The sequence below is a fragment of the Ictalurus furcatus genome, chromosome 3 (genome assembly GCF_023375685.1).
Source record: "Ictalurus furcatus strain D&B chromosome 3, Billie_1.0, whole genome shotgun sequence".
NCBI lineage: Eukaryota > Metazoa > Chordata > Actinopteri > Siluriformes > Ictaluridae > Ictalurus > Ictalurus furcatus.
The window spans coordinates 6,322,520-6,466,698 of NC_071257.1; the positions used below are offsets into that span (position 1 = coordinate 6,322,520).

Genomic DNA, 144,179 nt, shown 5'->3' on the forward strand with positions numbered 1-144,179 from the left:
GTTTTTTGCTCATACCATTACCAAATATAGCCCAATGTACAGTTATATAACTTCGTAAAAGCATTCAGAACTTATGGATGTAAACAACAACAACAGGTTGGAATTGAACTGGACTTTTACTGGGATTTTTCACATTTGATATACACTGTATGTCTAACATCTGAAAGTGCAAAATCTTTTTATTGTGACCCAAATATTAAGTAAACAAAAAAGCAGACACGTGTTGGTTGCATAAGTACTCACTGGTGAAGTAGGGCTGCATTTACAGCTGCATGTCTGTGATATGTCTCTGACAGCTTTACACGTCTCTGTCCTGATATATTTTTTTGCACATTCTTTTTGGCAAAATGGTTCAGGCTCTGTCAAATTGAGTGGAAACAACAGGTGAATGGTCCTGCTATCGATTCTTAACTGGATTGATTCTTGGTTTGAACCAGTCCAGTGTAGCTCTAGCAGTATGCCTAGTGTCCTGTTTGAAGGTCAACCTGTGCCACAGTCTCAAATATCCTGCAGACTGGAACAGATTTTCTTTTAGGATTGGCCCATATTTGGCTCTGTCTATCTTCCCCTTAGCTGTGACCAGTTTCTCAGTCCATGCTGACAAAAAAACATCAACAACAGCATGACGCTACCAGCACCGTGTTTCACTGTAGACATGGTGTCCAGTGTTGGGTTTCTGTTAACTGTTTTGTGCCATTTTGGTCTCATCTGAGCATATAACCTTTTTCATGTCTGCCTTGTTTCTGTTCTTCAATTTTATTCAAAAACAAATACTTTTAATTGGTGGCTTCCATTTCTTTCTGAATTAATGGTATTTGGATCATTTTTCCACCACTCATGAATTGTTGTCACGTATCAAGAAACTCTGGACTCCACTTCCCATCAGCCACTGCACTGCACTAGCTGTCACATGACCACCTGCACCTGACTCACGTTTTGTTAATGAGCACTCGAGTGTATATATAGTCCTTGTCTGCACTGTTTGCTTGTCTTTCGTTGTCTTAGACTCATGTCGTTTATGTCTCGGTGTTTTGTTTCATGCCACAGTGATTTTCCAAGTTGTCTTAGTGTCTTTGTTTCTTAGTACGTTTGTTTCAATAAATGTCATTATCTGCACTTGCTTCTGGCTCAACCTCGATACGTGACAGAACGAAAGACCCACTATCAGAAGCAGCAGATCACCACGATGGACGCCTGGTTTGCAGCATATGCGGAGTGGTATTTAGGACTACTGGAGCAGGGAAAAAGGACAGATGAACTGCTTGCTCAGAATAACTGCATGCTAGGCCTGCCGCAGCTGGACAGACCATGCACCAGGCCACACCCGGCGTTTGTAAGGGACTACGCCATGACACGCCGACAGGAGGGGGAGTTTTTGGTCGGGGCTGAGACCAACTCCCACCCTCCCTCCCCTATTATGGATCTCGCTCAGCCATCATGCCCCGCCGAGGACGTCGCTCCGCTTTCATGCCCCGCCGAGGACGTCGCTCCGCCTCCCTGTTCGGCTGTGGACGTCGCTCCGCCTCCCTGTTCGGCTGTGGACGTCGCTCCGCCTCCCTGTTCGGCTGTGGACGTCGCTCCGCCTCCCTGCTCGGCTGTGGACGTCGCTCCGCCTCCCTGCTCGGCTGAGGTCGTCGCTCCGCCTCCCTGCTCGGCTGAGGTCGTCGCTCCGCCTCCCTGCTCGGCTGAGGTCGTCGCTCCGCCTCCCTGCTCGGCTGAGGTCGTCGCTCTGACTTCCTGCTCGGCTGAGGTCGTCTCTCTGCCATCCTGCTTCACTGAGGATGTCACTCTGCCTCCATGTTCCACTAAAGACGTCGCTCCTTTTCTGTGCTTCTCTCAGTATGTCGCTCCCCCCTCATGCTCCACGGAGAGCATCGTTCCTCCCTTGGGCCTCATGGAGAACTTCGCTCCTCTTCCTGCCCTCGCGGAGAACCTCGCTCCCCCCTTGAGTCTCGCGGAGAATCTCGCTCCTCTTCCTGGCCTTGCGGAGAACCTCGCTCCCCCCTTGAGTCTCATGGAGAACATCGCTCCCCTCTCCTGTCCCGTGGAGGACGTCGCCCCGCTTTTATGCTCTGCCGAGGACGTCGCCCCGCTTTCATGTTCAGCTGAGGAAGTATCTCAGCCTCCCTGTGCCGTTGTGGAAGCCGCCCGGCCTCCTGGTTTTGCTGGGGACATTTTTTCCAGGGGGCCAGGACCACCCGATGGAGGACGTATAATTTTGGGCGCTCCGGGAGTAGCGCCCTTGGGAGAGGGTTCTGTCACGTATCAAGAAACTCTGGACTCCACTTCCCATCAGCCACTGCACTAGCTGTCACATGACCACCTGCACCTGACTCATGTTAATGAGCACTCGTGTGTGTGTGTGTGTGTGTGTGTGTGTGTGTGTATATATATATATATATATATATATATATATATATATATATATATATATATATATATATATATATATATATATATTATATGTATATATATATTATATGTATATATATATTATATGTATATATATATTATATGTATATATATATATATATTATATGTATATATATATATTATATGTATATATATATATATTATGTGTGTGTATGTGTGTGTGTGTATGTATGTAGTCCTTGTCTGCACTGTTTGCTTGTCTTTCGTTGTCTTAGACTCATGTTGTTTATGTCTCGGTGTTCTGTTTCATGCCACAGTGATTTTCCAAGTTGTCTTAGTGTCTTTGTTTCTTAGTACGTTTGTTTCAATAAATGTCATTATCTGCACTTGCTTCTGGCTCAACCTCGATTTGTGACAATTGTCAAATAAAATGTAATGCAATGAAATTTGGTCCATGTCACTTGTTCCTGGCAAGATCCAACAGGATTATACATTTTCTTCATCTGAAAAAGGTAAAGTGGCATCTTTACTCTTTACTTTACTCTTTACTTAACCAGTAAACACAAGCACACTAAAACCTTCAGGATTTTTTGCTTGGTTGATAGTTTGTTTTTGTTATTAGTGGTGTTTTCAACCTTTCTGAATGAAACATGCTTCATGGGAACCAGAGGATGTTCCCACAATTGTGTTTTATCCTTAATTTTGAGGAAATTTAGACCATCATAAACAGAGAATAACAAATTATATAAACACAAATATACACATGCATAGAATGAGAGATCAGTGAAAGTAATTGTGTGCCCATGAAAGTTTAGTCATCTTGCCTTTCTTAACATATTTAAGCATGTCAACCCTTTTTCAGTGCTTTGCATATATTCAGAGCTCAAAAGTCCAAGAGTAAAAACATACACTTTGCATATTAAAAAAAAAAAAGTAATCATTTTTTTTTTTAATTAATTGTTTGATTTCACTTCCCCTTGTGTTGTCTTTGGGGACTCTGTTGGGGGAAAAGGAATAAAATGAACTGGGAAGAATGTTTGCACACTCCATCTCATACTGTTTTGATGGCTTTCTTTCATGTATTGTTTAATTCCAATGAGATCAAATGAGATTGGCTGTTCTCAGAGTCGCATGGCTGTAAGCCACCCTTTCCCAGCATTTCAAATTGATCTAGATTTGTGCTTTGCCTCAACTAGCCCAAAATATTTTGCGAATATACACTGCTTTTTCTTTAGCAGTTTACTAGAGCATCTGCTCATCTGTTTTGAATTAGTTCATTCAGCTTTTCAGCAAAGGTTACATGTTCTAATTAATATGATTAAAACCAGTTTTATTACTTTCAATGCAAAAAAAATCACATTTATGCACATTTTGTTATCTATGAATCTTGTGGAACAAAATCAAAGCACATATGTTCACTCTTTTTATTAATTGGGTAATTGTCAATAAATCAATGATGGCTATAATCCAGACATCCAGATTTGAAAATATATTAATATTTTAATGCGTTGGCAGCTGCTCATGTCTATTACATTAGCTGGATTTCCACCAACACATTAGGGCTGGGGCTGAGTTTCCTCCACTAACCCCTCTTATTCCCCACCAAGCCATTTTTTCCCTTTCTCAGTGGTTCATTCCCCAGCTTCCACATCCCACACCATGTGAAGATTAGTGGATCTGTGGCTAAATTTTTATTATTTTTTTTGTATTTTTCGAATCATTATGCTCATCTGCTTCAGTAGAGTCCTCCTTAAAGCCTGAGAGCCAATTCTGTCTATGGCCACATCTGGAGTCTGACAGTGAACTGACAGTTGAGCAACCATATTTAACTCCAGCTTCAGCAGTGCTCAGAAATGAGTCGGTACAACATTGCCCTTTACCACCTTGCACTGTTGGCAGGCTCCAAACCGGCCATGACAGCCACTATTAAAATGGCTACAGCCCAAATTGGACTGGATGCTGACTTGCAGCCCATAAAATGAAATGTGCTCCTCCATGTGGCACCAGTCATGAAGGATTTCACTGTTCCACAGTGCAAAGACTATAATGAGAGTATAAAACATGGCTTTTGACTTCTGCTATATCACACCCAGGCTCTCTGGCATGCGCTTTAGCTAATAGGATGCATTAGGAACAAGCTGTCCTTGGAGGTTAGACTAAGTAGTGTTTTGACTATCTGCTTGTCTATCTGTACTCCTACCTGGATGGCTAGCTATCCTACAAGTAAAAGAGAAAATACTTTGCTTAAGCAAATGATAGCTCTTGTGCCTTCCTGAGGATGCAAAAGATACTGAGGATTAAGAGGTAGCACTCGAGCCTCACTCTGTAACTCCTGCAGTCTAAGATCATGAACTGCTCCTGTCTCATTTAGGATTAATTATCTGAGGACTTGCTTTACCTCCGCTGAAGTTCTCTAATCAGCTAATTACAAGTGTTTATGTTCTTGAGTTTAACATTTAACGTGTAAATTTTTAACTTGTTTACTCATTTGTGCTCCCTCTATCTCTCTATCAAAACAAATAAAATAAATGATTCAAATAAATAAAATAAAATGAATAAAAAGATCAAATAGATAAAAGATTAAATAAATGAACATTACATAATACACAGATGAGCAGGAGTTTTTGTTCTGAACTCCATGTACCAAGATAGCAAATGAGTCACAGCCCAGTGCCAAACCAAACTTACCACTTTCACCTGGCTCACAAGGATTTGGCAAAGAGCAGATCTGAATCTAATTGCTAGAATACATCTAAATCTTTGATGAGCTAGGGTTAGGGTTAGCTTTGATGAGATTATATGCACCATAATTATTATTACCTTTGGGCTACATTCATCCTACAATTGAATGCTGGACAAGCTTTAGATATGGTTTGTTGTTTAGATTTGGGACACTTTTGGGATAGAGTCCAATGCAGGATGCTTGGCCATTTTTGGTCCACAATCAGCAGTGGTTCCTGACTATAGATTTTCATAGAGCAGGACATAGACAAACAAAATTAAGTCAAGACACTGTCATGTTTAACTTATGCCATAGGCTACTATATAGTGAATTTTTACTGTAACCCTGTAATAGGCAGTTGAGAGTCAAAAACATAGTCATCCAGCATACAGTCTAGCATCTTCTTTTGAGTGATACCTGTGTTCAAAACAGCAGGTGTGTTTCTTATCACCAATGACATTAAAGGTAATATCATTAACCAGGCTTGCCAGGTTTCAGTAAAATGTCCAGCCAAACTACATCTAAAAATCTACACTAAAGACCTGAAACCTAGCCCAAAAACTTGTAAGGGAGCTCTTCTTTTTTTCCACAGTCTTTGCATGTGAAAGGTCACAAACAATTCTGTTATTCTGATTGTCCTCTCCCTTATCCCCCTTTCCTTCTCCCAGTATGAGTCCTGCCCCAGTGGACCTCTATTAGGGCTTGTTGCAGTTTTTATTTTTGATCAATAAGTGCAAGAATAACTCTGGGGAAGCTAAGTGCAAAAAAAGGCAAGCAAATCAGTGGAACATCAGCTTATATCTGTCAAGTAGCAATATTTTTTAAATTAATTGTCACTCAGAAGAGGTCATTAGTATTTCAATGGAATTGAAAATGTATGATGTAATGTTGCGGCTCTGTCGCACTTGTCCTTATAGATGAGCCACCACTGTCATTGCCATAACGGACCCTTATATGTCCTCAATTAAATATGGCTAGGATTTATCCAATATCTGGAGGCAAGGCTATACTAATGGGCTCTCAGCAAATCTCCATCATCACCACAGCCCAGTTGGAGGAAGCCATTGGACCAAATGAGACCCCATGACCTGGCAAGCTTTGAACCCCTGACTCTCTCTCTCATGCCACAGCCTTGTCAGCTCCTATGGTGAGTATGATGGGACTCCTGTAGGTGGTATCATCTCCAATGATCATTATATTTTCAGATTCTGTCATCTACTTTGCTTTGAGGCAGTTCTGGTGAAAATAAATTTTAAATAAAAGCATTGACTGAAATAATGAACTGAACTGTTTTATTTTTTATCTCTCTATCTCTCTACCTACCTATCTATCTATCTATCTATCTATCTATCTCTTTGGTGATGCATTCTCTGCCCATGCTAACCTTTCTCAGTCATGTAGGTCAGAAGGATTTGGCCATTTCTCTCCACAAAGGCCACACACCTGCCGTGTTTTCAGAATAAAACACTGAAGCTTGGCTGTAAAGTCAAAAACAGATGTCACATGCCTGTACCACGTTCCCCTTCAAGCCACAAGCACCACTCAATATCACCCACCATCCCTAAAGACACTAAAAGACATGCATCAAGACTCATTTCTTCTCTGTACTGGCCCCAAGGTGGTGGAATAAACCTCCTCTGGCTTTGTTTTTAATCAAAGACTGAAGACTCGCCTCTTCACTAAGTACTTGAAAAAACTTACTCCCACACTAAAGTCTCTCAGGTTTAATCTTAATGGTATTCTTAATCCCTGGCCTATTTGTACTAGCACAAGAATGTGTTTCTGATGGATAAAAACCAAAAAATATTTCTCTACGTTGCTCTAGATAAGGGTGTCTGCTAAATGTAAATGATTGTGAGACTTTATATGCCCAATTTGACCCATTACTAAGAAAAAAGGTCATAATGAAGCTGTCAGGCTAGTCGCATTACCCAGTCATGTGCCATGCTATCATGTGCTTCCTCTTAATAATGTGTGTCCAAATTTATCTGCAAATCTGCAGATTTATCTGATACGTGTATAGACCTTAGATTATCAAACATGTATTTGTCCCCAGTCACTAAAATTTTCTTCAATTTTTTTCTTTTAAGAATTTGATTCTTCCATCTCAAGGTGAAAGAGAGCAAAAGAAATTAAGCTTACATCAAGTCTTGCTTTTACCTCTTTAATGCCTGTAGCTGAGCTGGGTGAATCTCTGAATGCATTGCAGCTGTAGAAATAAAATTCTTACAACAATGTTTAATTTAAAAAGTGGAATTTTAAAAAATAATTAAAAATAAAAAAATCCTGAAAGCTTGTATTTTTCCAGTCTTCAACTGTCCAGTTTTAGTGACTCTGTGCCTATAGTGTCAGAATCCTGTTCTTGGCTGACAGACAAAGAACGACCCAAGTGGTCTTCTACTGTTGTAGCCCATCTGCCTCAAGGATCACTGTGTTGAGATTGTTTTTCTACTCACAATGGTTGTAAAGAGTAGCCTTCCTGACAGCTCAAACCAGTCTGGCAATTCTCTTCTGACCTCTCTCAAGGCTTTTTTGCTCACTGGATGTTTCTGGGTTGTTTATTTTTTTTGCACCAATCTGTGAAACTCTAGGCTAGAGATGCTATGCATGGAAACATCAGGAGATCAGTAGTTTCTGAAATACTCAAACCAGCCCATCTAGCAACAACTGCCAACAGTTTGATCTGAACATCAACTGAAGCTCTTGACCTGTATCTACATGATTGCCGCTTGATTGGCTGATTTGATAAATGAATGAATGTGCAGGTGTACAGGCGTTCCTAAAAAAGTTGACATTGAGCATATATTACTTTCATATATGACAGCTAAGAAAGGCAAATCACAAACAATAAATTACCAAAGGGAAAATTCCAGAATGTGCATGCTTTATCACCATATAAAACATAGACAGACACCATATTCAATCCTAATAATTAAGCTGTCAAACTCAATAACACATTTAAAAGCTTAGGAGCTGTTGTGCCCTGATGCCATTTACATCAAGCCTATTATAATGTGTCACATCAAGAATTTGAAATGTAGCACTGGAAAAGGATGATTATCCATTACATGTAAATAGCAGGGAAACTGCAGAGAGGAACTTAATAAAGATTTTTTTATTATTATTAAAAATAGAAGAGTGTTTTACCACAGAATTTTTTTTCTTACTCTATTTCCTACTATCCAAATGTTTGTTTGAAATGCAGATTGTGTTTTAAATGTAGATTAGGGGTGTTATTAATAAAGCAAAGCCTTTTAAATATTGGCTATTAAGGCAGTTACTTACAGTTTGCTATAGTCTGTGTATGAATGCTAAATATATTTAGTTCTTAAAACATGACAGGGTGGGCTGCTATAGGAAATAATCCATGCCAAGGTTGTGTGATCCACGATACATTGGGCCATTACCGCCCTGAAGTGGATTATTTTCTATAACAGTACATCCCAAAGTGTTTTATTCCTCTTATATTCCATATACTACCAGAAGGACACATTGCACTTTTTAACCATTTGTAATTAGATTTAACATTGGTGAGATAGTTTAGTTCCTGTTATGACTTACATTATAACAGATATAAGCAGTCATCCCCTCACTGTTTATATATATATATATATATATATATATATATATATATATATATATATATATATATATCTTTAACTCTCTTGAAGCAAAAGCATTTCCTGTGGCGGAAAACATACTGTTTGTTACAAAGCTCTGACACCCTAGACACATTTCATAAACGATATATAAATAGCTCTTTATAGAAAACTTCACCATATCAGTGATTATATGTTCTTTTTTTCTAAATAATAACATTTTTCCTGTTTATTAATCTGTTTGTTATAAGTCTTATAATGTATGGAGCATCCATCAAACAAGTCCCTAATAAGGAGCTGTTACTATGGAAACTATAAAAATTTACAGCCAGTTGCTATTATAGAAAATGAACACTCATACTTGAGAATTCAACAGTGCTGTGGTATAAAATTCGATAATAATACTTCAGCATGTTTTATTTTTTTATTTTTTTTTTACAATTAAAGAGCCTTTTAGAGCTGTCCAAAATGTATGCATCTAGCAACTGCACGGGTGAACTACTGTAGGTATTGCAATTACAATGGTAGCCCACAAGCAAACATTAGGCTACTTAAAAATATCCAAATTTAATGGGTTTTTTTCCAGGCTAATTTAGACTGGAAGGCAGTAAATAGCCATATCCTGTAAGGTAAAATGGCCACCCATTTATGATGTTATTGTACACTTGAGCCTTGTATGGATGCTTGTGCTACATTGTTGTAATCATTTTGCTAATGGCGATTTTTAAATGTTAAATAAAATGTTACAGTACTTGCAAACCAAAGTGCACTTTATTAAAATTGTATTAATGTGCTTGGCATTTAAAAAAATAATAATGATCAGTTGCATAAAATTCATTGTAGAAACAATCTATTTAGACACAAAGTACTCATACATGTAAATGAAAGTTGGTGATGGACCATTGCACAAATTTTGCATGAAACTGTAATGCATTATTGCATTTTTGTTGTGTTAAAGTAAACCTGAAGATGGGCGAAAAATTCAAGGAAACATGGCTCTGTTATGCTTTTTGGGTTTGGGTCCACTTCTCCTCTTAAATGAAAGTGTCACTGCAAATGAAAGGTTTTTCTGACTGATCACCTTTATTCTATGATAAACATTTCTTACCTGGGAGCAGTCTCTTCCAGGATGATAACGACCCCATCCACAAAGTATAACAGCTTACTGAATTTCATAATGAGTATAAAACTGATGTACAATCCGATCCCCCAGGACTCATTTTAATGCCAGGTGTAAACGGGGGTCTATGATAAATTGCCCCTAGGTGTGAATGTACGTGTGCGCACGGGCCCCTGTGATGCACTAGAGACCCAGTCAAAGTGTGTCTCCACCTCATAACCAATGTTTTCCAGCAATAGGCTCTGGATCCACCATGACCCTGACCAGGTTAAAGCAGTTATTGGTGATTAACGAATGGTTCTACTGGCTGCTGGTCTGGAATTACGGTTTATTCAGTGGGACTACTAGTGAGATCACTGCACCCCCTCTAGTGGATGAATAATGAATTGCTAATGAAAAATGGGTAAACAGGTTTACTACAGTTTATATCTTTTGCAATTTACAGACTTCAGCCACAGTCATGTGCTTTTTCCTAATCTTCAGTTCATAATCTCAACCAGTGTTTACAACCCCAGCCTTATATTCTACACCCCTAGATGTATATTCTAATCAAGTTTTATGGAGGATACTTAAATGTTAGCACTGACAAAATTATTACATCCTGTGTGATCCTGTGATGGCTTCCTTTTTTGTACATACAAGCAACTTTGTCTCTTGGTAAGTTTCTGAGACCCACATGAGGCCCATGATGGAACATATGCTCACATGTCATTTGCATTTTCATCTTGAGGTTAATATCATAACAAGATCATCATCCAGCTGGCAAAAAGTATAACAAGGTGGGTGGCTGTTTGACAATGTTCGCAGTTCTTCCGTGTTTTTTTGTTTGTTTGTTTTTTTGGTTTTTTGGTCATCACTGAACTAGAAAGGAAAAGTGCACAAATTTTTAAAGCAGAGATACAATATGAGGAACATAGGTTAACTTTCAGAATTGTACAGTTAAAATATGGAAGTGTTTTTACAGTTAGTTAACAATCAAAAGAAATGAACCACTTCACTGTCAGTTCCCATTGCACACAGACCAAGCTACCAATGTCGGCTATAATACAGGGGTTCTCAAATGTTTTGCAGCTGGAGATAAATAAACTACACAGACCCCCCACAACACAGATCCGTTGTTTCTGTACAAATACCCCTGTTTCTATTTAAACCATTCAAAATTATTCAAATATTAAGGTTCTTTAGGTGTATATGTACAATATATTGAGGTGTTTCTGCCAGCAGAACCGCCACTTACTGGGTGTTTTTTGTTCTAGAGGCTGTTCTTTGAGAGAATACCAGGAGATCAGCAGTTTCCTAAAATAGTCAAATCAGCCTGTCTGGCACCAACATTCTTATATTTGACATGAACATTAACTGAAGTTCCTGACCTGAGGCATAAGTTGTACTGAATGTGCACCCCTCTCTTAAAATGCCATAAATGGAGTATGTTTATGTGTCTGTTAAGTGATAAGTGTAAAGAGACGTGCATGAGGCTAACCACAGAGTGGCTAGAATATTGACAGACAGGAAACGATGCGTTTGGTCACAGAAACAAGAAGTGGGTGGACTGTGAAGATTTCAGTAGTTTCCACTTGTTGGCTTTTTTTTTCCTGGATTATCATTGACATAAATAGTAATAAAAGACCAAAATACTCATAATCCACATCCCGTCTCTCTCTTAATCTATTTTTAGGTTTCAAGAGGAACTTGACAAACTTGCAGCGTAAAAAGTGTTACATAGCCATTTTTGTTATGTGTATGACATAAAATAACAATGTGTGTTAACAGTCAAAATATAACAAGTGTCCTTATATTTATTTGTCAGGATACTTCTGGATTGAAATGGCATTTCACAGTTATTTTCCAGTCTTTGACACTACTTGAATAGCTCTGATCCAGTCATTGCGTTCTTCATCTGTAGCTGCCTGCAGGTAGTAGTGTACCTCATCTGACGTGATGATCTCAAACAAGTTGCCCTCAATGTCATGCCTCTTAGCTGCATCAGTGTGAGAACAGTGAATTAATGCTTCTTTTGCACATGTGAAGTTTGCACTGTCTTGTCATATGGCTGTGATGTATTAGGATTACACAATACAAAAAGCTTTCAAAAGCGACAATTACACTTGCTGGGTTTAGGTAATAACATTGAATCTTATCGTTGTTACTGAGGAAGAGTTAGTGATTATTGATTACTCAGATCTCACCATCTGGCACGTAATCCACCGCAGTCACAACAGATCCACGCAAGTGAATCGAACCAAGAGGATCCTCCTCACCCTTATGAAATAGATATATAGAAAAAGATGTTTCCAATGTTACAAGGAATTAAGAATGAAGAAAAAGTCTGATTCAATAGCACAGCCTTCCTCACCTTGGTGGGGTCATAGTAGTGGATAAATGCAGGATCATCTCTCAGGATAAATTTTCTCACCTTCCAGTTTTTTCGCCTGTGGCCCTATTGTAAAAACAAACAAACAAAAAAAAACGTCCACATCTACAGATTCAGGCTTTAAAAAAGTAATTTACACATTTTGTAAGTGTTTTGATTTTCCAACGGCATGTTGGTATAAATGTTACATCTGAACACAGCTGTCAATCTTACAACTTCTCTCATTCCCACTGTTACTGCATTTCAAGTTTATCTCTTTGATATCTGGGAAAAAATCATACATTCATTCAAACATTTACCTGTTTCATCAGACAGCCCTGCTTTACTATGGCTCCTCTGAACTCTTCTTTTACAAGCACATCCTCATCACTCGAGTAGCCTTCACAGAAGAAGCCACTTTCTGCCTACAGGGAGAAAAAATAAACAGCCACACATACTCAAAACCACATTTTTTCAGCTCCTTAAATATGACTCCTATGCAAACAGCCGTAATTCCGCTATACAAATTATTTAAAATACCACACATAGAGTATATTTTATCTTCTCCCAATTTTAAGCAATGTAAACAAAATGTTACGTGTAGGTCATTTTGACCAATAGATTGGAATCCCATCCAGTTTGTGTTCCCACCTCATGCCCAGTGTTCCTGGGCTTCGCAGCAATCCCGACCAGGATAAAGCAGCTACTGAAGATCAACAATAAATGAATTTAGACTGAAAGGAATGGTTAAAGGTGTGCGTGCTCACTCACAAAGTAATACAGAGCGTCCGTCTGGTCCAGGAATGCAGACTCCGTGTTGCTTTCCACAGCTGATTTGGACAGCTCTCCAGCCGGCTGCAGATAGCCCTCGTTCAGCAGCCCTGTGGACAGCATCACACCCTCAGTCCGGTTCCTTACCTTCCCCTCAGAGATCAGCCAGTCAATCACTGTGTCACCTGCCATGAGATCACAATTCACAATACAGAAACATGCAGAAAGGCAGCACATAAGCGTAGCACTATAACACATTCTCTAAAACTTTTACGGCTTTCTAGAACTAAAAACTTGACATAAGTGGAATTATCCAACAATAGAATAAGCCTGAGATTACTAAACCTATTTTGAAATAAACTTAGCCTTTATTATAAATTGTTCACTGAACAATTTAACCCATCTACTTCCCCAGAAAACCTATGAGGAATATTAGATACTTTTGCCTAGACATAAAAGATTGAGGTTGTGTGATTCTCTCAGGTCAAAATAATATTTACAATATTAATATGATTTTAATATGGACTTAAGTCGGGTCATTCTTGACTTGAAGAGAACATAAGGGTTAGGTTATGTTGAGCTATGTTGTTTGTTTGTTTTTTTAAACAAATGCCAGCCCACCAATCATATCCCTAATAAGATAATAGCATAATATGACAAATTCATAATAGCAGATTCCACCCAATAGCCCGTTTGAACATTCTGATTGAAGTAACGTACCAGTGAAGCAGTGGTTGAAAAGCTTCTTGTCTTTTTCCACTTTCATTTCTTTAATTCCTGTGTCTTGGTCTTTCATCAAAATGTACAGCTCGCTAAAAGACAAGACATAACAGGTCCATGAGCAGATTAAATGATGAGAGCAAATCAAGCCTGTTGGGGTACTACATACATAGATTGGTGTGTATTTTAGAATATACCAGAGAAAATTGCATACTTATTGACTTCACCTCCTGCAAGTTTGTATAACTTTTTTGGTTTCATTTTCTGAATTCTATTTGCACTGTAAGTTATATACTTTTAAAATGGTTTACTAACTAGTTCCATCTAAACACACACACACACACACACACACACACACATATATATATATATATATATATATATATATATATATATACACATATATATATATATATATAACTGTAGTATCAGTCAGGTTGCACAACTGCTGTGAATACTGACACAGAGGAGTTTCACATGTTGTAATAATGTTGGTGTCAGTTTCCTCCTAGTTGGATTCCACCTCCTAAAAACATATCAGGGCAGATTGGCTCTTCCAAATGTATGTGTTGCACTGCAACGGAGGAAGTGATTCAAAAGAGGAAGTGATGGGTGATACTACAACATGGTATAAAACCCAACATGAGACTCTTGTTCAACAAACCAGAATACCTGAAGGAAACCCACAAAAACATTAAGAGAATGTGTGAAACACCTCAGAGTCAGTAACCACAGTAATTGTGTAACTTGGCTGTACCATACATGTATTCTTAGGCATACTTATACTGTGCTCAGTCATGGTGCTGTTGTGTGAGTGTGTTCGTCTTTACTAGTGTCTCTCTCAACGTTTTTGCCTATAAATATCTCACTGTTATCTTGTTTTCAGAGAGCCAGTGGAAATTTGTAGTCTTTATAAGCTTTATGTTTCACTTGCTCTAGATAAACATGAATAAATGTAAATGAATACTGTCTCTAAAGCAATTGCAGACAGGCAGTTAGTTATAAGTTCATACCTCAGGTTAACTGTTTCAGGCAATCGAATTGACCTCCTGGTAGATTTCCTGGCAAACTTCTTTCCGCCCTGCAAACAAGTAATGGCTCTCTTGATGTCTTTAACCCACACCTCTCTCTCCTCCAGGTGGGTTGCTTGGAAAAAATGGTCCTGCTTCTTTCCTGTGGTCACCTTGAACACTAACTGTTAGAGAGCAAGAACACAAATGTGGAAAATTGTTTCTGGTCATAAGCCTGTACTGATTTCAGAGTTACACGTATGCATTGGGCATCACCGTTCTTTTGCTGAAGTCCTGGCACGGGTTGGTCATCACCGCTTCTTTTAATGGAATCATGCCCTTTGGACTGCTGTCTGTCTTCTTCTTGTAAAACTCTATTCCATCATCCGCTAACACCACCCACACCACTTTCCATGAATTCAGCACAGTGCCCTGGAGATAATAATAACCAATAAGAACAGGTGTGTCAGCATTACAGCATTATGGAAACATTGTGTCAAAAAAAGGAGTAAGAGGTCAAATGTAATGTTGATTCCTTTGTCTCTGTGTATAATTCCTTTCGTTTTCATTTCTACTGCCACACCTATGTTGGTATTTTTTATAGCCTTTGTTTTTCTTCATTTTGCTCTCTGAGGTCACCCTAGTGTACAAAATTCTGTAATTGCATTTCTCTCTCTCTCTCTTTAAAATGACAAATCATTATTTTATAAGATTTCATGAACAAAAGGTTTTGTCTCACAACAGTGTAACTTATCTGACAAACAGATATGCTCAGAGAAGTATAGTTATCTTAGCTGTGGTTTTCTGGGGAAGTTAGCACTTTGTCAAACATGAGCTCTACTGGCGGTGGGGAAATAAGTGTTGAAACCAAGCATTCGTGCTGCCTGTTTAACTGTCCTGACTTTTAACAATATTTTTGGCCAAATAAACAAAGAAAAATGAAATAGACTCAACTGATAAATATGTTGAGTCAAGAACATCACAATGATCACTGTCTAGCCATTTAAAATAGATGACTTGAATTGGAGAGTTACAGTGATGTTCCATTACACACACACACACACACACACACACACACACACACACACACACACACACACACACACTATATTATAATTTTCATTTCTAATGAACAGCTCTTACCTTTTTTACCAGATATCCCTCTCGGATGATGTTGGGCTCCATAGCTGCTGGCTGGGCTTAACTGCTTATTCAAAGCGAGGGATGATAAGTGTGACGACCACAGCACCAAGCAGCAGCTTTTACTTCTGGTGCCTAAATGATAAGTGTACACTTGAGAAAAGGGAAGTAGATGCATGAACATGAGTCACATGTGGCCTCGGTCAACTTGATTCCAGTCTATTTTCAGCCTCCAAGACTACTGACAATGAGTTGTTTGGATTAGTTATGTGCCTTAATTTAAGATGAGCTTTACATGATAAGGAAACAGAGCTAAGTAAGAAAAAAATAATGGCGGTTTATTTTTATTCAAAAACATCTCTCTCATAATCTTTATTTTTATTTATTTTTTTCTTTTGAAATTTATTGTGGTGCTAGAGAGAGTTTTTTTTTTTTTTTTTTTACATGGAGAATTCATTACAATTAATTAAAAAATTATACATGTTTACAATTTGTTAATCGACTCTCCAGATGAGCAATTTAGATTAAATGATATGGCCAGCTGGACCTAAATACAGTCATTGTGGGGGTACATTCTGTAAATTTTTTCCACAAATTATTCATCAAATGAAACTTCTGATAAAAAATGAAAACATGTAGGCTACTAAAGTCAATGGACCTTCTGAGTGGGCTTCAAAGCGTGATACCTAGTGATGAGTCATGCTTCATTTCTCAAAATGGCACTGACAGTATAACAATGGAATATGCCATCATTTGGTCGTTGTCATTTGTGGCAGTTTTTGACTACTCTTATTGGTATCCTGCTTTAGTAACAGGTATGTTACAAAATTACTACAATGTGATGGCAACATTACAAGTCCGTGACACTTCTCACGGTACACTGGCGTTCCATTTCATTTCTGAACGGAAATCAACTTATCAGACATTTTCAATCAGTATAAACAAATGAATAGTTTTATTGCCACAAGTCTGTTATAAGAAATAGTCAAGACACTGCTGGGTCTCTGTGTGTAGAGTATTATGACACTGTGTTTATCTGCTAGTGGAAATAACATTTTTTGTTCTCTGGTAAAAAGAGTTGAAGGTACAGTAGGAGGTTTTGCCAAACGAACATAAAAAAAAAGCCTGTACGTTTCTGGAACAACATTCAGTGGAAAGATGAGACAAAAATCAACTTGTACCAGAATGATGCGAACAGAAGAGTATGGACAAGGGAAGGAACTGCTCATGAACTGGTTCTGCCACTGGAACTGGAACTTGTATTTGTTGATGATGTGATTCCATACAAAAGCAGCAAGATGAATTCATAAGTGTTTAGGGTTATATTATTCAGCCAAATGCTTCAAAACTCATTGGACGGCAATTCACCCTGCAAAACAACCCAAGACTTTTGAAATACAAGAAGTGAAATGTTCTGACCTGTCTCCAACTGAGCATGCATATCACTAGCTGAAGGCAAAACGCCCCAAGTGCAAGCAGGAAATAAAGACAGCTGTGGTAAAGGCGTGGCAGAGCATCACCAGGGAAGAAATCCAGCATCTGGTGATGTGTATGAGTTTCAGACTTCAGGCAGTCACTGACTGCAACTGATTTGCACCGAAGTATTAAAATGACATTTTAATTATATTAGATTGTCCAATTAATTTTGGTCACCTAAAAGGGGAATCGTTCACTCGATTTGGATGTAAACACCTCAAGTTAATGTGGAAAGTCTGCACTTTGAGCTCATATTCATTCGTTAATTTCAACTCTGTAGTATACTGTATTAAACAGCCAAAATAACATTATCCTTGTCAATTTCCAAATATTTATGTACCTTCCTGTACGTATACAGAATTAACCAAATTATTAGGTAGAATTCAGATAGAACCCAATGCCAGTCGTGCTCCTATGAGATACATGACCTGATGTGATTAAAGGGAGGACAGTGTATTTAGCATTTTATGTGTTTGATTCAAAACTTGAAGGTTGCAAAACTTTCTAAATTTTTCACCTATTAAATGTACCTACCAGACTTCATTGCCGACTGTCGAATTATGTGGTATAAAGTCCTTGCAGGGGCTGTCACAGTTTACAGTTTCAGTTGTAGTGTGCCCAGAGTGCACTTGATTAATTCTCAATCAATAATCCATTGGTAGTACAATATCCAAAACTACAAAGCTTACAAACAAGGCCAAAGAGGCAAAGAGCATGCTTAACTATAGAGAATTAAGAAACTTGGGTGCCACCCCCACCCCCCTTTCGCTTTTGACCCGACTTGTTTTAATGGGTCTTAGTGATGTTATACTGTTCTTAGGTGGGTGTAAGGTTCACACATTTACACCCCGTGTTCTAAATAGCTGTTTCTATTTCAACCAGAATGCTTTGCAGGTTGAACAGTTATGGCATTTAGTAGAGGAAGCCACTATGTGAAATATTATATTACTGTTAATGGTTCAAACCTTGCTATGAAAATGTGTTTTTGTGCGAATAACCTTTATTACACTCTGCGCTACCAAATACATACAGCATGACAACATCATCACATAAATATAGCATTTAGAAACACCCACAAACTTCCCGACCTCAGTCACGCTCTCTCTCTCTCTCTCTCTCTCTCACACACGCACACACAGAGAGAGAGAGAGAGATAGAGAGAGAGAGAGAGAGAGAGAGAGCACAATACCACAGTGTTTTGTAGTTAGTGTAAATGTAGTAAATGCAGTGGGGGGACTATGCTGTGTCATTGTCGGGTAAATTACTCAAAAAAATGTTTCCACTACAGATTATTAATTAGTACTTTAAAATTGCAATTTGTTTACATTACTGATTACTGCATGTAAAAAGTAATCAGATTACTAATTACTTTACTTTCAAATTACTTTCAAAACTCAAAGTGAAACTCATACTTCTTTCAGTGATTTTGGCGCATGTCAGTGTATCACATGATTTATAAAACGTGCCTGGGTGTTGTCACTGTTTGTAGGAACAGACAGATCAAATATAAAACTTTTCTAACTAGCCTAGTTTGGTGTTGCTAGCCAAAGGGAGGCACAGCTAAGCTATGGGTTTAGCTGCTACAGTGCCATGCAGAGTACATTATCTTTCCTTATGCTCTGCTTATATCATGTTCACGTGAATTGGAACTCATAGATATTTACACAACTTGTTTTCCTGCTCAGAATGAGAGGATGTTACTGTTTCAGTTTCAAACCATTTACTGATTTAAAAAATAAAAATCGGTGTATATCCATTTTTCCTCACACTGACTCTGTGAGTTAGCGTTTGAGGGACTGTCAGCCAATAAGACAAGAGGGTATCCATGTATTTTCCTGTAAAACCCTGTCTGATTGGTCTCGCCTCCGTTCACTGAAGATATAAAATTACAACACCGCCGTCTTCTTTTACTGATGTTCAGTTACGTAGTGACAAACCGCTCCAAGTGGAGAATTATTCAAGGCTAAAGACAAGGGCGTAACCATGGTATGGACTTTGGGGAGTCATACCCCAACCCCCCCAAGTTACAGCCCCCAGTGCCCAGGCCAGGTTACACCCCTGGCAGCCGCACAAAACGTGATACATTTTTAAAACGCATTTTTACTTAATATTGTTTTCTTACCAATAAATGTGTAACACAAGTAACGTACTTTTATTAACATCAGTAACAGTAATCAAATTATATAAATGTAAACTGTAATGCATTGCATTATTGCGTTATCAAAAAAAGTCATTACAGTTACCCTTTACAAAGCGTTACAAATTCCCAACACTGTGTGTGTGTGTATGTGTGTGTGTGTGTGTGCTCAGACAAATCATTGTGTATTTTCTTCTTCTTTTATTGATATTATTTTATCAAACCTTTTTTTTTAATTGGGTGTGAATGTGTGTAAATGTGTATCTCTGTAATTTAATGTTAATGTGAAGCCTTTTACCAGGCAATAAAGCTATATGAATCTTGAGAGAGAGAGAGAGAGAGAGAGAGAGCGAGAGCTCTGTGTGTGTGTGTGTTTGTGTGTGGTTGGGATTAAGAACAGCAAGAGTACAAATCAGGGCAACTCGCTCACGTGCTGGTTTTTACACGTCAATTTGGTACTCTTGCGATTTGGGTCTTAAACTGTAGTCGACGTCTAATCACTGTCATCCTCTCGTCTCATCCCTTCATCCTCTCATCTCATCCTGTTCAAAAGCAGCGCCATGGCCGGTGTTCCGCAGCTGATTAAAGTCGCATTTTCCCTGAAGACCACTCCGGATGACGGGCCCGTGTTCTTTAAAGCGGACGGGACGAGATTTGGCCAGAACCGAACCATAAAACTGCTCACTGGCACCAAATATAAAATAGAAATAACCGTCAAACCCGGCGCGGTCGAGGCTACGTGAGTATCTGTGTTCGTTTCTTTATTACGCTGGGTTTATTTTTATCTTTTTTTTCTTTCTTTCCTTTTTTTTATCCGGAAGGTTTTCGGTTTATTTGACAGAAAATAGGGCGTACACAAAATACATGTGTTATTAAAGCAATTAACCAGCAGATGGCGTGCGTTACAGTATTTATTTATTTATTTGTTTGTTTGTTTGTTTGTTTGTTTATTTCAAAGGGCTGCAGTGTAGACACGACGCAAAGCTTTTATAAACCGGAGCCAAAAAAAAAAAAACATAATACAAGTGTATCTAGTGTTCAGTAAATAATTCATTATGAATAATATTAGCTATAAACTATTCTTCCGCCTCGCAATGTAGTCTGTAAACAGTAAGCGATGGTTGCTGAGTAACACAACGGATAACGGTTTAAAATCGAACCGTTGTTTCTGGTTTAAAAACCCCGGCGCATTAATACAGTATCCGTGTGAATTAATGCTCTGTCTTTTATATATTTAAGCATTAACGAGTGCTGTTTTACTGAATATTCAGCACGGCTGTGATTCGGCACGGTAGTAATCACAGTTGTACTGATACAACAGTTATATGAACAAGAGGTTAATATCGAGTAACTGATATTTCAGATACAATACGAGCAAACAAATATATATTTTTATCTATTTTTGCTCCATAGCAATATAGTCGCGAGAGAATCCACAGGTTGGCATGGCAACGCTCAGACTGACTGACAGCCTGTAGGTAAGTGTAGTAACGGTTTCAGTGTAAGGAACTACTGATCAAATTGGACTTTTGTGCATATTCAAATATTGGGAATATCAGCTATATTTAGTGTAATTAATAAATACTAAATATCAGCACTCTTAGAACACCACTTGACCAATCAAATTAGTGGATAGTGTAAATTGTTATATACGCTTTTTTTTGTCAGTGCAAGCTCAGTCTCTTGCTTGATCACTGACAGTAGATGCGAGAAACCAGATTTGTGTTTAGATAAATCCTCAGAATTAAGGTCTTGCCCTGCTCCATCTGTGACATTTACACACTCACTGCCTGTTTGATCTGTGTAGCACTCTTCTTAATGTCGAATAACACTGCCAAAATAATTTAGAAAACATGATAAAACATCAAGGGGGCATGGTGGCTTAGTGGTTATCACGTTTGCCTCACATCTCCGGGGTTGGGCGTTTGAATCCCGCCTCCGCCCTGTGTGCGCCGAGCTTGCATGGGTACTCCAGTTTCCTCCCCCAGATCAAAAACATGCGCTGTAGGCTGATTGGCATTTCCAAATTGTCCGTAGTGTGTGATTGTGCCCTGTGATAGGTTGGCACCCTGTCCAGGGTATCCCCCGGCTTGTGCCCAGAGCTCCCTAGGATAGGCTCCACACTCGCTCGTGACCCTGTGTCGGATACACGTTACAGAAAATGGATGGATGGATAAAACATCATGACTTTGAAAGACCTTTTATATGCAACTAACTAGCATACAAATATCTTGTGCTTAATCCGTATTGTATCATTCTCTCAAAATGGTACATGTTGAAAGCTGAATACTATCTGTCCAGGGACATCAAGTACTATTTTTGGATAAGGTCCATAAAACGTTATTCCTGTATTACATATTGATGCCACTTTGATGATCAGCCTCCATTTTTTCTAGGGATGCACCAAATGTTCAGCAACCGAAATTATTCCGAATAAGTGAAAAGGCCGAATAAATTTGACCGAACAATGACGTGTTTGATGACGTGACCAAATAGCCTACCAAACAGAGTGAGACACGCGAAGCTTTAATTGCAGCAAACATGTCGGCAGTGTGGAAGTATTTTAAAGTGTCAGAGAAAGATGGAAGAATGACCGTTTGCAGACAGTATACTGCTGTACTGTCTAGAGGGGGTACATCTGGAAAAACGTTCAGCACTACAAGCTTAATTTATCATTTAAAATCAAGGCACCCGGAACAGTATGCAGAATACGAGAAAGACACAGGGGCAGCAGCAGCAGCAGCGAAAAGAAAAGTTCCTCCCAGTACACCCACTCCATCTGTGGCTGACTTCTTAGAAAAGGCAAAAAATGTTTGCCAACGACAGTGACAACGACCAAAACTAAAGGCATTACTAAAAAGATTATGGAATTCATCGCCTTGGATGATCAACCATTCTTGGTTGTAGAGGACATTGGATTTCACAGGCTTATAGACTATATTGAGCCCCGTTACACCATGCCTAGTAGACGGTATTTCTCCGACATGTGCTTACCTGAGATGTATAATGTCGTTTCAACTCATGTCCACAAGCTCTTGGCTACAGATATTGCAGCCCTCAGCTTCACGACAGATATGTGGAGCTCAGATGTAAGCCCCACCAGTATGCTGAGTTTAACCGCACAGTGGATCGACACAGATTTCAAGCTACAAAAGGTTGTGCTTCACTCACAAGAGTTTAGGGGGTGTCATACAGCTGCAGCCATCTCCGAGGCATTCGCCAACATGTTTGACACTTGGCGTATCAACCGATATAAAGTGCATGCGGTAGTCAGTGACAACGCGAGAAATATGGCCAAAGCCATGGAAGACAGTGATCTGAAAGGCATACGGTGCATGGCACACACAATTCAACTAGCAGTCAATGAGGGAGTGATGAGTCAGCACAGTATAGTGGATGTTATAGCTATAGGCAGGAAAATAGTTGGCCACTTTAAGCATTCTCCGCTTGCCTATGCACGCCTACAATCTATCTAAGAGCAGTTCGCGATGCCAAAAAAACGTGTCCAACAAGATGTAAGCACAAGGTGGAACAGTACATATTATATGCTGGAAAGCCTTTTTGCACAAAAGTGAGTACTGGCTGCATACACAGCAGATTATGATCTGCCCGCGACATTCACCGCACACCAGTGGGTGTTAATTCGAGAATGTTCTCTCTCTTCTTGCCCCCTTTGAGCAACTAACAAAAAAGATAAGCTTATCTGAGGCATCTGTGGCAGATGTTGTCCCCTTCCTTGCAGCACTAAAGCGTCTTCTAAACAAAGAGGCTAAACAGACCACGGAGTGAAAACAACTAAAAGTGCACACTTAGAGGCTGTCAACACCCGATTTAGTCAGGCGGCCTCCGAACCCTTGTACTGCATCACGACTGTACTTGATCCACGATATAAAGAGCATTACTTGGATGTGGGGACAAAGCAGCACACACAAGAAATTATCCAGGCCAAGTTGGATTTGGGAAAGCCACTCGGTGATGGAGATGGTCAGGGGATGCACAGCGCAGGAGATGCGGGAGACAGCGCAGATAGAAAAAGGTCCCGCACAGATGAGCCGTGTACAGCCTTGCTGTCTGACATGTTTGATGAAATCCTCCAAGAGAATAACCCAAATGCAAGACAGAGGACAAGCTCAACCACTCAACAGTTAGATGGTTATCTCTCAGAAGTCCCCATCCCCAGGAGCAATAACCCTCTCGAATATTGGAGGACCAATCAAGGTCGCTTTCCCGACCTGGCACAGATGGCACGCAGGTATAGGCTAGGCCTATTCATAAAAAACTTTATTTAGCCTATATTTTGGTAACACTTTATAAGCAGTTTCAATTTGTTAACTATAGTTAACTAAATTAGTTATGGACTAACAATGAAAAATTTGTCTAAAGCATTTATTAATCTTAATGTTAATTTCAACATTTACAATACAGTATTAAAATCAAAAATTTTCTTAACATTAGTTAATCCACTCACACTAACATGAACTAACAGTGAACAATTATATTTTTCTCAACTTACGTTAACAAAGATTGATCAGGCCAACTGTAACAAATGTATTGCTCATTGTTAATGTTAGTTAGCCTAATGAATTCAATTAAATTATTAAATTATATGCTACCCCGGATAGGAGAAATAGGCCTACTATTTTCTGAATGGTTGGCAGGTGTCATTAATTCTGTATAACGGGACACCTATGAAGTAGATCCAGTAAAAAAGTATATTTTTTATTATAGCTTATTTTATAGCTCATTGTGGAAAAATAGTAGCCTAGGCCTGCACCAGTTTTTAACCATTTCATTATCTCTGAAACATAATTGTTCTGAAATGAGCAACTATCAAAAAAAGGCCATATTTAAATATTTAACGATTCAGTTCCTATAGGTACTTGTCTGCTCCATGCACAAGCACTGACAGTGAGAGATTGTTTAGTGCTGCATCTCATGTCATTGATGAGAAGAGGAACCGACTTGAATGTGGGAAAGCAGAGAAGCTACTTTTTATAAAGAAAGTAGGCATATGTCTAGGACAATTATTCATTTGTTGTGGGTCCATCCACTTTTTTGCACTCTTGTCAATGCACTTTTTACTGCACTTTTTTGTTGTAGGCTACAGAGTGTTCTTCAGTTATAGGCCTAACATCAGCTATTCAAGGGGGGCTCAAAGATGACCACAAAAATATTTTTATTTTACAAATTTTTTTTTTATTTAAAGTTATATTGTACCTTGTTGGTAGCCTATACCTGCTGGAATGTAAAATGTTCAGTGTTAAATAACTATTTTGAAATTGTAGTTTTTGCAATTGATTTTTTCTTTGAAAAGCAAGACAAAATAGTAAAAAGCACATTTTGACTATTTAATTTATACAATGGTGAAAAAAAATGGCAAAATAAATGGAAAAAAAATGCAAAAAAAAACGTGTTCGGTATTCGGCCTTCAGCCAAGTTTTTCATTATATTCGGTTTCGGCTTCTGCCAAGAATTTTCATTTCGGTGCATCCCTAATTTTTTCCCTTCATTATGCCAGTATAATTTACTGCAGAGTGACACCTTTTGAAGCCTTATCTTTACGTGTCTGAACTTTCAGATCCATGAGTGTCGGTGGGGCTACGTTTCCTTTGGAGCAGAAGTCCAAAGACCCTCAGGCAGTAGTGTATTCGGCGATGTATGACACTGAAGGGGTGGCGCACACCAAAAGTGGAGAGCGGCAGCCTGTCCAAGTGAGCATACACGTAAGAATCAGTAGTGTTTCTGAATGTGGTGTTTCTAAACTACTCAACCCAGGAACCCTTTAGGACCACCTACCGTAATATGTTGGTGTGTTAACTGTTATTGCGATAATGCCTTTTGTTCTACTGTTGGCACACAGTAATGTTGGTATGCATTTAAGAAAAGGAGGCCAATAATAAATCAGTAAATTTAATATTGTAAACATAATCTTGGACAATATAATACAAACTGGTGTTCTTTTAGTGAATGAATCGAAATCATTATGAAGCATTATTTGCAAAATAACACACATCCAGATATGATCTTTAGCCATATCATGTTATACACTGTAATATATAATAAGACATATTACAATGATAATATGTAGCAGTATAATTAAAATATAGTATTTTGTGCATACCATGTAGGCCTGTTAATCTGCATTGAAATATAATGTATAGTGTAATATACTTTTTGCAAATGGCATGTTTTAATATTCTATAGTTGGATGTTGCAATCCACTTCATGTTATACTGCTCTAAGTGATATATCATTTTGAGACAGTGTTGTTTGCACAGCCATATGCTTCCCCTCTACAGTTTATGGTAGCCGGTCTCTTTGAGACTATGTGGCAGGTAAAATTCTACAACTACAACAAGAGAGACCACTGCCAGTGGGGCAACAGCTTCCGCAGCATCGAGTACGAGTGCAAACCTAACGACACCCACAGCCTGATGTGGATCAGTAAGGAAACGTTTTTGTGAGAAATTACTGACAGTTTTCTGATGCAAATTAGAATATGAGGACCAAGAAAGCAAACTTTGCATGGGAATCGCATAACCAGCAATGAAGTGTACATGCACATATCTGTCATAATGTGTATCCATATATCATTCATCATAGTATATACACATATTCATTATAAAGTATGTCTCTGTACATATACAGTAGTATCATATGCACAATACATATGTTCCAGATCCTGTAGAGCATTATCACAATTGTCAATATTCTGACTGGGATTTAACTGTTTATGTTGTTCAAGGCATTTTGCTTTTGCTCTTTGTTGTTATTTTCATGTTTGTCCATTTTGTGTTCTGTGATCTCTATATCTGAGAAACAGTGCTGATTCTGTGTGTTCAGTCAGAATGCAATAATCAGAGTGGCGGTCTTCCAAACCTTCTACTAAAGGTCGTAACTCGTCATTTCAAACATATAATAAATGTTCAACATGGCCACTGTCTACACCATTGTGCTTGTCGTCAAGTAGATCAGTGGTTCTCAAATGTTTTGTAGCTCCTCGAACTGTAAAATAAATTCCTCGGACCTCCTCAGGATGCGTTTTTTATAAACATTATTTTTTAAAATATAAATAATATATTTTGGAGCTGTATAGCTTTCTATTCCTGAAAGTTTTCACCGATAAACACTGAGTTGACTTTGGTGCTTGGACCCCTAAATAAAATAATAACTGCAACAAAATGAAAAGAAAATCAAAGACCCATCAGGCTATGCTTTGTGGAGATCTAAGGGTCCCCAGACCCTATTTTGAGAACGATAATAGCCTAGCATGTAATGCAAAAAAAGACTTAGTGGTACAACGGCATAGCAGGTTGCATTGCTGTTCAATCACGAGCTTGGGTTAGTGTCTGTGTGGCATTTCTGTGCATGTTCTGCCTTTCTTCTCATGTGTGTGTGTGTGTGTGTGTGTGGTGCTCTGCAATGGACTGGCATTCCATCCATCAGAGCTGAATTCTCCTGTCTTGCGCCCAGTGTTCCTGGGATAGACTCCAGATCCACCGTGACCCTGAGCAGCATCAAGCAGTTAGTGACAATGAATGATAATAATACACAAAACTCATGTAAGACTGTGTAATTAAGACTACACAAGGAGTGTTGTAAGAATGAGGTTTACGTCCTAACGCTTTTTTTTTTTTTTAGGAAATTTGTACATGTATTGTCACAAACATAACAAAAATAGATAGATTTTAATTTCCACTATTGAGTTGTATTGTTTGTTAGGTTTTTTCTGTTTTGTTTTAATATTTGATACTCTAATAATAAAACAACAATCTACACAGGTGTGTTTACTGTTTCCATGGTTTCATTACTACTCTGTAAAACTTTTCCCTTTATCTGTGTAATGTGGTTAAATATTGTGGTATGCAATACAACTAAACATGCATTCATTAATTATATGCATATCATTATTGAATAAATATTGTGGTCTGTAATACAAAGGAACACTGGGTCGTTTCAGTTAATGAGTGGTTATAACCAGCAGATGGCGCTAAAGTAACATTTAAAAACTGAACTTGGCAGAATTCAGCACTGCAGTAACAAAACCAGCGCTTATGACTGCTTGCATGTAGGCTTACAATAATGTTATTATATCATTGATATTACAGGATATAACAAGTTATTTGTCAGGATATATTTACTAGGCTAAACAGAATATGACCAGTTCATATAAAACGCGTTAACCTTTGCAGCAAATATCGGGATGTCCTGTTGTCAGAATCACGAATTGCTGCTTATTCGAGTTAACTAGGTAGAGTGCTGAAAGCCTTCACTCCCTACCCTATGTAGTGCAATTATACAGGCTGTCAGGAGTTATTTAGGATTGAGCCACTGCAGTACCCGGATGTAGTGTACACACATCACGCCTTTTTTCGCTTCCTTAACCCCTCCTATTCTCTGCAGCAAAACCAGCAGCGTATATCTTTTCTACCTGCTGTGTGTGGCAAAGCAAGACGAATATTTGCCTGGATAGGAAGAGGCTGTTCGAGTTTATTTTTTGCAGTCATTTGTTGCTGCCCGTTTTTGAAGCGGAATTTTGTCTCCTGAGCAACAAAATGGTGAGGAAATGTTTGCTATACGGTGGCTAATAAACGCGGCCAATTTAGTAGCGCTGTAGCTAAAGCTCCAAGCACAATGATTAACTATCTATCTATCTATCTATCTAACTAACTTAGCGACTGTGGTTGTTGCTTTACTCTAAACTCTGACTAATAGTTAGTCGAGCGTACACAAAGTGGCGGAGATAAGCTGAGAGGTTTTATTTTGTGGTACTTTTGTGCCAGTGTTCAGTTTGTGGCCTGGATAATAATAACAATTCGGAGCTTCGTGCAAAGTCGTCGCTCTGTTACAGATAAGTGGGGTTTTCTTTGTGTGTGAACGAGAGAGAGAGAGAGAGAGAGAGAGACAGGCAGGCAGGCAGGCAGGCGTTGAAACATTTACTTGATTTAACATTTAAACACACTCGGTATAGCGTTTAACTGCCACTGATTACAGGAAGCAGGCGGAGTTCATATCTGCAGCCTGGATACCATTTACGAGTCGGATGTCGCTGAGGAGCCACAGCCCCCAGTGTTTAGGTGAAGATATGAAACATGCTGTTCATAGGAGTACACGGGTTTACCTCGATAAAATAATATCAAAAACATAATAGCTGATGTGTTAAAGAAAGTCTCCACCCTGAACCATATGAAGTATGATTAGATCGAAATATTCCTGCCGTGTTTAGTTATTCTGGTGTTAATTTGTTGGTTGGTGCTGCATTTTATTATTAATAGTGGTAATAATAATAATAATAATAATAATAATAATAATATTCCTGTGAGAAGTTAGAGGGTATGTGCCGCAGTGTTGTCTCAGGGGACATTGCTTAGCGCGCGCGCGCACACACGGTGATTTTATCGAAGACGCCAGTAGGCGTTCCTACTACTGGTTGCCATAGTAACATTTATCAGTGGGTGGCGCAACTAGGCACTCCACTTTTGACAACAAACCCGTTTTCTTGCAGCTAAAACATTCCCGAGAGCGAGCGTGTGTGTGTATAGAAAATTCACTAGTGCGTATAGATATATGTATCTCATCCTACTAAATGAAGGAGAAGATGAGTGTGCTCTTTGCCATCGCGGCCATCTTAGCTTAGTTTATGGCCTTAGTTAGCGAGCAGGGGAGCGTCCTACTGTCTTCACTCTCATTGGTAGTCTGCCCACCGAAATTTGCATAAAGTTACATTTGGACACGCCCACATGTAGTCACCAGCGGTCGCTGTCACTCATTTCACTGGAGGTCTCCAGCTCTTTAAGTTTACATGGAAAACAAACAATAATCCGATATTAAGACAATACTCTGATTAAGAAATTACCACGTAAACAGCGATTATTGATGACCTTAATCTGACTAGTCACACTCGGAGTAAGCACAAATAGAATTAAGATGTGTGGAGTATTCCTATTTTAGTCTCATTATTGAAGTGCATTATAGACATGTAAACACCTTAATCACACTATTAACACCGTGTGGGAGTTTTCACCACTTTTTGCGATAGGACACGTACACACACGGCAGCGCTCAACCGTTTGACGGCAAACAAGGGAGCACGGCTGTGTCCGAAACAGCGTACTTACCTACTACAATATATAGTTGGCAAAATATGTATTTGGCTACTATATAGTAGGTAAGTATGCAGCTTCGGATGCAGCCCACTGCTTCAAGCAGTCGCCTATTTGCACATTTAGCATGACTAATAATTAACTGCACTTGAAGCTTTCGTAAAATTAAAAATTAACCACACAAAACTGTGTACGGTAACATAATGAAGACAACCTGTATATTGATACGTGAAATGATAAGTTGGAGGGATAAATCGGAACTTAATAACGACCTCCGTGCATTTGATGTGCAAAGTTGGGAAAACATGGACACCTTTTGTTAGCAACAAGCTAGCCAGCTAACTGTGATTAGTGATGTATATGTACCTCCTCAAAACAACAAACTGTATAGTCAATGTTATAGAATTAACACATTAATATATCTATCTGTATATTGTTTGATCTAAAGCAAATACTAGTATATACCTTGTAGCTCATATATAAAGATACAGGAACTTTGTTTACTGTTGGCCGTGAGAAGCCATGTTGATGTGACATAACTTGCTGAACTCGAGGTTGATGAGACCATCCCACATACCCAAGGAAGAAATTATGAGCAATAGTTGAGTGCAGCAATAGACCAATATGTTAATGACGGAAGTTTAAACCTTCAGAATTGAATGACAAAATTAATATTGGATGCCACTGAAGATCAAATGTTCTTTATAAAGATTAATAACAACAATAAAAACAGTGTTTTTCTACAACTTTTAATTAAATATTTAAGGCTAAGGGCAATCTGTGTATTCTGTGTTTTCAAAACCATGTATTATTTGAATACTTGGGCGTTGGTATAGCAGGTTAGTGTTGCTGCCTCACAGCTCCAGGGGTCCACAGTTTGATCTAGAGATTCTTGTGGGGTTTCCTTGAGATTGGAGGATTATTTCATGTTTAAGACAGTGAAATTTTGATTATGGGCCTAATGCAGTTGGGTATGATTTGTCTACGTCAAAAGTGGGCGCTTTGTCGCTCGCCTGTCAGTTGAGAATTCTCAGTGGCTTTGTGCTATATCCAGTGATGTTGAAGTAAAACTGACTCAGTTGCTGGGTTGTTATCATGTTCCAATGGCAGAACCACAAACCCAAAACTCTGGTTACCATAATATGAACTGACCAGCAAAATGACCTAACAAACCAGCTCAACCCAGTGAGTGAACTATATAAAAACAGCATTTTTTAAAAAAGTGTTTACGATTACATTTGACATGAAATTAACCTCAAATAAATGCTGTTGTTAATATTTACAGCACTTAGCAGACGCTATTATCCAGAGTGACTTAGAGAAGTGCTTTGCTGTCTCCTATTAAAAATTACCCTCGTGCTAGTTTACTAGGTCAGGGACTACCAAACCTAAATCTCTGCTGGGGGGTTAGTACTGCACGAAAATAAAATGTGCTTGGTGAAAAGGTATGTCTTTTAATCTTTGTTTAAAGATCTGGACAGCCAGGGGAAGTTCGTTCCTGAGATCCATGCAGAAACATGAGTGCCTGAGGGATTAAAGGAGAGGATGAGTTGAGGGTCATCAGCACAGCAGTGGTATGAAAACCCATGTGAGGATATAACCTCACTCAGAGAGAGGGAGAACAGAACGGGACCGAGCAGTGAACCTTGTGGGACGCTTCGAAAAAGGCTTTGAAAAAAAGATTAGTCTTTTTTTTTTTTTTTTTTTTTACCCCAAGATCATGTCTCTAACAGTTAGGACGGGTCAACGTTAGAATGATTTTCGCCTATGTTCGTGAAGCTCTGAACCAGGATCTGCCGTTATTGATATTTAATTGAGCAAGCCTTGCAACTCTAGTTGCATTAATTATGTCAGTTGAAACACTTGAGTTGTAGTCATGTAACCTGTAACCAACAGCAAGTTAAATGCGTGAAACCATTTTGGTATCAAACCGAGCATTGCAATGTTTATTAGTATTTCTATAGTGTGAGCATTGTACTTCAGCAAAACCTAGCTTTCACAGATGCAGATTTATACATCTATTTATGGGTTTGTGGTCTCTCACGCCCTGCTTTATATCTGTGATCAGCTCACCTTCTGACCTGAATTAGATCCAAGCTGATAAAGGTTACCCACGCTTATAGACAGACATGTGACAAATTAAAGGAAAAGCCAACATGAAGCAACTTAGTAAGGTGAAGGACCTCCATAAACCACCAGAACTGCTTTAATGTGCCTTGGCACGGTTTATTCAAGTCTTGGAGTGGCTAACAGCATTTTTTCAGAAGATATTCACTCAATTAAACTCTGTTTCTTCCCCATTAATTTATCACCAGTCTGTACAAGACTGTCAAGAAAGTCTTGGATTAATATAGTTAGCATTTTGTGATAGTCGTTAAAAAAAAGCAGAAATCATGAACACAAAGAAGTGAGTTACTGATACCGGCTATAATGGAGCAGATCTTTACTCTCATGAGCTCCGAGTCTTCACGGGTTTTATAATAGAACTGTTTCTGGGCCACACACGAGCTACTTTTATCTATTTTTTTTTTTTTTGGCTGAGAGGGCAGTCTTGTGACTTTGCAGAAACTGGCTTCAATTAGGGAGGGCTAAAGTGACCAAGATAAAATACACACACAATTATTTTAAGATGTCTGTTTAGGTAAGGTTTGCTCATAATCCATTGCAGCAGCATGTGATTTGACAGTTTTAGATTTGTATTTGAACTTACTCGAAAGGAACAAGTCATCGGTATCAAATGAACATTGCTCTAGATATAGATACAGCTATACCAAGCAGAGATGAGGTAACAGTAGTGCACACTCAACATTATGCATGTTACTTATCCCCTTGTAAGTAAACCTCACCTGTTAAAAAAATTATAATAATAATTAAATAAAAAATATAAATATATATAAATAATCGTTTTAACAATTTTTTTTATAATCAAAATGCAAAATGACTGGTTTGTGCCAAGTTTAAGAAATGGATCAATTAAAAACCCCTTCATTAGAGGATTCATGTAAGATGTCAGTTCATAGGCAAGAAAGTACAAGGAAGTTCACATTGAAAGTGGTAATTGTTCTGTAATTATGTTTACAGATAATAAGCTGTAAAAAATGCATTTTGACTTTGATAATTTTCATAATGTGTTTAGATGATTGATTAATAAATGAGAAATTATTAAATGTGTAATACTTATTCTTACAAAGTAAACCTAAACAAAAACTGCCTGCAGGCTGATGATTAGTTGTTGCTCTGAAGCGCAGAGATTTAAAAAAGAAAGAAAAAGGTTTGCTTTATTATTATTTGGTTATACTGCGATGGATTGGCACCCTGTCCGCCTTGTGCCCGATGCTCCTTGGGATAGGCTCCAGGTTCCCCACGACCCAGTAGGATAAGCGGTATAGAAGATGGATGGAGTATTTGGTTTTATATTTATAAAAGACATGGGCATCTAGATGCTGTCTTAAGATAAGATTGGTACATTTGATGGCTTTCCAGACGGTTCCATTGCATTGAATTGAATTGAGTGTCCAAGATTTATACTGATTTTGGATGTATAAGAATAGCTGGCACTTCAAAACCAGGTGATAATTACCAGTTGCTTTTCACTAGTGAAAGAACCAAATCTACAGGTTTTTCAGTATGCTGTTATAGGATGTGTTCAGCATACATTTATATATTATAGTGGCTCCTTGTGAGTGCTGTCATGCCCACCCCGCTTCATTATGAATAAACAAACTGTAATTGTGGCAGCCCCATGTGCAATGTTTAGGGAGCTCTTTAAATGGAATAAATTAGCAAAAGGTCTTCCAAAAGACAGAAGCAGCTCATTAATGGAGTGCGGTGGTTCTTGTTGCACAAAGCTTTCATCTTTCTCTCCATAACCTATTATAGCTCAAAGCTGTGAAACGGTTAGGCAGACCATTACGTACATTCAAAAATTGTTCAGCATATTAAGAATGATGTAAAATTGGTCTGAATGTCTGAAGGGCATCCTGGGTAAGTTAATAATAGGTTGTGAGTACTTCCACCTATTAAAGGAAAAGTGCACCTTGAGATATATCAGCATGAAAACATTGAGTATCGTGTACAGATGAGGAGGAGAGAGAGCGGAAACAAAGTAAAGAGGTAAAGCACTGCTGCACTCATTTTTTTAGGTAGATGTAAAGCACTAGATCTGGCGTCACTATCAGCTGGTTAGTTGAATGGCAATGTAGGTAACGTTCAGATGGTACAACCCGATACGATTCAGTTCAGCATCAATGCGATTTGAATCAGCTCCAACGCAGTATGATTGAGTTCAGATAAGTTTAGGTTTTTCCACCACAGGAAAGTCTTCAGGACTGAGGAGTTTACGCTAAAAGAAATCTTGCCATTGAACACAACTGAATATCAGATATTAATTATGAATGGGTTTTTCATTATATTTTTGAGGTGGCTAAAAGTTTGTTTGTTTTTTTTTTCTTTCCAATTTGTCACTAAGATTATGTTCTACATGTGGCCTGGCCCACTGAACCACAGTTCAAAGCACATTTTGTTTAGTCTAATTGCCTCTGAATGAAGAATCCATTATTTATGGGCTGCATCGAGTGTTTCTCTCATACTCTTCCTAGGTGATGCTCAGCTCACTAAACAGTTCGTTTAGTAGAAGGACATCTCTGTGATGAGGGGCTCACTAATATTTATTCATGTCCAGTACTATGATTCTATGGTTGTGAATGATTTCCTGGTTTTATTATTTTGAAATTGCACAACCTTATTCTTTTGTGCTTAGTTGCAAGGAACTGGGTTTAAATTCAATTGATTTGTTTTTATTGTTCACTGACCTAAAAAGAGCAAAAGCACCTTTTAATGTAATTTACATCTGTTCTCTGATAAGGGACTCTTGAAAATCTTTGAAATTCAGTGCTTTTTTATTTTTTAACCCACATTTTACACATCTATGATTAACACTGGTTTTGGTACTAACATTGTGTATTCCATCTACCTTCAAGAGTACCAGTTAAAAAAAAAATATATATATATATATATATATATATATATATATATATATATATATATATATATATATATATATATATATATTTAAAACTATTCAGATTTGCTTGCAATCACATTTCACTCAGTCTTAATGCAAATCTGCCTGTGGGCAGATAATGTGGATAATGCAGAAAGTTTAATGCAGAGAATTTAATCAAAATTGTGCGCTGTATTGATTTTTAAAGGTCACAGGAAGGAAACTACGGCTTACTTTGGTTTTTATTTTTATCTCTGTCAAATTAATTTCTAATTAGCTTGCATGATAAGGTTGAGAAAACGTGAACTGTGTTTACTTTATATTCCACATCATTGCCAGTATTCAGATTTTAGTTTTGAAATCAATCCAGTTTTATTTCAGAGATGAGAAGTGTATCTATTTTGTACACAGTTCAGCGTGTTACCCCAGTCACCTATTGAACATGTGGCTTTGTTTCCCTTGAGCCCATCTGAACACTGTCAATAATAAATCAAAGCCGAATAGATCTGTTCTGTTAGAGCTCTACTGTCCACAGCAGTTTTTGTTTAATGTGGTGTGGAGAAAAAGAATTTCAGACCCTTGTGTAATTACAAATTTCATCCTCTAGCCTGGCATATTTGAGCCCAAGCTTTGTTCCTGTCATAGCCAATATATGTATATAGAGTGTCTCAAAAATCTCCATACATTGTGGACTGTGTTTGCTAGCACTACGTCGGTTGTGCCTTCGTCAGTGGATGTTGGTGGACGTTGACTTCTCGGTTGGTCTGCAACAATTACCGTCTTTTTGAATTTGTTAATAAGTTTAGTAACAGTGTCGTATGTGTCATGTTTCCTGATACAGCCATGAGAATGGTGTCAGTATGGTCTTTTTTTCAAAGGCATTCTTACAGGCTATCTGAAAAAGACAAATATAATATAAAACTACAGTGTTTCCCACAGGTTGATAATTTACTTGTGGTGGTTGGCGTGGCGTGTAACAGTGCGGGTTCAGTAAAAAATTAGTCAAACAAAGGTTTACAGTTGCAATCAAAATTATTCAACGCCCATTGCAAATCAGGTTTATCGTCCAAATTTACAGACTTTCAGCTGTTTGCAATGAACAAATCAAACGAAAGCAATTGAAATAGTTCAACACAATGAATGATTCAAGTGGTTTCCACAAATTCAACTGAAAATGCAACTTCTAATGATTTCACCAGTCTCATCACAGTCCAGGGCCAAATTGTGATGGCCAGAAGACTGGGTCAGAACATCTCAAAGTCTTTTGGGGTGTTCCCTGTATGCAGCTGCAGTACATACCAAAAGTGGCCCAAGGAATGACAAGCGGTGAGAGGGTCACGGGCGCCCAAGGTTCACTGATGTGCGTGTGGAACGAAGGCTAGCCCGTCTGGTCCGATCCCACAGAAGAGCTACTGTAGCACAAATTGCTGGAAAAGTTCATGCTGACTATGATAGAAAGGTGTTGGAACACACACTGCATCACAGCTTGCTGTGTACTGTTTTCTGTAGGCACAATGTGGAGCTTTGTTACAGTCTGCAGTGTGTTCCATGTTGTACGTGCAAATTTCACATCTCGAGTGCCAACACTGGCTTTTAGCTCATTAAAACCTTGTTCAGATCTGAGCATATCAGCATCTTCTATTAACTGGCTGCTGTGAAATAAATGACTGAGTTCTACATGAGCTAACACACCTCCAGCGAGCCACTTTTTTTGTTTGTTTTAATCTTTGCGCCTTTGGTCACTTTTGAACACCAGATGTACCAACAGCAACAGAGTTAGCATGGTTGCTGAATCTGTAGAAGCAGCTGTTTCAGAATAAAGTAGAAATGCATGAATGGCTCTGACTACACTGGTCCTTTGTGGATGAGTTTGGATGCCCTGGCTGTGGGCAGTCTAAAGGAAGGTAACTTATTATTTTCTCTTTTTTAGGGAAATGAAGCAAGTTATCCCCTGGAGATGTGCTCGCACTGTAAGTATTAGCATTTACCTGAAACATTTCGTATGCCGTAATTTTTGAACTGTTTTTTTGTTAGATGAGTACAGAAATAACAGCGCAGCTCTTAGTGAACGTTTAGTAATGTAACAGTCTGTAGGCAGAATCTACTCTGGATGTGATTGAGTAACTCTTACATAATCAGTGTGCACATTTGAATTATTTATCTAATTGTGCTGTAGTTGATATTTAACACATTGTCTCTGGAAGGAATTAAATTTGTGCCAAAAGTATTGAATGTATCTTTTCAAGAAACGAATAAAAATATACAGCGAGAGAGAAGAAAAGCACTCTGAAATTGAAAACCGTGAATTCGGTGGCAAAAATTGAACATGGTCTTCAAATAAACAGCATTCTTTAACAGTCTTCTAAGCTTCATTTTCACTAATCATGGTTTCTGAATGCGCTTGCGGAGTTTTAGGTTATGCTCCACAAGTTTACGTTCACCGTTCTGGCACAAATCTCACATGTGGGCAGGCGATTTACTCTCATTGGCTAGTGAGATTTGGATCGACAAAGAACGCTGTTTATTTGAAAACCATGTAAAATTTTTGCCACCGAGTGTTTTTTCTTCTTTTTCATTGTATATTTTTGTGCATTTTTAGAAACGTTATTTAATTCCATACCTCTGTAGTTTTTGTTTGTTTGTTTGTTTGGGGGGTTTTTTTGGGCTGGGGACAAAATATTGTGTAGTTAATTTCAATGTTTAGTCATGTCTTTAAAAAAAAAAAAAGTAAAGCACCTTTTTTTTTTGTTTGTTTGTTTAAATGTTTACATAGTACACATTTGTACATTGCACCTAAATAAATCCTAAAGATTGTTTGAATTGAAATTTGAAGATAATTGAAGTTCAACAGGTTCACACTGTCTAAAAATTCCCTCCTCTAATGTAAAGGGCATTCACACTGCTACAGATGGAGCCACACTTATTTTTAGTTATATATATATATATATATATATATATGTGCGCGCTGTTTTCATTGGTTTCATGCCCCTTGGTCTCCTGGACCTTATAGACATGAGCATGAGCAAGACCACCAGAATAGAGTGGATAAAGAGGAAAGATGTGCTTGGTTGTGAGTTGCTTCTGTTAGGTTTTTTTTGTGAGGCAGCGTGTTACGCGGGGAGGCAGGGCAGACCCGTCTGCTCACATTTTCTACCTTACATTATCCTCTTTCTTGAAATGAAAGACCAAAAGTTCTACTTAAGAACTCAAACAGGGTAGAGAGCGGAGTGGGGGGAAAACCTGCTTATGCAGTGTGTTTTTGTGTTCAGTCAACCATTGGCACTTCCTTAAAATGAGACAAAGTAAATTTGTAAAAGAACACTCCTCTCCCTCTCCTTTTTCTATTCTATTTTTTTTTCTTGTAGGTAATAATATAATAATTCAGAAGTAAACTGCATTTGAAAGTTGGCACCGTAAGAGCTCAAGGTTTTTTTTTTTCTCTCCCCAGTTTGTTAATAACCCTGAAAATAACAGGAGATAAACAGGTGTGAAACCATGACCCGCAGCAGGCCTTGTGTGTCAGATATTTTCTGTTCCAAAAACACACGTACACACACACACACAGATCTTTATCTATGATGGGCTTAATCCCTGGCCCTCCATTTGTGTATGTCTTGACCTGGAATTCACCACAAATACACTGTGTACATACAATGTTCTACTTACTCATTTTATTACAGCCTGTGCGTGTGTGTGTGTGTGTGTGTATGTATGTATGTATGTATGTATGTATATATATATATATATATATATATATATATATATATATATATATATATATATATATATATATATATATTAACTATTAAATTTAAATGTTTTTGCTTAATATGAATTCTATCAAAAATGCATTAACAGAACATATGATTACTACACTCTAACCTGCACTGGCTTGCTACAAAATATTTATTATTCATAATATTGAATGCCACTCAATCATACAATGTATCCGGTTTTTTTTCTAATTTTGTGGATGTTTTAGACTTACACTGTGAACACTTGACTGATCCTGTAATTGGTTTATTTGTAACATGTAGCATGCACATATCAGAGCAAGCCACACTATATAAATAATGATGCTTTTGCACTTCTCCGCAAAAGCAAGATATAACAGCATATGGCCGAGACAGGTGCACAGCAGCATCTATAACCATCCTATGCTGCATGTAGTGGCTCAAAATAACCTGCATGCTGGAGTTCCTTGTTGCTAAGGGTTTCCCCAAACGCAAGATTCTCAGGGCAACCAGAGGAGGTTCTCTTATGACCGCATAGATATAAATACAGCCGAGGTGGCTGCCTAAACCAGCACTCATCAACGTAATGGTGTTGGAATTCAGATCATTTGTAACGGCTTTAACAATGTCGAATAGCTGTGAGGCGAGGAAGGCCCTTTCTTTTTTTTAAATGCCTTATTTCTGCACAGTGGTGAGATTCTAGATCTCTCGACCTCTCTTCATCTAGCTATTAAAATAGGAAACCGTTTTTCTCCCACTCAAGTTTAGAAAGAGCATGCCAGCTCACTTTTTTTTTTTAAGCTTAATGTGGAGCATTACACTAATGGAACTGAGGTGTGGACCATATGCAATTACTGACCCACCTAGTGACACTCTACTAGAGCTGCACTCTCCCTATGTTTCCAATACGAACATTTGCAAGATTAATGTGTACTACATCCCAGGGAAAGTGTTAACGCAGTGATGAATTTAGCAGGTTTTTTCCCCCCTCTGCCTAATGGACTAGAATGTCAATTGATCCAACATGTTAAATTGTGTTTTAGCTACAGAAGCAGCAAATAATTTATGTATCCAGGTCATTTGTGCTAGTAGATACTCACTATAACATTGTACCTGGTCATTTATCCAATCAGCATTCAGTTAATACAACAAACATCAGTATGAGGAAAAGGAAAAATGTGTTCTTGGTGGCGTTGACTGTCGGATGATTGATTGTGCCAGGCAGACAGGGTTAGGTATTTAGGAAGAATAACAGGAAGGATGCAGTAACCTAAATAACCAGTCTTTACAACGTGGTGAGCAGAAAAGCATCTCGAAATTCAGAAAACACGGAACCTTGAGGTAGATGGGCTACGTAAGGAACGTCTGGCAAGATAAGGAATCTGAGGCTGCAGTGGGTGCCGGCTCACCGAAATTGACCAGATGATGATTGAAAAACAATTACCTGTGTGCCTGTTCAGTTTCGGTGCACACATGACACTTTTCTGGCCATTAAGACTCACCTGAAAAGATTTTTAGATCCATTGTAGAACTGGTTAGAGCTTATGGCTTAGATTGACTAAAGGATTAGGAGACAGCGTGAATAAGCTTGTAGTTGACAACAGCTTGTATTGTAAGCAAGCACACGGAGCAATGCCTTCTGAGGGAAAGGAGCAGACTATAGGCTGTAAGTTTCTACTGTTTGATTTACCATTAAGTTTAGTTAAAATTCTTAGCTATAGACAACTTTGTTTAGATATACTTACACAGAGTATATGCAACAGATTTGGTAGTTTGAGTCCCTCCTATTAGATATTTAAGTGTATGAGGACAAGGGTTAATGAGCTGAGTTGGGTACTTTTTTGTTTATTTCCCTCCCCCTCATCTGCTTTTTCTTCCCTCTAGTCGATGCAGATGAGATTAAGAGGCTAGGAAAGAGATTTAAGAAACTCGACCTAGATAACTCCGGATCCCTGAGCGTAGAGGAGTTCATGTCCCTGCCCGAGCTGCAGCAGAATCCGCTGGTGCAGAGGGTTATCGATATATTTGACACAGACGGCAATGGGGAAGTGGATTTCAAAGGTGAGGCCATGCAAACACTTCATCACCACCACATGCAAGTATATATCTGCGTAATGCATTGTTGTATAGTGTGCAATAATTATCCTGCTGATAAATGCTGAAAAGCCCCTGATCAATTCAATGCAACATTTATTGTGTTTTTGTTCATGGAGAATATTTCCTGTTTAGTGAAGTAGTAGTATTGCTATTATGCAATTCCTCGTTTTCTTAAATCGTCAATATTTTATCATAGGGTGGTATTCTAAAGTATTAATGAGGAACATGAATAAAGACCTTTGTTGAGAAATTGGGCAAAACAAACCTTTCCTTTTCCAGCATATTTCTTACTTTTATAGCTTAGGAGATGGATAATCTCCATCACTCCATTACTTAAACCTTATTTCCTTAACGAAAGTCATACTTATGATTTAATGTGAGGCAAAGTTAAGGTCTTTGCAAAAAATGCAAAAAAAAAACAACTAAACACTGTGTTTTCTGTAGAGTTTATAGAGGGCGTCTCACAATTCAGTGTTAAGGGAGATAAGGAACAGAAACTCAGATGTAAGTGCAATTCCAGTGTCTCGGTATGAAAGTACATGAACATACATCTGTGCATTTGCATATAAACATCTTTCCAAACGTCTCCAGTCGCTTTCAGGATCTACGATATGGACAAGGACGGCTATATTTCCAATGGCGAGCTGTTCCAAGTGTTGAAGATGATGGTGGGAAACAACTTGAAGGACACCCAACTGCAGCAGATTGTAGATAAGACCATTATCAATGCAGACAAGGATGGCGATGGGAGAATATCTTTTGAAGAGTTCTGTGCTGTAAGTATTCTCTGCCAGGCAACACTCTGGCCAACATTTACTTCAGGGGAAAGTAGCTAACATGCTCAGTAAGCCGCAGAAAGCCGGCAGATGACATTGTGGACTAATTTGCATATTCATCGAAACATCATGATCATTTGCATATCGAAGCGTGTTACATGAGGAAGCAAGATTTTCTGATGACCCTTAGAATAGAATGCAAAATAGAAAATAATAGATGGCTGATAATAGATAGGAAACGACTATGGATGGAATAACTCTTCTCTTCTAGTCCTAGTAAATATCACCAAGAAGAGAGCTTAAATGTTTTTGTTTTTTTAAAGTGTGCAAATGCGACAATGTTTTAATTGATAATTTGTTGCATGTGTAAACACCTTATTCAGAAAATCCACTGAAAGGAGATACGTGCACATGCTCATTCCGCCAGGAATTGTGGGTGCTGACAGAGACTCGGCTTACGCAGATGCTTAACTGACCCTTTATATTTCCAGGAGGTGTTAGGCATTTTTGATACTGAGAAGTGTTCGTCCTAATTAAATTAATGTGCAAAAGTAGTAGTAATAAAACTAATAATTGAGCATACTCTAATACCAGTGCCAGCATCTTGAATCTCCTGGGAAATAACAGCATGAAAGGAAAAGCGCAGTGTAGCGCATCATACTTACAACAAACGTATACGGGAATCTTCCGATGCTCGTACACGTATAAACATCGTATTCGGAATATGGCTGCAACCCAGATATAGACCTTAAACAGAATTGAATGGGTGTGTAAACGTAGTCATGGGTGTTGAGGAACAATGGCGATTACAGTGATTGGTTGTTGGGAAAAGTGGAAAGCAGTGACTCATCTTTGGAAACTCGTGCAAGCAAACGATTCAGTCAGGCTTTACACACTGGTGATAAGTCAGCCGAACCTGCATCTGAAGTTTGATAATCAGCAGCTTGAGAGCCGTATAGAGTGCAGTCGCTATGTCTGTTCAAAAAGTCGCAATATCTGATCCAGAATATTGGGGGAAATGACGTATTTTTCCATTCCGTTTAAAAACATGATGCATCTTTGCTTGAAAGACATTCCAACGATATAGCACATGGCAAGGAAAGCTTAAAGACTCTTCTGAGAGGACTTAAATGTCAGGACTGAATCATCTTAATCAATCTGCTTTAGAGTCTGGCATATGTGTACGTGTCTATCCTGGCGTTTCTCTTTTCACGTGTTGTTACCTGCTGATGAGTGATGACTTCTGTTGCTTGTGTTTGCATATTACGCTACTGCAAGTCTGACTTCTTTGATTTGTAATAATGAATAATTCTTCATCATAACTAGTGTTTGTAGTGAAACTGAGTTTTAACACAAGCTCTGTCTCAGTCTGTTTAATGGTGGCACTACTACTTAGTGTTTTTTCTTTTTTCTTTTCAGAAACACATTTTGTAGTTGTTTCTGATCAGATGGAAACTCTGTGTTTGTATCATTAGGAGTTATTTTAAGTTTCTATTTGATTCTTTACCCAGTCGCTTGGGATAAAACTGTACACCGATGATATCCAGCTCCAGTGAGTCTTGTAATACTAGTCCAAACACCTTGATTCACTAGCACTGTTTGCATATGCTTTTCCTCCAGGTTGTTGGTGGTCTTGACATTCACAAAAAGATGGTAGTGGATGTGTGAGTCTTCACACATCCTCCTTGCCACCTACAACACGTGCTTTCCTTTCCATCTCTGATCTGCTCAAGACATCTAGCAAATGCTCTTTTTCAATGGAAGTATTTACTCTGTGAAGCTACCTTATTGCTACCACGAGCCTGGTGAAGCCAACGCGTAAGTGTTTTTGAACTCTGATCCTCACAATAACCTGGTGTAGCACTTTACTGACTGAAGAACGGCAAAGAGCATCTCTATCTGAACAAGGGAAGACAGGGTGGCTGGTTCATTTTTTTTTTTCTCACTTTCTTTTTGTAATTTTTTTTAATTTATATTTATTTTGGATCACTTTTTTTTAAAAGCAAGTGTATATTAAGCTTTCTGCGAAGGAGGAAGTTATCTTAAAAGTTAATGATGGCATTTCAGTACAGAAATAATTAGGGTATGATGTGCCAAGCAGAACACAATCAACAAACCAGACAAAGATCTTTTTAATTAGAAAAAACTGGTTTGATTTTGTTTGGGTTTTTGTTTAAGTGAATACTTTTTTTTTCTTTTCTTTCATTTTGCAATGTTTCTATTGTTCTTGTGATTAATCATGTTAATCAGTACTTTTTGTATTGTGATAAATTATTTATGAATGTTCGTATTACTGGAGAGTAACTTTATTCTGTGTTTAATTCGATGACAGTCCAGTAGAAATAGATGCCAAAAAAAAAATCCAACTGTACCGAAACATCAGTGACTTCTTCAGGTTAGGATTTTGTTAAAGACCTTCTGATGATAAACAATTAGTAATGTTTCAGTGCTCAAATTCTGAAAGATTTGTTGAATCACTGAGCTCTGATGACCGCATCCATTATTATTATAACACCTCTGCAGATCATTACGGCAGTTTCATTGCAGTCAGCATTGTTTTTGCTTTAAAAACCCAAAATAATTCTAGATACATATGTACCAGAAGCCAGAACACAGGATTTAGAACAGCAGTACGCTATTTGTGACTACTCCATACCCCCACGTGGACGAACGAAGTATTGTATTTTAAATCCAAAACGCCCAGTGAGACATTAACCTTAGAACTTTAGCATGACAAGAGTAAAGAGTATGACTGGAAAGGATTTGCTCCTTACTTCCTCTACGCATCTTCACAGGCTTCTCTCACCTGTGGTACCTAGCGTGTCTCTGATCCCCCAAGTGCTCCTCCAGCGTCTGCACGAACATGTTCCCTTCTGCATGGTTTCTGATTTACAGCACGTCTACTGTTTACACTTGTGATATTCAACATCAAATATCGAATAATTATGGATGTCGCCAAAAAGTTTTGAGGGGGGGGGGGAACTCAGCACAATCGGTGTTCTTGAAAAGTACAAATACATATATACACTCGTTTTTCTTCCTGAATATTAAGTTGCAGTGAAATGTATGGTGTCTATACAGTATAGAGATATATATCCAGTCAGTGATACCTTATAAAATTTATTTTTAATTGCTTTAAAACTAATTTTACTCCAAATTTATGTTGATGGAATGGGAGAATGAGCGTTTCATTCCCAAATCGACATCGAGAATCATTATATTTCCAGTTGGGGACGTCTACTCTGCATGCTGCATCATATTGCCTACTGTTGGGAATCCTTGGACTTGGTACTGTATAAGAATAAATAAATATTTTTAAAAAGAATATATACACGTTAAGCATTTCTTAATGAATCCACAACCTGCTTCATTGCCAGTGATGTACAGTTTATTTTTGAGTGTTTCAGTGATGTTTATGATCAGTCAGTGAAAGAAAAGTCCTCTGACAACTAATGACTCCAGTCACCTGTAGCGTGAAGATATTTGCTGGACATTTTTCTGCTTCAGTCCATGAGCTGTACAGCAGGGGGAGGATCAGAGAGTTGTGCCCGGTGTTAGAATCTCTCTGCTGCACGGCTGGCGACTGCCCGAATGTTCCCATACACCTTTGATGGTGGACTTCCTGTGGAGGTGAAAGTAAACAGCATTTTAAGTTCATGCACTTCATTTAATCTCACACACGTACGTACACACGTCCACACTTTTTCTTACCTAAAATAAGGTTACATATAGCTGTTCGTGCCATCTTTATATTCTGGAAAGACCCCAAAATGTGAACCTTGCTGCAAAATAAATATTTTTTAAAAATTATTTCATGAACTTTGGTTCATAGAAAAAGCACCTGGAAGTTGAATTTTCTTTAGACTCACGTGTCCGCAAGGACGATCCTGGTCTTTGTGACATTTTCAATGGTGAATTTTGTTTTGCCTCCTTTGCCTGCTATTCTCCCAACAGCTCTCGATAAGTGATCTCCTTTGAGAGGCTTAACTGTTCCCCAAAACAACACGAAGCAAAAAAAAAAAAAAGTCAACAAATGTATTTCTGGGTAGAACACATGTACAAGATGGTTAAACTTCCAAAGGACAAAAACAACAAATGAAAATGCCTCAAACAGAACTGTGACATCTTTCTAAGACACTGCACCACTAGGTGACATGCAATGCTTTTGAGAGGGTCTCAGTGTTACCAGGTCAGCTTTTGCCAGAAGCCTATTTTTGAAATGCTGCTGTGCATTACGTGTAATACGTGCATGCTCTGTACATTACTAAATGAATACATTACTTTGTGCATCAGTGAATTGGTTTACTTGGTGGTTGTTTTTTAAAAAAAAATTTATTCATGACAATATTTGTAGAAAACCTTGATATTTAGAAGCAATGCGATACATCTTACAAATGGTAGGCATGCTGCCAAACTATGGAATCAGCTTGAAAGAGACCTCTTTTTGTCTCCATTTTGAGTTGCTTTTGAAACGCAACCCTGTCAAAAACTGAACACATGAGCAGTGGTGAGAGTTTTTCCTCAAACAAACATGATCAGTGAGCAAAAGGTATTCACAAATTACACTGATGCTCGGAAAGTCTCAACCAAAAAAAAAAAAATGTTAGTAGTTCTGTTTGGATGCTTGTGCATATCAGGGTGTACAAACTAAAATCACAGCATATTTGTTGCTCACAAGATGGCTTTTTTCGTCTGAATTTTCATTTAAAAGTATTCCACTAGCTTTAACCAATAAATATAAAAAGGTAAAAATTTACCATCTGTGACCTCAAAGGTTTCCAGAAACAATTCATCCAGTCTGATGAGTGCAAGTGCATCCTGTGGATTATTTCAGAAACTCACATGAATAGAACTGTTAAAAACACTAAACAATCAAGTGCTAGATTCAAATGCAGAGCTGTGACTTAACTACCCACCTCAACCTGAAATCCTAAAACGAAGGCCTTTACAAAATCTGCTGCTTTCGTAAGAGCGCCGATATCCTGTGTTTCTTTACACGTCTGTTAAGAAAGAGTGCAGTAAACTGAGGAAGAGTTGCAGAACCATGAATATATTTACTCACCGGATGAATGAGTAATTATAGAACACTTGTCCTTACCTTAATCTCCACATTTCTTGTTTTGAGATTAAATCGGACTTGAAGTTGCAGGTTTTCAACGATGGGGGTGAAGATTTTGAGCCAGTTTTCTTTCAGAGGTGTATATCGGTGAGACGGCACGGGGATTTTCCTCATTTCATCAGCACCACCCTGAAAAAGCACAAGAGCTCAAGATTATACAACTCCCAATTTAATAAAGTCAAAGGCCCCTGTTCTCATGGGCATAATAAACAATGCTTTTATTTTTATAGCAGCATTTTACAGAAATTATAGAATGAAAGTGAGCTTATACAAGCCATGAGAGTTCAATGAGGCTAGATGTTACAACAGAGATAAGATACAAGTTTTCAACCTTCGAACTTTGATAGACTGCAGAGTGTCTGTAGTTGTGAACCCTTACATGCATCCATCCATTTTATACCACTTATCCTACAGGGTCATGGGGAATCTGGAGCCTATCCCAGGGAGCATTGGGCACAATCACACACATTCATACTCTACGGACGCTTTGGACATGCCAATCAGCCTACCATGCCTTGGACTGGGGGAGGAACCTGGAGTACCCAAAGGAAACCCCCACAGCACAGGGAGAACATGCACACACAGGGCAGCGGTGGGAGTTGAACCCCCAACCCTGGAGGTCTGAGGCAAACATGCTGACCTCTAAGCCACCGTGCAGGGATTCATAAAAAGTATTCAACATGTGCTGACTTTCCCTCTTTGATGTATAACAATTAAATACGATGTGAGATGTGCTTTTAATGTGTTTTTATGGATTGATTAAAACATTACCTATCATTCTGTATGCTTATTTACGGTAATGCACTGAGTTTTTAAAGTAGTGGGCCTATTGTTTTACTAATTCACACTAGGAATTCTTGGGGTCATGGTGCTGGCTGGCCATGAGAATTCGGGGCCCTTAAGATGGCCTTACTAGCAAAAAAAAAAAAAAAAGACACATTGGGAACCTCAACTAGAACTATACAATGTTATAAAGGTATTCTGCAAAATCTTAACAGTCTATTCGCAGTCTATCAAATATAGCCACAACCACGCTTTCTAGGTCAGAGCTTGATCACTTTTAAATACCAGGATGTATCTCTCGGTGGTTTTCATTCATGCCTGGAACTATGTAATGCAGAGATTCTCAATGTTTCAGCAACCAGTGACCCTGTAACACTGTAAAAGAAATCCCACTCACCCAATTACTACAGAATATTTTTACAATCAAACTATTCAATGTGTTCAACAATATTTTGGATATTTAATGAAGCTGTAATTCTTCGCTCCTAAGCTTTCCACTAACAGAACAAGCGGATATTATTTATACACAGACTTTTTTTATTGAAGTCATTTCATTCAAATGAGCAGTCAAATAGGCTAATAACTAAATATAAAAATAAACCATGGACGTTGTGGCTTTGCTACACTTTGAAAAAACACTGATCTAAAGGACAGCTGTAGATGTTTAACAACTCTTCAAAATAAATGTGGGCAGCAAAACGAATGTTTTGGCTTTTTTTTTTTTTAACAATGTGGATCCCGGTGATGTGTTTGCTAACAAAAAACAAAAATCTAAATAAACAAATGTATGTGTGTCTCGGTTGTTCGAATCAGCTGAGAGTCGCGCATGCGCACAAAGACAAAGATTTATCCAGCAGGCTTCGTCATGTAGGATTAAACTGTGTACAAGTCCATATGTTTTGACAGAACTGAGTGATTGTCAGTTACCTTCAGTCTGTCTCCTGATATCGGGGGAAACTGTGGTCTCTTCGGTGCCACTGCGTCTTCAGACTTCATTTCGGCTTCACCCTGATCACGTTTACGTTTGGACGTTTTCTTCGATTTTACCTTTTGGAAAGTGTCCGTGTTTTCTCCATTCTCCACAATACTGATCTCCTCAGAGGCTGGGTTACTAACCGTCTCCATCGTGAACTTCCGAGTGGCTCTTGCTTATAAACGTGATAAAAGATACGTAGGATTAATTCGAGGAACTGTTTATCTCGAGCACGCGGTGTCCTCCATTCTACCAAAAGGACCCCAGATTCGTCCGACCACTGCCTGTATGCGTTTGTAATTTTCCCAGAGCTATTTAAAAAATATACCAGGACCAGAATCGCGTTGTATTTGTAAACATATTTACACTAATAGAAAACGACAAACTAAACTCCGCTAAGGACTCGTTTATAATAGCGTGAGTTGTGAATAAATGGTCAGGCAATCATACGAACAGCTGTACATGCAGCACCCACATCTTCCTGACACCTTTTCCCACCTGCATTCCGACAAGTTCCGCCTCCTCACTGTGATTTGCTAACACTTTTCTGTTCCGTCGCTCGATTGGCTAACTCTGTGTCAACTCTGAACCTGCAGCCAGTCAGAGCGCAGGAGGCAGGGGTTCTCGTAATACAGGTTGAAAACGGGACCATACGCCTGTCTCACTCAGGGTTGCAATAGAATACGCTTTCGAATTCGTCTAAAAACCTCGAGCTGGTTCGGTGTTATTTGTGGCCGAAATGTCAACGCCTCTGGAAAAGCCGCAGATCATTGCGCACACCCAGAAGAGCCTGAACTACACGTTGTTCGACTGTAAGTGGATTCCGTGCAGCGCGAAGTTTGTTTGTATGGGAAACTTCGCCAGAGGAACTGGGGTCCTGCAGGTGTACGAGGTTCAGCACGGAGACGTGCAGCTTGTCAAAGAGGTGAAAGTTGTTGTTGTTAAGGTTAAGCCGTATTTTTGCAGCTTTAGATAGTCACTAGGTGACAGGCTAAGCAGCTAGCCGCTTCTAGAAAACTCTCTATACACCGTTGTCATAGCAACCGCTAGCAGCGTCGGTTCCAGATTGATGGCGCACGGCTGCTGAAGAAAACAAGACTTTTATACAACTGCTTTTCGTTTCACTGCAATTTCGCAGTGTAAATACGCTTGTATAATTATTACCCCCTTTTTTAATCAAGTTAACGTACCATTAAGATAGAATTTGTAAGTACAGAGTTGCCCCCTCAGCTCCCGTGCACACTACTGCTCTATACTGACTCTTGTGGCCAGGAGGGGTAGTGCAAGTTGTCCTAATGCGCATGCCTCGACCGCCTGCGTACGCGTCCGTGTCAAATGGAGTATACTTTGAAAGGTTATTCGTACGCATAAAAAACCCCGAAGTATACCAGAGGCTATAAACACCAAATTCTTTATTCTAATATTTTGAGATACTGGATTTTTGATTTCCATGAGCTGTAAGCCGCAATCATCAAGATAAAAACAAAAAAAGGCTTGGAAGATTTCACTGTATAAGTAATGAATCTAGAATATATTAAAGTTCCACTTTTTGAACTAAATTACGGGGAAAAATGAACTTTTCCACAATATTAACATTTTTTTTAGATGCAGCTGTATGTCTGTTTGATCAAACTGGTGGTCAGAAATGTAGGTCTATGCATCAGGATCAACTCCACATCATTTCACATTTCCCCTATCTTGTAAAATGATTTGGTTTAAGGGTTTGGTCCAAATTTCTGTTAGCCTTAACAAAAAGAGGTTAAATATGAACGTGTAGTCAAAGGTGAGGAAGGAACACATGGGCAAACAAATCAGAGGAGGAAAAAAAATAGCTGTGTTAGACAAACAGATCTTTGTACTGTTATAACTTCAGGTGTGAACAAGGCTAAAATATGCATATTTTCTTCTGTACATATCATTGTTCTCATATGTTTCTATGGATGTTCTACACTACCGGTCAAAAGTTTGGTCACACTCGACTGAAATGTTTCTCATGATCTTCAAAACCTTTTGATTTGAAGGCGTATGATTAAATATTTAAATCGGTATGATTAAATCGGTGTTGTAGACAAAAATATAATCGCGCCAACATATTAATTTCTTTCATTAGAAAACTAACATTTTATTTACAAAATTTTTTTTTATTTTTAAACGGATAACTTGGTGCGAAATATTCAGAAAAGTAGCCGATAAGTGTCCAGCGTCGGTGGGAACTCCTGTAATACTGTTTTAAAAACATCTCGGGGGATTCCTCAAGAAATCGTTTGCGAAAATGCCAAGAATACATTTCTGGAAATTATACGCAAAAAGGCTGTCTACTTTGAAGATGCTAAAATACAAAATTATTTGGATTTTTTTTTAATCACATTTGTGTTATTCCAGAGTTTTGATGACATTATTATTATTATTATTATTATTATTATAAAATGTGGAGGAAAAAATAATAATAAAGAACGGGTGTGTCTAAAAGTCTGACTGGTCGTGTATTTCTGTATTTTGATATTTCAGATCGAAAAGCCCAAGGCGTTCAAATGTGGAACATTTGGGGCGACATCTCTCCAGCAGAGGCATTTGGCCACAGGCGATTTTGACGGCAACCTTCACGTGTGGTACGATTGACCATCCTACTTTACACCTGTTCATCCGTTCATTCCATACACTCACGAGCTTTGTTCTGAGCCGAATTGCGAAATCTTATACCTGTAGGAATCTTGAGGCATCCGAGGTTCCAGTGTACTCTGTGAAAGGCCACAAGGAAATAATCAACAGCATCGACGGAGTTGGAGGCTTAGGCATTGGAGACGGCGCACCAGAGATCGTTACAGGGAGCCGAGATGGTTAGTTTGCCGTCGCTACAAATTCTGATGTTTGGTGTTATAATATATGGCATGTGTTTTTATCCTGGTTCATGATATTATAACAAAATTACAAATACAGGTTTAACTGTAACTGTTTGCAATGCTGCACACACACACGACACGTTTAACATTGCAATCCAGACATAACGATGATAAATAATAATATTGTGCATGTTGAATATCAGTATGTACGATCTATCTATTATACCTGGTACTGTATTATTATTATGATGATGATGGTGTATCTGCTTATTCTTCGGTCTTGTTTTTGTAGGTACAGTTAAAGTGTGGGATCCGAGGCAAAAGGACAAACCTGTGGCGAACATGGAGCCGACAGAAGGCGAGACCAAGAGAGACTGTTGGACTGTTGCATTTGGTGTGTATTTATAGCACTACAGATATCATGCTAAACCATGATACTAGTACTAAATGATAAGGAAATGGAAGCATATGGGAATCTTATTCCAGTGTGTTAACTTGTACTGTGATATTTACAACATTGCATTGTATGATTGTCATACCATGTGTTTATGCTACAGTTCCACCTGTATGTAGTATTGTACTGTAGTAGTGACTTGTTCACTTTAGCATGGCATGTAATTAAGGAATGAAACACAACAGGCCGTGCTGTTCTAGGAAAATAATCCATGCCGGGGTGGTGTGATAAGCTTCGTTTAACTTGCATCCTTGCATTTTTATTATTATTTTCATATAACAGCATGTGCCAAAATGTTTTATTCCTTTCATACAACAGCAATTTGCCAACAATTACACACTTGCATTACAATGAATGATATGGAGCGTATACGAGACAAGTTAATTCCTGTTATCGGGTACAAGGCTTTTGATTTAGTGTCAGTTTTGTATTAAGCTGTTTTCTCAAAGCATGATGTGTAGCCAATGATGTGTATGCCTAGCTGATTCATGGTCGTCTTTTCCTTCAAAGGTCACGCCTTTAACGACCAGGACCGCTGTGTATGTGCTGGTTATGACAACGGCGATATTAAGCTGTTTGATCTCCGAAATATGTCTCTGCGATGGGAGAAAAATATTAAAAATGGCGTAAGCTACATTTTCATATAGCACACATAGGATATGTTAGGGGTGTCAAACTCATTTAAGGGCCACATTACATTTAGTCCACGGTCAAGTGAATTGGACCAAAGCAAAAAAAAATTAGATTAGTGACCGACAACACGTCAGCCACTCTTTGTGAATGTGTTCATTTATTTGCATTTATCGGAAAGATACGTTATGAGCGCACATACTGTATATAATTCACAAAACAGACGAGCAGACTACAATTTGTGGTCCAAAAAAAATGCCAAATTATGGTTTTACCATGTACACATGCTGGCTTGAATTGGGATTTAACGCCATGAATCTACACAAAATATTCTATAATATTGAAGTGGAAAAAATCTAAATGATTTGCAGAATATTTACAAAAAAAATTGTGATTGTACAAGTGTTCACCCCCATTACTGTGAAACCTGTAAATGAGTTCTTTTGAAAGGAGACATACAGTAGTGACAGTAAAATGTTCAGCTGGACTAGTTTGCCCCCTAGTGGACAAAAAAAAAAGAGACTTGCTATTTTTTTCAAATCTTTCAATTCAATTATACAGTTTTTAAATTCATTTGGTGAGCTGGATTAGATCCTTTATCGGCCAGGTTTGACACCCCTGGTTTAGAGTCTCATAAGAAAGTGTCCTAGTACTTTGAGATTTTCTAAATGTTGATAAGTAACATATTTAATACATCAGCGATTTAAAAACTAAAAAAAACAAAAACTTTCTGCATTTTATAGGTGTGCAGTGTTGAATTTGACAGAAAAGATATCAATATGAATAAACTAGTGGCGACATCTTTAGAGGGCAAATTTCATGTCTTTGACATGAGAACTCAGCATCCGACCAAAGGCTTTGCATCTGTTTCTGAAAAGGTGAGCCTGAGAGCACTTGCTCGCATGATATCAGCTATTAAGTATTTATACCCACTACTATTCTATTTACTTTCACTGCTATTGTCTGTATTTAAGGCCCACAAATCTACTGTATGGCAAGTGAGGCATTTGCCCCAAAACCGGGACATCTTCATGACAGCAGGCGGAGCTGGGAACCTGCACTTATGGAAATAGTAAGTGAAAAAATATCCGTATAGTTGTACTGTTATTAACAAACCCTCTGCTGTTTCCCCCTTACAACTCCGACACGCATATCACCAGTTTCACACTAGTAACTACCTGAGGTGTGTGTGCTGGGAGAGGTTTTACCGTCGTGAAACAGAAAATTGAGACGCTTGGGCCTTTATTCAGTATTAGAATAGCCCTTAAGATGAGGAGTGAGGTTCTCTCAACGGGAAATGGCAAGGGGAAGTGGATGAGTTAAGAGCAGTATGAGAACGCAGGACTAGAATGTAAGCACGTGTAGTTTTTAATTCAGCTAGTGGAGGAAGATACACGATTTGTATCACCATATATAAATATACTAACACACTGGCAGCAGCACAGTAGTGCTGCTTTTAAATTTTTTTTTTTTAATTTTATTTAATGATGCATTCATGGTTATGTTTATTAAAAAGGCTGACGATACATATATGTCAAAAGTGTCATCCATAATTTGTCACAACATTGATGATATATCATCCCAGCACTAAGAACCACTGATCTGTATTGACAATTCTGGCTTATTGCAGCGAGTATCCAGAAAAAAGGAGTGAGAAGGATGGAGATGGAGTAGACAGAGGAGTGGCTGGGACACTCAATCTCCTGCAGAATATCACTCTGTCCACACAACCCATCGCCAGTCTGGACTGGAGTCCCGACAAGCAGGGCCTGTGTGTGTGTGCTTCCTTTGATCAGTCTGTGCGGGTCCTCATAGTCACCAAGCTGAACAGAGTATGAGCTCATGTCCTATGACTCTGGGCCGCCGCCGCCTTCTTCTTCTTCTTCTTCTTCTTATTATGTGTTTCCTCTACAAACCAAATGTGAGACTGTTTGTATACAAACAAACATGACTAACTTCAGTTAAAGTGAAATGATATGAACTGAAGTCTTCTCCTAATTGGACCTGTGCCGTTACTTTTGAATATGAAATGTTTTTCACAGTAAACCATCTTTAAATAAAAGCTTTTAATTCATGCAAATTTTTTGCTTGCAGATGGTTTTAGTTAACTAATAAACTAACTACCAAATCCATAATAACAGAAAGGGAAATGAACCTCGCATGGTGGCTTAGTGGTTAGCACATGCGCCTCACGCCTCCAGGGTTGGGGGTTTGATTCCCACCGTGGTCCTGTGTGTGCGGAGTTTGCATGTTTTCCTCTGGGTACGCCGGTTTCCTCCAAAGACATGCCCGGTAGGCTGACTGGCATGTCCAAAGTGTCTGTAGTATATGAATGGGTGTGTGAATGTGTGTGTGATTGTGCCCTGCAATGGATTGGCACCCTGCCCATGATGTACCCCGCCTTGTGCCCGATGCTCCCTGGGATAGGCTCCAGGTTTCCCCACGACCCTGAGAGGATAAGCGGTATAGAAGATGGATGGATGGAAATGAACCTGTAAAGTGAGCAAAAGCCTAAATCCATTTATATCCAGCATTTAAATTGGTCATATTTTCCTGCCACAAATAAACCTACTGAGCCCCATGACTTTCCCATATGCAATCAGATTAGGAGCCAGCTGTGGATGTGCATACAGCTCTTGCTTCATGAGGATGTGAACAATCTCTCCTGTGATGAAGGGATCATCAAATATTTGTTCATTAAACAGGCTTTAAAGGGAATCTGCTTTAAATATCTACAGCGGCCTGTGGTTCACTTTCCAGCAGTAGGTTTGCCAGCTCCATGTATGAACTTGAAATACATCCTTACAAACCACAATGAGCACCAGCTTTAAGAAATCAATGTCCAATGAAGTGATCTAACCTGTGGAGACATGGTGATAACCGCTTGGTAGAGAAAGCAGGCCTACTGGTGGGAGTTTGAAGAATGTGCCAGGGCTCTGGCTAATCCTAGCCTAGGAGCATGGGACTCCAGGTTCAGAGCTGCTGGAGCGGTGGAATCACTGATCTTGCACTTCTCCTCCAAAGGCGCTATTTAAATCCACACAAAATGATCACGTCTGAAACTCATTTTATGCTGTTTCGTTAAGATTACTGGTCATTGTCTCAGTATGTTTCAGAAAGCCCTAGCAGTAGCTACTTGCTTTCTAAACCCCAGTAAATTACCTTTCTTCAAATGAACAGGTAAATGACAATTCTATAAAAACCTAATCCCGGGAACTAACATGGACAAAATTAATACGCATCATCACAACAGGACAGTGTTCATCACACATCTAGCTTTTCCATACTGTGCATTGCTACAATAGTAAATGTAAAAACTACAGATTGAGGAATATGTTGTTCATCTGCAGTTTATCCTGGTCAGGTCAGTCTGGTGTCTGTCCCAGGAACACACATATTGGATAGGTTGCCAATCTATCACCTGCTCATCAGAGGGCACCATTCACTCTTGGGGCAGTTTAGGAGTAGCCAATTAAACTACGGGCCTGTTTTAAAGGAGGTGTGAGGAAACCAGAGTATCTAGCATATTAAAAAAAACAAACAAACATCGATACCAATATCACTTATGCAGTGATAACTATCAGCAAACAGGCAAAAACAGTCACAGTGAATTATGTGAACAGTTGCTGGACAAACCTGTTGGTTTTGTGTGTTGCGTGATGCACTGCTGTTTGGACTTGCTGGCAGAAAACTGGGTTTTCGGGCTTGGTTAGCATGCACTCTTTCCATCCCGCTTAACCACAGCCACTCCTCTGAGATAACTTGGAAAAGAGAATCACTTGATCAATGCACTTTTTTAAAAAAATTCTAAAAAATTAATTCAGATACTATGAAATGACTGAAAGGGTTAAATATATTAGATGCATAGTTTCAATCGTTTTCTGTTCATTACACTCCTGTCCTTGGAACATATGCTAAGCCTTAATGCATCAGATGTGTCCCTGTGTCTCAGATGGTAACCTTGCTGCTCCTGGAACGGTTTTGACCCCTCGAGTTGTAGCAGATGTTTTAGCCATGGCTGTAGTTCCCCCTTGGGCTGGAGCCCCTTTTCCATTCCCTCTTCCAGCACCAGTGCGCTCAAATGACCTGCTCACTTTCACTTCCTTAACGCAGATTTGCTTTTCTGTTCTCTCCTTCCCTTTAGCCAAGTGCTCCTGCCACTACTTCGGGTCTGTACAAAGTGAAAATCACACAGTCATACAGGACTATTTGAAGGTAAAACAATAGACTGACAAAAAATTATGGATTGAAATACTATTACAGTTGCAATCAAAATGATTCAACCCCCATTGCAAATCAGGTTTATTGTTAAAATTTACAGACTTTCAGCTGTTTGCAATGAACAAATAAACAAAAGCAATTGGAATAGTTCAACACAACGAATGCTTCAAGTGCTTTCCCCAAAGTCAACTGAAAATGCAACCTATAATGCAACTTCTCCAGTTTCATCATTATTCAACCCCCTGAATAGAATCCCTCACAACAGCACAAATGGGGAAACCACTTGCTTTCAATTGCTTTTGTTTTATTTGTTCATTGCAAACAGCTGAAAGTCTGTAAATTTTAACAATAAATCTGATTTGCAATGGGGGTTGAATCATTTTGATTGCAACTGTATATATCCAAGTCGAAATTTAACCCTGAAGTGCTCGCTTACTGGTCAGTTGTTTAGGAGGATCACCAGTCAATGGCAATCCCTCCAACATCATGCTAGCCTGGAAACTGAGGCAGGCGTTGGCCAAGGCAGCTCGACCCGTTTCTGAGCCAGCGTTACCGTTGCATTGGGCTAGCTGAGCACTCAGCAGGCATAACGCAGTGCTGCTGCAAGGCGTGTTCCTGACCTCCAACTCGCACACCTGCACAGACCAGAAACAATGACTCATCTAAATGAAGTATCCGATACCAAATGCTGTATCATCCTAATATTATATCTATTCAAGAATTTCAGAGGTTTGGTGAGCAATAACAATGTATACTGTAATTCACAAACGTGATGAGCCTCTAAGTTATTTACATAAGATCAGACAAATAGATATTGTATTAAAAATGCATCAGTATTTTCTAACCATGATTAGCCACACTCGCAACCACAGCATGACCTAAATGCATTCATTGTCTCCTACCATGTAAGCTAGTTCCAGTGAAAGACAAGTTGTTAGGTCTACTCTAATCTTTCTGACTTCGGCAGTGTGAGGGTCCAGTTGCACTGCAGATTGTTAGGATGTGCAGTGTATTGTATTAGGGAGGTAAATCTCAGGATATTCGGAAAGGAACTTTCTAGAAATTCAACTATGATTAAAGTTAAGCTCAGACACAGTAAGCTGAATAATATTAATGTAAGTAAAGGAATGTTTTCCGTATTTCTCAGTGCAAATACTGTATTGCTCTGACTTACAAAAAAGAGCCACATTGCCTGTCAATATTGAGGATGATGGTTTTGCCCTGTGGTTGCTGAAGATATGGTTGTCATGCTATCTACATGTATTGATAAGTTAATTATTTACAATACATACCGATTATACAGATCAAAAACAAGCCACATGGAGCGATCAAGCCTAAATGGTGTTATAAATGTGCAAGTGAATAAAACACTCACGTGGCCATGTGGAAAAAGTCACTCACCTTTAACTGCAGATCCAGGAGTTCCCTGCAGGTGGAGATGCAGGAGAGCCTTATGAAAGCAGAGAGAGCTTGGCACCTCTTAGTCATCTAGGCTTGCTTGATTATGTTCTCCTGCTCAGTGAGAACTTTAAGTGAAGCAAATTGGGCATCCAACAGCACCCTCTCTAACTGCTGAGTCACCTGTCCCTGACCAATACACACGCTCAGAGCTTGAGCAGTCATTACAGCAACACTGTACATGAGAACATCAAACATACAACAATTCAGAAGACATACATACTACAGAATACATAGTGGATCTCCATTGTGCACCTTTGACCTCCAGGTCAGCAGATCAATATACAGTGCTGAGAAGACAACTTTTGGGTCACAGCAAAAAACATTTGGATTTGTCAGAACACACACCAAATTCTTATGAAATTAAATCAACTGTTCTTACAGTATGGGGTTTTCCTACCTTGGATTTATTGACAAAGCTCTATAGAGGACATTTAAAGATACAGGACATTCAAACTCACAGAAAGTAACAGCTAATGGAATTTATTCCTAACTGTTATAGTGTACACCGGAAAACATGAAAATCATTATCATCAGCCAGAGCATACACAGCAAGTAATGCCAGCAATGCCTTTAATAAGCCATCCAGAATACACACATTACAATATTTATGTGACTAGACATGAATTTTGCTGTTTTGGCTTTGCATTGACACAAACAAAGTCAATGCAAATAAATAATGTCAACTTGGATCTAATGTGTTCGGGAATTTAAAGCTAAAGCTCCATGTCTCTAATAAATAGGCAGAATATTATTATATACATTTAAATAATGAGTCTAAATAAGCATAACATCTGAATAGTTGAATAGGACAACCAATTGGGAGTGTGTGGAGTTTATTTTACAGTCCCTGGCTGTAAAAAAAAAAAATAATAATAATAATAATAATAATAATAATTTGAGAACCCTTGCTACAAAGTAATCATACCCAACAAAAGGATTACCATGAGGATCTTCTACAGTGGGAAAGGCCAGTCAACAAGAGCATGTAAATGGTAGCACTGTTACTCAGAAAGTTACTCAGAAACATGTATGCACGTTTCCACGTCACCAGTATTCAAGTAATAGTTTATACCAACCCTGTTCCTGGAGATCTAGCTTCCTGAAGACTTCAGCTCCAACCATAATTGTGCCCACCTGACCATCTAATCAGTTCTTGATCAACTAAAACAGGTGTGTTAGATTTTGGTTGGAGATGCAGGAAGGTAGATCTCAAGGAAGAGGGTTCCAGTATAAACACTGGTTTGTACTTTTTTTTAGTCATCAACACTACCACTGGAGATCCTTTTTTACACTTTAATTGCATCACTAATCTGATCCAACTCAACAGATCTATGAGATGTGGGTTATAAATGAACCTTTTCCAGGCAGGTTGGACATGAATTCATGAGTAGTGATAAAATTGAGGCTTACTTGGGAATTTGTGCCATCTGGTGACAAAACTGTCACAGTGACCATGGGGTCTCCAGCATTCAGAAACACAGGATCAGCGCTGCAGCTCTCAATCACCCCCACTTTCATGTTAGGATCTGGCACTGTCACCATGCAACAGCCTATAGCATGATGTAGACAATCTGACACAGGTCTGGGATGAGGAGAAAGTAGTGACTTATCTGTTTCTGTAATATATATGGTTGTCTACAGTTACTTTCAGTTTGTACAGACAGTTATACTGTTTTACTATTTGACCTTGTATGCAGTCCTGTTTAGAGAACCCTGATTCTGTACACTCAGGCTACGTTAATAGGTACCTACCTTATACATACACACATTAGCCATGGTATCTACCTGTCATGTAGGTCATGTAGATAAACTGGCTGGGACCCATCTGTTGAGATGAACCATTTGTCACAGTGCTCTACCTCGGGCCACCGCTAACCAGATGTTGTTTGGGTGGTGGACGGTTCTCATGCCACTGTGTGTATTGTGTTCATACAAGTGTATCAGAAGCAGCAGTGCTGATGGGGTTTTAAAACAGTGTACATTTCAAATTAAACATTTATTTGTCACACATTTATTCATTTAGCAGACGCTTTTATAAAAGCAACTTACAAATGAGGAAATACAAGCAAAGCGATATATCAAGCAGAGAAGAATACAAGTAGTGCTACCATACAAGATCTTTTAAGTGAGTTCTAGAAAAGCAAAGTGCACAGAGTCGAGGTGTAAGTGCTAAAGTTTTGGGGGTTTTTTAAAGGACAATGTCACACACACAAGCATACACAGTACATCGTGCAGTGAAATACTTTTTTCGACTGTCTGTAGAAATTTACACTCTAGAGAAAATACAAAATATAGAAATATAATATGATGGATACACAGATCAGTGGCAGAAACAATACGACAATGTTTTGTATATATTTTGCATACAGTGCAGCTGTTTGTGCAAAATGATGCTGTGCAATATCAGGCTGAGTTAGTGTTGTCCTGGATGAGCGCCTGAATGGCCTACGGGAAGACGCTCCGCCTCATTCTCTGTGTGTTGGCCTTTGGAGAGCGAAAGCGCATACCTGACCGCAACAGGGAGAAGAGAGAAGAGTCCATTGTTCAACACATTCATGCGCTGTGTGAGGATCGAACTCACGACCTTCACATTATGAGACTGAGAGACATACTCATTCATTGTTGGTCTACCTTATAGAGTGGTCTACTTTAGACATACTCACAATGTTGGTCTACCTTATAGCTATAGAGCTGGAGGTTCACCAGTGTCAGTGTGTACTTTTAGTTTGGTGATCTATTATAAATCCTGCCGTGGCTTTTATGTGTTTAAAATCAATCCCGGACATGACAGTGAGATGAGGAAATATCTGGACAGCGGTGGTCCTACGGTGGTTCCATTGACAGGATGAAGCACTGGTTTCCAACCCGAGTGCTGGTGTAACCCTGCCCTGAGCGTTGTAGTGTTTTAAGTGCTTTAACATGCCCACTTCAACTCAGGAACCTGTTAATGATCTCCTCATCAAATCAGCTGTTTTAGAGCAGGAAAAACACTCAAATGTGCAGGACAGGACCAGGACTGGGAACCTGTAGGGTAGAGGTGCAGGACAACAAAAGCTACAGTGTGTCAGTAATTGTATGGTGGCTGCACCTGATAAAATGTCCAACGAGTGTATGCTGAAACATGGTCCTGGAGGGATTTCGAATAAACAAAACAACTTACTTGAGTATTCAAAAAGATTAGGAGAAAAGTCTGGACAGGCCTCTATAGTCGGCGCGGTGAGTTTAGCTGTTGAGGACAGCTTCGAGATCTCTCTGTGGTATTTCTTCACTGTGCCATCTTCAGCTGTTAGTTCAATGTCTGTTTGGTTTAATCCTTCAATCGTCCAGTTTTAAGCACTTGGACCCATTGCCAAATAACTTAAAAACACAACAAACATGCACCTTAGTTAGCTCTATACTTGCAAAAAAAAACTATGAAAATGTTCTACTCAACACAGGTTTTCATACTTACGATTATGTACGAGGCTCCACAGTCGCTCGTTAGCACATCAAGCGCTACCTCGCTAATGTGACTCGGCACTGTGGATGTGAAAAGTGTTAAGTGTGGCTTGAACGAAAGGCACAAATGTACGCGGTTCAGTGCTAACTTTTCTAAATCACAATTACGCATTTTGATGAGGCTACTCCGTGGCAGGTGAACAGAAAAACAACCTCAGTTGCACACCCATAAACTAATACTTTGTTGAAGTACTTTTTGATTTTATTACACCACTCGGTCTTTTTGGGGAACAGTCTATCAGCGTAGCACGTCTTGACTTGGCAATACTTTCTCACTCTATTTTTTTGCAAAAACATTCTAGATCCATCAAATTGTAAGGGCATCTCCTGTGTGCAGCCAGGTTCAGGTCACCCCACAGATTTTTACTTGGACTCAGGTCTGGATTCTGGCTAAGTCATTCAAAATCATTGATTTTGGATTAAGCCATTCCTTTGTTGATTTGGATTATATGCTTTGGGTCATTGTCGTGCTGAAACGTGACATTCCTTTTCATCTTCAGCTTACTAGTAGTAGTATACTGACTGGTATACGTAACTATTCATGATTCCTCCCCCTTCGATAAAAGCCCCAGTTCTGGCTGAAGAAAAGCAGCCATAAAGCATGATGCTGCCACCAGCAAGCTTCACTGTGGGTATAGTGTTCTTTTGGTGATGTGCTTTTATGCACCAAATATACCTTTTGAAAAAGTTGTCACATGATTTATCTTGGTTTATTATTATTTTTTACATAACAAAAATCTGTCAATTTAACAGGGGCTCATTTATACTAAAACTGAATCTATGCAGAGAAATGACCTAAGAAGCATTCTTTAAGGCCAGTTTTTATTTCATATTGCCCTATAATTTAATTGTTAATAAAAGGATAGAAAAATAAAGCTCGACTAAATCAACCAAAATGAATATACTGAATATATGTACAAAAAATAATACTAGGCATTATGATTTTTTTTTCTATAAATCTTTTTTATAAATATTTTTATATAAAAGTTTTTAGTCACAGAAAACTATAGACCATTATTTAAGCTTTTAATGTTGGAATGCATAAAACCACTCTTTGAAAAGGTCACTTGCTGTTACAGGAGTGAGATATACTTGTTTTATTTATTTGTTACCAAAAAAAAGTCCCCAATTTATTTTAAAACCACTCAATTTTCACTAATGATCTTCTGTTTATTTTTTTTTATTTTAGAGATAGAGATTTAGAGATTGTAGAGATGCACTTGCTTCTACAGCTAGGGTGAGCCTCATCTTACAACCAATGACAGTGTGTGTAATTCAAATGAAAGTTTATGTTGAATAGCACGTACATCAGTAGTGTATTTGTTTGTTTATAACCTGATACGACTTAACCTGATGTCTCAAACAATTTACAACAGCAAATAAATGAGACCTTGCAACTATTTAGTATTTTTATTCTTGGGCAAGAATACAAAAAAGGACAATAAAGCAGTATTCAATATTCAGAGTGAACATATTAATTCCAGAAAAAAGAGAGAAAGCAGGGCGGTTTCTGGCATAGTCATGTAGGCTCTTTAGTCTCTCCTGAGTGGTACATTCTCCTCCCGGATGCCTTCCTTGGTAATGATGCAGATCTTGAGCGCATCTCCAGTGTAGACATCTCTCTCTGCAGCGGATACGAACACATCTTTAACCAGCTGTACGGCTTTATCCAGTGTCAATGGCAACTGCTCCACATTTTCCATGTTCTTGTATCCAATCTGTGTAAAACCAAGTGGAAAAGGTTTTGTCAAAGATTTTACTAGCTTCGCAGCAACAATTGTTCTAGCTTTTGCATTCTCAAGTATCAAGACTAAAGAGCATCAAGCTATAGAGCTTACTATACCCAATAAGACTAACCTCATAAAAGCTGTTTATCATCAAAAATGAAAATTCAGTCATCAATTACTCGCCCTCATGTCATTCCAAACCCATAAAACTTTCGTTCATCTTCGGAACACAAATGAAGCTTTGGATCAAAACTTTCAAGTCCCAAAAAGTTCATAAAGGCATCATAAAAGTAATTCATGCGACTCCAGTGGTTTAATCCCAATTTTATGAAGAGATATGAATGCTCTATGTGTGCAAAAAAGCTCAAATTAAGTAATTAAATAATTATCTACTGTCAGAAAAGAGGTTTTACTCTTGTATGATGCCAATAAGTCTAAAAACCTAGATTTACCATGTAAGCAATAACTGCCTTTTAATCTTGATTATATGAAGGAAGACGAATGCCTAAATGAATTTCGTGTCAGAAAATTTAAATTAGCTGAAGTTTAAAGCATATCAACACAGATTAAATAAAAGACTAATGGTATAATCATAGACTGATACAATTACAGTGTCATATACCATAAAACACAACATTTACTTACCTAATCTGTTACATTGTAATGACTACAGCAAACCAGGTATTCTCCCGTAGTAGACGTTACAGTAGAACGTCATGAAGTAGGAGTTAAAGTCGCGCACGCGCAATACAACGACAATGCCGATGCCGTTGCTGTTCCATTTGCAGCTGTTGCTTAAAGTCCCTACTGGGACCCGGAAGTGCTACACTGTTTACAGCAGAGGAAGAGGGACGCAGTACACAAACGGAGTCACGCAGAACAATCCATGTACCAAAGATGTCCGCAGACTTGCATTTTTTTGGGCCGCTTTCACATCAACATAACACGTGTCGTGGTTCTCTGGTGAGCGCGAATCGGAGATCTATGCATTCATATCGCTTCATAAAATTGAGATTAAACCATTTGAGTCACATGGATTACATTTACGATGCCTTTATGAACTTTTTGGAGCTTGAAAGTTTTGGTTACTGGACTGTAAACGGAGGGACAGAAATCTCCCAGGTTTTATTAAAAATGCCTTCATTTGTGTTCCGAAGATGAACGAAAGTCTTATGGGTTTGGAACTACATGAGGGTGAGTAATTGATGACAGAATTATCATTTTTGGGTGAACTATCTCTTTAATTTGAATACTTTTGTCCTCCATTTTAATTGCTACTACGGACTAGAGCAGTGGTCACCTACCCTCCACCTTGAGATCTACCTTCCTGCCAGTTTCATCTCCAACCAATGTCTATCACACCTGTTTTTGCTGATCAAGAACTTCTTAATGCAAAGATTAGATGGTCACGTGGGCACAATTATGGTTGGAGCTCAAGTCTCCAGGAAGGTAGATCTCCAGGAAAAGGGTTGATGACCACTGGTTTAGAGGAATAAGATTTAACAACCAAAAAATGGCTTCATCATTTGGTAAATCCATCACTGTTCTTTCCTGTTTTATATCAAGTTAAATACTCATCGTATTCCATGAGAAATTTCCTCCAGGCGCCTGTAAAGTATTTTTTAAGTATTTTAAACTATTATTATTATTTTTTTTAAATAGAATTTTATTTTAAACTATTTTAAACTATTCATATTTTAAACGATTCTAAATCTGAACCAATCAGCTATGTTAACGTTATAGGTATGCATGCATGTATGTATGTATATAAAAAATTAAACCACATGTACTAATGTGTGAGAATTATCTTGCATTTATACATGTACATGTTGATTTGAGTAATACCTCGCACCAACATGCCCTAACGGACAGTTGTGAAGCTGTCCGTTGTAATCTTACCTGATTGTCAAGCAGGGGCTGCAGCATTGCGCTTGCTGAGCCACCGGCTTTGTAAGCGTCCCTCTGGTAGGAACCAACTGGATCAAAACTGTACACTGCACCTCGACCTTGAAGTGAGAGGCAAAATTATGAGCTGCTACAAAGTGATAAAAGGATTGCTCTGTCTTTTACACTCTGCTTTATTGTCCTTTCTCAAAGTAGCACATAACAGCAATATAACTCCATCAGTAAAACCATACCAAGCCTACTGAAATGAAATAACCATGAAAAAAAAGAAGTTTACCTTCTTCGTCGAGCCCACCAATTATGTTGTAAACGTAGTATGGGAAAAAACGCCTGCCGTACAGGATAGTCGACAGCATTGCTGCAATAGCTCCACTTGTCATGGACTTGTTATTTGCATGCTTGTACATCTGTCAGAAAGGAACACCACACTGATCAACAAAAACAGATTACTGTAATTACAAAATCTGTGCCATCTGGTTATCATATCTTCCAACAGGAAAGAAGAGTGAGTAACTTAACATGCAAACACAAATAACTTAATGTATTACAAAAAAGGCATAGCTCATTAATAAACAGTGCACCATGTTTTGATTAATAAGCATGTGCTTTTCCTAAACATATTGAAAAAATTTTTTAAAACAAAAACAGAAACAAAAAAACCCACATGCATAAGGAAACATTTACAGTCATGTGGGGAAAAATACACCCCATGGAAAGTACACCCCATGGAAAAAAAGTACACCCCATGGAAATTGTTGGCTTTTTTTGACACATTTGGACAAGCAAACATTTGATCATCTTTGAAACAGTGCCTATTAATGACATTGATATACTTGAACAAAACTACAACAAAATTTAGCTTTTTCAGTCATTTATTCAACAGAAATATCAATAGATGTGGTATTCTTCTGTGGAAAAAGGAAGTACACCCTTGGCCTCACAATCTAGTATTGCCCCCTTTAGCAGAAATAACTTCTTGTAGGCATTTTGCATAATTGTCCACCAGACTTGCTGGAATTTTTGACCACTCTTCAATGCAATATTCATTCAGCTGCCAGATGTTTGAGGTTTTTCTTGCATGTACTGCTCGTTTCAAATCCCCCACAAAATTTCAAATCCGGGCTTTGACTAGGCCATTCCATAACCCTCAATTTCTTCTTTTTGAGCCATTTGTTGGTGGATTTGCTAGTGTGCTTAGGATCATTATCCTGTTGAAATGTCCACTTTCAGTTCAACTTCTGGATATATGGCCTCACATTATCTTCAAGCACTCTTTGATATGATGCAGAATTCAAAGCTGAATCAATGAATTCAAGCTGTCCAGTCCCTGAGACAGTGAAGCAACCCCAAACCATAACATTTCCACCACCATGCTTCACAGTTGGTATGAGGTGCTTCTCCTGAAAAGCTGTCTTTGGTCTGCACCAAACATGTCTGCTGTTTCTGTGGCAACTCTAACTTTGATTCATCTGTCCAGAGCACGTTATTCCAAAAGGCCTGGTCTTTGCCTGTATGCTCATTAACAAACTATAATCTTGCAAAGGCTTTTTCCTGGCATGCCTCCCATGCAGATCAAATTTGTGCAATCTCTTTCTAATTGTAGAAGTCTGCACTTTAAAACCAACAGTTGCAAGACTTACTAGCAGATCCTTTGATGAAATTTTGGGGCTCTTGTAGTCTTGCATCAGACGGTCCGCTCGCTTGGACGGCCAGTCCTGGACATATTGGCAGTCGTTTGAACTCTGCACCACTTGTAGATTATTTTCCTTACAGCAGAATGATGCATTTAAAATAATTTGGCAATCATTTTAAATCCCTTGCCAGACTCCTAGGCATCCACAATTTTTTTTTTGAAGGACTTACAGATCTCTTTAGATCTTGGCATGTGGCCACAGACCTCAATAGCAAAGGGAACATCAGACACTAGATATGAGAGGGGTATAAATAAGACGGGTTCCACCTGCACTCCCTAAGCAGGTTCTAATCACTGGCAAGCAATCTTCAATACAGTAGAGGTGTACTTACTTTTTCCCGTGTGACTGATTTTTTTTTTTGTCAGTTTAAGTTGTGAAAATTACCACAAAATGTCAATTTTGTGTGTCATTTGATAGTGTATCAACTTTATTAATAGGCACTGTTTCAAATATGTTAAAAAAAAAAAAAATTCCATGGGGTGTACTTATTATTTCCCATAACGATTTATCATAATTATTTATTACATTAATAGAAAAGACATGCTAGCAGTTCCATGTCACCACCAGAAATATAAAATTTGACCATTTGTTTCAATCAGGTATCAACTGAGCCTGACTTGACACTCCAAGAGCCCTACTGTTCGTTCTTAAAGCAGAAGAAGACAGTTTAGATATTTTTACAGGCAGTGGACTGTGTTTATATGTAGGTTTAACCTTACCAGATATAGATATCAGATTACTGCAGGATCTACAGGAATCACTCCTACCTTAAGCCTCGCATCAATGATTTTGGTCAACGTCAAACAGTCCCCATGGAATCCACTGCAGCCGATCACCGTCTGGTCCGTCCTGTGTGTGAACGCACAAAAGAGCTCAATCTCAGCGATCAAATAACTCTCGACTCGTCTTCCATGCAGTCCATGTTACCATTTGCTTTCTTCTTGTTTCACCTATACTATACACACTGCTACATTTACATGCAGGGATACCAACAATCTGGTCACTTACAGTTTATAGCACTTTGGAGAGTCTCGGCTATGGATTGAGTAACCCTCACTTAGACGTGTATCTGAGGCCACTAAAGCAAAATCTTCTCCAGCCACCGCCAGCACAGTCCTGTGGGACAAAATGTACAAGTTAGACCAAGTTACTCTTTAGGGTTTAAACTGACCAGGATTCATTTGGCAAACACAATTATATAAATTCCTCATGAAATGGCTTGAGAGCCGTTTATTCCATACAAAACAATGATTTCCTTTAGAAACTGAAAGTCAGACTGATGGTGTGTTGAAGTGTCTGGCTGATTTAACACAACAGCCAATAGCATTCCAGATACTGGACACCTCACCAAATCTAAACGCACTTGACGGTAGCTTAGTGAACTAGCTAAACAGTGGGAGAGATTAAGAAGAGACTTTTCTCAACTGCTGAGGATTTCTCACCGCCAACTCCACCTGTCAATTTTAATGAGGACAATATCAGAGACAACGAGATGCTGTGACTTTTTGGAGTTATGTTGTATATGTTTCATACTCGGAAAAATTATCTTCGCGTATTCAAGATTTAAATGGTGAGTGGGTTATTCCTCGTTCCTGCCGAAACCCTTGACATTTTAAAACATTAACTGAGGTTGAAGTCTGGCTAACTACAACAGCCCCGCATACAGGGAAGATGACAAAGCCGGCTAGGAGCGTTTCAGCATACACTTATATGTATATACACACACATTTATATATATATATATATATATATATATATATATATATATATATATATAAATAATGTGCGTGTATGTATATATACATATGTGTGTGTGTGTATATACATACATACACACTTCAGGAAATTTCAATTCTGCTAAGTTATTTTTTTTTTATTTTTTTTTTCTAGATATGCCCTACATCATCAGAAGGCTGTTCCTATGTGTATTAAACCGTAGACTCACAAATGGAAATATGACGTGTTATAAATTTAACCGCTTAATTGAAATAAGAGTTAGATCAAGCTACACAAATGAAACATGAATAGCACAGAGCTCAACACTGCTAGCTAACTAGCTACCGGCTAAAAAGACTGCATGACGACTTTGTCTTGTTAACATAAGTTTCATACTCGGAAAAATTATCTTCGCGTATTCAAGATATAAATGGTGAGTGGGTTATTCCTCGTTCCTGCCGAAACCCTTGACATTTTAAAACATTAACTGAGGTTGAAGTCTGGCTAACTACACCAGCCCCGCATACAGGGAAGATGACAAAGCCGGCTAAGAGCGTTTCAGCATACACTTATTTTATTTCTTACCCTCCGTTAAAGGCATAGGGGGAGAACTTATGCTCTACAGGCCCGGTGTAGTGATAGTCCTTCATCTTTCCGTTTTCTCCAAAAGCCCGTGTAGACAACATGTCTGCAATTAAACTGAAAGCGTAACTTTTCCTTAGAAATCTCGCTGTCTCACTGCAACATGGCGGACGGAAGTTGATTTGACACCTCTTCCGGTGGCGTCACTGGTAAGCAGTACGCTAAATAACAATTAAAAGTAGTTAAATGTTAAGTTTAAATCCAAAATATGATTTAATTATGGATGAAGTCTCTTCTGGTATAATGCTCCCCTTTTAAAAAAAAATGCATATGTACAATTATTATTATTATTAGTAGTAGTAGTGGTAGTAGTAGAATTGCTGTGATTATTGTTGTTGTTATTATTATTATTATTATTATTATCCATCCATTTTCTATACCCCTTATCCTTCAGGGAGCATGGGGCACAAGGCAGGGTACACCCTGTACAAGGTGCCAGTCAATCGCAGGGCACAATCACATACAAAGTCACACACCCATTCATACACTACGGATACTTTGGACATGCCACTCAGCCTACCATGCATATCTTTCGACTGGGGGAGGAAACCAGAGTACCCGGAGGAAACCCCCTCAGCACGGGGAGAACATTCAAACTCCGCACACACAGGGCAGCCATGGAAATCAAACCCCAACCCTGGCGGTGTGACCACTAAACCAGTGTGCGCCCTATTATTACTTTTTTCATTCTTTCTTATTTCATAATTGTTGTTCATGATTTAATGGCTTGTCTATCATCATCAATTTCATCACCTTGAAGTTTCTCAGGTATCTTAAGTAATTCCATTAAATTTCACACCCAAGCAGTTAAATTCATGTATGTATCAAAGATCTAAAGAGATAACAGAAAGTGACTTATAATCTACGTCTTTAGTCACACCCAGGCCACCACATACTGGAACTCCTTAAAGCAGGTGTTTCAGGTGAATATGAGTCAAAACGACTAGACACCGGAAGCTTCTTTCCGCATGCAATCAGGCTTATGAACACTTAATTGCCTCACTAACATGATGGCCATGTTACTGACAGCACTGTTTTTATGTTTAAGTTGCAATAACTTTTGTGTGCAATCTTTATCTGTTCAATATTGCTGTGTTTTATTTAAATCTTGATTTAAATATTGATATTTATAGAATCCACTTCTGTTCTCTAACCTGGATAAAGCAATTACTGAAGAAGAGTAAATGTACAACAACAAAAAAGAATTCTAAACTGTACCTTTCCTAGTCACTGAGGTGGTACCCTCAAGGTTCTTATAGTTATATCTTTTCAGTTACAAGGTAGAGATTAGTATTAGTTTCTTTCTGAGCACATAACAGATAATTGTTTTACTTTGTCAAACCAAGTAGAGCAGTGGTAGCTCAGTGGTTAAGCTGCGGGGGATTTTCCTCCCCAGTCCAAAGACATGTATGGTAGGCTGATTGGCGTGTCTAAAGTGTCCGTAGTGTATGAATGGGTGTGTGAGTGTGTATGTGAGTGTGCCTTGCGATGGATTGGCACCCTGTCCAGGGTGTATCCCGCCTTGTGCCCGATGCTCCCTGGGATAGGCTCCAGGTTCCCCGTGACCCTGAAAAGGGGTAAGCGGTAGAAGATGGATGGATGGATGGATGTCATTTTATATCAGTGGACCCTACTAAAATAAAACAACAACAACAACAATAGAATAGTAATAGCATCACAGAAATTCTAATGCTTTCCATGAAAACCATTAAAACCATTTCCATTATTGGTCCTTAATGGTATCCACTAGACATACTGCAACATGCCACAGTTACAAAAGGCAACAAATTTCCAGTAGAGGTCCACAGGGACCATTACAGTTTCCATGAAAAACAATACAATTCCCATTATAACCATTACAACCATTACATTTTATATAATAGTTTCTATTGTTGTTGTTGTTGTTGTTGTTGTAGCAGGGTGCTTACTCTTTCTTATCTGTTTAATCGAATTAATATATTGTTTTATGTCTGTTAAGAAGTTTTCATAGATTAATAAAAAATTAGGCGGGTCAAAAAGAGCAAAAAAAAAAGTAAAAGTGTGTGGCTCCTCCTGCTCTGGAGCGTGATTAGATTTGCCTGCATATTACCCAGTGTGTTCAGGTTACACTGGGTGGAGCGCTTTATACTTTACTGAGACACACAACAGGCGAGCAACACAACACGGCTTTCAGCTCCGAGCAGTGAACACACCGTTGCTTTCAGACATGTTTCGTTGTGGCATCGCGTATCCCCGATGCAGGTGGATCCTGCCTCTTCTCCTGCTTTTCGCCATCATTTTTGACATCATCGCCATCGCGGCTCAGTCCGGATGGGTGGAGGACGAAAACGCCAAGTCGCACTATGCCAGTATGTGGGAACAGTGCCGAGGCCGCAACGACAACTGGACCTGCAAGTCTCTCACGGAGTTCTGTAAGTGTGACCAAGAGTTATAATGATCGTGTTTTTTGTTTGTCTTAATGTTTTGTACATTTCCTCATGATTGTATTTTGATGATTGGAACCCAGTTGGAGTAAACTTTAGACCAACTTGCTCAAAAAACAAACTCCAGAGCTACCGTATTTCACCTAACGGCGCAGGTGCCGGGCTTGTTGCCTCTCGGCTACGTCCTAAACCGTGTACTATAGTGTGTAAAATATTTACTTTGTTAGTTAAAATAACATTTTAAGTACAGCTGTTTAAGACGTAACCTCAGCCACACGGACTTTCCCTCGTCTCGCTCAGTAAGGAAGTAGCTATCTTCGTAACACACATTCGCACTTTCGAAATAAAATATTGTCAGGTGATTTTTTAAATAATTGTTTTGTGTGTGTTACTTTTATAATTTTTATGTCAGACAACGTTTTTACATCGTTTTACAACTGATAATAGATCCTAAATGAGAAATTTCCTGTATTAACAAAACATTTTTTTCCTTTCATAAAAGGGTCATTTGGGTGCTACACAATTTTTATTTCATTTGAATCAAGAAAATGTGTGATAAAGAGATTTTTTAAAACGGTAGCCAGACTTGTGTTGTGTACTACACAGGTGTGTGTGTGTATATAACAGTTTGCCTTCAGGTGACGGACGCCATTTTGTCTGCGTTAGTCTTGTAGTCGAGTTGCTGGTTAAATTTCTCTGTTTTTATAGAGTGGGGAGATACATTGTGTTTGGGTATGATTCTCATATTCAATAAACAAAATACACACACAATAAGTAAGTACTGAAGTGTCTTCAGTGCCTATTCTGTACATGTTTCTGCCTCTCAGTTCAATAAATGACCAATTTCAGAGCCAAGTTCAGATTCCGATGACCTTTATTCATTTAAAGGACACTTTTTATCCAAATGAAACTTACAAACGAAACTAAATTCAAACAGGTATTGGTAAAGGAGTTTCTACAAGCTGACCCGAAAGAAGTGTGAGATAGTTGTATGAAGAACGGAGTTAGACACACTGTATAAACTGCTGTAGTATTGCTGGTCAGATAGTAGCCAGTCTAACACTGACTCACACAGATTTTTTTCAAGTTAGAGATAACAGGAAAAAGCCTGGAATGTACCACTAGTCCCACCCTTTTGCTGTCTGTTTATGTTCCATCTCGGTCACCTAGGTTGTGTACTCCACTCCAACCTAAACCAAACACACTGAACGAGAATGCTAAGAAACAAATTAGCCCTACTGTTCGTTCCCATGATAAAGTCTCCCGAAGCTGTTTACCACCAATATAAGTTTTGTTAATGTACAACCAGCACTAACAGTCAGATACTTGCTTGTGCTGGTCTGATTTTAATCCTAATTAAAGGGTTAAATTTGGTAATAGTGTCACAGGGTGGATCAAATATCATAATGAGTCCTACTTGGTGGCAGTGGCAAGTATGTTTACAGTGATGGGTTCCCATTAAAATGCCGAGATATAATCTTTTAATAAAGAACGTGTTTGTGTGTGCTTACTGAATAATGTGCATACAGAAAACATACAATATGCTTTGCCTTTCTCAGCATGGGCTCAGGCTGTCGCTGCGCTTATGATCATCGGCCTCATCATCCTCATCATAGCCTTCATCATCTCCTGTGTGGCTCTCTGCTGTACCCTTAATATACCACTCTTGCCATTTATTGGAGTTCTCCTCATGTTTGCTGGTAAGAATAGCTTTGAACTATGAGATATTGTATGTGTCTAAATAAATGTCTGTGATAAATTTCTTATCAGAAAAAATATAAAAGAAAAACCAAGTGGGTACTGTATAACACCAGTTAGACGAGGGGGGGCATCAGTTCAAATGAAAGTACATTGTACAGAGGAAAAATGATTTTGCCACTCAGCACAAGCCTGAACAACGCCTTGGGCTCTTTCAAAGTTATTTGAGGAAGTAGTGCACCTCTGATCATCACTTTGTTATGCTGGTTTCCAGTGGGGCTAGGAGTGGTAACCAAGTTACTCAGTGTGCCCAAACACACACACACACACACACACCTTAATCGACACATCAGTATGATAGTCCTAACATGTCATGACTTTCTCTACAGTCAGACTATTTTGTAATCACACCATGCACACTGCCTTGCAAAGCATTAACCTAGGTGGGAGAGCTGGAAGAGCCTGTCCTCGATGAGTAATAATGTGGGGTGGAGTAGTCCTATCTCTCTCACTACTGTGTGAAAGAATTGTAGCTACACGCCCTGAAGGGCGCGGCAATTGCACATATGCGCAAGACTTTCAGTCTCGTCTCAGCCCTTCCCGGCGGTGGTGGAATCATTACTGCGTCTGTGTTTTTTTTTTTTTGTTTTTATATATATATATATATATATATATATATATATAATATTATAGAAATTTAGGAGAGATTAAGTGAAAATAAATGAAGAACTACTAGACGTAATGGTGTGTGTCTTTCAAGGGTGAGACTTTTAAGTTCAGGTGTGCTAAAGTTATATCACTCCTTTGGTTCTGATCACACTGGTCTTGTTTCTTGAAGTCAGTCACATAATCATGTGACTTGTGTCATTTCAGCGATACTCCAGATCATCGCTCTGATAGTTTACCCAGTGAAATTCAACGAACTAATCTTTGAAGGCAACTACGACTACACCTGGGCGTATGGTTTTGGCTGGGGAGCCACCATCATTATGATTGGTTGCGCAATCCTGTTCTGCTGCCTGCCCCGCTATGAAGACCAACTCAGTGGCATAGCAAAGACCAAATACATCTACACGTCAGCCTAAAAGCCCTCTCCATCTCTACTACTTATCGCACCATTGCTCTAAGAACTGTTTGACTAAATAATATTTTTAAAGCTCCAAACAGGAATTGGCACAGTCTGCTCAAGATAGGATCCAAGTTTACTAAAAGAGAATATGGGAAACATGAACAGTATTTTTTGCTTTAATAAGGATTATTTATAATAATGAGTTTTCTTACAAAGGCCTACGTTGTCTCAAAACTCCACCCTACATGCTCTGGCAATACTGGCCATATTTTTATTTCATTCAAGGTGACATTTCAGTTTTTATCACTGCTTTATCATATGATTTACTTTTTCTGTTCCATGCAGACACAAAAACCAATTAGTCTTTATCAGAGCACCAGGGTAGAAACTTTAGGGGTTTACAGTTTAGGTGTATTTGATAAAGGCCACTTAATTACAGTTGACTCTACTGGCTATATCTTTATCTTCTGCTTGAAATTAGCATATTTTCAGAGGCCCACCTCTTATAATTGAATATTAATTAATGTAGACTTGCACAGAATTTTTAGTCTCTATCACTTTAATAAATTGTACTTAAAAAATCAAGTGTGGTTTTTTAGAAACATTAATCTCATATTGTCATACGGAGATTTCTTTCCTCATATACCACTTTGTAATGTATAAACCTACTGTCCTTAAATGCTGTATAGATTGCTTGCGTTTGGTATGAATGGACTGATGAATGTTCCTGTTGCTTGAAATTTGAACTTTATATATATTCATAGAGGTTAGGGAAGAAGTCTTCTGTAGTGCAACACTGTAAAATGTTTTAAAGGGTATACAGTTTTTATATATGGTTTTTCAACTAAAATTGAACTTTTTCAACTAAATTTTAACACTAACCATGCTGTTTTTGTAATAGTCTGATGTGTTTGAATGAATCTTGTCTGGTGTTCATTGCAAGCCAATGTGTAATAAAGGGAGACCAAGCTGTTTTAATGTTGGTGTCATTCCTTTGAGAAGTTAAAGATGATTCTAATATGAATTGAGAATGTTTCAACATAAACAAGCTGGCAGGCCTTCACATGATATTTTTTTTGGGGCAGAATGGTGAACGTTGCTGCCTCACAGCTCCTTAGTCTCCACTTTGATCCTGAGCTCAGGTTACTTGTCTGTGGAGTTCTGTATGTTCTTCCTCTGTCTGTGTTTGGTCTCCTCTAGGTTCTCAGGTTTCCTCCCTCCTCTCAGAAACATACCAGTAGGTGGACAGGTTTTGCAAAATTGCCCCTAAATATGAATGAGCATGTGAAAGTGTGTGCATGGTGTCCTACGATGGTGTCCTACGATGGACTCCACTCAAGGTTTCTTCATGTCATCTCAGTGAGTTTTTCCCTTGCCACTGTCACGTCTGGCTTGCTCATTAGGGAGAAATTCATACCTGAAATTCTATTTCCTGAATGAATATATATATATATAATATTCTATAAAGCTGCTTTGGGACAATGTCCATTGTTAAAAGCGCTAAACAAACAAACCAACAGACAAAAAAAAAACGGTTGCGTTCCATTAACCCCCTTTGGTTTTTGGTAATTCATTCAAATTTTCATCCATAGTGTTGAGGGCAAATCTCATTGACCATAGTTAATTAATGGGCCAGAAGAAGATACAAAATAAAAATTCACTCTCTGTCTCCATTACACACACACCAGAGTTATAGCCAGGGTTGTGGTTTTTACACCATCAAGTTTTGGAACAAGATTGCGGATGGAAAAAGCAAGACCACAGGTGGCATTTTTTAGGCAAATATAAAACCAAGACGTGACCACCAAGATCTTGTTTTAAAGCAAATAATCATGAAATCGAATTAATTTCCACAAATATAGGCTATGGCAAATAAAGAGAACATGTGGACAGTGTATGTAAGTGTGGAGAGGGAAAGTGGAATTAGGGAGTGTTCATACTAAGCAGTGACAAAAAGTCATGTTGCAGATATGGCCAACCAAAAATGTGTATGCACCACAGTGAACTTGCTTCCCACACAAGGCCTACATAAAGCAGTCTTTGCATGTCAAGAAATTATCAACAACTTCATAATTTTATTCCTTGCAGCTCTCATGGAATCATCCAGGGCAAACTCCACAGTCAGTCCGTTCCACTATTCCTCAGGTTTTGTTTACAAGTGTTTATTTATTGTAGTTTAATGTAAAATATTCTAATTGGCTGTACTATAGATCTACAGCACAAAATAAAATGAAGCATAGACTATTTTTCCCACTTTACCTGAACAATGTTGTCCCACTTTATCTAACATGGGACAGTCACATAAAATATTTTTTCATACAAATTATTTCGCAGATGTTGTAAATATGTTTCAACATGTAGTTAGCTCACTTTATCATGATCTTTTTGTGCACGTTGTTACAGGAGGGTATTATTCAGAGAAGCATCCTCCTCTAGGCAGAGTTACGGTGGTGCCATATTCTTTTTATATTTTATATATAATCTATTATAAGATTGAAAATTTATTCTTATTATTTTTTTAAATAACCAAATCCTAGATTGATCCGGAACGTTTATCCATGATTTGCTTTGATCACTTCTCGGTCTTCACGATGCTGTTTCAAGGTGTATTTACACTGAAATCACTTTAAATGCACAACTAATGTTCAACTAATGATGTGACTTCTGATGGTAAATGGTTGCACCAGATCTAATTTAAGGATTTCACAGCAGTTAGGGTGAATACTTATGCAATCATAATTTATTGCATGGACATTACAGTCGGTCCGTTTCAGTTCCAGGTTGTAACACTACAAACACGGAAAAGGTCAAAGGGGGTAAATACCTATGTAAGACACTGTGAGTAATTACAGGAACTATCTTGCTTTGCTCTTCCACAACATTAAGCAGCAATAAATCATGATTTTTCATTCATTAATGAATTGAAAACATTGTAATTAGGAAATTGCGGTTAAATAAGAGAAATAAAACACTTTGGGATGCGCTGTTATAGGAAAATACTTGTCACTTTTCATGGATACAAAAAAAAAGTGTTTTTTTTTGTAGAAGGTTTGCTAAGATATACAAGTTCTTGATGCAGTTCATCATGCAGCAGGTCAGTGTAGATTGTATCCGCAAGCAATTGTGTGTGTCAGGTTTCTGTGTCATTTACAGTTTTGGCATTTGGGAGACGCCCTTACCAAGGCCGACTTACATTTATCTCATTTATACAGGTGAGTAGTTGAGGGTTAAGAGCCTTGCTCAAGGGCCCAGCAGTGGCTGTTGGGATTTGAACCCACAACCTTCCAAGCAGTCTTCCAACGTCTTAACCACTAAGCTACCACTGTCCTTGTAAGTGATGATTGACACGCTAAACCTGACACACCCGCCCGTCATAAAATGTCTAAATGCCTGTCGGTGAGAACTAAATTGCATTACTGTATGGTTTAGGCATTTCAAATGATAACAATTTGATATGCATGTTAAATGTCAATTATATTAAAGAGATCATAATTCTATCATCAACAACATACTGTGTAAGTGCATAAATACCCAGATTTATCAACGTAGCTGTATACAACAAAGTTTAATCTGGACCTGACAATAATTATTAATTTTTATTTTTTTTAATGACTGCTTTCTGAATTTATGTAGACCTTAGTTTTTATCTCCCTTACTTACCCTCACTCATCCCCAAAATAGATTCTAGGTTTGTGCTAAATTTTGTTTTATGAATGCACTGATGAATGTGCAAGTTTGTGCAAAAGTCATTAGCATCATGTTTAAATCTGACCAGCCTTATTTTGTGTGTACAGTGTGTACACACAAATCCATCCAGGTCAATTACAAAAGCTGTTGGTTTTTTTTTTTTTTTTCTGAACTAGAATTACAAGATTTTTCTTTGTCATGGAACACTGAAGGTGAAGAGAATGAAGTCCGACTGAAAGCTAAGTGACTCATGACCATACACACAATGTAGTATTACTGAGACCAGGAAACTGTATTTATATTTTTGCTGGAGTATAGCAGTCTGCATCACGAGAATTTCACTGTCTAATCAATTTCTTGCAACTCCTGCAAGACTTCGTGCAATATTAAGACAGTTTCTTGAACATGGCATTCAGTGTCTAAGTAAAGGGTTTACTTTATAAATTTTTATAGGTATTATATAACACACAGCCAACAGATGTTCTTCTAGCCTACCATCACACACAAAGCCAATAGATTTTCAGTGTTGCACCTATCCCTATGACCCATTCAACAAAATGCAGACTACTTTTTTTTCCTGCAGAAAAATATTTGAGTTCCTGTAATGCTAGTGACAAAGCTCAGTGATGGCAAAGATATCATTTTAATTCTTTTGATCATTTCAAGTACCAAGCAGGAATCTCCAAAACACTGTCATTTGCAAAAGTCATCCCAATTCAAATGACGCTCATAAATGATCTTGGCAACAATTTATTTATTTCATGTTTTCAAATCTCTTGGTTGCCTCCTAGTGCTGCAATTTGTAAAACCAGTCAAACAAAGGTGTCGTTGTTGGAGAAGGATGTGCCAAACAGGCTACATGCAAGAAGCATGAATCACGTTCTATGAAATAGTCTTACTCAGAACTGAGCTGTGACTGGACCCAACCAATTACTGAATTTATTTGTTAAAATATAGATTTTTTCCCATATGCCCATTTATTATTTAAGGAGATATACAGTATATTTCACTAAGTCACAAATAGAATACTATACTCTTGTACTTTAGCAGAAGCCTTATTAAAATGTAAAACTCTATGATATTTGAGAGTAGTTTATTTTACATCAATTTGTATCTACATCTATCTATATATATATATATATATAGATATATAGATATTCTAGATATTCTATATATATAGAAATCTATATATATATATATATATATATATCACTTAAATGAAAAGGTACTAGTAGCACACAACTAATTCCCTCTTTGGTCAATTCATTAGGAACGCCTGCACACCTGTGGCAGCAGCGCAATGTGTAAAATCATGCAGATACAGGTCAAGAGCTTCAGGTAATGTTCACATCAAACATCAGAATGGGGAAAATGTGAACTTTGACCATAGGTGTGGTTGTTGGTGCCAGACAGGATGGTTTGAGTATTTCAGAAACTGGTTCTCTCCAGGTATTTTCATGCAAAACAGTCTCTGGAGTTTACACAAAATTGTATGAAAACATATATATAAACAAATATATATCTGTGAGTAGAAACACCTTGTGGAAGAGAGAAATCAGAGGAGAATGGCCGGACTAGTTTGAGCAGTAACTCAAATAATCACTCTTTACCACCAGAAAAGCATCTCAGAATGCACAGGGTGATGGGCTACATCTATAGGTTTGTTTGTTTGTTTGTATGTTTGTTTGTTTTATAAAACAAATAATTAATAAAGGATTTAACAAAGTATGGACTCACTTGCAATATTGACGGAAGATCATTTTACTGCCACTAGATGGCAGCATCTAGTGGCAGAAGATTATATACTGACACTAGATGGCAGCATTTCCTTTCTTTAAACATCATATTTTTCAATGATGTCATTACAATTGTCTAGCCATGATGTCACTGAAAATATGACGGGGAGATAGAAAGCTCAAAAAAAGTTTCACTACCGACAGAAATCATACATGTTGAGCACATTGCGTCTGATAGTTCCTACATACAAACGTTATTTCGACATTGCTTATGGTTAGATTCAATCTTTGTTGAATTATATGCTCAAGCATCTCTATATGAATTGATTTTTATAAGCAAATACAATTCTTTGTTTTCCTGAAGGATCTTTTTTTATTTTTTTATTTATACATTTACTTTCCTCTCATTTTTATATCAGAGATGACTTTGCCTCATCTGTTCCTTACACAGCAGAAGAAGTGATTTTTTTTGCTTTACCAGTTAGGCCTCACACATCCTGTCTCTGTGTACTGAAGCTGCTTTCAGAAATATTTAGCTCTGTGTATGAAACCTTCAGGGGCACAAAAACCCTAAAATCAAAGTCAAACCTTACTATTCATTTGAATTGATTTAATGACTGCTTGCTCAGGCTGTGAGTCAAATTGTGAAATACTGAAAAGTTACCCAAAAAGAAAGCACCTGACAAAGTGATTCCCCTTCAAGTCTTAAATGTTCCCCATGTGCACTCCCCCACTCTAGCTGTACTGGAGTTCACTGGTGCTGTGGCTTCTCAGGCCTCGAGCTAGCTGACTTGAGCTAACTCAAAAGTGCTGTTTTCACCGGGGACAACCCCCTGAACTCCGAACTTACAGCTTTTCTTGAATCAGAATGAAATGCTGGTCAAATTTACGGGATCTGGTTGCTCAACAGAAGATGAGTCAATGTGGACCCTAAGACTACTAGAAAGGGCCCTGAATCAGATAGCAGCATGTAAACTGTTCCTGTTCCCGTTAGTGCTCTCAGGGCTGCTTGACACGTAAGGAACTTTTAGTTTTGGTCCCTGATTGTAACCTTTCTCTGGGCACTAAGGGTGTGTCTGGATCTTATTGAGATAGACTGACAGATATAGATACATACATGTAGGATATAAAAGCCACGAACACCTATATGGCCAAGAATAAGGTCACAAACATAGAAACCAAAACCAATTTCCTGAGGGTGAATATGGCCAATTTACTGTAATTACGAGTAAGCACATATTAACGATGTCTTTTCTTTCACTTTCTTATGAAAAAAAAGCAACATGAACTTTGTTCCTCAGGTAATTTCCACTGACTACTGAGATACTGAATCATATATATATATATATATATATATATATATATATATATATATATATATATATATATATATATATATATTTGTGTGTGTGTGTGTGTGTGTGAGTGTGTGTGTGTATATATCATGTATGTATGAATGTATGTGTGTATTTACATATATATATGTGCATATATATACATTTGTGTGCGTGTATGTGTGTGTGTGTAATGTGTGTGTGTATGTATATACACATGTAATGTGTGTGTGTATGTATATATATATATATATATATATATATATATATATATATATAGATGTAAAGATACATGAAAAGACATGAAAGGTATGCCCTTTGTCTAAACTAAACGTCATGTAATTCTTTGTATCCACATTTTGCGTGGAGTATATAATGTTTGGATGAATCAAAAAATTATTTACAATTATATCCTAGAACATTAGATTGAATTAGTTGGCCATTATTTGCAAGGTTCTGGCTGAGCAGGTTAATAAAACCTTCCTGGAATGCACCTTGAGTGATCAGATCAATGTTGGAACTTTTCCTGATGTAATGTGTGACTCATTGGACATAGCCAGATAGTAACACATATGGAATTCCCTTTCCATTCCATAGACTTAACACACGTGTCTTTGGGTATGCAAAAAAAAGAAAAGAAAAAACCCAGTCATACATCCTGTGTGCCCTTCTTGGAGTTAAAGGTGGGGGTTTTTTTTTCACTTTGCTGGGTGAAATCTGCTTCCTTTCGCGAGCTTGGAATGACCTACACTTACAATACAGAATTAATAGCTTTAAACAATCTTTAATTTGCTTCAAATCAGCTCTTTAAATTACAGATATACATGGAATTGTAATATTAGGTAAATAGTAAATTCAATAGTATAAATCTAAGCAGTCCAAATATATAAAGATACAATTAAATTAATAAATAAGATGGCATATTTATCATATTTACTCTAGGGTCTTTAGCACAGGTTACTCTGTGTGTGTGTGTGTGTGTGTGTGTGTGTGTGTGTGTGTGTGTGTGTGTGTGTGTGTGTGTGTGTGTGTGTGTGTGTGCTTGTGCTTGTGTGCGCATGTCTCCCCCAGTCTGTGTCCTCCAGGTTCCCCAGTTCCCTCCCTCCTTCAAAAAAAAAAAAAGATAAAAAAATAAACTGTGAAAGATTTTATGAATATGTGTGTGTGTGTGTGTGTGTGTGTGTGTGTACATGGTGCCCTGAGATGAACTGGTGTCCCCTCACACCTAATGTCCCTGGGATAGACTCTGGATCCACAGCAACGCTGACCAAGATAAAGGAGTTACTGAAGATGAACAAATGAACACTTTAGAAGTGCTTGAGTTACAATAAAATATCATGTTTACCAATTACTCCCTATACATTAATAACTCATATGTCATATGTTAACAACTGAGTTGTTTATCACAAAAATTATCCATCCATCCATCCATCTTCTATACCGCTTATCCTTTTCAGGGTCACGGGGAACCTGGAGCCTATCCCAGGGAGCATCGGGAACGAGGTGGGGTACACCCTGGACAGGGTGCCAATCCATCGCAGGGCACATTTACATACACACTCACACACCCATTCACACACCCATTCATACACTACGGACACTTTAGACATGCCAATCAGCCTAACATGCATGTCTTTGGATTGGGGGAGGAAACCTGGGGGAGGAAATTTAAAAAAAAAAAGTCAATTCATTGTGATGAATGAATTAATTCGGTAACTGCTTCATCGTTCAAGGTCAGGTTCACGTTGGATCCGGATTGTGGGAACACCGGGTATGAAGCAGGAATACACCATGGATGGGATGGCAGTCCATTGTAGGGCAGAATGCACACATTCACACCTAGTGCAGCAAGTCCAGCTGGACAGTGGTAAGAAAACTGGAGAACCTGGAGAAGAACATGCACACAGACTCCACACAGACAGTAACACGAGCGCAGGATCAAACTGCGACCCTGGAGCCGTGACGCTGTAACGCTACTCACTGCTCCACTATTAACTAAAAATAGGAAGAAGGAGGGGAAAAATGTTCTGAACCCAGGATTATACTTAAGCTACTGAAATAAACAGGTTATATGCATCTAAAGTTTAAAATATTTCCATACATTTTTTTTGGAAGCCAAAAAGTCCTCAAGATAAAGCAGGAATATAAAGTTCTTTGTGTGTCTGTGCTATTTTCAGACATTCCCACTGATGGCATGGCAGGCGGTGGGAAGTTGGTAGGCGTGGAACCCACGCACGCTGGGGTTCTTTCCCCCGCCTTCTCTGAATGTCCCCGCCCTCTGAGCTGCTTTCCATCCAGCAGTGAGTAAGCAGCTAGGGGGCTGCTGTTGCTGCGCTGCCTACCCATCACACACAAGCCCGCGTGGGCCGACTTTCACAACCGAATTATTCGAAAGAGTGACAAAAAAAATTACCGACAAAAAATGCCGAAGACAAGAGAGGGAGAGAAAAAAACAACAAGTCGCAAATGACGTGTTGTAATACGTGGTCACAAAACTTCCTGAGACAAATGGCATAGTTTCTCTGTTTCAACTTCAACTATGTGTCGACTTCCCCTGTCCTTTTTGTACCGGTGTTTTACACAATAACTTAAACATTGTAACAAATTACCGTCAGTGCTTATGACACTTTACTGTAAACTTAATAGCGAAACCTATTCACGAGTTTCACTTCTCTATAGCTTTTATCATAGTCCTCACCTCAGTGTGAACGCCCTGACGTCTGATTTTTCAGCTGACCGATCACAGACCCAGCTGTTAAATTGGTGCTAAAGGCTGTAGACCAGATGTCTTCCAATTAAATATGTAGTCCACTACACAGGGTGAAGGAATCATAACCAAATGACCCGAGCAGCCATTTGGGATCTTAAAAAAAACAGACAGACACCAAGCCAATTTAACTTTTCCTATTAAAAATAATTTATTCCAGAACAACATATAAATAATTATTGTAACACAATACAGATAATGTTTATTGTGAATAAATATCAAACACATCCCCCCAACCCACAAAGAAAAAAAAAAGTTTTTTTAATTTATTATTTTTTAACAAGGTCTACAGTTGGAATGTAACTATATGTCAGAAGTAAGTCAGAAATACCTCAACTAATTCCAGAGCAGCTTATTACGTTCTGTGCAAATTGGTGATCTGAATTGAATTCAGATTCAGTAGTTGAAGAGCAAAACACTCTTTAATTTCTACGACTGTGAATTCTCAAATGCGTCTTTTGACTAAAGCACATCTGCATGTGGGGCCTGCGTAGTTCTAGTTCTTGTACGTCACCACTATATTAGCTGTAAGAATGGAAAGGTCATGTGCACGTGCTCATTTCTCACTGTTTCCAAACTAGCCAGCAACTTTTTCCGTGATCATCTCTATGCAAGCATTGGGAGGAATAGTCAAATGGACATGTTTTTGCATAACAAATGTATGCATTAGAGGCATCATGTGAATGTAGCAGAAGTAAAGTCTAGGGAAATAAGCTCCCTTGTAGAAAAAAAAAATGCAGATAAAACTGGTTACTCACAATCCTAAAAGACAATGTACACAACACACAGGCGTGTTTACTTTCGGATTGGTGTGGTTTTGTTTGTTTGTTTAAATAAAGGAGTCTATCCTGTCACGGCATGCATGATTCTTCCTTGTTGACACGTGTTGCTATTTCTTTGATGTGGCGAATTCTCTTCACGAACGAGTGTTGGTGTGTTGTTTGTTAAGGTGTGATGGAGAACCGGTTTTTATTGCACTTCGGAAATTTTTTTTTCTTTAGCTACGGGAAAATGTTAGAATGTCTCCAACATCAACTAGTGCCATAGCTAGTAAACATAAACAGACCAAACGAAGTCCAGCAAGGCGAAATCAGGTGAATAATCATTTCAAGCACGAGCAGGCCGCAAAGAAGTGAGCAATGACAAATAAGCAAAATAAATTAATTCATTAAATAAAATAAAATAAAAATCTCAAAGGCAACAGGTCCATTTTGGCAGCAAATATCAAATGGTGCAGCGGGGGGGACGAGAAAAAAAAAACTAAACCAAAATAAACAAACAAACAAAAAAAAAATGGAGCTCTGCTTTGCAAACACTCATTGGCACTTAACCTACATTGTAAGAAATAAACTGGTTTTCTGAGGCCTCTGAAACCCTGTAGCTGTGTCTCCTCAGGCTTTCTGCAGCTGCAATGTACATCAACTTGGTCATAATGATTCTGGAAGTTACTTTGGTCAAATTTCACTGTTTTTAGCTCATAATTGGAAATAAATCTTCTGAAGATGCTTCCCCCCTACCCCCCCGTCCCCTGCAACCCCAACATTTTCTCAGCAATGTACAAACTGTTTACAATCTTATTACCCTGTTTGATATAAATCACAGATAGCACAGATGTATGCAACTGGATGCCAGTGTATTATCAGTTTCTTTATCATTCTGTATCATCAGCCCCATCTCTGTCTTATTCACATAGAAAAATGATCAAAACTTTGCTTGAGAGGTAAATCGCCAGTGTTACACCGCTGCTGGCACCCAAAAACAGGTGACTCAGTTAGCTGTGGGATTCCGTGTAGGAGAGGATTCGGTGCACATCAGCGTGCAAAGATTCTTGTCTCCTCTTTGGAAAAGGAAACTGGTAGCGTCAGTATAGGTGCTTGAAGTGGTCACACTCGTTGCAGTAGCCTTGTTTTTCCTGGTTGGCATAATGATCGCAGCCTTGTGTCCTGCAACGCTGCTTGCTCTTCTCTTTGGGTGCGTGGGCACGACGGCCCTCACGCTGCCCGCCACGATTCAGGCAGTCCGGGCACAAGTCCGTGCAGCCAGGCGATACGTTCTTACAGCCACTGCGCCGGCACTGGGCTTGGCTGAGCGTCGCCGTCGGACGTGATTTGGGCACTCGCTGATAGCAAAGGATAAACGAGTAAATAAGCAAGTCAGCAAAACCAATCAAATAAATAAATAAATAAATAAGATTTGGATACACTGAACAGATGGCTAAAATGTTGTTGTTGCTTTTTAAAACACTGCTTGGTGTAAATACTTCATTACAAACAGTCAATGATACACTGCAGAGCAACTCACCAAGACTGGAGGAGAAGTGGAGCCTCTGCTAGCAGCTTCAGTCAGTCTGGCGCTCTGCTCCTTCACGTAGCACTTGTTGCAGTAGCCCTCGAGCATGGCTTTGCCCATGGCACCACAGCCCTGACCACGACACCGCACGTTTTGAAAACCTGCCTCCGATGTATGTCTGGGCTGCACCACTGCTGGAGCTGCCTCTGCATTAGGAACACCACCAGGACATAAATTACTCTCACGTTATTGTTGTTTTGGCACAAATCTGCTGTTATAACATGTATTTGTTAGCTAGGGGTGCTGCGAACACGACGGTGCCTAATGTCTTTTCAAAAACTCACTTAAATTTAGAGTGAATCTAAAACTACTTCTGGTACCATTACATTATCAGACTTAAGATCTCAAAGACAGCAGAGGCTGATATTCGACTAGCTTTCATTTATTGTAAGTCACATCTGTGTTTGCTGGTTTTTCCACTTACGGTGATTGGTCTGATAGTCCACATAACAAATGGTACAGAATCCTAACTTCTCGGGTGTGCCAAAGAATTGGCAGCCCGAGCGTTTGCACTGAAGCGCTGTCTGTGTGTGCCACGTGTGCCCAGTGGTACCAGGGCGCTCCGGCTCCCTGGACGGCACCCATGCAGGCATGTCCATTCTGGGCTCCTGCGGTGGGACAACAGCGCTCCTTTGCATGCAGGGTGGACAAAGGCCATTGAATGTCCGAAAGGCCTCCTGCCGACATGCGCTGCAGTGCTCGGCATCTCTTTCTCGATCTTTTTCTCGATCTCGGGTGCTTGGTCCCCATTGAGCATTTCCCCAGCCGTGGGTAGGGCCCTGGGGTTGCCCGTTACCCGTCTGCCGGGCATTGAAGCAGCGTTCGCACAAGCCATCGTGCTCTACACTGAGCGTGAACAGACAACCGGGTGTCTTGCACTTCATGGCGTGTGTCTCACTGTACAGGCTCAGACTGGGTGCAGTCGGTGGTGCTGAGCGTGGGCTCGGGATGGTTGGCTCGGATGGCGCATTGGCATGGTTGGTTCGATTGGGGCGGCTGGTAACGGCCTCGTGCTTACCGCTGGCGCGCCGCTTTTCAAAGCACTGGTGGCAGTGCGGCTGTGTGTCCACCGAGACGTAGAAGGTGCAGCGCGGCGTAGCACAGCGGATCTCTATCAGTGACAACTGTGAGACGGAGAAGGGTGGCGGCGCCTGCTGTGATGTGGGCGCCCATAGTGCATCTTTGTCCTCCTGCCACCGCTTGTACTCGTGATTCACCAGCTGCAGGTAGTCTTCCATCAGGTTCATGTCCTCAGGCAGATTGCCCTCATCGAGGCTGGTGGAGAAATGAAGTACAGTCTTATTAGACCATCAAGTCAGCAACTGGCTAACTGTATACACATATATAACTATATGAATTAACTTCTGCATTGAGTTTTTTTGTTTGAGGCCTAAAAGCCCTCGTGCACATTTCAGCTGTAGAAGGATTTAAACTCACAACCTTCCAGTCACTAGCACAGAACCTCAACTGATGCTACAACTGCAACAGGTTACATCTTGAGTTGAAACAAAATCTACAAGTCTAATGGAATCACTGGTGCTGCTTATGTGGTTCGTACCGTGCTGCCCTGATAATCTGCGTGGGGTCATAACCCAGGCCAATGACCGGGATCTCCATGAGCATCAGATATTCATTTAGTAGCCTCTCCTTCTGTTGCTGCTCTTTCTCTGTCAAGAAGTGGATGCGCAGCTCCTCAAAGCCTCCCCTTCCTGGATTGATCAATGGTAGTGCTCGAAACTCTGAAAGAGAACCAGATATAATTTTTTAAAATAAATTTAAAACATAAAAGAAATAACATTTCATACAGTAAAAAAAAAAAAAAAAAAAAAAGGTAAACAAAGTCTGGGCTTTACCTGGGCCGCCGTCTTTGATTGTGATTAGGGGGGCAAAGTGTTGCGAGTCATAGCCGAGCACTATGGGATACTTGTAGCACTCTCCCGGAGGCCAGTGAAGAGGCAAGTAAATGCCTCCTACGTTGAGGGGTGAAAAAGACGAGCCAGATTTCATACTCCTCAGCACTTGATCTGTGGATATTAAAATGAGTTTAAGTTACTGTGTACAAACTGAGCCAGGACAGGTGTTCGGGGCAAAGTAACAAATCAGTACGTAAGCACCATATTCTCTAGAGACAATAACCACACCTGCAATTACAATAATTGGCCTTCGCAGGATATTTGACAGCACAAAGATGTGGATGTCTTCCAGGGAGTCAAACTGTAGGCCGTTGCTGCTGGCCACAGGAGACGCCATGTCAACTATCTTCTCCCATTCCTCTTCCCAGTTCTGAAAAACAAAAGGTAAAATTTTCTCATGAGCCACAATTACACAGGTGCAGGAATCGGAAACCCCAGGCACACCCTGACTAAAATTTACCATGCAAAAATCGCAACTCTCACGGGCAGGTTGACAGACTGTAGCTATTTTTTTCTGCTTTGCTAACTCAAGTACATAAAAACCAAATGTTTTCCCTTTCATGTGTTTCAAAAGTTTGTAGGCACACATTTAATATCACCAGGTTTTGAGGACAAACCACGGGCCTCCATTCTGTCCACAGTTATGTTTCAGTGGCTTGGCATTTGGCAAGCATTTTGTATTAGTGTGTATGTACGCAGTCACCTTGGTGCTGTAGCGCAGGCCAGTCTGGGTAAACTCCTGGGAGTGTAGCAGCTCTGTTTGAAAACGTGCCCTGAAATTACTGGTGTCTGTCTCTTTGAGCACGGCGTAAAGGGCCTTACGCAGGACCAGGTCTGTATCCTGCACACCCAGCATGTACTGTGAAGCTGCATGGAGCAGGCAATTCCCATCACCTAGACAAAACAAATAAAGAGCAGGACGTAAATGCTTTGTCTGAAGTACAAGTGTGGGTGGATGAGACTGCTTTTAAAACACAAACACTAAACTTTACAAATGCAATCATGATGCCGTAAATCATGGAGTTATTAGGACTGGTGCCTTTGGCGTTGTTATAAATCTAAAAAAAGAAAAATCATTACACGTTACACAATTCTCACCCTTCCATCAGAACTGCACAAAACACAATAAAGTCTTCAAGTTTGATCTGACAAGAATCAAAGGGAGCAAAAAAGGGCAGAGTTGAGTGTGCGCGCTGCAGACTGACTTGCAGTTCCGGTTTGAATGCGCTCTTTTCTAGGCCGCCTCCACAAGCTCGAAAGGGTATTTTTTTCCTTTAACCAAAAAAGAAATAATAATTTTAAAAAAACCCCAAAGGCTAAAAGCCAAGAGAAAAGCAAATGTGTTCTGAGACGTGATGTAAAAAGCACCAGACATTTAGTTATATGGGGTTTAGCAGATATCTGTGTGCTTTGTGTGCTGCTAAAAAAAAAAAAAAAAGACATTTTGGTGCCATAAGAGATATGGTTAGATGTTTAGTCAGGCAGTGTGACAAAAAAAAAAAAAGAACTGGGGAATTTCCAACATGCTGCTACAACAGTTAAGAGTATATATTACAAACGGCCATATAGCTTTTAAAAAGAGGAAATACGCCTTAGAGAAGTCGTAAAATGTACATAAATGGCACTTGTCAGAACACCTTCAGCAGAAATGGTATGTATAATCCATAGAGCACTAGCGCATTGTGTTTTACAAGTTGTTCGGCCTGGCACTGGAGGTGCTAAAACATACCGTATGAGCTTGAAAAAAATATGCTGCCATCAATAAAACATACATAATTCAGTTAAGAATCATATTGTGAAGTTAATTTGTTAGGGGTATAGTTAATCCTTTTTAAAACGGTTAAACCTTCACATTTTCATATAGATAAAATCCTTGATAAAAGCAGAGATAATTATTTCATACAGCAAAATCATTAGTGCAACAACCAAAATAAAAATAAATATCCATAGCTCCATAATATATATATATATATATATATATATATATATATATATATATATATATATATATATATATATATATATAACACACACGTGTATGCATATATATTAGTTAGTATGACCAGCTTAATTATTTCAAAAGATGCACTACATTATGCTCCTATTATCAGAAGAACTAGATTCCATTTAAAGACTCTGGGTTTTTTCGAGGTTGTGCAACTGGTGTGGGTCCTAGTAACAAGCTGTTCTAAAACAAGGCTAGAACACAACAGCAAGGAAATTCCCCTGCAAGCGATTCGCACTGATTAAGTGCCGCGAGGCCGGCACTGCAGCTTTTTCTTCCCCTGTTCAGCTCTTGAGACAGCAGAGAAGCTGGACTTTCCAAAGGGGAGGGACCTCATTCAACAGGAATGTCTGTCTGCTCGCTAAACTTCAAATATCACAATAGGAGCCTCCTTGGGTTCTTTTCAAATCCATGATGGAGTCTGTACCTGCGTCTAACTCAAGCAAGGAACAAAGTAGAGGGTTTTCTGGCCAAACTAATGATCCAGGCAATCTTTGTTTTTGTTTTACTATTCAGTTTTTGTTGTTAAATGGTTATTTATTTATTATAAACTAAGGTGTAATGGGCCTCAAAACATATAATATACCTATAGCATAGAAGTGTTCCACCGTTTTCTTCTTTTCTTTTCTCATTTCAGAATACTGTCTTTCTACAGCTCAAGGGCAAGAACTTTCCTCTCAGTTTGAGACTTGTTCTACATGACTACACATGACCACTCAATCTGTAATGATTTTACATTACCAAAAGACACTAATGTGTTACGCAGTGTAAAACTATAACATATCTCCTCTTTCTGATAGTAGTCACATTGCCGCCCCCCCCCAACAAAAATAAAACAAAACCTACCCATACATGGTTATGCACCATCTAAATTAATGAATGACGCCTAATGAGAAGGGAAAACTGATATGAAACACATGGAGTGGACATTTTGGAAATACCCAGACCACATCCTTATCAGCATGGATCACTATTTCAGCCTCGGCTTCTGAACATGGACGCAAAGTAAAATGAGTCAGCGTTAGCGTTGCAGCCGCTGGCATGGACTGCCCTGCTGTCCTCGCCCTTGTCCCAGTGTCACCTGATGGGATTAATTCTACTAATAAGAAGCTAGTGGCAGAGCAGAACCTTCAAATCTACCACATTCATATCCTGGATTAATTCATGCAAAGGCTGTGTTGAGTACAAATCTCTCTTGTAGTAACAATACTACAATGTGAAGGATATATCGCAACAGCCATAAACCATACCATAAATATCAACTACCAACTAAACAACCATGGAGGAAGCACAAAAACGGCCAAAAGTGTAAAGGAAGTGTACAAAGGATCAAACGTTGTTGCTTTTTACACCCAACCAAATTTTAAAAGCCACAATGCTATACTAATATTAGATTCTGAGACAACAGATTTGATACATTTGTTAATATACACGTTTTGTTCAGGTGGTATTACTATAAAATTACTGCACAGTACACTGAAGGAAATGGGTAAAAACCTCCAGAGACTGGGGCTGAAGCATTACTTATCCAGTGTCAGCCATGTAGCCTGACCTCGGGGTAACAGCAGACACATTCAACTCATAAAGACCTCACTGTGAATGATGAATCAGGAAAGACCCCTAGATCAAATCTCATGAAAGAACGAAGAGGGATCATGGGGGGACGTCACTGTGACAGTTCAGGATTTTCCCGTCAGTTCTGATATGCTCATGCAGCAGAAGAACAGCAGCTTTCCACGACTATTAGCTCTTTGATCTTGCCCCAATTTTTACCAGCGGTTCAGACTGTTTCCATTGAAAGCTTCAACAAGGCAGTGCTGAACCGAACAACATTCACCTCAGATAGAACTTAAAACGCAGATGGCCAAAAAAAAAAAGAAGCAGCATGTAATGGTGAACAATTAGGCCTTATCTGTCCATCAATCAATCAATCAATCAATCAATCAATCAATAAATAAATAAATAAATAAATAAATAAGGCCAACATTACATCCTACTATTTTGAGAAAACTTTTACGTGATCTAGAAATCAATTCTTCTTATATGGAAGTCATTAAAATTGTCATTTGACCTTTTTAAAGACATCTTTCAGTCTCTTTTAAACACAAACCAAAATTGTAAAGAAAATTAAGTAATTACTGTAAAACAAAAGGAATCATTTCATTGGTTGTAGGTAAACATACACTATATCTTAGACCAGTGGTCACCAAACCTCTTCCTTGAGATCTACCTTCCTACAGGTTTCACCTCCAAAAAATCCAGCACACCTTTTTTAGCTGATCAAGAATTCTTAAGGCAATGAGTGAGAAGGTTGTCAGGTAGGCACGGTTATGGTTGGCACTAAAGTCTTCAGCAAAGTGAGATCTCCAGGAATAGGGTTGGTGACCACTGTCCTAGAACAACCATCAAACAAATCAAGGCCAACCCAAACTTTGAGGTGAACTAAACCAAAGGTGTTACCGTTTGTCCTGAGTGGCACCAGCTTCTTGACCTCGCGGCACCAGTTGAGCCTCTTCTCCTGCTCCAGTGAGGTCTGCATAGCCCGGTCCAAGATGGCCGACTGGATGATCTCACGGAAGGCCTGCGGGAACTGGCTCATCCGGATCATTTCCAGTGTGTAGCGGTGCATGCCACGGAGATGGTGAAGCGGACCGCTGTTAGCTGACGGCTTGACGACGTCATGGGGCACACGCTCGCGGATCTTCATGGCCTTCAGGAGGTTACTCACAAACAGGAACTTGGGCAGGAAGTTTTGGCCCTGTGACATTGTGTTCTCTCGGGAATGAAGCAGGAAACCAGTTTAGCTCTGTGGGGAAAAAGACCAATAGCAAAAAAAAATGGTTTTGATCTAATACGGGCAGGCAAATGTGTTTGTCCAATCATTACTATCGGTGCATGTTGAACTTGGATGAGATGAGGTGAACCACTGACAAAACAAAAGCCCACTGCTTCTAACTGGGTACCATGGTTACACCATATTTATAAATTATGGTATGTACACAACACCCTTACCATAAGTCTATAGACCAAACCTATTATAGGTCATTATGAATGACATAGCAAAGCACTTTCCTTGCAATAAGTTACTCAACATCAGAATCATCAGGCATGACGGGCAAAGTCCTGAGACCTGACAGATGTGGACTGGAAAAAGACTGGAACTGGTACAAAACCGAGACTAACTTACAAGCGCACCATATAGGCCCGACTTGTCTGAGGTGGTCTGAGGACAACTTGCTTCAGCGGGTCTCTTACAGAAAAGATGCCTCCTGGTACAAATTCACCAGGACGCCGTTAAAGAGACACACAGACGCCGTTAAAACACACACACGCGCACACACGCGCGCGCGCGGGGGATTGTTGTCTGTCAGAGCACACACAGGCACAATAGAGAGATAGAAAGACAGAGAGAGAGAGAGAAAGAGAGAGAGATGGAGAGACAGAGAAAGACAGTGCGATGCGAGAGAAAGAGAGAGAGCCGATGCGGCTTTTCGCTCGAGCCGCCTGACGCTCCAATTACGTAATTGATCCGATAAAGCCGTCAGAGACAATACAGCGCTGTCACGCGCCAAAATCTGACCACAAATAAAAATATTACAGGCCTCTACCTTGGTTAACGCTTCTAATACTGTAATTCGTACAAAGGGACATTTTCGCAAACAATGGCTGTCAAACCCGTGGCACTGATTCAGACATCCGAAGGCTGGCAGACTGATCAGTCGTTTAAGACGCGTTTCTAATGAATCCCCGACTCTGTTAGTCTCCGTGTCATTCATTTACGCACAAAGCGCGATACGAATAAAAGACAGCGAGGGGGAGGAAGAGAAGAGGAGAGGGGAGGAGGAGGAGGGTGACTGAAAGCGCACAACTGTTACCTGTTCAATATGTCGGTATCCGCCAACAAAGCCCATAAGATGCTCCGGTCTTCCGCCGCCTGCTGCTTGAGTCCGTGTAGCTCCGAGTAGCCTAGCAGTCCATGGCGCATTCAGATCCAACGCAGCAGCCTCTTTCACCAAGCACACATTCTAGGCGTTCAAAAAAAAAACCCACACAGAGCGCAGGACTTAATCTAGCCGAAAACGACATTGAATTGATGTCAATAAGGAAATGCCAAAGGGGATTTCCGAGGAGGTACTTTCCACTTTTACAACCTATCATAAAACAAATTACTTCAGCTCCGCTCTCAGCGTGATGACGTTGCGCTCGAGTCAGTGACGCCATGACGCCGCTAACTTAGCCACGCCGGGCGACGTCGGTGGGCGTGTCCTGTTACTATTGTTATCCCAGTTTCGCTTTTTAAATGCAACATTTCAAAGCGTAGACGATACGAGTGACTAATCACGCACTGTAACCATAGAGAGAGAAAAAACAAAAACAAGATGTAAACCGAACAGGAATGCAGATGCGTGCTTGAAATAACCCCCTCTCAAACACACACACACACACACACGCACACACGCACGTAGTTAGTATAAATCCTGCCAATTTGATATTTTTTACCCTATTGTCAAAGATCCTGCTGTCCGTGTTGTGATTGACAACAAATGATCTTTACTGACTGACTCTAGTGTATTTTTGCATTAATTGTTCAAGTTCAAGATTATACCGGTGAGATATAAACCAGGGGTTCTCAAACCTTTCATTGTCAGGAATCCATTTAACTGTAAATTAAATTCCTCTACATGTCTCTACAAGTTTTGTGAACATTAAGTTAACATTAAGTTAATTACTTATTGGAAACAGGGAGCTTTCTATTCCTGATCTTTCCATCTACAGAACACGTTACCGATCCAAGCTGATTATATATGTATAGGCTGACTTGTTTGTGAGTTATTAAGGTTTGGATTAAACCCATTCAAATCAAGGGACCAGACTAAAAACAAGTCAGTAATAGTGGATTGTGATTTACACCAATGTAACAAAATCATGGCTCTGCTCCGCAGGCCCTTGGAGGTCCCCAGACCACTGTTTAGGCTCACTGTTATAAACTTTCACACCTTTATACTCCTGTGGAAGAATTGCTGTAGGAACATTTCACTGTCATAAGAAATCAATCATATGGGCTTTTTTGACTTTTGGTATTATAAGCATTTAGACAAATTTCCTACTCTACTTTTTACAAACACTGACAATCTGTATTATGGTCATAATACAGAATACGACTGCGATCTATATATCTGTGAATTTAATGAGAATATCACATCTGTTCCCAACATTTGTGCTAGGCTAGAGTTTATTATAAAACATGTCCTTTTGCATATGTTTAGTTGAACTAAAGCTTCACACAATCCCCCACTCTGCTTCTTGATGTGTACTTTTCTGCTATGAGTGTGTGTGTGCGTGTGTGTGTGGAAATCCAAATGTACATACCATCTAGTTTCAGTCTTTACACCCACGGCACACTGGCATCTATAAAGCAGTCACTGTCCTCTACCTTTTGCCAAAATCCTTTTTAATAAGGGTCTTCGTGGACATCTCTCATATTCTCATGCCATATAGCCTCCTGTAATGTACCACACATCACTCATAAACCTAACTATGATTCACATCAATCACCTAAAACTTTTTTTTCGTTCACTTTAGTCAAGGGGAACTTCCCCAGAGTTATTCTCAGACAGACATGAAAAGAAAACATTATGAGGTGCAGAAAAGTTTTTTCCACAGCCTAGCCTTCTCTATTATTTACTCCTTATGGTTAGATTGCAATGATAATGGGTCCATTTATGATAAATAATGCAGTGGCTGGATATTAGTACTTGTGAGTAGCTGGTTTTCATTAGATCTAACAGGAAAGCCAGCTCATAAAAGACTAGATTATTAGCCAAGGTATGACAGTAGGATGTTACACAGGGTTGTTCAGAGACATGGGACCTCCAGGTGTTTGGAAGCAGTGGTTTACCAAATTATTTCATGGAAATTAAACCATTTACTGCTGTCTTGGGAATCAAAAAGAATTTAAGCGCCACCTAGTGGACACTAGAAAAACTGCCTTATTCAACCTTCATTGCAGGGATTAATGCTCTTAAAGGTCCTGTATAATGACATTAAAAATGATCGGTTTTTAATAGTTGATGATTGATTCTAATAACGTTTTAAATAAATAAATAAATAAATAAATAAATAAATAAATATAATACTTGCATTGTCTAAATGTAAAATAACAGTGATAATAAAGTTTTCCATTTCGTAAATAAATATATAAATAAAAAAACACCCCACACCTCTATTACTAATAAACATGAATATTCTTAAAATTCATACTGCTGGTCACGAGCTGAAACAAATGGTAAGCTGAATTTTTTTTGCATCAGGTGCAGAAAATACTTAGTTACTTTACTTACTGTGCTTAAGTACTATTTTGGAAGTATTGTTGAACTGTTACTTGGGTACACTTTCAAGAGGAAAAAAAACATTTCACTCCTTACATTTTCATACTGTCCTTCAAATTACTCAATACATCTCAACCACGACAATCTCTCCCCCCCCCCCCCATTGTTTCTTTTATTAATTGTTTCTTTGTAAGATATTGTCTTAAACAGCCTTTAAAACTCGACATCAAATTTAAAGAATGTAGAGTATATAAAGTGTACAAAACATTTTTTTTTACATTAAATTACAGCTAGTTGTTTTTGTAGAATTTAGCTAGCTAAAGTAGCTAACTAGTTATGGATTGTAAGTTAAATTAGCTGACTAGTTACGTTTTTTTCCCATTAGCTTGTTTAATTACCTAGCTAGTTATGTAAATTTGCTTCTTGACTTAGATAGCTAGTTATGTTTTACTAATTTTTATTTATTTATTTTATTATTTTTTTTGTTGCTAATGTGTCTTAGCATTCGTTCCAAAAGGATTATTGAACTTTAGCTAAGCGGCAAGCAAAATTCTAGGTTTGTCTGAGTTAGCAGAATTTTTCCATATGACTAATTGCACAGCAAACTAGCTGGTAATGCAGAGTTGGGTATGGTGAACTTGTGGTCAGCTTATTTCATCAGTAAAAAAATATTTACTTTTTACTTTTGGATACATGAGTATGTTTAAATGTTGATACTTTTTGAAGTATCTGAAGTACATTGTGGTCTCCATACATACTTTCAATTTTGACACTGTATCCACACTTTCTTAAGTACTGTACTTTTTCCATCTCTGGATTGCATTTCAGAAAGGTATGTGTGTAAAAAGAGAATATGAATCCTTACCGTCACTGTACAGATGATGCCATTCTGGGAAATGGACATTTGGTCTTATTTTTGAAATACAGTGTGTCCACTAAAATTAACCAGTTCTCTTAAATTGTAAGCGAAATAGCTGGAAACACATTCAAGGAGTTAGGAAGTAATTTCCCCTTCACATTTTTGAATCAGGTATTTCCAAAGATTACCATCAAAATCCACAGAGGGGACAAGAGCTATAAGAAAACAAGAACTACTACTAGGAAAAATAACTTGGGGCAGTGTGAAATAGAGAACTGGAAAAACAAAATACAGGAAACATGTCTCATAATCGCAGCCAACAAGTAGCACATTACAAGAACTGTGTTAAATAAGGAATAAAACACGACATAGGCTAAAAGAAGAGTCATTGAATGTCTTAGAATGTCATTATGTAAATCTGCTGTTCCATACACACCTTAGATAACTGGTGGCATTTGTACTGAATTCTATTACATTTCTTCAAACTGATATCACATGTACATATACATATATACATATATATATACATACATATATCCATTTGGAGGAATGTGTAGAGATGTGGGGACTTTTGCTGGATTTCCTAATAAAAAGGTGACAACTAATCTCACCCACGCTGTAACATTTACTATTTCTAAGTATTTATAGAAATTTCACTTCTTATAGGAGAGGAATTTAAAAGAAAACCCCTAAATATTATATCATAGACATTGCGGAATATAGACAAACACCCAAGAAATATATGTAAATTATTAGATCTTTGCAATCAAAATAATGTTATGGTTATATCAACCTTCTCTCTGCCTATACACCTTAAACTGTTTAACTGTTCATTTTTTTGTTCTGGGATATATACATGCAGGGTCCTGTACCAGAATAACTGTTTTGCTGCCCATGGCCCTGGGTAATCCCGAGGGGTTTAAAACCTACAGGTACTTTTTGCAATTCCTTTCAAAAGTGACTGAATCAAAGTGAAACTAGTTCTAGTTGTGAACAAGCCATCTAATACAGTGTATGCACTGGCTATATAGTATCTTTGTGTTAGGGCTGTTGGTGGTGAGTCTGGACCCAGTCCTGGTAACACTGGGAGTTAAGTGGAAATGATTCCTGGATGGGACAAAGTCTATCACAGGGCACCATGCATACACTCATTCACACATAGGGACAATTTTCTGGACAATTCACACATAGGGGCAATTTTGTATAGCCAGGCCATCTCCATGGTAGACTGGTGGTAGAAGGAAACACGAGAACCTGGAGGAAACCCATATGAACAAGAGGAGAAGATGATAAACTACACAGACCATAACCATCGGTAATGATCAAACACTACAACTCTGTTCTCTATTATAGGCTACTAAAACAAACTAATAGGGCTGTAGATAAGACCAGCGTAATCAAGTCCAACACCGGGACTAGCCGAGCTAGAGTCAAGACCAAGTCTTAAGCGAGTTGAGGTCAAGGCAAGACTGAGTCCATATAAAAGCAAGATTGAGTCAAGATCGAGACTGAAAACCATCAAATCCTTTTTGAGGCCAAGGCTTTCCTTCGGCTTCAGACATGCCTTGAGCCAATGATTAGTTTATCTAGAAGAACTAAATTACTTCTTGTCAAACTTTGCAAATCCAAAAGAAAAGACAACACAAACATTATTTTTACAAACTCTTGGTCATGTCCAAGGCCATATTTAGCGAGACCAATGCCCAAGACCGAAACAATTCCAAGAACAATTGCCAATAATGCCAGGACAAGTCCAAATCAATACAGATAATGTCTGGAGACCGGACTCATGTCCTACAATCCTATAAGCTATTATAAAACGTTTGGATGTCCTTCAAACCGTCTCAGCACACGGGCTTTTAAACTGTTACTATATACGTATCTATTGCTGTAATGATTTTTCAGATACTGCCATATCTAAAATGCTGTTAAAAGCCTTCTTGGATTTAGCTTCTTGGATAAAGCTCCAGCTTTATAAAGGCTGAGGGATAAAAAATCATTTAATTTTGTTTTCTTCATATTTACAGTGCTGTGAAAAAGTATTCGCCCCAGTCTGATTTCTTCTGTTTTTGTGTATATCTCATACTAAATTGTTTCAGAAATTAAAACAAAATATAAGATAAAGCAAATGCAACTCAAGTAAACACAAAATACTATTTATTGAAGCAAAACACTTATCCAATACTAACTGGGCTTGTGTGAAAATGTGTTTGCCCCCATAGTTACTAATTCCCCAAATCTATGAAACTGCATTCATAATTCAGCTGGACTAGACACAACCAGGCCTGATTACTGCAAACCCTGTTCAATCAAATACATTTAAATAGAACTTTTTCAACACCATGAAGTTGGTTAAAAGGTCTTACACAGTAACACAGTGCCACAATTGAAATAAATTCCAGAAATTATGAGGAAGAAGGTGATTTAAATACATCAGTCTGGGAAGGGTTACAAAGCTATTTCACAGGCTCTGGGACTCAAAAGGACCACAGTGAAAGCCATTTTCTCCAAATGGAAAAACTCGGCACAGTAGTGAACCTTCCCAGAAGTGGCCGACCTTCCAAAATTCCTCCAAGAGCACAGTAACTACTCATCCAGCAAGTCAGAAAAGATCCAAGGACAACATCAAATGAACTGCAGGCCTGTTCATGACTCCACTGTCAGAAAGACACCGGCCACAAATGGTATCCATGGAAGAGTGGCAAGGTGAAAACCACTGCCAACCAAGAACATTAAGGCTTGTCTGAATTTTGTCAAAACACACCTTGATGATCCTCAAAGCTTTTGGGAGAATGTTCTGAAGATTGATGAGTCAAAAGTGGAACTGTTTGGAAGACAGGGGTCCTGTTACATCTGGTGTAAATCAAACACAGAATTCCACAAAAAGATCATCATACCTACGGTCAAGCATGGTGGTGGAAGTGTGATGGTGTGGGGATGTTTTACTGCTTCAGGGCCTGGGCAACTTGCAATAATTGAGGGATTCTGTTAATTTGGTTGCAGTTATTGCTGCTAAAGGTGGCACAACCAGATTTTAAGTTTAAGGGGGTAATTTGTTTTTCACATTGGTGATAGATGTTGGATAACTTTTTTGCTTCAATAAAAAAAATCTGTATTGTTTGTTTACTCAGGTTGCATTTGTTTTATGTTGTATTTCATTCGAAGATCTAAACTATTTACTATGAGATCTACACAAAAACAGAAGAAATCACTTTTTTTTCACAGCACTGTATTTATGGCATGTAGTTTCCACTTTTATTTTAATGGGTTTCAAATGAAACCAATTATGACTCAAATAACAGCAAGGAATCTGTCCATGGCTAGTTTTCTGGCATTCTGCCCCTCACTGTTCTGTTTGGTGTTGAGAATTATTAATGCAGTTATTTAAGGTAAAAAAGTGGGGGGTGGGGTGGGAAAGGTAGAAACTCGCTGACTAGGAAAAACGTACGAAACTAAAGTTTACAAGCAAGAAATTCAATTCTTACTAATAATGTTTTGTCATATTGTAGTGCAAATGGTATTTTTTATTACATTTTGTACATAATAATACAAGTAATATTATTAATAGTAATGATTTACCTCCTCTTTAGCACTCATGGTCAACTAAGAGAAAAGCTGTCTTACACTAAAGAGCTCACACTGTTCATTAGCATGAGGCTAGAGTCACTGAGAACACATCAACCAGCTGGAATCGAGGGCGGTTCAACTGGCCATGCCTTACTTTACTGTTTCTCAGTGTAAAGTTCAGTATAAAGTTCAGGACATGTCTCCTTCTTGCCAGCAGAGGTCCCCCTTGCCTAAATTCTAACACATCATATTCTCAGGACTGTTCATACACTTAAACGATGTGAAGTCATGCCTCATTTCATATGCATAAGTTCTGAGCTTTATTCTAGACCTTTGCCTTGCGTTATACCATTAACTCTTTGGATTTGCCCTTTGGGCTGTGTTTTGTTTTCACTGTGTTTTGACTCCTTTGACCTGGATTAGTGGATTGTATATTTTGGATTGTGGACTTTGCTCTTTTGTAATAAACCTCCATAAATGGAGCCTTACCCTTCTCTTGAGTCCAGAGTGTTACACTCAAATGGTAAATGGTGTGCCGGTCCACTCAGAAAACATTTTCACTCTCGCAACAGCCCTCACTGAAGGCAATTAATCTGTCAGGACTGTACAATGGTGTGGTTACAGTGTTTTGTACATATTTTGTAAAGCAACACTGAGTGTTAGAAAAGCCCTATATAATGAACAAACAAACAAACAAGCAAAATAATAGTCATTCAAAACACCATACAGCAAGAAGGTTTTAATTAAATGTATAGCAAATACATCACCACGCAGCCATGCAAGTATTCAGGTAGGTATAACTCACCTGGTGCTTATACAGGATTCATAGAACCACAGTTATATGTCACTGGTGTTGCCATTAATAAAAGTTCATTTTCCCACAAAGAATTTTGGTTCTTGATATCAGGAAATAGTAACATAATTAGTACAAGGTTAATTCTTTCATTAATCCTAAATAACTGCTTTATCCTGGGCTGAGTTGCTGTGGATCCGAAGCCTATCCCAGGAACAAGGACACAATGGGGCAATGCACCCTGGATGGGACACAAATCCACCATGCAAACACCATTTGCTAGTAATGTAGGTAGGAATAAGGTGTTTATATTGCATACATGTGAAAAATAGTTAAATGTGCTTAAAAAAAGAAAAAAAAGATGCCACATAAAAAAAGCAATACATGACACTAGGTGGCAGCAAAGATTTAAATCTGTCACGTCTATACTGAAGTTCTTTCCTAGACCAGGGGTTCTCAAACCTGTCCTGGAGGACGCCCAGCACTGCACATTTTGTATGTCTCCCTTATCTGAAACATCCACACCAGGTCTTGCAGTCTGTACTAATGAGCTGATGAGTTGAATCTGGTGTATTAGATGAGGGAGACATACAAAATGTGCATTGCCGGGGTCCTCCTGGACAGGTTTGAGAAGCACTGGCTTTATATGTATATTTGGATTTTTATCCCTGTCACATTTAAATACAGTCCTTAAAGTGGAAAAATGACAAGTGCAATGGACACATGACATTACTTTACAAATAAAATGAAGGGAAAATCAAAAGGAAGAAATTAAGCCTGGTATGTGGTGACATGCAAATTAGTGCTAAAGTTTTGACCTGAGACTGTACAAATGACTTCTCCTAGCTGTAAATCATATAAAATAAACTGTATAAACTTTGCATACATGAATGAGTTCTCGTGTGAAGTGTGTAATATTGGGTAGAATTCACAAGGTTATTCAGTTTGTAACTCATAATTCATAGATCAATGTATTTAGATTAAGGGCAGAATATTCACTTGGATAAAATATGTAAGTTCAACAAAAAGTAAATAGTTAAATACTTAAATGGCAGGTTTATGTTAAATTCATTAAACAGGAACACATACATTTACTAACTTAATTTATTGAAGCAACATGGACATGCAGCAACATAGTTGAATAAATTTAAGAAGCCTTCATTTGGGGTTGTTTTTACATGTTCACAAATAAGGTATTTGATTATTACCCTCGAAAAAGGGTGTCACTGTGGCCATGTGGATTTCCTCCCAAAATGGATGAGCTGGATGAGTGTGAGAGACTGGTGTCCCATCCAGGGTGAATCCCTGCCTTGCTCCAGTGTTCTCGGGATAGGCTCTGGATCAACTATAACCTTGATCACTTCCTAAAGATGAATGAATGAATGATTTACACAGAAACACCGAGCAACTGGAATCCAAATTGAACCCCATGAGTAAATTTGAACCAAATTTAGCATGTCAACTCATCAAGATGAATCAAAATCATGTTCAAGTGCCCCAGATGTGAATGAGTGTGTGAATATGTGTGTACTTTTGGTCTGTGATGTACTGGTGTCCCTTTCAGGGTGTATTCCCATCTGGCACCCAGTGTTCCCAGGATAGGCTCTGGATCCACTGTGACCCTGACCCTGAAGTGCTTATTGAAGATAAATGAATAAATAAATAATGTACATACCTTGACATGACACTTTTTCACATTCATAATAAAGAAATTAATGTCCGATGATTTAATTACCTCAATCAGACAACTTATTTTTCATATATTTATCAGTAGGCACGTGGCACAATCCCCTGAAGGCAAAAAAGGAAACAATATTACATTCCTTGTAATTAATTGTAGTTGTAATTAGTGCAGAAACTAAATGTTAACTGCTGTGCCTCTTATCACATTTGAAATTTTATGCAGCAAAAGCCGTTTCACAATTTCTGAGTTTTAGTAAACATTGGTACTTGATTAGCCTGTTAACTTGGTTATTTTCTTCATATAGTATAGTATGATATGTATACTTATATTTCCCCCTCAAAGAAAGGGCAAAGGCAGAGTATATGTAAAAACAAACAAGCAAAAAAAAAAAAAAGAAAAAAGAAAAAAAAATGAACAGAGAGATAAGTAGTGAAAAGCGTATAGGATGAAGTAGTGGATTTAAAATGATGGAAGAAGTGATAATGGAGTCCAGGAATGTGAGTCAGGAATCTCAGTTAAGATTTCTGGTTATGGTACTGAATATCCCAAGGAAGTGATATATAGTTTTGGCCATTATTTGTTGAAGTTATATGATTTTTATGATGTTCTTAATTAATCAATTTTGTTGAATTAGCTAATAATTGAACCTTTATGAGAAAATTAGCTTGGTTATTCTACTTCTTGGCTGTGGCACATGCGACTGTTTCTACAGGTAGATCCCCAACATCCTTCATCTATTGCTTAATGTGTTACTTTCTCATTTTTCTGTAACATACACTCTTTTGGGAAATGAATGTTTGGTAACCTAAAAATTGCTCTTTTCAGCACACAGTAAAAATAAGTTGACATAAACAAAAGACCAAATGTAAATAAAACATTATGGTGCATATATAGGATTTTACATAGTACTGTATACGTTAAATGTGTTTAATATTGAAATCGGTTTGGTGATCAGTAAATGTTTCATTGGATTCATTTGGAGTCATGGAGTCATTACATTGGATTACTTTAATATGTTAATATGAGACCACTGAACCTTTTAGATCCTTTTAGCTTCAGCACTCAAAAGCTACAGCATTCACAGCAGATAGACATTTATATTTATCTAAGTATACGTGAGTTTGTTTAACTTGCTGTAATGTGTAAAAATGTGTTTTTATTTTGACGCATCAGCATTTAGCATGCACTTTGTGTCTTTACAAGTTGTGTATTTAAAGGTTTTAGAACTTCAGTTAAGTTTGTTTGAAGCTGCCATTTTCTATTGTTTGGTCTCTGGCTTTTCTCTTGTGGAAGGATCATAAAGCTCATAAAAATACACAAGTTACAGTGCATGAAATAAGAGCAGTGGGTGGTTTCGGATTAAACCTGTGCTGACTGGAGGAAGCTCGTGAGAATTACTTGGGTTAATAAGGAAGTGGTTGTTTCTGGGTAGTCCTTCATTGCATTTCTGTTTACTGGATTAAAATAACTCTGTTGTGTTCAGCACATTACAGTCAATGCAAAATATTATAATATAGCATTAATGTTAATTGTCTTGCTGTAAAACAGAAACATTGATCAATAAATATGGTTACATTTCTCTTTCCTTATTAAATATTTATTGCAAAATCAAACATTTGTCATACACAAAGACAAGGGACATTAATCAGTAAGTACTGTGATGTGTTTTGATATATTTAGCATGACCTAAGATCAGATGCAGTTGTTGAAAACTTCTTGTTCTCTGTCCTCTTGGGGAAGTGCTTTCATTCTCAGTTCTGCAAACTCAGGTGGCTCGGACCTCAGCAGTTGTCCCCTGATGAACTTGCACTTAAATCACATGGGGCTTCGGTGACACTGGAACAACATGTTCTCATATTTTTCAGTGAGGCTTCCAGCTTTCAGGGGAGACAAAGGGAAGTGCAGACATGGAGCGGAGAGCAGAGGCGTGCAGAGTGAAGCAAGCCACTTCTCAAGGCCAGGGGCCAGGGGCCGCATGACAAAGAGGCCCCCGTGCAGCGGACTGCCTTCCCCTGGAGAGAGAGTGGCGCTTCTGCCCAGCGGGCTCCTTATGCTCGGTATGGTGGAGGGGGCAGATAGTGTGTGTGTGTGTCTGTGTGTGTTAGATGGAGGATATAGAATATGCTTTATGTTAGTGTTTGGATTGAGTAAGTATGAACATAACTTGCTTTTGCTTTATTATTATCTATTCACTTGTGTACTCTTGCACGTACTCTCATCTAGTCACTAGAGACAAGGTGGATGCAGTATTGAGCACTTCCTCCTGCTGGCGCTAGTGAGCAGAAAAGGAAAGAGGGGGCGTGTTTGAGAGCTGAGGACAGAAGCGCGGTCAGTGGGACATCCCATCACTCTCTCCACACTTCTGCTGTCACTTGCTTTGTACAGGAGCATTACTGAGCCCCATAGGCACAGGTTCCTAGGTAACTGTGTGTAAAGTGGTGTGTGCGTGCGTGCGTGTGAAGGGTCTGGTGTGGGTGCTGTAGGGACCTCGGTCCAGCAGTCCTGGGCTTGTTCACATCAGAACAGAATCGGGTTATCACTCAATGGCCCTTGACCACTTTATGGAGCATACTCGAGAGAGTACCTCGAGCACCAGTCTGTTTGTTCTAATTCTCACAGGAAGAAGTAGCAGGAAGTGACATGTGTCTAAAGTGTAATTCTGGAAAGTGTTGACATACTTCAGTAATCAGTAAATGTTTGGTTATTTCCTTTATGCTACGTTTTTCTATGGAGTAGTGTAAAAAATCAAAATAATGATGTATTAATAGAATTAATGAAATAAAATAAATATAAAAAAGAACATATAAAATATGAAAAATACATCTACAGTCTAATTCCACAGATTTTTAATATGTAATATTTATATTGAAGTTTTTTTAAAGATAGATTCAATTGAATATAGATGCAATAACTATGAACTGTGAGATTCGAGAGAAAACTGAATGCATCATACTATGCACATTCTACCAATAATACAGAAATTGCGATTTAAAAAAAATATGTAGATCATAAGTTTAAAGTCTACTGCTTGCCTACATCCATGGTGATGATCTTAGATTTTTTTTTATAGTCCAACATCCTGTTTTACTTCTCATTTTCTATTCATATTTATATAGAAATCATTTCTCACTATTGCCAAAACATATAAAAAATACAGCTAGATGAGAGAAGAGAAAACACCTTAAATGTAGTTGGGAGTCTCATGCTGTGTTTTTAAATGTTTATTTTCCTTTCCAGTTACAACTTTCCCGGTAATTAGTTTGCTTTAGCTCACATTGTGCAGTTGTATGACATCCCCTGCAAATGAGACATCTTAATGATCTCGCCATGTTCACATTTGAAATGAATTTCCGCTTACTTTCTTTGGATGGAACTCAGTTGATTCTTGTCTTCAACTAAAAGAAAAAAAGAGTTCAAAGCTCTTCACTGGTCATCATTATGGATTGATGTGGACGATGGAGGTAGTGGGCGGTTGATGTGGAGCGTCGCTGAGGTAACGGCATACACTGGCCAGTTCTCAGTCAATGATTTACAATGATCTAAGGTGTCTTGTGAGCTCCATTGCTTTCGCCTCTCTCTGCCATGCATTTTAATGCCTCGTTAGGGCAATGGGAGGCCGTGGGCCAACGGCTCCGGACACCGTGGAGAGCCAGGTTTCAGAATGCTGGTCATATCAGTGACCCATCATCCCCTCCTTACCCATCACCCCCTCCCTGGCCATCAGGTCAACAGTTGGTCCCAAGAGCCAAAGTGGCTGGGCTTTCTGCCAGTGTCAAGAGGCTCTGTCTGAGAGTGTCCCAGGGTAATTAAGCAGGGGATGCGGGTCAGTGTAGACAAATAAATCATGCCCATAAACCAAACAGTGACGCAGAATGCCTCCGATTGAGCAAAAACAAGAGCCGCCTCATGCCTGTTACCGCCTGGCTTGAGGTCCATCACTATCCTTCATGTTACATTCCCCTCCCCAAAGGAAAAAAAAAACAGAGCGGGAGAGTAAGCTTTGTGTGAGATCAAATGCTGTGCAAAGGAACATGGGCTTTAATTGTTCAGCTTTATTTTTAAGATAAAGGCAGGCTGGGCATCATTTTAGTTCCTCTTTCTTTGGGAACAAAGCAGATTATTGCTAAGAGAATACTAATTGCTGGTTGAAGGATGATTAAAGGTAATAGCAATAGGGAAAGAAATGACTACTAATCAGAAAACACACACAAGCACAGTTTTCATTATGGCATAAAAAATCAGTGTGATCAAACAATGCTCTGAAGGACGTGTCTTGACTGAGGGACGGATTTAACTCTATTGGACATTGCTACAACAGTCAAATAACTAGAATGTGGGCCATTAACATGTGAACCACGTTAAAGTGTGGGAAAGCATTTGTACGCAAAGAAAAAGACCACTGAATAGAAACTATTTGGTAATTTTGGTAGCGCTGTCTTCACCTCACCGCAATGTTTTTTTTGTTATATATATATATATATATATATATATATATATATATATATATATATATATATATATATATATAAGTGGAATATTTCAAGACTTACATTTTTTTATTATACTGCCCCAGGCTCTTTCTATTAGGATTTTAAAAATGGATAAGAGGAGAAATGATCATTTTAAAATTCCCTCACTTTTTTGTTGACTCTGCTTCCAGCGTTTGTTTATTACACTCCCCTCTCTCGTCCATTCTCATCTTTTTGTACTAAATGTGCTCGAACGATGGGGTGTTCAATAGTAGCTTAATGATTCATTAAGGCTGAATAATGCCTAGGAAACAATAGGGAATAAAGAAGCTCTTTTTTTTCCCCAGTTGAAAAACCTCTCTGGGTCCAGTGTGCTTCTTCCTATGTCCTAGGCCTAATGGTTAATGCTAGGAGGTGGGAAGAAACGGGCGACCCTATACCATGTCAAATTGGCCTTTCTCTCCAGGGTCAGGACATTCTGTCTGGGTCCACTAGTGTCTTTTCCTCAGAAGTTTCCCCTATTCATTCAGACAATGTAACTGTCAGTCTGAGCAACAGTTCCTGTTTCCACTGGCTCCACATCTCACAGGGTTACACAATATTTCACAGCACCAAACAATTGCCTGTCTGCCCGGGCTAACCATATGGTTACTATGGGGCACAATATTGACACACATCACTAATTATACATAAAAAAAAAGCAGGATGCTGAGGAGAAGAGATGAGACAAACTCTGCAGCATTCTGTTACGACTGTTAAACGCAGAGATCTTTGAAGGTGAGACACAGAGAAAAGTATTTGTCATTCAAGCAGAATTTCAATATGGACAAATCTATTGTATAACAATGCTGCAACATGTAAAACAGCCTGTTATACCTTTTACTGCATAAACCACAAATTAACATAGCCCATTCAACTGATCTGGAGAATACATAATTAAGATGGCAGGGTTTTTTTTGTTTTTTCAATCTTCTTGATACCTGTTTACAAACTATGAGGCAATCTGCAGAACTGTCAGGCTAATTTAGAGACATTAGACTGCCTCAGTAAGCATAATAATTTCCAGTTGCTTGTTGTACTGTGAAATTGTCACATTAGTTTTTAATTGGGCTTAAAAATCTTGTATATGATTATGTTTGTTTAAGACAAAAACACAAGATTTGAGGTAAAGAGAAGCATATCTAAACGCCATGACAGCAGGATGTTGCTCAAAAAGAGGAAGTTAGCTAGGAAACTCCATATTTTTCAGACAAAAATCAATAACATTTTATGCATAAATCTGAAGTGAGAAACGTGTGTGTGTGTGTGTGTGTGTGTGTTTACTGCTCTCTCAGCCACTTTGTGACCCCCTACAAGGTGGGAAAGTGCACATGTCCATCAGCCCGTGACAAGCTCATGTAGGGCCAGACTGCATCAAACTGCTCTACAGCCCAAGTGATTGACAGGCCCTCCTGTCATGCCTGACTGAAGGGGGGCGGAGCTTCCTTCCTTTCACTATTGATGTGAGAGAGAGAGAGAGAGAGAGAGAGGGAGAGGTAGTGTGTGTGTGTGTGTGTGTGTGTGTGTGTGTGTGTGTGTGTGTGTGTTTACATCTATTTTAAATGGATTTATTGTAAAAAATAAAAAAAAACCCTTTTTAAATCAAAGGAATGTTCAAATTATCAGTAACACTTTACAGTAAGTACATGAATAATCATGCACTAATATCTGAATTAATACTTATTAAATATGAACTACTGATGAGTTAAGGCATGTACTAATCACAAACTAATAAATCGCTAACCTTAACTACGACATGAGTCTTTATGAATTCATACATGAATAATCTTTGTCGGTTAATGTATTAATTAATACATTGGGGTAAACCAAATCTAACATGTTCTATAAAGAAGAATATCAATTAAACGTGCATCATTTACTGAATGTGTCCATTATTTACACATGAATTCATAAGACTCACATCGTAGTTAAGGTTAGCTCTTTGTTAGTTTGTGATTAGTACATGCCTTAACTCATCATTAGTTCATATTTAAATAAGTATCAATTCAGGTGCATGATGATTCATGTACTCTTATTGTAAAGTGTTTACCAAATTATCTAAATGTTTAATTCTCACTTTACATTCTTTACATTACTTTCTTTTCTTAAAGATCTTTTTGAATCTTAGAAAATCCTGCTTTGACTATAACTTCACCAAGAGGAAAGGCTCCTCGTTTGATTCTTGGTTTCTGTCAAGATTTCTACAACTTTGACTTTCTGCTTTCTCCTGTTTTCCTCATCTTGCTCAGTAGGGATCTGGATTTCAGTAAATCTGCTATGTGAGAAATGTCTATTTTTTCCTCATAATCTCCGTAAATAAATAAAACAGAACTTAATTCTCTGAATTTGACTTCATACTATGCTCCAATTTATATAAATTAAAATCACTTAGAAAAAAAAAACTGATTCTGGCATTTCAATACAATTTTGGCCAATGGTCTACACACCCTTACACTGTAATGGTAAAACCAAAGACTTGTGAGTTAAGTTTCACAGATGTTCCTTCAAGTAGGAAAAATTCTCAAAGAGTGTATGTGAATAGTGATATTAACACTGAGACAATCAAAATGATATTTCTAAATGTATGTAAATATTGACTTTTAATTCGTTTCAGATTGCAAGTACATGTATGTCTTTATATACTTCTTTCATTTCTGAATTACGCTTTGCTCTGTTGGTACCAAGGGGGTGCAAACTTTTGCACTCAGCTGTAAGTGCAGCCTAATACATCATTTATACTCTGTAAAAATCAATAAATCAATGCCAACAGAACGTGCTAATAGCATTAACAACCCCAAAACACAGCGGTGGAAAGAGTACTAAACTAAACACTGATTTGAGTACTTGAGTAAAAGTACTGCTACTGTAGTAAGAATAAAAGCAGCAATCAAGAAAATTGTATATTGTATGGAGAACATCACCTTGATTATCAATAGTATATCAAAGTAAAGTTAGCTGGCTAAATCAGCCAAATTCTTTTGGGGTTTCTATAACTTTCTAGAACTGTTAGTTAGCTAGCTAGCTCATGTTGATTCGTACATGTTTTTAGCTACATTATTGGCTATCTAGCAGAGATTATCCTTAGTGATGCCTATTTGCTGTAGCAGTACATATTTATCAAAAGATATACAGTATTTAGCAATCACTATCAAACATCGAAGGGACATATTCAGTTTCATGCAGAGCTTTCATAAAACATCAAATGATCTAGCTAACTAGTCTAGCTGACTCAGCTAGCTAAAGGCTTATCTGTACATGTTTCAGCAGGTTGATGGATGGATGTTGAGCTGTGAAATGCCACAGCTTTCACCACATGTTATTTGCGGATCATTATCATGTCATGTCCTTGTTGTTGAAGTATTTTAAACTGAAGATGATAAATTGGGTCAGGAATACTCATCTGTCTCCTTTGTCTCAGACATTGCCACTAAGTATTTGGTGCCTGAAATGTAGACTTTTTACAGGAAGCAGCTTTATTTAGCTTGGGTCTCGAAATAAAATTTTGTTTAAAATTTGCTCATAGCGGCTTACAAGCTAGCAATTTAAAAAAAAAAAATACTCAAGTAATAGTGCAATGATTCAATGACGCTAAAAAAAGTACCATTGCAATGAACTGTGTATTCAAGTAGTGAAATGAAAGTACATGTAGTTTGTTACTTTCCATCCCTGCCAAAATGAGACACAAAAAAATTGTCATTTGTTTCACTATATAATGCTTTCTTAATTAAAAGGTTAATAAATAGTAAAACAGTTTAAACTTAACCCTTAGGCTGTACAATGCCCATGTCACACTGGTCTTTTTCTCTAGCAAGGTTATGGTGCACATGTGGATGAAAATGCCACCACTACAGATGTTATATAGGTACGGATTCCCTCTGCACCGCATCTGCCCACACAGAAACCTGACATATTGGGCTCCATCTGCCTGGTGGGCTTGAACAGGGTCTAACTCTACCCAAAATAGGCAATTTCAACCATTGCCATAAGTATTTCATTTTATTTATTTATTTTTTGCCGGGGTGGGCAACAGCAGGTTTTTAGCACAGCCTTGAGAACAGAGCATAGCTCAAACTTTGGCAGCTTTGGAGCAGCTTCAGTCAGTCTGTTAGCATTTGTGTGACACTTACCTCTGCTTTTCTGGCAACAAAAAAAGCATTGCTTTCCTGCCCCAAGCGATACCACTGCGCTGAGCCAAAGGTGCCATGCTAATATGAATGTCACCCCACATGGTATGTTCCATGAGGGAAATTGACTTCTTAGCCCAGTGCTGTCTTCGGCCATATGCTGATGTTTTCATATTCCAGAAAATCAGTTCGGGGACTCATAAAGTTTCTTAAAGGCCAAATTATACCCTAATGCTGCATCATGAAAGGGCCAGCCTTCTGTCACACTGCAAAGACTTAAGAGTAGCTCAGTACTCCTCTGGCAGCAAGCTGGAGGGGACACTGGCTCAGCTTATCTATTTTTCATATGCTGAAGCACACTCCGAAACTAATGAGGCAGTAAACATCCTTACAGCCTTTGAAGAAAGGAATATACGCGCTCTAAAATTGATCATAGCTTTGCAGTTGAAGTTGAAGAAATATTTTATTAAAAAAGAAAAGATTATTTAATGATTATTTAATAAAGTAACTTTTTTTTTTTAATCTGTAGCTCACAATGTACTGTATGATAAATAGTCAGTGTATATATAAGTCAGCATTCACAACAGACCATTTTAAGGGCATGCAGGTTTAGGTCATTAAAATGATTAAATAAAATCTGTTGCACTTTAATATCTTAAATATCTTTTTTTTTTATTGTCAGAAACTTTTCGACTGCATAAAAACTCTACAAGTTTTACACACTTGTCTGCTCTGTCCTTTAACCTTTTCCCAAGCAGCTCCAAATGGTTATGTTTCAAGCAGCCAGATTTTTCATCATGACCCAGGGTCTGTCTTACCAGACCATACAGCATCCTGCAACATGTCGCCAATGGCCTAGAGCGCCTGGACATTCGGCTGCCGGTTCCCCAAGTTCCTAATCAGTGCGGTTATGTAAGATGTCAGGGCTTTTTAAATGCCGAGCTCAGATGTCATTTGCACCGGATTATCTCTCCGTGCACAAGCTAACAGATGCCGGGTCCAGCTGGTGCCGAAAAAGTTTATAGCCCAGTTGGAACGAGGGTCCTTACACCCTCTACAATGTTGGCCACCATCGCCTTTTTTAATGAGTCACGAATTGCCTGTTTATCTCCTGCTCCCTGCTGTTTCGGCATTTTCCCTTCCAGAACAATCCCAGAAACACATGCTGCTACAGACGCAAGTGCAATGTGCACAGACATTTGGAGCCAAATTGTTACAAGGAACAAAGTTTTTTTTTTTCTTTTTTTTTTTTCTTCACTCTCTCGCTCCCTTTCTCTCTCTTTTCATCTTGGGCATCAAAATGTGAGAAGGATTACAGGATGCGCAGTAAAACAGAGACTCAGATGTTCTGTTTGACCCTTTCAATATGGTCAGCCAGACAAAGCTGGGCCTATTTGCAGGCTCAACAAACACTCAAATGACTCTATAATTGGCACACTTTGTTGTTCGTGTTTTGGCTCTCTCCAAAACTGTGCTAAACACTCTCTGTAATGGCTTTACATTATGACAACACATGGCTCACACCGAAAGAGGCCGGTGCTGGCAAGGCCTCGAAGAAGTAGCAGGTGGCGTTGACAGTTTTGCTTAAAAAGTTGCGGCGAAGTTATGAGCTCACCATCAGTATGGCAGTGGGGCTTAGAGCATGGTACAGCCTGTGTACAGCCCAAGAGAAAAAGATATCGTATTGTAAAACACGTTGAACTACATAAAGGTTGTCAAAACATAATCAGCATTTGTACTGTGCTTGTTCTGAACTTGGTTTTAAAGATTACAGCAGCACCGTGAGAACATGTTGGTCGTGCATGCTTGATTTTATTGTTATTCATTTGCTTTCTTTTCGTTTTTTTCTAATAACAGTTAGTAAGTAATAATTGTGTAGTCTCATCTATTACATTATATTGTAAAAGTTGTAGAAAATATGACAAGCTTTTTAATCATTGAATAAAATGATAGAATTCCCTATTTCTGTCACATTTTATATTTAATATAATGTTGGATTTATTATCTCTGTAAGCATACCAAAGTATTTGTTATTACTATGTAGTAATAATAATAAAAAATAATAATAATAAGAAGAAGAACAATAATAATAGTAATAACAACAACAACAACAACAACAACAACAACAACAATAATAATAATAATAATAATAAAATTATTTTTTGCTTGTTGATTTTACAGTATATTAACTACACAGAGCCATTTTTCCATGTGTGCTGCAGAGCAGCATAAAGTCCTGCATTGCTATAGAACCAAGAACCGAGTATTTGTGGAATCTTGGCAGAAGAGAGTTGCCGCCCTGCAGCATGAAATTTTTTTATTCTGTGACGGACGCCTTTTGTGGCTGGCATAGGAGATTAGCCTTTTTGCATTCTTCTCATTGTACAGGTCACTCAGGCAGAGGCGGCCAACTAGAAAAGATCCTGCGAGGCTGGAGACAATGGCCTTAGCCGCCCCATAAATGTCGTCCCTTCTGTATCGGCCCATTGACTCTCTGCTTCCCCGCCAAGATGTCACTGTTCGACCAGTCCTTCTTAAAATGGCTTAATTAGCTGAAAAGCCGAACGCTTGTCCGAGTGTGTTTGTGTTAAAATAAAAAGGCAGAAAGCCTCTCCTCCTCTCGTTGTCCGTTTGTTCACTCGAGACAGACATCTTGGTTTCTTATGCAGGCTAACGCAAATAAAACAACAGTCCTTTCATTTCATCTACACCCTGATCTTCAGTAATTGTGGAAGAAGCTATCTGAGCTTTCTGTATGAACAAAGCAAAACCTAATTAGCTGTAATTTTGCATACAGGGATATATTTTTAACCAGTCCACACACACAAACACACACACACATAGTACATTCTGATGAAAAAATTGTTTTGACATTAAATATACTCTATTAATATGTCCGGCTCCATTAATTATTAAGCAGGAATCTGAGACTAGGAAAATCAGATATAAGAGCACCTTCTTGAAAGCACATTCTTGGAAGAAGAAGAAGGAAAAAAAAAGAATTCATTTTACTTTTGCTGTTTGTATGATGCATGAGGAATGGTGTAGAACACTGCTGTTCCTTTCAGCCTTGTTCCTTGTCTCCCTTTCAGAGCAGGCCTCTGTTATTCCTTTATCCCGCTCCTACTTCAAAGACTCAAAACAGATTGATTCTCATGTGAACACAGCCAAAGTGGGACCCCAGTTTTCTGCGCCTGCTTTGAACTGCTGGCTGCCTGTTTACAGCCTGTTTGTGAGCCGCCGCGTGAGGATGGACCGTAGCAATCGGAAAACAAACTCCCATTCACAGGGCCATGTCAAAGGTGAGCGGTGGCCTGTAGCGTCGCTCTATGGGTCTGCTGCCCCCTCCCAATCGCTCCTGTTCTCAAGCACTCCTCGGTTGCCATGGCTGTATACCTGGCCGATGTCTATCTTGTCTGTGTGGGAATGCCCATTAGGCACTTTGTCAGGGTGATCAATGGGGACGCTGCCCTTTTTTGTGTCTTAACAATGGAGGAAAAAGCATAGGAGGGGAAACACTTCCCATCAGCCACTGGGCTGAAGTCAACATGGTGGATTTAGGCTTCAGATAATAATTATACTCGACACATATTTCTTATATGGGATATTATTTCTTTTCTTTTTTAAAAAAAAAAAATGCATATCTTACTATTGGAGCTTTCTTTTTTTTTTGGCTTACATTTTTCTTGTAATAACCTGGATCCGGTAATTTAATTATTACTTTATTTTATCTATTGCATTCCTTTACATTCCATCAGGTTGCTTATGAAATCTGAAACTGATATGCATGATATGCTGGTATGCATTATAAACGTACACTTATATCATATCATATTTTTAAATGGGAGTGCTAAATTTGGTCTATAACTAAAATGTCATGGTGGTTTAATTTCGTCTCCATATAAAAATTGCACTGGTTGCATTAACAATACGTTGGCTTATACATTCATGTTGCATATTTCACTTATTTGTCGCATATTTTAGACTCATGTGTGAAGTTCATGCTCAGAACATCAGTGTGTTCTCTTAAACTCCTTGTCATTTCCTATCAACAAGGAAAGACATATAGCTAACATAAGTTTTTTTCTAACAAATGTTGGCCTTCAGAGCACTGCAGACTGAACCATATTTAACCCTTATGTGCCAGACCACCCGCTAGTGTCCACGTCATTGGCTGGCTATTCATGAATGGCAATGGGCCATCATCAAATATGATATAGAGCAGGTTCCTAAAGAGAGTGTAAAGCCAAAATGCTGATTTATGCACTTCAGACCTGAGCGTCTTTAGAATATGCCTTGTGTAGCTCCAGACAAAGTGTCCTAAGAGCACAATGAGGCAGCGACATAAATTGCCTTGTTTTTAAGCAATAGAACTTTTATATTGGGGTGTGTGTGCATAAAAAATCCATTGGTTCTCAGGTTATGTCGCTCAGGGGGACCTCAGGCTTAGGCATTTCAGAGAGTGCGTACGATTCAAACTGGACTTCAAGCACTTATCACAGGCAATGTTAGATCAGAAAGACCACAGTAAATCAGACCGCTCAGGTTGTGACCTTTAATTTTCTCGACGCCAACTATTAAAAGCTGCTGGAGTTATTTTTCCATCCTTTTTTCCACGACGGAGGGGGTCTAACCAATTCTCATTGTGTTCCCCTCACAATGACCTCACGTCGATGACCTCCAGTAGGCGTAAAGATAAAGGACAATCGCATCCGATTAATAATCATTGCTCCTCACGACGTACACAGTTCTAACGTAAGCTCAGTCTAATACAGCAAGATGGGGTCATAGCTGATAGATTGGAGATATCACGAGATACTCATTTAGGTTGCTATCAAAAGGTGGGCAGGTAAAACTTTTCCCACTTTTGAGAGATGAGCCCCCATGTTGTGCACTTGACTGTGGGAGAATGAGAACAAACATAGGAGAACAAAACACAGGGCACTCTGGCTTTTCACAACCTATTAATTAAACTTGACGTAACAATAGAGCTTCAGAGATCAGAGCAAGAGAGAGAGAGCAAGAGCGAGAGAGAGAAACACTGTTGAAAGCAAAACGATATAGATGACAGGCATTTATATATTTATAATAAGAAAAGTGGGAGTTGTTGAATGTGTTATTTATTGAATGATGAACTAATAATTATGCTATGCCTTTTTATGTATATGTTTTCTAAATTCCAGTGGTTACAGTGTCTGTCTTCTGAAAAGTGAATTTGAAAAGTTTCGCCCCATAATTCTCACTTATTCAAAAGTTATTCGAACGCTAGTAGTCATATTTACAGCGACACTTGATCCCAATCGCATGTGAAATCAAAATCAGACTGGGCTCAGTTACAGTATTTAAAATTTTTGAGATTTTCTAACTACCTTACGTTATTTTAATCTTACAATTACTATTAAAAATTATTTTTCATTTAAAAAGTACCATTACGCAAGAACTTTACCCAACATAACAACATGAAATATGACCTGTCAATTTATAAACTGTTATTTATCATTCTATTCTATATAGTGAAGAATTTAGTATAACATACAGTACATATCTAATGAAGTCACAAATCTACTGATGAGTGACAAATTAAAGGAAAAAGCACCATCAAGTGACTTAGGAAGGTAGTGGGCGACCTGAACAGCTTCAACGCACTTTGGAACTGTACTGAAGGGATGAAACACCATTCTTCCAAAATGTTTTGATGATGGTGATGGACAGGGCTGTCTAACACATCTCCTACGAGTGCTAATTTGAGGTCTCGTGACTAGGGTAAAGGTGATCAGTTAAAAGAACTTTGCATTGATTTGTAGTAACCTGTCTGTCTAAGAAGACAAGTAGACCCAAAGCATGCCAGCAAAATGCTACAACACAACAGAGTCACGGGTTTTTCCTTTAATCTGTCACTGGTCTGTGTTAGGGGTCCAAAGCACTAGTGTTTGCCTGTATAGGTCAACTCTCCTGATACTCAGGATATAAGAAACTAGCCTGACTGACCACTAGTCGTTCTCTTTCCCCCATGATTTCTTGCAATTTGGACCATTTGGTCCCACCCTTTTAGATTTTTTTCATAATACATGAAACCTAATTTTGAGATCTAGTCCTAGCATAAACATCAAAAAACACACTGACATTTGTAAACAATTTGGCTGACACATGCTGGCCAGTCCTTCCAGGGTTGAGCATGATTTAATCAAACTGCTTTAACTTATGAATTACTTGATGGACTTGCTCAAACCTTTACACTCAAACAGCTGTAAAAGAATTATGATTTATAACCTCAGTGTCACCCAGAGAAGCATGGGTTCCACTTTGAGTCTGGATTCTCTCAAGGTTAATTCCTCATGTTGTCTCAGGGAGTTTTTCTCATTTGGCTTGCGACATTGGAACCCAAATCTAAACCTGCATGTCTGTAAATTTTTTTGGCAAAGCCTATTGACAAATAAAATTGAATTGAATTGCATTCGGGACAAGATTCTAAGCAAGTTGGCAATGGCTGGGGCAAAGGGTGCTTGGACCCCGATTGGCACTTGTGGCTATTATTATTATTATTATTATTATTATTATTATTAGTGTGAATAGCATTAGATAATGTGAAACGCACCAACTACTCTTTTCTTTATCTGTGGTAAGTACAGTTGGATGCAGTGAATCCAGGATCACATTCAGTCATGCTGAAGCTGAACACGTTACCGGATTGTACCAACCTGCCCCATAGCTTCTGGAGCTGTCACTGCTGACAATAACTAAAGTGTCAGTATGGCAGGGTCTGCCACAGAGGTATTTAGTCCCCACAGTCATAAATCATATTTTTGGACAGCTTTGTCCCCGGCTTCTTTAATCCACTCACATAGTTAGCAAACTGGGTTCAATCTCCTGGCAGTGGCAGTGGTACAGTCCTGTCTGTTTGACATGGCATTGCCACTGAATCTGATACAATTTATGTGATTTACTAGCGTCCGATTGTTATGTGACCAACTTGATTTCTCCAGAACCTGGGGAAGGCCTTCGGTTATTTCATGAATGATGACGTTATGATGAGAGATGGGTTATTTTAAGCATCAGAGATACAGGCAAGTCACCTTGTCTAGCTTGTTTACACATCAGTTTAAAAATTTGAATTATTTTTTACACACCAGTTATAATACGTATAAGCAATTATAATTCATAATAATCAATTTCGAATCAATTATAATCAGAATCAGTGCAACTTTAGTCCAAATTACCATCCAAATCGTCCGATCTTTACACCTCTCTATATAGTAGCAAGAACAGTATAATTTTCAGTTTTTGTATATGTTAATTCTTCCGCAATTCCTAATAGACTGCAAATAACATTCATTCAAAATTAATATGATATCACAGATATACCCAAACATATAGTAACATACGTTCATATGTTCATTACTTCTGTAAAATTCTTCAGAATCCTCAATATATTTCTTTGCTTGCACTTTAACCATTTTACAGGATTAACCAAATGAATAGATTACTAATGTACATAAAGTATGTAGCTCTCACTTGTGTTAAATAGGTAAGCATGGGATCATGGAGAAAGCCCCATATTTCATATGGGATTATTAATCTGTAAACGTTTTGACCTGCGGCATGCAGGCAAATAAAGATAAATGGGACAAAAGCAGAGAGCAAACAGATGAAGGCAGTGATCGTCGCTGAGTTTATTAAGCCAAATGAATTATGATGTCTTTAACTAACTGACAGATTACTTAACTGCTTGGGCAGTGCTGTATTCGCACCCACCGGAGCTCCTCTAGGGACTTGTGCGCAGCAGCATCCCGTTGCCAGATCTATTTTTCACTCAATTTAGCACCAAATGACGGCTAACCTGCAGGTCCTCCCTCTGGGTGAGGTTTATGCAATGATTAATGGCGAGTGTTGGGCTGCCTCTACCTGGGGGACTGCCCCATCTGCAGAGCGATGTCAGGTGGAATAGGGGCGCCCGCAGGTGGCCACTCTTGACTGGCAGCTTCCCTTTGCCTCGGGCAATCTCGCCCTGTTAAGTGGCCTCAGAGAGGCAGCTTCCGCTGCTATATCACCTGCCACTGTCTAGCCTAGCCTGGCATCTGCACTCATTCTGTCGGCACACTGAAAAACAGGTTACAGTATGAGCAATGCTTTAAAGTGAAAATAGCTGTAGTACTTGACTCGATATCCTACTCATAAACAAGGGGTAGTGGACTATGAGTGCTTTGCCTTTGTAATTAAACACCAAAGTATTTGTATTGTATTTAATTACTTATGCTTTGGAAGACTTAGTTTGCTAGTTTTTGATACTGTTTGGTAGATTGACTCTTTTAGGTAATTTTGTGGATAGAAAATGAATGCTGGGCTTTTAACAGAATAATAATAATATGCCAAGAAATTTCTGTAGTTCTGTAGCAAGTACAGGATTTGTGTACTAATTCCGCGACGGTCCAAAACTCGTTAGATCAAGCTGTTTGTCTTGTCTGGATCCTAGCAGAAAGTGAATGAGACGAAAGTCATAAAACTGAAATACGAGCCTGGTTACAAACTCTCTCTCAGCAATGATTTAGACTCACAGTACAAAAAGGGCTTGAAGTTTGTTGAGAAACTGCTGTAATGACGAGTCTGGAACTGTTTATTTATATGTCTATTTTACGCATGAACAGCCTGTCTCTTTCATTCTGTCAAAAAGAAAACAGCACAGATGCCGGTCGGACAGTTATCAAATTAAGACTTTTGGACAGGTTTACGGGCTCTGGCTGTCAGCTCCCTTCTGGGTGGAAATCATCTGATACGGCTTTGATAGTGATTAATGAGCGCACTAATCTGGTGGATCGTTCCTACGCTGATAGACACATCACTGAGGGTCTGCTTGGCTGGCACCCACTCCATTTGATTTCCTCTGGGTCGCGTGCCAAAAGACACGAATCCAGCAAATACTGAGTGAGCTACTTTTGGGGTTGGCCAACGCTAATAGGAGCGGTAGGGCTTCAATAGTACTACCTGACTCAGGCAAAGCACAAGAAGAACTGTGCTATAAAAGCGTGTACGTTGTGTAAAGCAATTTGTGTAGCTGTTGTTGTTTGGGTTTTGTTTTGGGTTTTTTTGAGAGAGAGAGAGAGCGAGAGAGAGAGAATATGTATCTATGCTAATAAACTTGCTTGAATGCTGGAAATAGGCCAGCATACTCATAAATCTCCACACAATAGTCAGTCAGTGCATACTGCATGCTGTTACACACTGTAAATCCTTATTGTTATTAATAATATAATTATGAATATGATATTCATTTGTGTCCACTAATTGTAATTGTTTAACTATCTACAATATATTTGCATCTATAGATCTATCTAATCTATCTATCTATCTAACTATCAACATATAAGATTTATTAAGGTTCCATTGTTTTTTTGTTAGGTTTTTTTTTTGACTAAGCACAGAAACCCAACGTTTTAACATGATGTGCTCAGTCAGACTTAATCCAAAATTGGCCAAATGGCTTTAATTTTCAAACAACCATTACAATAAAAAAATTATTCAAATCTAGAACGTGAATTGTGAACATATTTTAACATCTTTTTTGTAAGACATTAAACAGTTAACCTTTATGTACCTATTAGTGTAATAGCTAGGCTGAGACCGGACATGAGGAATCGGACATGATGTTGCCGTGTGGTGTACAAATGATACATGTCATGCAAATTCAGGAAACTTTTGTTTCACTTAGTACAATATTCAAACAAGTGACACAACTTGTTTAAGTGTCCTATTCTGTATCAGATCTTACTACAGATTTGTAGAACAGTGCAATCATTGGAGAATCATTTATCTCTATGTATATTAGTGGCATATTGTAGTTTCTGAAATTATTTCTAAAAGCAATTTCACCATCCCATGACATACCCTGCGGAAGCATATGGATAATTTTTTTGTTGTTGTGTGTTACTTACCAAGAAGACAAAAATAACTAAAATATATTTGTGAAATATGAAGAAATCATTAGTCATTTTTCATGAATGAACAGTACTATCAAAAGGAAGATCAGATTACATTTCAATAGAGTCAGTGTATACCAATTCCACGGGAATCCAGTTCATTTGTTGTAATTAGCAATGCAGGTTCACAATACACTACTGGTATTTCATAATTGTTCATAAGTATTATTGTGTAGGTGACATTGAATATTATTCTTTGCAGGTTTTTGGCTCAAGTTCATTTTAGTTCCCTGAATTGAACACTGATATTTATTTGTGAAGAAAAGATATGATTGATTTACTCTAATATTAATTTAAAGACAAAGATTAATTTGAATTTATTGTAATAATTTGAAAACAAATTATTATTATTATTATTATTATTATTATTATTATTATTATTATTATTACTGTTGTTACTAAAGCGTTAAAAGGGAATTGTTTCATATTCTCCCTCATTACTGCTACTTTGCACTATTTCTTTTGATTCTTATAAAATACAGTTGTATAATGTATTTTTCCAATACCAAATCTATTTTATCATCACAATTATAAGAAATATGACATGTTTTTTTCTTCATAAAGATACACAGTATACCCTGACATACTCCTAAGTTGTGTGGAAGACTGAATATAAGAGACTGACCTCTTGAGATATGGCAAGGATTTAATTCATCTTTTTGTTTGTATTTATTCATTTTTAATAGTCATATTTCATTTTGTTAGGCTCAGACCAAAATATAGTGAATCTAAAATATTTTTTCGATTAAATATGATCAAGGTATTAAAAAATATTTGTTGAAGAAATTGATCCGAGAACAAATGAAAGACATTAAAGAAATGAAAATGGGCTGTTTTTAAAAGGAAATGAACATAAGGGTTACACTTTCATCCGATTTGCAAGGGACGCCTTTGAAAAAACGTGTGTGTGTGTGTGTGTGTGTGTGTGTGTGTGTGGGTGTGGTTTATTTAAATTTTAGTTTATTTGTAAAACTAAAAGAGTTCCTTTTGCTTACAAGGTTATGGGGTAAATGCATACATACATATATACATAGGATTGTACAGTCAGAGGAAATACTGCACTGGGACAGTAATATGAGAGTGTACATACATTCGGAGGGGGTGTGGAGTGGCCCGAGGGCCGGAAGGATAAGAAATGCAAAATCATATTTTGTGTGTGTATGTGTGTATGCACTAGGGAGGGGGGCAACGTTTAACGTCTCCACACCTCAGACGGCACAATAGCTGAAGGCGCTTACAGCACCATAAATCAAAGGCATCCACTGCGCGAGAGCAGCTGGCACATTTGCAAATAATTGTAATTATTAATCATAGTGATTTCACACCCTTCAGTGGGCCACTGTGAAGGCTCAGTAGCCAGGCAGCCCCGGCGCCGGGAACCCGCGGCTCAGGGCCTGGATGTGCCGAACGCTGCCATGGACTGCACTTTGATGCAGCCTCGGCACACTGCTGAGTGGCACACAATGCCCAGCCAGCCATGAGGCATGGGAGGCTTATCCACCCTGCCGACAGGTTCTGCATAATCAACATATCCATTTGAGTTCAGTATTATCATTTCCTCCGTTCTTTATTTCTTTACGTTCTGTCAGAAGTCCTCATCTGTAAATGTAAATCTTAATGCATAAATGCTCTGTGAGTATAGATTAAGGCTGGAGTTGGTGCAATGGGTGCATCCGCATTCCACAAATTGTTGTAGTGGAAAGCTGTATGTGCGTAATGCAGCCTCTGTTAAAGCCTCTGTAAAAGCAGATGTGTGTTAATATGGTCTCCAGCTGCTGTTTTTCCATATGAAAGTATTTACTGTGTCTACGGGCCTGCCTGTAGGGAAAATTGTACGGAGAAGAGGAATTTTTACCAGCTGGGAGCTCGGCTCAGTAGTTTTTCGAATAATGTGCTAAATAGAGTGTTTGCCCCCCTGTTAGTCATTATTACCTACCACTCACAAGACAATGCACAGATGGTAGGCGCAGAACGGTCAGTGTAATGACAGCAGCGTGGGCTGGGGGAAAAAAAGCTGCGAGCTGAAACTCACTCATGGAAGCAAATTATCCAAACGAATGTGTTTCACATATTGGCAATATTTTACACTAATTTGCAGCTACGGTGCAATTTTGCATCTTTTTTTTTCATTGTTTTTGTTCCAGCATTTGGAACTTACACACTGACACACAAGCAGATACATTTATACACTGACACACACACACACACATACAAATATTTGCTTGTATGATTTTTCAGGACATTTCTACACCAAGTACTAAACCTAAACCTTAACCTTAGTAACCACAAAGAAGTGATTTTTACATTTTCACTTGTGTTAGTTTTTATAAAACACCCTTTACATTGTCAGGACTATTTTTGCTGGTCCTGACTGCATACGTGCCCCCAGTTTGTTTCTGGTTTTGCTACATAGTCAGGACATTTTAGCTGCATTTGACTAAGGCCCTTTTTACACTAGTACATTTTCGTTTTAAAATGTTCCTCGTCCACACTGGCGTTTCCGCTGTTTTTTATAAACGATCTCCGTCCACACTGCATGACCGAAAACGCATGTCACATGACCATTCATGCACACTGGGCATGCGCATACAAGTGTAAACAGGAAGTTGGTTGCTTGTCCAAACCAGCGTTCTATATAGGGCTTACGCTGCTCAAGATAGCGTAATGGTCATTTGGTAAAGGCTTGACGAATCACGGAAGGATACGCCATGATCGGGGGCGAATGTTGGCAGCCACGCCTTCCTTTTCAAAAGTCTCAGTTTTCAAGGGTCAAAAACATCTGAGTAGTGTAGACGACAGGCGTAACCGTAGCAAAAGTTATGCGTTTTAAAGCGAAAACACACTAGTGTAAACAGGGCCTAAAGCTTGTAACTCATAAACTAGGAGGGGACGCCTACTTGGAAAGGTCTCCTGAACCCCAAGTTCAGCAAGTGATGTCAAATCAACATGGCTGCTTATAGCATCAACAGTAAACAAAGCAGCGTTCAACGGACATACTTATTAATCCAGCTAAATAATGCTATGTGACACCTAAACCCTAACAGTAACCTCACTAACCAAAAATAAACATTTGGGCTCTTTCACATAAAAGTCACAGTTTGAAAAAAAATAATAATATAAATAATATATATATATATTTTTAAACAGTTTTCCTCATGGCTGGTGACCAAACCAGATGTCCCCACAAGATCAAAACTATTAGATATTCCAGTACTTGTGAACATTTGGTCCCTATCAAGATATAAAAAATGCCCACACACACGAAGTATAATTTTTTAACAACACTGGCCACATGTCGACACAGAAATCTATCATAAAATCAAAACATATTCATCCAGACACGCATAGCTCACTAGAGTAAACAGTACTCAACTGTCTAAGGTGGTCTGATGAAGTGGAAGCTCTCACCCAAACACTGAGCAGAAAGAGGGTGTGTCAGTCAGCCCTCCTGCTCCGCCCCCGGCTGTAGGAGAAGAGAAGGGTGGGCACTCACCAGGAGGCTGCCCCTTCCTTTGACACCGAGTGATGGATGACCCCTGAGCAACCTTCTCCAGCCCTGGTGCTTTTCCTGCATAACAGTGGCCATGTAAAGAGCAGGGCCGGCCTGCGGAACAAAGCACAGCACAGGTATTTAAATGACTTCTAATAGAATAAGGAACCAAGCTCCAGTAGAAAGTAGCGTGCCCCTCCATCTCTAATAAGTTGCTAATCACTTTCTTTTTTCCCTTGTGAGTAAAGACAGATGGATAAGGAAGGTCTGCTTTGATTGACAGATCTGAATGAGGTGACCAAAGAAGAGGTAAATGTGTGCATGTGACAACGTAGTAGACTGATAAATATATATAATCGTAATTCTTGATATGCTATCAGATTGGAAGTAAATACATTTTATTAAAATATTTTCATCACTTATAAATTACTTAGACAGGAATGTATTATTAACAACTGAATTACTGGCTGGTTCAAGAAATCATACAGTATATTTCAGTAGATTTCATTATCCTGTTTGCGCACCATTTCCTACATTAATAAAGTACATTTCTGTGTGCTTCAAACATACAATATGTGTTACATTTCAAATTGATTGAATTCATTGAATTCATTATTGTTGTTACTTCTTTTGATTTTTTTTTGTGTTTTAAAAAAAAATGAGCAAGGAACGATGCCATGTTGTTTTGCAATTTTGTCATTTGTTTTCCATAAATGATGGAATAACCTGAGTCTCAGACCCTACTGTACACTCATTATAATTATTTAAAAAATTATTATAATAGCTGTCTAAAGACTGTGATGCAATAATATTTCTCATGCACGTTATCGTATCATATTGAAAATTCCATTTCTATCACGTCTGCTATCTCTTTATCCACCTTATATCACTTATTTGCCTTATATAAGTAGTGTTATTATGGCATGCATGATGAAATGATAATACGAGAAATTATATTGCTTGTATTTTTCAAGGGTTTAACAATCTGTACGTGGGCTGCTTTAGTATTTTTATGGAACCCTAATCCTAAATCCATTTTAGTGTATTTATGACTTTAGCTTAAGCAGAAATCTCTCACACTGGCATACAAGTGAAATCTTTCACTTCCTTTCAACTGCAGGAAACCAAAAGGGGGAAAAAGTAGTAGGTGTAGAAGTTAACTTTTAAATAAATGGCTTTTTAATATGCATGTCAAATTATATACCTTGTGATAATTGATGCAAACTTCTTCTTAAATCTGTGGATATTAATGAGAAATATATATATATATATATATATATATATATATATATATATATATATATATATATATATATATATATATATATGACTGTATGGATCCACTCTTCCCCTGTTCAGTTTATACTAGTAGTTTGTAATGTAGTTATGGTGTAGTTACTGGATAATGAGCATTTCCATAACACCAAACATCTATCATAGACGCTCAGTTTCCAAACATTTATGGAAACCCAATCCTAGAATCCACACTGACCACCACTGAACCACTTGGAGCCGTTTCAGCCTGGTCATATTCTTTCAATCACTGCTGACAAGCTGGCGACATTTCATTAATAAATCAATCCACAATGTGTCAGAACGTCCCAGCGCGAACACAACAAGGTAGCCTGCTGCATGGAGCCTTGTGACAGATGTGCGTCCAAATGGCAGCGCAGTGCTGTGTGGTTTAGAGCAAATGCTCGCAGAAGTGTGCCATCTTGGCCTTTTGTGTTGAAAAGGATGCTCTGCAGCTACAGGGGTCTAGAGCATATATTCACATGCACTCTGCAATGACATTAGGCTCCAGTGGTGAGGAGGACGCTGTAATGGCTTGCTAATGGGATAATGAGGCTGCGCCGGGGACAGATGGGCCGTCCCTACTGCAGGGAGCGGCGGCTCAGAACGGACGAGAGGGCTTTGAGTGACGAGAGCGGCGGCTGCCAGGATGTCGCATTTCCTCTTCCCACTGTGGAAGTGTTTTGGAGGGGTGTGTGTGTGTGTTCCTATCAGTGTATGCATCTGCAGTTGCACAGACCTCAATCCAAGCAGAACTGAGGGTGTCTCTCTGGCTGACACTGCTGAAAAATATTCAAACAGTATGTATCATCATATGCAGTGCAAAATCTGTAATCTCACTGGCTTCAGTCCTGAGCTCAGAGCAAATATATTTAAGTCGTTAGTATAGCTACTGGTATATCGGATTGCTGGTAAGAATTATAAAGCAAGTACAAATATTTCAAGAGCAGAACAAATCCAGCTTGTTCCCGACTGTTCTGGATTGGCAGTTGTGTTCTCCCCTGATTGTGTGTGTGTGTGTGTGTGTCATAGTGACCAGCTGTTCAATACCAGTTCAGCATCTACCCCAACAGCAAACACAACATCTGTTCTATTTCCCATAGCAGCAGCCTGTTATTCCACCCATACCATTACACCCTCCGCTGCCCTCTGAGCACAGCTACAAAACATTGCTTTAGAGCTAGCGTAGCAGGAGCTGTGGAAACTGTGATGGGAATCCTAATACAGTTGTTTGTCCAGTGAATCCACTGGTTTTTGCTTACTGTAAACATGGGTGGAAAATACTTCAGTAACTGTACAGTACTTCATTACTATGCATAAGTATTATTTTGGTCTATTTATACTTTACTATCAAGAATCAAGCCAAATTGGCATCTGCGTGACACAACGGGTAATCGGCCACCAGACTGCTGTGTGGAACTTGAGGATGAGTGTTCCTGGCCCTACCTCAATAAAATGTTTAAATATGCTAGAGTATAAAATGAGGTATCTTCTTCACCTCTCTAGAATGCATGAACTCCATTTAATTTGAAAAATCATGCTGAGGTAAGTTTAGCTAATTTTCCAACATTAACTGGCTACATATCACACCATTTCTTTTGCTAATAACATTCTTTTTTTGCCTGTTTTCTTTGCCAGGTTAGACAAGCATTGATTACAGTAGCTAACATAATTGGTTAGGCTGCAAGTCACATTCTATCCAATGATAAATATTTTGTTATTTACAGGATATTGTACTTCTGATTCATTCATTCTCAAACTAGTATATGACAAGCAAACTTACAGAGACTGGAGGATGTTTTCAGGCAAAGCAGCACATTTGCTTAATAACAAAAAACATCTAAGAGTTTTATATAAGTAATACAGTAACAGTTAGTTTTCACCTGAAAACATGGCAATGACTTATTTTACTCGGGTACATTAATAAATATCAACTTTTTTTTTTATTTTCACTTAAATAATTTTTTTTGGGGGGTGGGGGGGTTTCAGTTGCTTAGTGGTTAGCACATTTGCCTCGCATCTCCGGGGTTGGGGGTTCAATATCCGCTTCCACCCTGTGTGCGGGGAGTTTGCATGTTCTCCCCATGCTTTGGAGGTTTCCTCCAGGTACTCCAGTTTCCCTCCCCATCCCTAAGATATGCCCTGTACGATGATTGGCGTCTCAAATTGTCCATAGTGTGTGAGTGTGTGAGTGTGTTGTGTGTGTGCGATTGTACCCTGCGATATGTTGGCACCTCATCCAGGGTGTCCCCAGAGTTCCCATGGATAGGCTCCAGACTCCCCTGGAACCCTGTGTAGGATAAGCGGTACAGAAAATGGATGGATAGATGGATCAGTGAATTTTTGGCTGCATACGTCCACTTTTAATTGAGAGTTTGACACATTATCTCTACATTCACTTAAGTATAAATCCTCAGTACTTCTTGTATTTATTGTCCTTTTCTGTGTATTTATTGTCTTAGACTTGTCTCACACTGTTGTGTATTTGCGCTTTATGTAGTCCTGCGCACTGTTCTGTGATGCACCATGGTCCTGAAGACACAGCATTTTGTTCTAATGTATTGAGGAATGACAATAAAAACTCAACTCTACTTGACTTTTTATGGCCCTAGTGTGTGTCTGTGTGTGAATAGTGCCCTGCAATAGACTGTCACCCCATCCAGGGTGCGTCCAGTGTTCCCGGGACAGGCTCAGGAACCACCAGTAACCCTGACCAGGATAAAGCGGTTAGTGGAGATGGAGTCTTCTTTGCTTTAAAATAATGTTAAACATTTTGTGAACGGATGGAATAACTGTTTGGCTTTCACAGTTACAAGTAAATGGTGAATGGAGTGTGTGAGCAAATATTTTTTATGTTGTTTTATTGTTAATTGCCTTCTATGGATCTATGGATCGGAAATTATGCTCGGGCTGTAAGAAGACAGGAGACAGATACACAATGACTCAAGTCATGTGCACACACACACACACACACACACACACACACACACACACACACACATCCACGCGCATGCACACATGTGCTCCTCCCAACAGTAATGCCTCTTTTCTGATTAGGTGAGGTCTCAGGAGAGCCATTGAGTACAAAGCGTTAACATCTGGCAGCCATTACAGCCCCAGATCAGTTGTGATTTGTCCATATGATGATTCTGGCCCAGCCAGACGCGGGGGGGCTCGTGGCCTCCGCCATGCCAGTGGACCACTGCTGCTGTCACTTCTGTTTTCACACCAGTGCACAGAATAGACTATAATTAGCTCTGCTGTCCTGAGGCCTCCACACACTCATACGCACATTTTCAGACTTCTTTAAGAGAGACACATGGTGGTGTTCAATGGTAACTGGTATCAATTTTTATTTATAGTTTTATCCAAGATTTAGGGTTGTCAAAATAGTTTTTGTTGTTATTGTTGTTGTTGTTAGTAGTGCATTGAAATATTTATGCTGTGTCATTAGTGTATACCATTTCTGTCTAGCCTAAAATTTGACAAGCTATTGAATATTATGGGTTCAAGACAAAAATCTTTGTGTAAAATTCATGACATGTTTAGGTATTTCCCATTATATGTTCTATGAAATTGCAGGATGTTTAGATGTTGATCGAGCAGTCACCCACTGTGACCAATTTCCTCTGGCACATGGCTGGCATCAGTCCACTTCTGCCAAGAGACTTCCAAAAGAAGCGTTTCTATACTCTGTTATCTAATGAACATGTCTCCGCCAGAAGAGCATAACTGTAATGTCAGATCTATGGAAAATAGGCAACTGATTTTAGCTTTATAATAAGCTCAACTGTGTGTAGGTATGGCTGTAGGGATTCTGAATGCACAAATATCTGAACAGTGCTAGGGTGTAAAATAAAACATTTTATGTATGTGAATTAAATCATTATGATTACAAACAAGAAATCTGACTGAAGAAGAAGAAGAAGAAGAAAGAGCTTTATTGCCAAGTCACACACACAAAGAATTTGACTTGGTAAGTGATGCTTCCTATACATGCACATATATGACAGCAAGACACATAATAATATGATAATATGATTCACAAAAAAATTTTTAAAAAAATGTATGCATAAAAACACATCTAAATAATTTGATATATTTTACCAAATTATTATAATTTTATATATATATATATATATATATATATATATATATATATATATATATATATATATATATATATATAAGGCCAATTCCATGTTATAAGTGCATTAAAATATACATACTTTAAAAGATCCTTAAAAGTTCCCAGCATAGCTAATAACTAATGGAATTGTAAAATAACTTTAAAGTTTGACAGGAAAGCCACTCATGAAGCTCCACCTCCTTCCTAGTTAACACATTATACATGTCTATCTTTCCCTTTCTCCAATCTTTCCTCCCCATCTCCTCTATTTAACTATTAACAATTTAACTCTTCAGTGCCTCGCTATCTAGTGCAAAGCAGAAGCCACTCAGAACTGTAGCCCAAGTTCTCATTGTTCTCCTCCATATTTTTTTTTTTTTTTTTTTTTACAGTTTCACAATCACTCTCCATGTCATTCAATTGGTCTGTACTCACAGTAGACTACTTGTACCATTTAAGAGCTGTGTCTTCATAGTGATTCAGCAACATCACCTAACTGCTTCTGGCACACACAATTGTATATTCATATCCCATCTCCTTCCTCTCTTACTGTATCTTATCTCCACCAGTATCACCCCTTCCACTATCATTATACTAACTAGATCTCTTTACTAACTGTTTTTTAGCCAGAGACTCCTTTAACCCTAAAACATATTTCACAGACCTCACAGACCTATTCTTGAACTTTCCACCAACAGAACACATTAAATCCATGTTGACTTTGACTCCATTAAGAGGCTGGGTTTTGAGTTAGTGAGGTTTGGAGTAAACCCATTTACTCCCAAGTGACCAGTCAAAAGGCTAATACCTATAAGAACTAACTAATAAAAATAATAACTTTTTTTTTTTTTTATCTCAGACCAGCTGGCTATGCTTCACAGACCCCTGGGGAGAAATCCAAAGAGTGTTATTCATTTTGCTTAGTCTACCACATCAACCTACCACATGGCAACGATTCTACCATTGACAATGACATATACTTAGTGATGTCCTTACACTACTTATAAAGCTTTTGTGGATATATGTAAATATCACCAGGGAATTTTAAAAGATGTTATTTTTTTGCCATTCAGTTTTATGGTGCCTTATGCCAGGAGATCCAGTTCACTGACGAAGACCTACAGACATCAAGCATAGATCCTTCCATTCTCTCTCCATGTATCTGTGTAGAATAATCTACTGTCCTCTCGGCACCACAAAGGACCAAACACGTGAGTATGGGCTTTAAAAACCACTCTGGTGTTAATGTTACATTCAGTACAGGGGTGGATAAATAACATATGGTGAGCAAGATAGCTAGGTAAATGCACTAAGGGAAGCAAACAAGTATATAAGTTTCTAATGTAGTACATCATGTTTGCACCCTCAACAAAAATGTCAGCAAGTTTTTGGCCATCATTTCAGATTTGGTGTTCTGTCCTCATACTGCACGTAAAATACACAATCTAAATTAAATCTCGCTAGAGTCTTTATTTGAGTCAAACTTTATTTTGCACCATTTCATCAATGTTTTTTCAAACATGTATGTTCATGAATCTGAAAAGATCTGATGTGCGTATTGAAGCATGTGCTGTGATTCGAACCAAGTAACTTGCAATATAGTTGAGGTGTGTCACACCACTGTGAGGTCTATTACATTTACGGATTAATACCAAAAACTTTTGTTTTGTGAAAGTAAATAAAGAGTATAGTTTTTTTTTTCTTTTTCTGGTTGTTAAACCAAATTGTTCACCAGGGAACTATGAATAAAGAACTAATCACTCGGGCACCCAAACTAGTGATTCATCCACCTTGTAATATGTGAGTTCCAAACTCTTTCGGACGATAAAACTGACACCATTTTATGGCTAACTCCTCAATATCTACTGATCATTAAAAGGTCCTAAAGCACCTTCAGCACGTTCAGAAATTTTCCATTAGGCATTGGTATGGGGCTAAAAAGTAAGATGTAATGATGGCTCACATCTGGATAAGAATAAGATAAGGTTGTATAACAATGATTAATTCTTGCTGTCCTCTCCACATTCTTCGTCTATTATAACAGGCAGTAGAATAAGAAGAAGACCGCCATCTGATTTGGTTGGTTTTTAAGAATTTCATGACACTATCCTCAAGCTGTCCAAATATCACACACTGTGAGTAGTAGCACAGGCCAGGCCATGAATCTTCTATCTTTCAGAGGATGTTTGCCCTGAGCGACATTAGCCACGGCAGCTTTGAAGCATGTGCTGGCATATGATTTAACTAAATACACTTCCCTTGATCGCACCTGCTCCCCCAAACCTTTTCCGTATCAGAGCAGAAGGCTGGGTGGTGTGAGGGCCTCACGTGTTGGTGGTTGACAATCAAGCACGGTTAGATTTCGGGCGATGTCGGGGCAGTAACATTCTCCTAGGGAGTCCCTTATTCATAGGCTCTGGCAGACAGACAAACACTCTGTGACAGCCATTTATGGCCAACTAGTGAACGCCATCTGTCAGACACAGTGGGAGGATATTGGGGAGCGCACACTCCTTTTGCCATTGCGTTTTTCAAGCTAAAGGGACATCAAACACTGACTTGGATGCTGTAGATTGACTCACTAATAAAAAAGACTTCTTTCAGTTGTTCCTCTCTGCAAGTTTGGCTCCAGGTTTCCTCTATTTCTAATTGATTAAGTTGTCTGGTTTGCAGTTGCATTGAAGTTGGTCCAGAAGAGCACCAATAAATTGTCCTGTAATTTACAATGTGCTAACAAACGCTTTTGGTCGCAATGAACTAGAACTGCAGAGATTTGTTTGATTGGGCTATAAAGGCAAACGCCTGCTTCCAACAGACTGATAATGGCTCCGATTATATTAAATCAGATCATGTGAAGATGGTTGAACAAATCCCCAATAAAAAATATACCAGGCCTATGGAAATTGATGTGTAAGGTTTAAACCGCAACACTGTCTTACAGAAACAAGGAAGTGTAGACACTGTGTTTACTGTGTTAACAGCCCAATTAGCATGCAAATGAGCGCTGACACTAATGGCTGTTGCAAAACGCTGTTATGATGGAAATATGCTTTCTGTTTTAGCTGTGCGGTGCAAACATTTGTCTATGAAATCAGCTGATGACAGGCCTCAGGCACTTTTCCCCCCTGGGACGGTACAAAATGGCTCCTGCACCTGCCGCCTAATGCAGGCCGGGACACAAACCACAGTGCTAACTGGCAGGGCATAATGAACTGCATTCATCCTGTCAGAGGAGTCAATAACTTATCCCACAACTGCTTTTGTTCTGGCTGTTTCTCCTGCGTGCCCCCGTGTGCCCTTTTTCAGACAAAATTTATTTTCAATTGCAGCCCCCAGTGTCGGCCGGCACAAGTTGAGCTCTGACATGGTGTCGTTAGCACCCATGCCTTTTGTTAGGGACCTTCTACGATTCTCCTTGTAGAAAATCTCGAGTGCTTCCAGTAACAGGTGTGTCCACTGATGAGGACCGGTCATTTGTCAATGTAAAGAATAGAGGGGGCTCCACTTAACAGAGCGGTCGCTTCTTTTTCTACTGAGGCCACGAGGAAATTATCCAGAGGCATTTATAGCCTCATGACCCTTATGTATTTATGGCTCCACCCTAAGTATACATAACAGATTGTATAGTATAAATTCAGCCATATACGTAGATACACACTACATACACAAGGGTTCTTCAGTGTTTCTTGAACAGTTAAGGGTTCTTAAGAGGGATCTACATGGAACGCTTTCTAATTGGAAAGTAGGGTTCTATATAAAACAAACAAAACTATCAAAGAACTGAGTTTCTTCTTTCTTAACAGCAGAAGGTTAAGGATGCTATACTGCAAAGAAGATTTTTCACTATGTGAGTGGAATATTTGATAACTGACATACAATTTCAAACTGAATGCATAACATTATGAAATGCAATAATACTGTTGAACCGTTCTGTCTCCCTTAAATTCCGAGACATGAGAAATCAGGTGCAAATCAGGAGAACTAATAGGAAATTATTTGCAACGCATCTGCTGAGAACATATAATCATGATAATAATATTGGGGGGGGTATCATGAGCGATTAATCAGACTTTTTTAAGGATTCTGTACACACTCTGGGAAGATAAACTCTGCAAAGTTTAATAAAGCAAATCTTCTGCTCACTGCAGAGTCGTTGTAGCTCTGCGGTCCACATGGTTAATGAGGCTCTAGCAGGGGAGGATTTTTATTTAACACCAAAACTGTAATTAAGCGAAACAAATTGAGACGCACAGAGAGATACAAGAAAAAAAAAAAAAAGATTTGTCTAATTTACCAACAAGTCTACATGTAACAGTAGGTTTTCTCCTGAACATTAATATACAATGACATTAATTGTTTTTAGGTGTAGTTTATAGTAGTGTAGAAGTAGTGTAGTAATTAAAAAAATAATAATAAAAATAAATAAATAAAGGTGATAAAATGCAAGCTTCAAGTGAGATTTACATGGGTTATTTTCCAAAACCACTCGCAACTACATGGAGTATTGTTTATGAATTGAAACCACAATTTGCATTTATTAGCCTGTGACAAAAAAAAAAAAAAAAAAAATATATATATATATATATATATATATATATATATATATATATATATATATATAATTTTTTTATTATTATTTTTTATTTTTTATTTTTTAAACCAAAATCTCTAAAAAAGAAAAAAAAAGTTAAAAAAAAATAAAAATAAAAAAATTAAAACTTCATAGGCTAATAATATTCCATTTTTTCACTCTGGCCTGGTTTATGGAAAAGAGCTTCTCAATAACTAAACAACAAGGTGTCCTCTTGTTTCCTGAGGCCCTCATTTCCATCTCCTGCATTTCAGCTCATTCAACCTGATGTTTTCTTCTCCCATTCCCATATGAACGATTAATTTGTAATCTCCACAAACACACGTTTAGCTGCTGTCTATCGGATAAGTGTGAAAGGACCCTAGAGGCTGGAGATCTGCCTGTAGTGCACCACTATGTTTTCAGTCCTCCAAGCCATTAAAAACTGCACTACAATACTCATGCAATTTAACATTTTACACTGTGCTTCATTAAAAGATTTTAGATTTTAGATTTTATAAGTATTTTTTTTTGGGGGGGGGGGTGGATTGCTATTACTAATAGTAGTATCAACAACAACAACAACAACAACAACAACAATAATAATAATAATAATAATAATAATAATAATAGTAACCACATTATTGGTGTTGTTGTTGATGATGGTGTTGTTGATGATGGTGTTGATGATGGTGTTGATGATGGTGTTGTTGCTTTTGTTGCTGTTGACAATGATGATGATAATAAGAAGAAGAAGAAGAAGAAGAAGAAGAAGAAGAAGAAGAAGAAGAAGAAGAATTGTTTGTTCTTGTTACAATTATAATTCTTAGAATTATTAGTATTTTTTAGATTTTTTTTATTATTTTTTAATTACATTTTTTTTTTCTTAATGTTTAATTGGTTAAATTCACTTTTACAACTGTGGGTTTGTTTTTGTGGGGTTTTTTTTTTTTGTTTTTTTTTTAGCATTGGATAATGTTATGGTACATTGATTTAAAACCTTCAGCACAGATCTATATCCAACCTGTCTCCAATAGGCTATGTACCATATCACTCTAAAATAAGCCGTAAATTATATCAGTAAAAAATAGTTATTATTTCATACCCTGAAGTTCATCTGTGCCTTAATTTAACAAGCTAGCAGTACTGTCCTTTTTACAAACTGTAGGCCTATATATGCCAACGAGCTAATTTATGAAAGGTCCACAGCTTGTAACAGACCAAATGCAGGACAAAAGATTTTTTAACTCTTTAAGTGTTTTTATTGAAATGTTGTCCAGGATCACTGGGCAATAATAAATATCTCATTTATCATCAAGAATTTACAAAAATAAAGACGGCAGTAGTCTCTGGCAAAACAAAACAAAATAAGCAACAACAAAAAAATTGATTTCGAAAAAAAAAAAAAAACATGCTGTAGGTATATAAACTGCTTTAACCCGACGGGCATGCAGAAAAGCTAACCCGATTAAACACATGAACGCGCACAGCAAAACGTCACGCCGAGTGCAACTGCTTTCACACTTCAGTAAAATACATTAAAATCATCAATCAAACAAACAAATAAACAAACATACGTTTTTTTCCGAACTCAAAACACAATCGCACAGTTTTATCCTATAAGACTTTGACCATCCTTGTTACAAGGAACGCACGGCACTTCATGAACTCCCTTCTGCACTTCTGCATAAAGATGCGCATCCAACTTTCCCCTCAGCTTCACGATCAACAAGTACTGTTGCTCGCAGTCTAAAAAAACAACAACAATGCAACATTTTTTTTAATATAAAAGCGCAGCTAACATTTAAACATGTAAGTCTTCTGGTGCTTTCAGATTATTTACAGTGGATTAAGTACGCGCAAGCAATTCATTTACATTATGCATTGGACAAGATCCTTGTTACAAGGAGTGAATTCTGATTTCGTGGAGAGAAAAAAAAAGAAAAGAAACGAAAGAGCAAAATGTACAAATACACATCATGCAATTACTTTTCTGCGAGTCCAGCCCATATACAATTTACATGATGATATTCGAATATAGTCACTTCATCGCTTCCTTGTCAACGGAAAGTCTCGTGAGTCCCGTGGAGGTGATGGGCACGTGTGTGGCGGGTGGCTGCACCTGGCAGATGGCACAGGGACACGGCAGTCCTGCCCAGTGCTGGAAGCCGGTGCCAAGTTGGAGCGGAGGCGTCGGTGGCGTTTTCATCAAGGTCTGAGGCGCCCGGATGGAGCTGAGCGCGGGCAGTGCGGCAGACAGCGAGGCGGCGGAGGATGCTGTATGCGGTGCTAGAGCGCCTCCGAGAAGCGCGTGGTGCACCGTGGGTGCCGCCGGACCGGGCGCGTGCGCGGGCCCGTGGCCCGCCGCGGCGCCGCAGTGGAAGGCTGCATGATGGCCGCCGCCGTAGATCTCTCCCACCAGCCTCTTCATCTCGTCCAGAGAGCTGGTGAGCATTAGGATGTAGTTCCGCGCCAGCAGCAGCGTGGCGATCTTGGACAACTTCCGCACCGACGGCCCGTGCGCGTACGGCATAACCTCTCGCAGACCGTCCATGGCCAGGTTCAGGTCGTGCATGCGTTTGCGCTCCCGCCCGTTGATCTTCAGGCGCAGCTGCTGGATCTCCTCCTCGGTCACTTGCTTCTTGAGCTTGTATTTGCCGCCGACGCCTGCTGATGTCCTGTCCGCGCCGGCGCCTCGCGACAAGTGCTCGCTGCTCATCTTTGACGTGAACTCGTTCTGCCCCGACGACGCGGAACTATTGCGCGCGTACATCTCGTCCACGTCCGGCGAGGAGGATCTGCTCGAGCCAGAGTCTGAATTCATTTTATCACCTCGGTTCGAGTAGGGAGGCCGTCTCTCACTCTGCTTTTAAGTCACTCCTGTTTGTCACCTGATTTTTCTTTTCCTTATCAGCCTATATAGTCTCTCTCTCTCTCTCTTTTTTTTCCCTCGTTTCCGTAGTGAGTTCTGCTACCGGTGACTGATAAACGGACTGTGTCGACCTGGTTCGGAGGATGCACAACCTACTATTTGGCGAGCGATCGCGGGACTCTGGCATTTATAGTGCGGACTGAGAGAAGCCTGAACAAAAGAAGCCCCCATTCATAAAGACCTCGTTAGGATGACGTGCCCATTATCCGCGGTGCTGCGCTTTCACTGTCCCATCGACCAAAGGAGCAGCTATTCATATTCATTGTAACACCGCCGTGGGGTGGGGTGGGGGGTGGGGGGTATACTTCAGTCCAGGATACTCTGAAACCAAAAGCTGCTAGAACAATCCTCCTCGACACTTTTAAACTAATACCCGGGGTCAGGTTAATCAGCTCACTTCGCCATGCACCTTACTTTTAACAGGTTATGTATCCTTTTAGATCAATTTCACCATTTATTAAATGCATGTAAAATACATATGTATTATTTTTTTATTTAGTTTTTGGCATATCATAAATATAGTATCAAATGTAAACTAGGAATAGCCTACAATTCTTTTTGATTTGGTTTTAATTCCTTTCTAGGCCAAATCAGTCTAGACATACACAGTATCTTTGTGTAGAAATGGCTTAAATGTAATTCATTAATTAACTAACATTAATTGAAACATTTTATTGGACCTTTTTGTATTTTCTGCCTTTTTTTCTGACAAAAAAACAACAACTTGCACTTTAGATCTCTTTAAAAATAATAATAAAAATACAGTTAAAAATGCAATTCTCGACAGAGCAGTTTATGAGCTGCTTTTATTTATTTATTTATTTATTTATTTATTTATTTTTAAGGAAACACAAGTTTTATGCGTTTGTGGTCCAGACGCGTTCATGGTTGTTTTTTTCTTGAAATTAAACCACACCTGCGAGATTGCATGTTTTAAGTCCTGTTTTAACCAAAAGGAATCTTTAAAAAATAAAAAATAAAAATAAAAATATTTTATCAAAATCATGATTTTTAGGCTGTCTCCAAAAACAATTGAGCCAATCCATAATTCTGTTTTTTTTTTCTCCACCTGTTATTAGATGATCAGTCGCGCACATATTTAGTTCGCATCTTTACACACCAGCGCAAACTCCTGGGTTTAATGAACTCCTGCAGTGTTGATCTCACTCCTACAGTATTCAGCTGGTCTTAGAGAAACACTCAAGACTGTTCATGCAACTACTGCATATTTCCTCCCACGACTGAGGGATTGGTTGCATTCAAATCCGCATTGTATTAAAACCTATAGGAAGATGCGCTTGTGTAGGTTCCTGCAGTAACAGGTGGAGCGGATGGAGATACATTTAACACGTCACAGAGGCGAACTTGAGTCTGATTTGGATTTCTGTTTTAAAGAAAATATATTTATGTGTGTATGTATACGTGTATGTTTTATTATTATTATTATTAGTAGTAGTAGTAGTAGTAGTAGTAGTAGTAGTAGTAGTAGTAGGAGTTATTGTTGTTGTAATCAATGAATAAATGTATTTCTACATTTCTTTATGATCCCCAAGTTTGTTAATTATAAAAATAATAATTATTACAGTCTAATTAAATAGACTGCCTTTAAGACTGAGGTGCATTATTAAACTGAAATGATCTGTCTTCAAGAATCTGTTTTAATGAAATGAACAAACCCCTATATTGCTTGATTTGAACACAACCTGATTGAACCAAAAGACAAAGTGTATTCGGGACAATATTCGTTTAGTCCTGATACGCTTCCAAGTATACAGCATGTACCCTGATGGAATCAATAGCCTAAATTAAAAAGTGGAACTGGAAAGCATCAGGCAATGTGAACAATTATTGATAATGGAATGACACCAAATTTAACAGTAAGAATATTTCTAGAGGAGCCGCATGACCATGACTAATTATAATTAGCCAGTTCCATAAGACTGAATCAGTGGAAATATAAGCAGGGCACGGAATCAACACGATCTTTGGTAAATTCGAGATGGTAGAAATAGACCCATTCATATACACTTTTAGACACACACATACACACACACACACACGAATCTCTACCTCGTCCACTTCTTGGTGTTCCAAAGCAATAAAAAAAAATCCCCTCCAAGAAAAAAAAGTGAAAATGTGTATTCAGAGTGGCATTGTAAGAGCAGAAAGGGAACCGTACCTCATAAAGGTGCTGCAATGCAAAGAAAAGCTCTGGACTTCTTTGCTCTCTCTTGGTGGCATTTGAAAGTGTAAAGCTTTGAATACCAATTGCTTGAACTGGACATATGTGAATCCCCTTTAATCCTACTAATCCTGTCCCCAAGTGTTTCTTTGTCTGTGGGGGCGACTGCATAGATCTAAGTGAAAGTGTTCCTAATCCGGCCAATGTGGAAAAATGTCTCAGTGTGTGAGATGCAGGAGGGGAGAGAAGGGACGAAAGGAGGGTGTGTGTGTGTGTGTGTGTGTGTGTGTGTGAGAGAGAGAGAGAGAGAGAGAGGTGCCTGTTACAGGGATGGAGATCTGTGGGGGTGTCATATACTCACTGAGAAGGAAACCCAAACAGCAGGAAGACCTTCTTCACACACACACACACACACACACACACACACACACACACACACACACACTCCCACCCTCCTGCAGTCTGTTGGGCCCACACGTTTTTTCCCCTCAGTACCAGGGCAGTGGCCCAAATGTCAGACTTTTTTCAAGTTTTCCCTTAGTCAGCGGTACAGTCCCAGCAGGTAGCTTCTAATGTGGCCGATCAATTCTTAAGCCCTCAACTTTTTCATTCTTCCCGTTGCCCTGTGCTTCATCTCTTCCCCATGCTCCCAGCACATCCAAACAGACGTTTAGCTTAAATCCATGTGGTGGGTCCACTTAGGAAAGGAGCTACACCAAATAATCTTTTCAGAGGAAGACACAATAACCTATGGAGGTATTCAGGGGAAAAAAATCATCAACATTTTGCATGTTTTCAAACATTCAACATTTCAAAATCGAACAACGATATAATCAACACAAACGTCCATGATAAAAGATCCTCATTTTACACTTTCAATCCATGAATTAAATGGCACATATTATTTACATCATTTATATTATTTAACCTCTCTCTCTCTCTCTCTCTCTCTCTCTCTCTGTCTCTCTCTCTATATATATATATATATTGAGCCCAGTGCAAGTAAACTACACTACAGTTATAGAGATTCTCTCTCAGTCAGGCATAGTGATCTCAGACAAAAGGTGCATGTCAGAGGGCAGGATTACATTGGTTTGGGTTAGAGATAATTTACTGCTCACTCATGGGAGAGTGATTTTAACACCACTCCTAACTGGGTACAGCTTAATAGGTGAGATAATGAGTGATACCAGTGAGACATGTACACTCTTAGGTTTAATAAAAAAAAATTTAAAAAAAGATAAAATCTAAGAGATTAAGAGGGAATTATTAGAGGTCCTATGAAGATATGAAGAAAAAAGACTTGACTACCCAAAAAACCCTTGGATCATTTCTTATATATAAATATTACACACAAACACACACACACACACACACACACACACACACACATACACACACACATATATATATATATATATATATATATATATATATATATATATATATATATATATATATATATATATATATATATTTACTCAGACTATTTTTTCGGTGACTTACTTTTATCTTATCAATCTTAAAAATGAATTAACATACTTATTGGATTATTCAAATCTCTCAAATAGCTAAAGTAGTTATGCCCAACTTCATGTTAAAATAAATTTGACGTAAAATCCAGTTTAAAATTGACTTGGAAAAGCTCACTGACAATCATGGTTTAAAAGGTTGGTTCTGAGTCTTTTTTTTTTCTCTTGAGAAAAACCTGCACCGCAATTGTGTCTACATGAAAATGTATCATTTAGGTTTTCGTGCAGTTTTCTGTGTCGTGTGTTAGAGTACATTATGTTGTATTTTCTATACAGATGCAAATCAAATCTCTTCTGAGGTTTAAATGACAGCTTCTCCAAGTTAAAGTCATTCTGTATGTTTATGAATCATCAAGGAGTCAAGAAGTGCTTATATAAAGAAGATGCAAAAGCTCAATAAGCCTCTATTTAATTTGTATTACACTACCAAAAATGACTCAAATGAATTCAGTTGTTCATAACAAACATTTGTCTTTTTATGCCTACGTACTTTATACAAAACTTATACTTCAAAACATGTACCATTTTACTCATAATGGCACAGACTGATAGTACAAAGAAATCAAACACTCAGTGCTTATATTCTATAGTTATAAAATATTTTTTTATAGAATTTAATTGTTCCTGGGATCAAATGAAAAAGCTTGCTAATTAACGAGAAGTACAAAGAATGTGGTTTGTTGTCAATACTTTGAGAGATGTTCAAAAAGCTTTAATTAGCATTAATTAGGCAAAATGTTTTTAAAAAGATGCAAATTTCCCACAGAAGTTGACATTTATTTTAAAGAAGTAAGTTTTTAAATTATATGAGCCGTTAGGCTGCCAAAAAATGGTCAAATTTAAACTATATTTCAGTGCTGTGATTAAACAGTTTCACCGCATTTCATGAGAGAGAGATAGAGAGAGAGAGTATCACTATTAAAAATAATAAAATTAATGTATTATTATTGTTGTTGGTGGTGATGGTGGTGGTGTCGTATCACCTATACCAGATTTTTATATGTGCTGAAAGAACTACTACAGGATCATCATTATTTCTACGCATTATCAGTTCACTTCATAACATTGCTGAAGATGTGTACTGTAAACAGAAGTCTGCCAGATGGCCATGAGGTCCTGAGCTCTGAGTTTGTTGCACTTTGCGTCTGGCAGTCGAGCTCCTCCTGGTCGCCTCTCCATCACATCCTCCACGGTGGTAAGAGCCCCTCAGCTCGCCTTATTTTAACTGTCCCTTTCAGCTCCCAAACAATTGTCCAGCTCCTTTTAGGTTCTTTTCAGGCCTGGTTTCAAGCCTGGTAGCTTCCATTCTGCTTTGTATGTCACCCGGTGTCTGGTTTGTCCCATTCCAATGGGTGCACATGACCAGAAAATGAAGGCTTGCATGAGGCCTCGGCCAAACGCAGAGCGCAGAGAAGAGATTAACATGTAAGCTATTGCGGGTTGAGCCGGGCCCAGGGGAGGGAGCTTTGTGTCCGGCCAGGGTTACATGTAAGCAGAGAGGGTCTGGACGGCTCAACCTATTGTGTGAGTCAATCCGAGGGAGGTTGTTTCATTAATTACACATTATCTATTGGGCTGCGAGGTAGGAGGTAAGGAGGTTGGAAGAGAGAGGGCGAGACAGAGAGTATATTGAGATAATGTAAAAACCTTTCTTCATAGAAGGTAGACTTTCTCTTAACATGTATAATATGATCATCTGTTTTCATGCTGGTTCTTTCTTCTCTGCCTCGTACTGACTTTTCTGCGTGTGTATTGTGTATTGCCTGTAGTTCACTCACAAGCACTGCCGAGTTGCATCATTGGAGCCACTTCACTAGACTCCCCACAGCAGCTTGAAGAGACCTAATGGCTTTCTCTGCCTACCAACACCAGGCTTTCAAGTTCCCACATTTCAGCGATTCAGACTGAAAAGAGTTCAAGCTTGTAGCCTGAGAGGGTACATCAGGCTTCTCTCCATTGTGCTCATTCTCTTCAGGCTTGCCTAAACCAGAGACCTCCACAGCTTTATGACCTGCTCTGGATTACTCTCATTGAACACAGGCCATCCCTCTCCAGCCCCCTGGTAACCAAGTAAAACCAGTGGGAGGACCACAACTTTACAACTGCCTGTCTAAAATGTGCCTCTCCGATTGTTCCCCATTAGAGTGCTCCTCCTCCCTAGTAACGACATGGCCGCCAAGGATGGCGGGCCGATTCCAAATCATATCATTACACCAAAACCAAGACTCTACAAGACGTGAAGTACAACTCAAGACAATCTGTGATAATGTCACCTACTCCTAGTTCTTCTTCTTTGAATTCTTTAGGGTCTTAAATTGTGCTTCTGATCTCAAAAACAGTTCACATTAATCTAATTTTGTGCCTAAACCTGTGCCCTTGGACGCAATTACGTTTATACAAGTAGCATGAACAATAAAATGTAAATCCAACAATGATGCCACT

The 144,179-nt window shown here is 38.7% G+C and overlaps 9 protein-coding genes across 12 annotated transcripts; 4 read left to right on the plus strand and 5 right to left on the minus strand.

Moving 5' to 3' along the window:
* Positions 1–9,061: 9,061 nt before the first annotated feature.
* Positions 9,062–15,955, minus strand: plek (pleckstrin). 2 transcript variants are annotated; one of them, XM_053620520.1, is made up of 9 exons: positions 15,809–15,931; positions 14,942–15,097; positions 14,669–14,850; positions 13,656–13,747; positions 12,936–13,120; positions 12,485–12,589; positions 12,168–12,251; positions 12,001–12,073; positions 9,062–10,675 (listed from the first exon to the last, which is right to left on the minus strand). In XM_053620520.1, the coding sequence occupies exons 1-9, from the start codon at positions 15,848–15,850 to the stop codon at positions 10,668–10,670; spliced, it is 927 nt and encodes a 308-aa protein (XP_053476495.1). In that variant the 5' UTR covers positions 15,851–15,931; the 3' UTR covers positions 9,062–10,667. The 2 variants fall into 2 exon arrangements, with proteins under 2 accessions (XP_053476495.1, XP_053476494.1); XM_053620519.1 differs by lacking the exon at positions 9,062–10,675 and adding an exon at positions 11,458–11,792 and having other exon boundaries at positions 15,809–15,955.
* A 3,626-nt stretch (positions 15,956–19,581) lies between these two features.
* Positions 19,582–26,368, plus strand: cnrip1b (cannabinoid receptor interacting protein 1b). Of its 2 annotated transcripts, XM_053620523.1 has the most exons (4): positions 20,029–20,896; positions 21,815–23,670; positions 24,997–25,141; positions 25,718–26,368. In XM_053620523.1, the coding sequence occupies exons 2-4, from the start codon at positions 23,411–23,413 to the stop codon at positions 25,880–25,882; spliced, it is 570 nt and encodes a 189-aa protein (XP_053476498.1). In that variant the 5' UTR covers positions 20,029–20,896; positions 21,815–23,410; the 3' UTR covers positions 25,883–26,368. The 2 variants fall into 2 exon arrangements, with proteins under 2 accessions (XP_053476499.1, XP_053476498.1); XM_053620524.1 differs by lacking the exon at positions 21,815–23,670 and having other exon boundaries at positions 19,582–20,157.
* Positions 26,369–27,823: 1,455 nt separating this feature from the next.
* ppp3r1a (protein phosphatase 3, regulatory subunit B, alpha a) lies at positions 27,824–44,754 on the plus strand. 2 transcript variants are annotated; one of them, XM_053620526.1, is made up of 6 exons: positions 27,826–27,976; positions 36,454–36,493; positions 40,142–40,318; positions 40,799–40,858; positions 40,946–41,130; positions 42,751–44,754. In XM_053620526.1, the coding sequence occupies exons 1-6, from the start codon at positions 27,974–27,976 to the stop codon at positions 42,796–42,798; spliced, it is 513 nt and encodes a 170-aa protein (XP_053476501.1). In that variant the 5' UTR covers positions 27,826–27,973; the 3' UTR covers positions 42,799–44,754. The 2 variants fall into 2 exon arrangements, with proteins under 2 accessions (XP_053476500.1, XP_053476501.1); XM_053620525.1 differs by lacking the exon at positions 42,751–44,754 and having other exon boundaries at positions 27,824–27,976; positions 40,946–42,739.
* Positions 44,501–48,280, minus strand: pno1 (partner of NOB1 homolog). The gene is made up of 7 exons (XM_053620522.1): positions 47,960–48,280; positions 46,229–46,378; positions 46,047–46,130; positions 45,888–45,948; positions 45,000–45,117; positions 44,842–44,912; positions 44,501–44,752 (listed from the first exon to the last, which is right to left on the minus strand). The coding sequence occupies exons 1-7, from the start codon at positions 48,155–48,157 to the stop codon at positions 44,685–44,687; spliced, it is 750 nt and encodes a 249-aa protein (XP_053476497.1). The 5' UTR covers positions 48,158–48,280; the 3' UTR covers positions 44,501–44,684.
* A 96-nt stretch (positions 48,281–48,376) lies between these two features.
* On the plus strand, positions 48,377–54,009 carry dnaaf10 (dynein axonemal assembly factor 10). Its single transcript, XM_053620521.1, has 8 exons — positions 48,377–48,930; positions 50,514–50,614; positions 50,712–50,842; positions 51,138–51,239; positions 51,810–51,925; positions 52,673–52,807; positions 52,904–53,001; positions 53,560–54,009. Exons 1-8 carry the CDS (start codon positions 48,745–48,747, stop codon positions 53,765–53,767), a joined length of 1,077 nt encoding a protein of 358 aa, XP_053476496.1. The 5' UTR covers positions 48,377–48,744; the 3' UTR covers positions 53,768–54,009.
* Positions 54,010–62,504: 8,495 nt separating this feature from the next.
* On the minus strand, positions 62,505–68,917 carry psmb1 (proteasome 20S subunit beta 1). Its single transcript, XM_053620527.1, has 6 exons — positions 68,737–68,917; positions 67,444–67,551; positions 67,203–67,284; positions 65,019–65,148; positions 64,736–64,842; positions 62,505–62,827 (listed from the first exon to the last, which is right to left on the minus strand). The coding sequence occupies exons 1-6, from the start codon at positions 68,835–68,837 to the stop codon at positions 62,642–62,644; spliced, it is 714 nt and encodes a 237-aa protein (XP_053476502.1). The 5' UTR covers positions 68,838–68,917; the 3' UTR covers positions 62,505–62,641.
* A 1,978-nt stretch (positions 68,918–70,895) lies between these two features.
* On the plus strand, positions 70,896–74,956 carry perp (p53 apoptosis effector related to pmp22). Its single transcript, XM_053620528.1, has 3 exons — positions 70,896–71,204; positions 72,776–72,916; positions 73,788–74,956. Exons 1-3 carry the CDS (start codon positions 71,000–71,002, stop codon positions 73,997–73,999), a joined length of 558 nt encoding a protein of 185 aa, XP_053476503.1. The 5' UTR covers positions 70,896–70,999; the 3' UTR covers positions 74,000–74,956.
* An 8,677-nt stretch (positions 74,957–83,633) lies between these two features.
* On the minus strand, positions 83,634–94,622 carry tnfaip3 (tumor necrosis factor, alpha-induced protein 3). Its single transcript, XM_053620530.1, has 9 exons — positions 93,650–94,622; positions 92,235–92,580; positions 88,473–88,663; positions 87,998–88,139; positions 87,710–87,880; positions 87,415–87,595; positions 86,281–87,131; positions 85,809–86,002; positions 83,634–85,626 (listed from the first exon to the last, which is right to left on the minus strand). Exons 2-9 carry the CDS (start codon positions 92,539–92,541, stop codon positions 85,369–85,371), a joined length of 2,295 nt encoding a protein of 764 aa, XP_053476505.1. The 5' UTR covers positions 92,542–92,580; positions 93,650–94,622; the 3' UTR covers positions 83,634–85,368.
* A 41,207-nt stretch (positions 94,623–135,829) lies between these two features.
* Positions 135,830–138,536, minus strand: olig3 (oligodendrocyte transcription factor 3). Its single transcript, XM_053620531.1, has one exon. The coding sequence runs from the start codon at positions 137,913–137,915 to the stop codon at positions 137,133–137,135; it is 783 nt and encodes a 260-aa protein (XP_053476506.1). The 5' UTR covers positions 137,916–138,536; the 3' UTR covers positions 135,830–137,132.
* Positions 138,537–144,179: the final 5,643 nt, after the last annotated feature.

Coding starts and splice junctions, on each gene's coding strand:
- perp (XM_053620528.1), top strand. CDS start 71,000: ATGTTTCGTTGTGGCATCGCGTATCCCCGATGCAGGTGGATCCTGCCT. Junction 71,205..72,775: donor CAAGTCTCTCACGGAGTTCT/GTAAGTGTGACC, acceptor TGCCTTTCTCAG/CATGGGCTCAGGCTGTCGCT. Junction 72,917..73,787: donor AGTTCTCCTCATGTTTGCTG/GTAAGAATAGCT, acceptor GTGTCATTTCAG/CGATACTCCAGATCATCGCT.
- cnrip1b (XM_053620523.1), top strand. CDS start 23,411: ATGCACAGCGCAGGAGATGCGGGAGACAGCGCAGATAGAAAAAGGTCC. Junction 23,671..24,996: donor CTGGCACAGATGGCACGCAG/GTATAGGCTAGG, acceptor CTGAACTTTCAG/ATCCATGAGTGTCGGTGGGG. Junction 25,142..25,717: donor CTGTCCAAGTGAGCATACAC/GTAAGAATCAGT, acceptor TCCCCTCTACAG/TTTATGGTAGCCGGTCTCTT.
- pno1 (XM_053620522.1), bottom strand. CDS start 48,157: ATGGAGACGGTTAGTAACCCAGCCTCTGAGGAGATCAGTATTGTGGAG. Junction 44,913..44,999: donor AGGATCGTCCTTGCGGACAC/GTGAGTCTAAAG, acceptor TTTATTTTGCAG/CAAGGTTCACATTTTGGGGT. Junction 44,753..44,841: donor TATATGTAACCTTATTTTAG/GTAAGAAAAAGT, acceptor TCACCTCCACAG/GAAGTCCACCATCAAAGGTG.
- psmb1 (XM_053620527.1), bottom strand. CDS start 68,837: ATGTTGTCTACACGGGCTTTTGGAGAAAACGGAAAGATGAAGGACTAT. Junction 64,843..65,018: donor TGGTGGGCTCGACGAAGAAG/GTAAACTTCTTT, acceptor TCTCACTTCAAG/GTCGAGGTGCAGTGTACAGT. Junction 62,828..64,735: donor AGCCCCTGCTTGACAATCAG/GTAAGATTACAA, acceptor GGTTTTACACAG/ATTGGATACAAGAACATGGA.
- olig3 (XM_053620531.1), bottom strand. CDS start 137,915: ATGAATTCAGACTCTGGCTCGAGCAGATCCTCCTCGCCGGACGTGGAC.
- tnfaip3 (XM_053620530.1), bottom strand. CDS start 92,541: ATGTCACAGGGCCAAAACTTCCTGCCCAAGTTCCTGTTTGTGAGTAAC. Junction 87,596..87,709: donor AATCAAAGACGGCGGCCCAG/GTAAAGCCCAGA, acceptor GTTCTCTTTCAG/AGTTTCGAGCACTACCATTG. Junction 86,003..86,280: donor GGACTATCAGACCAATCACC/GTAAGTGGAAAA, acceptor TTCCTAATGCAG/AGGCAGCTCCAGCAGTGGTG.
- dnaaf10 (XM_053620521.1), top strand. CDS start 48,745: ATGTCAACGCCTCTGGAAAAGCCGCAGATCATTGCGCACACCCAGAAG. Junction 50,843..51,137: donor CGTTACAGGGAGCCGAGATG/GTTAGTTTGCCG, acceptor TTGTTTTTGTAG/GTACAGTTAAAGTGTGGGAT. Junction 51,240..51,809: donor CTGTTGGACTGTTGCATTTG/GTGTGTATTTAT, acceptor TTTCCTTCAAAG/GTCACGCCTTTAACGACCAG.
- plek (XM_053620519.1), bottom strand. CDS start 15,850: ATGGAGCCCAACATCATCCGAGAGGGATATCTGGTAAAAAAG. Junction 14,851..14,941: donor AGGACTTCAGCAAAAGAACG/GTGATGCCCAAT, acceptor GCTCTCTAACAG/TTAGTGTTCAAGGTGACCAC. Junction 12,252..12,484: donor AGGGCTGTCTGATGAAACAG/GTAAATGTTTGA, acceptor TTTTTACAATAG/GGCCACAGGCGAAAAAACTG.
- ppp3r1a (XM_053620525.1), top strand. Junction 36,494..40,141: donor CCTGGAGATGTGCTCGCACT/GTAAGTATTAGC, acceptor TCTTCCCTCTAG/TCGATGCAGATGAGATTAAG. Junction 40,859..40,945: donor TAAGGAACAGAAACTCAGAT/GTAAGTGCAATT, acceptor AAACGTCTCCAG/TCGCTTTCAGGATCTACGAT.